This window comes from Saccostrea cucullata, unplaced genomic scaffold, assembly GCF_032062105.1.
Source record: "Saccostrea cucullata isolate Sc308-1 unplaced genomic scaffold, CSIRO_AGI_Scuc_v1 ctg239, whole genome shotgun sequence".
NCBI lineage: Eukaryota > Metazoa > Mollusca > Bivalvia > Ostreida > Ostreidae > Saccostrea > Saccostrea cuccullata.
In genome coordinates, this window is record NW_026939884.1 from 339,040 (window position 1) to 474,342 (window position 135,303).

At 33.4% G+C, this 135,303-nt stretch overlaps 5 protein-coding genes across 8 annotated transcripts; 2 read left to right on the forward strand and 3 right to left on the reverse strand.

The window, feature by feature from the left end:
• Positions 1-7,534: 7,534 nt before the first annotated feature.
• LOC134254213 (receptor-type tyrosine-protein phosphatase epsilon-like) lies at positions 7,535-77,843 on the forward strand. 4 transcript variants are annotated; one of them, XM_062736762.1, is made up of 21 exons: positions 7,535-7,783; positions 29,483-29,580; positions 34,857-34,959; positions 36,822-36,886; positions 47,516-47,628; positions 57,755-57,845; positions 58,079-58,158; positions 59,664-59,700; positions 60,618-60,715; positions 60,863-60,994; positions 61,331-61,479; positions 66,024-66,159; positions 66,251-66,400; positions 66,881-66,980; positions 67,752-67,831; positions 71,043-71,174; positions 71,374-71,496; positions 72,248-72,301; positions 73,555-73,742; positions 73,980-74,115; positions 74,992-77,843. In XM_062736762.1, the coding sequence occupies exons 2-21, from the start codon at positions 29,523-29,525 to the stop codon at positions 75,631-75,633; spliced, it is 2,667 nt and encodes an 888-aa protein (XP_062592746.1). In that variant the 5' UTR covers positions 7,535-7,783; positions 29,483-29,522; the 3' UTR covers positions 75,634-77,843. The 4 variants fall into 4 exon arrangements, with proteins under 4 accessions (XP_062592746.1, XP_062592748.1, XP_062592747.1 ...); XM_062736763.1 differs by lacking the exon at positions 7,535-7,783 and adding an exon at positions 16,889-16,948; XM_062736764.1 differs by lacking the exon at positions 72,248-72,301.
• Positions 77,844-78,273: 430 nt separating this feature from the next.
• LOC134254206 (HMG box-containing protein 4-like) lies at positions 78,274-89,074 on the reverse strand. The gene is made up of 10 exons (XM_062736755.1): positions 88,920-89,074; positions 83,539-84,083; positions 82,427-83,257; positions 81,927-82,164; positions 81,789-81,841; positions 81,481-81,568; positions 81,227-81,291; positions 79,699-79,959; positions 79,446-79,538; positions 78,274-78,494 (listed from the first exon to the last, which is right to left on the reverse strand). The coding sequence occupies exons 1-10, from the start codon at positions 89,032-89,034 to the stop codon at positions 78,327-78,329; spliced, it is 2,457 nt and encodes an 818-aa protein (XP_062592739.1). The 5' UTR covers positions 89,035-89,074; the 3' UTR covers positions 78,274-78,326.
• Positions 89,075-90,130: 1,056 nt separating this feature from the next.
• On the forward strand, positions 90,131-102,576 carry LOC134254209 (phospholipase A-2-activating protein-like). The gene is made up of 12 exons (XM_062736757.1): positions 90,131-90,289; positions 92,466-92,659; positions 92,927-93,028; positions 93,186-93,305; positions 94,004-94,310; positions 94,973-95,133; positions 95,282-95,439; positions 95,712-95,931; positions 96,224-96,367; positions 96,552-96,662; positions 96,804-96,950; positions 101,817-102,576. Exons 1-12 carry the CDS (start codon positions 90,153-90,155, stop codon positions 102,374-102,376), a joined length of 2,361 nt encoding a protein of 786 aa, XP_062592741.1. The 5' UTR covers positions 90,131-90,152; the 3' UTR covers positions 102,377-102,576.
• A 4,920-nt stretch (positions 102,577-107,496) lies between these two features.
• Positions 107,497-109,596, reverse strand: LOC134254195 (uncharacterized). The gene is made up of 5 exons (XM_062736741.1): positions 109,542-109,596; positions 108,940-109,377; positions 108,173-108,719; positions 108,005-108,091; positions 107,497-107,900 (listed from the first exon to the last, which is right to left on the reverse strand). The coding sequence occupies exons 1-5, from the start codon at positions 109,594-109,596 to the stop codon at positions 107,498-107,500; spliced, it is 1,530 nt and encodes a 509-aa protein (XP_062592725.1). The 3' UTR covers position 107,497.
• Positions 109,597-111,731: 2,135 nt separating this feature from the next.
• Positions 111,732-118,107, reverse strand: LOC134254196 (uncharacterized). Its single transcript, XM_062736742.1, has 8 exons — positions 117,723-118,107; positions 116,918-117,538; positions 114,223-114,305; positions 113,922-114,063; positions 113,522-113,755; positions 113,357-113,419; positions 113,018-113,102; positions 111,732-112,108 (listed from the first exon to the last, which is right to left on the reverse strand). The coding sequence occupies exons 1-8, from the start codon at positions 118,105-118,107 to the stop codon at positions 111,757-111,759; spliced, it is 1,965 nt and encodes a 654-aa protein (XP_062592726.1). The 3' UTR covers positions 111,732-111,756.
• Positions 118,108-135,303: the final 17,196 nt, after the last annotated feature.

Here is a 135,303-nt window from a genome sequence, read left to right on the forward strand (position 1 = left end):
ACCTTAAATTCTTATGTTTAAAGTCCGGCATTTCTTTGTCATCAATGGAATCAAGAACGCGCTCTTCTTTTCCCATGTTTCATTTATTCCAAGGTTTCGATATTTCAGTCATTTTGTGATTAAGTTACAAGTTTGAAGTATATAAATTAAGGTTCCATTTTCTTTACAAGCTGACCTTGCAAACATAAAATTTTAACTCGATATCTCTGACACATGTACACATTACTCGGGTAAATCCAGGGACCTATATACTGAATCGTTTATTGTTTTATACTCGGGCTCGTTATTCAACATTTCGCGGGGAAAATTGACACGAGCGGAAAAAGTGTGAAGCTTATGATACGAAATGTATGCATGAAACAGACGTTTAACCAACAGTCTAAATTTGCATTTTATAAATAGATAGATAGATTGTTAGCTAAGCAGGCGTTTAATTGTAAATAATCAGGAGTCCAGTGACAATCGGATGAACTAATGCATGGATGAAGCCATGATCTTGGTAATCATAATAAGGTGTATCAGGCTATTACTCACATTTTTGTAATCACGAAAAGTTGTAATTGATAATTTAAGTTTCTGATTTTTCTAAAACACCCCCCTTTCAAAATAATAAAGAAAAGAAAACATTGTAATTGATAGGGTCATTTGAAGGCCCCAGTGGGTCTAAGGCAAGGTGCTTTATGGAGGTGTGGGGGCAAAGCCCCCGGAAGCTGACAAGTTCTTACAAATAAGAGATTTTTTCCTTGATTTTAGGATACAATGGACATATAAATTTTACGTACAAAAATTTCAAAGGGGGGAGGGGGCAGCGGACCTGGATCCGTCTTTGCATACAGATGTCTAGAGGTCCAGTACAATCACTAGATTCAGCTACGAAGGTAGAATTACCTATGTAGCTTTATTTACCTACCTCATGTAGCTTTATTTAGCTATTTCAATGCAACTTTCAAAATTTTTTCTTTTTATTAAAAAGAGGCAAAAAATCACAAAATAATAATAAAGGAAAAAGAAAACATACCAGTGTTAAGGTCATTGGCAAGGAATTTACATAGGTTTTTTCCATTTTTAAAAACAGTCATTGAGAGTGATCTCCTGTTCGGAATTCTCTAAGCAGTGGAAATAAATAAAGTGTTTAAAGAGGTAAACAAAAGCATGTGTTTTTTAAAGGACAGAATCAACTATAATGCAAGGAGAAAAGCAGTGATAGATTTGTTATACATTGTGTAAACTAAAAGGGCAGACAGTCAACAGGTCGTCATTTACCATAGCAAAGATGCCACATGTGCTGAAGTATTACTATAAATGTGAAGGTAACTATGAATAAAATTATTACACAAATATATTGATGATAATTTGTTTCCAATAATGTAAATTACATGTTAGAAACTCTTGATCTTTGTGAATAATAATTAGATGGCAAGGGAAGTAACTCAAAATTAATGAACAGTGCTGGAATTTCTCTGTCTTGTTTCTATATTTTGCATTTTCAGGTTCTAAAAGTGTAATATAAACTTAAGAAAAATATACCACGCCAGGTGAATTTTATTAGGAAAAGCTAAATATTACTAATATTTCAATGAAAATACAAATATAGACAAATCACATTCAGTAAAGGTTTACAGGTGAAAATAAATTTCAGAATATGTTACCATGGTGCTAAAAGTACAATATAAACTTAAGAAAAATATACCAAGCCAGGTGAATTTTAAGAGGAATATCAAAATGACAAAAATATTGCAATATCAAATAGAATTAAACATGTTTGGTACCATTAAACATAATCAAATATTCCTGAAAATTTCTACACTAAAGCCAGAAACATTGCATGATATTAAATCTTTTTGAAAGAAAAAAATTGTTTGTATCATCTGTCCTTAACCAGAACTGGACTTCTTTGTCATTTCATTCAAGGAGTAACTATTTTAACTGTCATACATAGCCCAAAACTTTCAGAACTTTCATTGCAATTGTGCAGAAAAAAGACATTTCTTCAGGAGTGATTTTTTCATGAATTGTTTTCAGATGAGTTCAAAGTTGAAAATGATTACTGCATCAAAATGAGATTTTCTGCACATCTTGAGAAAAATGCTTTTTTAGCTCACCTGAGCCGAAGGCTCAAGTGAGTTTTCTGATCAAAATGTCCGTTGTCTGTCGTAGTTTTCGTTGTCATTCTCGTCGTCGTTAACTTTTTACATTTTCAACTTCTTCTTCAAGAACCACTTGGCCAATTTTAACCAAACTTGCCACAAAGTATCTTTGGGTGAAGGGGATTCAATTTTGTTCAAATGAAGGGCCACACCCTCTTCCAAGGGGAGATAATTATGAATTAGTGAAAAATTATTGGAATTTTTAAAAAATCTTCTTCTCATTAACCACTTGGCCAGGAATAATGAAACTGATGTGGAATCATCCTCAGGTAGTGTAGATTTAAATTTTTTCAAATCATGACCCCTGGGGCAAGGCTGGGGCCAAAATGGCCGATCAAACTGTTACATAGGAATATATAGGAAAAATCTTTATAAATCTTCTTCTCAAGAACCATTAGGACAGGAAAGATGAAACTCATGTTGAATCATCCTCAGATAGTGTACATTCAAGTTTGTTCAAATCATGGCCCCCGGGGGTAGGGCGGGGCCACAATGGCCGATGAAAGTTTTACATAGGAAAATATAAGAAAAATCTTTAAAAATCTTCTCCTCAAGACCCATAGGGTCAGGAAAGATGAAAATCCTCAGGTAGTGTACATTCAAATTGTTCAAATCATGGCCCCCGGAGGTAGGGTGGGGCCACAATGGCCGATGAAAGTTTTACATAGGAAAATATAGGAAAAATCTTTAAAAATCTTCTTCTCAAGATCCATAGGCTCATGTTGAATCATCTTCAGGTAGTGTACATTCAAGTTTGCTCAAATCATGGCTCCCTGGGGTAGGGTGGGGCCACAATGGCTGATCAAAGTTTTACATAGGTATATATTGGGAAATCTTTATTAAAAGATTTTCTTCTCAAATACTGCAAAGCCATGATTAATGATATTTTTATGGAAGCATCCTCTAATGCTATAGATTCTAATTTGTTCAAATCATAACCCCCAGGGATAGGGTGGGGCCACAATGGGGGATCTAAGTTGTACATTAAAATAAATTTTTAAAAATCTTTTTCTAAAGAAAAGCAAATCCATGCTTAGTGATATTTATATGGCAGCATCCTCAGGTAGTGTAGAATTAAATTTGTTCAAATCATAACCTCCAAGGGTAGGGAAGGGTCTCAATGGTGGATCAAAATTTTACATAGAAAAATAAAGGGAAAAATCTCAATAACAGAAAAGCTATGTTAAGTCATATCAACAAGTAAGCATCCTCATGCATTGAAGATTTAAATTTGTTCAAATCATGAGTACCCTTTGAGGTAGGGAGGGAAATGATGGGGAGTCAAATTCAAATTATTTCAAAGTAATATATACAAACAAAATGTTTTAAAAAATCTATAAAAAATTTTTTCTGAAGAACTTTGTAAAGAAGTTATATGCAGAATTGATATGATTTCATGTGTGCGTTTTCCTAGCCGATGTGCTCAGGTGAGCGATGTGGCCCCTGGGCCTCTTGTTATAAAAATAAATTTATTTGGTAGCTAAATAAAGCTAGTACCTCAGGTAGGTAAAATAAAGCTAAGTAGGTAAATCAGTTAAGCTACATAGCTAAATCTAGTGATTGTACTGGACCTGCTGGTCTATATTTAAATTCACTTCAGTAGCTGTTAAAACACTTTCTCAAAATAAATGACATAAAAATTCATGATTGAAACAAATTAGAACCAATTTTGTTTAAAATTTACACTTCCAAAAAAATGTTTGGACAATGGCTGATCATGGATTTTGCAGCTCACTTGAGCTTTTAGCTCAGGTAAGCTAAAAAAGCATGCTACATGCAGGCATCATTTTTTATCTTGTTAGCAAAATTAATTGTGTCTGGCCTATATATGTGTTGATTAAAATTCCTTGAGAGAAAGATTTTTCACAAATAAAGCATATCAAACAGGTCAGGGATACATCTTATACTTTAATTTTAAAGTTGTACCCCCCGCAAACTTTGTCATCTGTCCGGGTCCGTCCGGTCCAGGGGGGGTCTGTTAAAATTGGCATTCATTTTAACAGGGACATTAGAATCTACAACTCCACACAAAGATTCTGACCTAAGGGTGTGTTTTGTACCAATTTTGTCACTGGAAGAAAAAAAATTTGCCCATTCTTTCTTATGGATAAAGAGGTTCTCATTTCACACAAAGATTGAAAATGTGAAAAAATCAAGGTCACAGAAGAAAAAACAATGGCTGTCCATATCATGGATTTTGCATTTCACACAAAGATTGCCCATAGCAAGGGTGTGTCATGACCTTCAAGGTAGGAAGTTCAAGGTCACTGGAAGAAAAAGCATGCTACATGCAGGCATCATTTTTTATCTTGTTAGCAAAATTAATATTGTGTGAAGCTTCACCTTCCAGAAATGTGTTGATCACACAAAGATTGCCCATAACCCAAGGGTGTGTCATGACCTTGACACTTGAAGTTCAAGGTCACTGGAAGAAAAATTTCATAATTCGGTGATGTCTTATGGATAAACTTTATCATTTCACACATAAGAGCATATCAAACAGGTCAGGGATACATCTTATACTTGAATTTTAAAGTCATGAAAAGTCTATCATTTATATATTGAATTCGATTTCAAATTCACATTTACATGCTAAAGTATTAAATAATTAAAAGCAAGTTAATGTTATTTAAAGTCTGCATTTTGTATGGATTATGTGATCATATTACATCAATTTACCAACAATAATACTTTGAAATGAAGGATTATTTTGTAGATGATTGACAGATGAGCTGCCTGTGTGTGTTTTATTCCTCGGAGTTGAAGAAATTCTCATCGTCAGAGCCCCATAGTAAGTGCTACAAACATTTGATTGATCACAAGTCAGCGTTATTCAGTTAGGGGAATCAAAATGAGATTATATTCTACAACAAATGAAAAAATTTCCCCAATAAAACATCGGCGCGAATATGTGTTAATGGTAACGAGGCCGTGTGACATGGCTGGGACGTCGCAAAACACAAACCAGTCCTGATGCGGAGGACATGAATTACTTTGAACACAGTCATCAGTCAAAAGTACTGACGGGGGTACTGATGTGTTGAAACAACATGCCAATAAAAATAGAACATTTTTTTTTTCAGGTCTGCATACATACATGGAATGGATGTCAAAAACATTATTTTGCTTAATACAGTGGAGCCTATAGTTTGATCTTTAATTCAAAGGCAATTTTTAAAGGTTCCCAATCACTTTGTCCGATGATATTTAAGCACATAACACTTAATCACCAGTGAAACGAGACAAAATTACTTTTAGAAATTTCGTTCATATGAAAAGTCGTCGGGATACTGAAGCATCCGGATATCTGGGGTCCGGATATCTGAAGGTCCACTGTACTTATTTTTTGGCATTGGGGAGTATCTGTATAGTTTGATCTTTAATTCAAAGGCAATTTTAAAAGTGTATTTCATACACTTTTAGATGAATTTAAGCACATAACACTTAATTTTAGAAAAGGCGTATTTTTAGCTCACCTGAGCCAAGGCTCAAGTGAGCTATTCTGATCAAAATTTGTCCATTGTCTGTCGTCGTTGTCGGCGGCGATGTAGTCATTGTAAACTTTTCACATTTTTATTTTCTTCCCAAGAACCACTGAGCCAATTTCAACCAAACTTGCCACAAAGTATCCTTGGGTTTAGGGGATTCAAGTTTGTTCAAATGAAGGGCCATGCTCTCTTCCAAGGGGAAATAATTATGAATTAGTGAAAAAGTAATGGCATGTTTTAAAAATCTGACAATTTCTCTAAATGTCTGGAACCACTGGGCCAGGAAAGATAAAATATAGGTTGATCAATTTGCAATCCTAGAAAATGCATAGCTGATATTTCAAATTTTTCAAATATATAGGGTTAGGGTGGGGTCATAATATGATTAACTTTAATGGGGGTAAATTTCAAAGTTTAACATAGGAATACATAGGGAAAATTTTTAAAAATCTTCTCCAGAACCACTGGGCCAGGAAAGATGAAACTCATGTGGAAGCATCCTCTGGTTGTGTAGAATCAAGTTTGCTCAAATCATGACCTCCGGGGGTAGAATGGGGCAACAATGGGGGGTCAAAGTGTAACATATGAATACTTAGGGAATATCTTTAAAAATCTTCTTCTCCAGAACCACTGGGCTAGGAAAGAAGAAACTTATGTGGAAGCATCCTCAGGTAGTGCAGATTCAAGTTTGTTCAAATCATGACCCCCAGGGGTATGTTTGGGGCCATGATGGGGGGGGTCAAAGTTTAACATAGGAATACATAGGGAAAATCTTTAAAAATCTTCTCCAGAACCACTTGGCCAGGAAAGATGAAACTTATGTGGAAGCATTATCAGGTAGTGTAGTGTAGATTCAAGTCTGTACAAATCATGACCCCTAGGGGAATGGTGGGGCCATGATTGGGGGGGGGTCAAAGTTTAACATAGTAACGTAGGAATACATAGGGAAAATCTATAATCTTCTTCTCAAGAACCACTTGGCCAGGAAAGATGAATCTTATGTGGAAGCATCCTCAGGTAGTGTAGAATCAAGTTTGTTCAAATCATGACCCCAGGGGTAGGGTGGGGCATGATGGGGGGTCAGGGTTCAAGGTTTAACAGAGGAATACATAGGGAAAATCTATAATCTTCTTCTCAAAAACAGCAAAGCCATGATTGTTCATAGTTATATGGAAGCATCCTCATGTGGTGTAGATTCAAGTTTGTTCAAATCATGATACCACTTGAACCCAGTTTAATATTTAAATTTTTCAATACTGAACTGATTTTTGCATTTAGTTTTACATAGCCAGAGCTCAGGTGAGCGATTTGGCCCCTAGGCCTCTTGTTTAATTTCACAATATGTTTCCTACTGGTATTTAGGAGAAATACTTGATTTTCAACTTGACAGTATAACTGTATATGTCAGTAGGACTCAATATAAATAAATGTTAGTCTATGCAAGATGGATAAAATCCAATATTAACTGGATTAGGTTGACTTCTAGTATAATAGACATTAAAACCCAATCCATGTATTTTTAATGATTAAGTAATTTGATTGTATTATCATTTATGAGCAGATGTCATCAGGTTTTTATTATACAATTGTAGTTACATAATGTGTCCTAATCAGGCATTACAGATACTGAGCTGAGGTATATAGTTAACAGATTTTAACTCCGAATTTTTTTTACTAGATACTCTGTGGGGTAATCTAGATTATGTAATGAAATATTGCAGTCCTGATACATCATTAATTTTACAATTTTTTCCCCTCTCTTCCATATAATGTGTAAAATTAGAATTTAATTTGAAATCTTGATAAATTTGAAAATGGTTTTATTTCTTAAGCAAGATAATGGTTTCTTTTTATTTGTGTTTTTGGTAGAGTTGATTTCCATTTTATGACAGGGGACGGTCAGGCTTGACTTGCCCGGAGGAATGATACAGATGAAAATTCCACCATTAAAGGGTGCATTTACTTTAAACATATCGAGAAGTCAGATCACCACAAGACCAGCGGGACCTGTACATTCTGGGGGGTACTCCACTGAAGGAGTGACACTGACCTCTACTTAGTGACCGTTATTGCTTTCCGGGGAAGGTGTCATTGGATTTGGATGTATTGGTTTCTTCTGCTGTATTGGAGCCACTCACTATAGTGCTCGTAAGTCAATATTAATCAAAGGACTCAGCTTAATGCTTAATTGTTAAAAAAATAACTGTGAGACACTAAGGGTTGTAGAGGTAGGAACAATGATCTGATTTAAGTGTGACTTATATGTCACATGTGGTATTGTACTTAATTAATAGCGAGGTATTGATTGCTTGGTGTCTGTTGATGGAATTGATAAAATCAAAGTACGGATTCTAATTCCGGGGAGTTTGGCTTTTGTGACGGATATATGGAATGATGGAGAATGTAAACATTGTGTTTTGGGCGACGGGAAATGTCCCCGGGTTAATTATACGCAGTGTCAACTCATTATAATATATACTGTGGGAAATCGTACTTTGAAATACAGGTAGGGGGTCAAACTTCAATTTTTTAAGTCAAAGTCATTACTGTTTAATTTTGTTTTTAATAATGAAAGAAAAAAAATTGATTTTAAACAAATATGAGATGAGTCGGTGACTGTTGATTCTTTTTGTTGTAAAATCTTGTTTGTTGTACTTTAAATCATCAGTATATCTTTTGTTCAGATATTTATTTCTGTTATAACATGATCACTACTGAAGAGCAGAAAGCCTAGACAAGGCTTATAGGAGATAATGCTAATGGAAAGTGAATGTAAAATAAGAACGGAATAAGATTGAGTCAGTTAGTATCGGCAGTGCTGATCTGTGCGCTGTAGGAGAGTAAGATTGTGTGAACTATGAAGACGCTACAGACACACAGCCCTAGCTTCAGTTGTTCAATATACTGTCACAATGTGTTGTTCTGAGAGATCAGCCAACCCTTTAGGCTACAAAGCTATTTGATATATATAAGGATGAGTTGGTCCATTTAGCAAAGGGCTTATTTTCTGATAACATCTGATGGATAAGTAGCAGTTAAGTCTTAATGAAGCATCCACTGTCCTCTATTAAGGGAAGTGTTTTTAATGGAAAAAGCAAGCAAGATGGACTAAATTTATTAATATGAGACAACTCAATGGTCTGAATTTTGAGGTAGATAAGTAAAACTTATACAGATCATACACGAAATTCCAGACAAATTTTGATTTACTAATCAACTTAAAGTAGATGAGATTTCAAAGGGGTGGGTGGGAAAATGGGCTCCTATTTTTGGGATCAAATTTTAATTAACCATATTAAAAAGTTCATTTAAATACCATTAACTAGTATACGATAGCCATTGGTAATATGATATTGTATCTGCATTAATAAAAAAATAAGAACTGATTAATATCTTTTATGAATAATTCATGAAAAAAAATGCACCCAAAATATAAAATTTCCAGAAAAAATATTTTTTTAAAAGATCAACAAACTCCATAAAAAAATTCATAATGATTCAGGAAGGAGACTGAAACTCATCAACTGAAATTTTTTGCATTTATCCTCTCCCATTAAAACAGCTGTTTGCCCATATCAAAATAGATGTAATATAAATAACTCCAACAAGGTCGTCGGAAACTAAGGTAGGCCAGATTTAAATTCAAAGTTGAGACTAAAGTCGGTATGTGAATGATGTTGTAACATCCAGAAGACACTGCATGCAAGAACAACTTTTTTCTAAGCCTTGACATTTGAGCATGCCTTATACTACAGAGGACTAAATATCACAGTATAAATGTAATTAATGTATCAAAAATAATCAATTCACTATTTTTTAATACAATTTTCCACTATGTCACGTACAATTAAGATAAAAGTGATGTGTGATTGCATCATTAACTCTAATGGAATTTCTTAATCACATTGATTTCCAGTCTAGTAAATCATAAAATGTAAGAAAAAATCCTAAATCTGAAAATTGAGGGCAATGGGTTCAATCTAGAAAGCAGGATCCCAAGGTCACATTTAAATAGGATTCTACCTGAGTGTGAATTTGTAAAGTTCATTGGAATGTATGCTTCTTCAGGTGAAACAGTGTCATTTATCTTTTCACAGGTTGACCATATAATACATGTATACAGTTTGTTTAATAAAAATACAGTGACTGTCTTAACATGCATTATAGGTCAAATTATTTTCCTTCTGCCCATATTTGATTCGATTCGATACTTAGTGTTTTGATAGTGACACAGTTTGGGTGACCTTTTTTCAGGTCAATTTAAAGGTCAACAGGTTATCTGCCATACTTCACATCCACATACTTTGCTTGATACCCAGTCTATGTCAACTTAATAATTATAGTCCTCAATGTTAGCAGGTGGAATACATGTATATGTTATACAAAAAGCCCTGATTTATATCGATTGGAACAGTTTCAAGACTTTAATGATACAAAAAACTTTTCCGTTTCACTTTTAAAAAATCAATATGGAAAGTTTGATGATCATCAAGCAGAATTAATGTTATACAATCAATTTCAGGGGAAGTATTAATATTTGATATCAGTTGATGGGGGAGTTTAGATAGCAGTTTACTGGGCCTGGGAAACTGTTTACCTGTACCCGGTAACTGCTCCTGTACACCTGGACAGGTTACACAGACTGTAACTACTCAAACAGTCTAGTACTGGAAAAGTAATACACAAAACCTTAAAGTGTTTAACATGCTGAATTCCAAATGCATAAAACACTAATGTGGTGCTTCATGTCATGATTTTAGAATATTTTATAGCATTTCATTTTATTTTTGCAAAATTTAAAAAAAATTGCAAAAATGTGTATGTGTTATAATATAATTGTAGTACATTGAACTAAAGATTATGTCAAGCAAATTTTTAGTCCAAAGTGCCTTATTTCATTAGTATTTTCCCATAGATATGTTGAATGCTAAGATATCTCGAAGTATTTTTTTGGTTCCATCAAGTCCGAGATAATAGATATACATGTAAATAGGGTAAATCACTTTTTATTCACAAGAAATTTATTTTTTAAAAAATGCAAAAATTTTTATCTGTTATAATATAATTGTTATACATTGAACTAAAGATTATTTCAAACAGAATTCATGAAAAAATTCTCACTTATAAATTTAATATCATTATACCATGGATATTTTGATGCAAATTTTTAGTCTCAAGTGCTTATTTCATTAGTATTTTCCCATAGATATCTTGAATGCTAAGATATCTCGAAGTATTTTCTCGGTTCCATCAAGTCCGAGATAATAGATATACATGTAAATAGGGTAAATCGCTGTTTAGCTCACCTGAGCCAAAGGCTCAAGTGAGCTTTTCTGATCACATTTTGTCTGTCCGTCTGTCCCTCTGTAAACTTTTCACATTTTCGACTTCTTCTCAAGAACCACTCGTCCGATTTTGACCAAACTTGGTACAAAGCATCATTGGGTGAAGGGGAATTTAAATTGTTAAAATGAAGGGCCAGGTCCTCTCACAAGGGGAAATAATCAAGAAAAGACAAAAATAGGATGGGGTCATTAAAAATCTTCTTCTTAAGAACCACTGGGCCAGAAAAGCTGAAACTTATGTGGAAGCATCATGGGGTAATGTAGATTCTAAATTGTTCAAATCATGACCCCAGGGGGTTGGGCAGGGCCACAATGGGGAATGACAGTTTTACATAAAAATATACAGGAAAAATCTTTGAAAATCTTCCTCTCAAGAACCACTGGGCCAGAAAAGCTAAAACTTATGTGGAAGCATGCTGGGGAAGTGTAGATTCTAAATTGGTCAAATCATAACCCCCATTGTTGGGCGGGGCCACAATGGGGAATGAAAGTTTTACATAGAAATATATAGGAAAAATCTTTGAAAATCTTCATTAGAACCACTTGGCCAGAAAAGCTGGAACTTATGTGGAAGCACCCTGAGGTAGTGTAGGTTTTAAATTATTCAAATCATGACCCTGGGGGTAAGGGTGGGGGCACAATAGGGATTCAAATTTTTTCATAGAAATATATAGGGAAAATCTTTAAAAATCTTCTTCTCAAGAACCACTGGGCCAGAAAAACTTAAACTTATGTGGAAGCTTCCTGGGATAGTGTAGATTTCAAATTGTCCAAATTATGATCAGTGGGGTAGGGTGGGGTCACTTTATGTATTACAAGGGGGGAATCTGGTAAAGAACAGCATGGTCAAAGCTTCTCAGGTGAGCGATGTGGCCCATGGGCCTCTTGTTATTCACAAGAAATTTATTTTCATGTAATTACAATAGTCTGTCTGCTCGTGAAAGTTAAATTCTCATATTTGTATCAGTAAGGATTATACAGCAAAAACCATAGCTCCCAACTATATCTAGCTTATGAATTCCGAAAGAGCTGTCTTGCAAAAATAAGGTGTTGCAAAAATAAAGTGATCTACAGTACACCCTTAATTTTAAAAATTGGAATTCAGAAGAACATTATGAGCTAACTTTGTCTTTGAGCAGTTGCTGGATTGTCTAATCACCTATAGGAAGGTTTGACTGTGACTTAGTGCATTCTAGTCCCTTCTGTCTGATTCTTTGTATTAAGGTAGGTCGCGGGTTTGCTTTTGTCATCAATTTTGGTACACAATTTCGACGATTCGAGCGGTTGTTTTGTGCACATTTGATAAATGACTTCAGTTACGTCACAAAGGCAACGTTACATTGTTTCCCGTTTAATTCTCTGCAAATGACTTCAAGTCTGTACGAATCAAGTAGATTAATACAAAGTGCATGCTATTGTACGTTAACCTCATACATGCACATGTTTTATAATTAAATTTCAGTCTGAATTCTGCTATGATTATATGTAATATCTTAGGACTAATTATATTCAAAACCAAATGAAAGGAATAATTTATATTCTAAGTATAACTAAACTGGTAAAAGTCAATCAGAATATATCAGCGTAAAAGTTAAGGTTTGCAGCAAAAAAGTTATCATAGATAAAAATTGTTTAGCGGAAAACTTGGGGGTGGTATGTGCGCACATTATTTGAAACTCAGGTGAACATGCGTATTGCATCATGACTGTTTTATGAAAAATTTTACATACTTTTCAGGATGGAATCAATCAGCATCACTAAAAACGGGTTAAATTTAATTACATGTATTTTTCTAGGTTTTTTAAAATTATCATCATCATTATCATAATTGTTTAGTTGTTATGTATTTAAATCTCATGTATTCTAATTGTTTTGCTGGCTAATAAATTGTGATATACATTTAAAATCAAATTTATACAAACACCTGGACTGTAAGACCTATAAGACACTGTAAACAATTTACAAGTATCCTTTTTAGCTCACCTGAGCCGAAGGCTCAAGTGAGCTTTTCTGATCAAAATTTGTCTGTTGTCTGTCGTCGTAGTTGTTGTAGTCATCGTCGTTGTCATAAACTTTTCACATTTTCATCTTCTTCTCAAGAACCATTGGACAAATTTCAACCAAACTTGCCATAAAGTATCCTTAGGTGAATGCAAGTGTTTGAAGGGCCATCTTTGTGTATTTGAATTATTGAAAAATTAATGGCATCATTTAAAAATCTTCTTTCAAGAACCACAAATGCATTTGGAGAGTCCTAGGTAGTGTAGATTCAAATATATCATGACCCCCGGGGGTAGCGGGGCCACAATGGCCGCAAAGTTTTACATAGGACTATATAGGGAAGATCTTTAAAAATCTTATTCTTAAGAACCATTGGTCCAGGAAAGATGAAACCACCAGATAGTGTACCGTTTGTTCAAATCAAAAAATGGCTGATCAAAGTTTTTTTGTGTATATGCCTGAAAAAACTTCCTATTGACCATGAAACATATCATGTGAAAAATCCTCAGGTAGTGTAGATATTTTATCACTCCCGTTGTTGTCACAATGGCTGATCAAAGTTTTACATAGGAGTATATAGGGAAAATCTTTATACCAAGAACCACTTCTGAAACTTTGTGATCAGTAGTGTAGATGAATTTCACAATACCAGTGGAGAAAATGGCTCAAGCAAAGTTTTACATAGGACTAGATACGGAAATCTTTAAAAATGTCTACCGAAGCCATGATTAGTGAATTTAAATGATGAATGAAATTAAATTTTCAAATTATAACCCCCAGGGATAGGGTGGGGTCACAATACTTTTAAAATATATCTTAAAAAATCTTCTTCAAAGGTAGCAAAGATATTAGTATACCAGTATTTATATGTGAACATTTATGTTACAAATGAAGTTTGTAAATCTTTAAATTTATTCAAATCATGACCCTTTGGGGTAGGGAGGGAAACAAAGGGAATCAAATTCAAATTTTTATGAAGTTACATATAGGAAGAAAATGTTTTTAACAAATCTTTTGTATCAAGAACAGCAAAGGAATATGCTGTATTAATATGAAGGCATTCTCAGGTATATTTTTTATTTTTTCAATTCTGATCTGATTTTTTATTCCCAGCCAATTTGCTCTGGTCAATGGGCCTCTTGTATATTTTTTTATAACAAAAAGCTCAAAGTGTAAAAGCTAAAAAGTGTTTTCCATTTTTTGTATTAAATTTTCAATATCTCGAAATTAACAAATTGAGAGTCAGGGTCATATCTTTTTCGACTAACAGAGAAAGAACCACAGGTAACCACCTTGTTTAAAATATATGATCAAATTTTTGTGTTATGCCTAAATCCAATTACCATGAATATCCTAAAAATACAGGTATCAATATTTTATCACCACGTTGTTGTCGCTGTACGGATTCTCATGCACGAAATGTATACCGTCCATTCTGACTTTGTGATCAGAGTATGAATTTCACAATACCAGTGAAAATAAGTTGCTGGTCATCTTAATATGTCTCCGCAATAATTTAAATGATGAATGAAATTAAATTTTGTATCTATGCCACTTTTTAAATCTTGCATATTCCAAAGGTTAAGATATTATACTCGTACTGTAAATGTGACTATGTTATAAATGATGTTGTAGATAAAAATAATGCCTTAAACGCAACATTCTAGCAGTATAAAAGAAAACTTTGAAATTATTTAGTAAAAAATCTGCGAGAACACGTATTGATTTTTTTATATCAGTAGTTTTAATTTTACTTCATGTTGACATTTTGAAATTTCTGACTAATTCGTCTATGTCTTTAAAAAGTTATCCAACCTTTTTAAAAGAAACTATTTTCACAAAATTGGCTTAAAACGTCATTTTTCCATGCATTTCAATGGTAAAGCTTAAAAAAAGTACCAACAACAATACCGCGTTTACAGCAATATAGCATTAAAACTGCGTAGGCAAATTTTATAAAAATTGCAGATAATATGCTGTGAATTCCAAGGAACATTATATCAAATTTTCAGGATGTGTTTTCTCATAAGAATTTTTAAGCAGTAAACCCGCGACTTACCTTAAATGTCCTCATCAGTTTTAATCTGTCAATCAATACATCACTCAACACTTCAAGGTTCAGCTTGCAGAACAAGTGATAAGTCCATCTACAGTAGCCAACCAATATTGTGTAATAATGGAGTAATCTTTTATTTTTGGGGATTTCAAAGTTGAAATTCAAATCTGTGGGTATAATATCTACTTGCATGCAGATAAAAAAAAAGCTTTCAATTTCACCACTTAAGAAAATGAGCGAAATTTATTAATTTTGAAATTATAATGTGTAAATAGTGTAAACAAGTGTAATACTATGTACTGGTATTAATATTTTTAAACAAAATTGATTGTATTTTGTTTTCTTTACTACATACTCTCAATTATTATGCCCCCGTTTGAAGAAGGGAGGGCATATTGCTTTGCTGCTGTCTGTCGGTCAGTCTGTCGGTCCATTTAGTTTCCGTTCATTTTCTTCACAACTGTTGCACATACTCAAATGAAATTTGGTATACAGGTATATCAGATAAATATCTAGGTCAACTTCTGTTTTGGGTAGGATTGCACCATTTTTGACAGAGTTATGCCCCTTGGACTTAGAAAAATTCCAATTATTTGCAGTTTCCATTCATTTTCTTTGTTGAGGTTGCACATACTGAAATGAAATTTAGTATACAGATTTATCAGATGAATATCTAGGTCAAATTTTGTTTTGGATATGATCGCGCCATTTTTGACAGAGTTATGCCCTTTTGGACGTAGAAAAATTCCAATTGGCGGAAGGGGGGCATAAGTGTTTTACAAACATCTCTTGTTTTGAGATATGTTTTCATTCCCAATGGACTTATAAGGGCCATAGATATAATATTGAACCTTTTTATAAGGAAAAAATATTGTGTCTCTATAAGCATTGACTGATTTTTTTAATATTGAATAAATGGAAACTAAATGCTAGAGAGCATAACAAATCTTTACACAAAACAGGTGTAGAGTTGATCAAAGATTTAGTTTAATTTACAAGAAGGAAAACATGAAACAGATGTGTCACTTAAAAGGCATATTACTTAAATAAGATTAAATAGGCATTTTGCCTGGCATCCTCTCCAATGTTCCCTTTGGAAAAATAAATATTGTTGTAAATTAAGTTCAAATAAAATAAATGGTTCACTGGATAATCCGAAATTCTTCAAGGTTATAGAAAAACTTACTTTAGACAGGTTTGAATTGTGACAGAGAGACATTTTATAGGAGATCTGAGCTCTCCCTGTGACACATTAGTATTTTATCTAGGTACTATTTATTGATTGCACATTGCATGTATGTTGATTCTTTGCATTGATGGATAAAACTATGTTGTTGGAATAATTAATATTCATGTGGAGAATCCTCTCAATGAAGTGCATATATAGTTTTAAAGTCTGAATATTAATTTCATGAATTATGAAGACAATTAATTATGATGGATTATTAAGATTCTAGCCCTACACAAGTGTCAGCAGGGAATTTGAATAAAGTGTGGGAGCTATATTTGTATAGAGGACAGATTTATGGAGAGAATGTATTTACCTGAGACCAGGTATGAAAGTCAATTGCTGGTGTAGATATGGAAGGTTTCCTGATATAAAAAAAAACCTGCCTCATTAGTCAGGATTCATGGAATACAATGAAACAACCATGTTATAGTCTCGGATTCTCGGCTCGTTTATAAGGCCTTGGATTTATACGAAAAATCTGTTGTGTCACCTGGATGGTTGTAAATTTCTGCGGAGCAATATATACCAAGATTAAAAAAATTGCAAAGCTTAAAGGCAGAAACGCAGTGTAGCAGGGTTAGTATTAGATCTTGTGTTTTGTGTTCTGAAAACGTTAAAAATGAGAATGGAACGTAGTGTCTCTAATGGATCTTATTTGGCAGATCTACCATTTCATTCAAGTGAGTTTGTGAAATGATTAACTTGAAAGTCTGGACCAGACTAGTAAGAATTATACTCAAGTGGTGCATCTTGTGATTAGTTTGGATTAAATAAGATGTGTGGGCTTGGTTGATTTAGAGGAATCAAGAGTCCAAAAGCAATTACCAGGGATTAAGCTTTTGATCGACCCACTTTTTCTCATCTAACCCGTATTTTATTCAATATTATAATGTAGATACATTGAAATGTTATTGGGCAGTATGCTAAGCCTATACTTGCTTGAGCTCTCAGACAAACCCTAACTTTCTTTGAAATTGTAAGCTAGTAGTAATGAGATAGTAAAAAAAAAGGTGATCATGCAATCTTGGTAGAATGCTGCTTTTTAATCTGTCATTTCCAGGTTTGATCAATTTTTGTATAGTTATGAAATCATTGATTTAAGATATAAGTTAGAAAGACATACATTTTACGCTGGTAAATGATGGCTTTGTAAATTTATTTTATATATAAATTAATGGAAATTAAAACAAAGTAGAAATTATTTTGCTATTTCAAGGAAAAACACTAATATTTATAGCCTTAACAGACCCCCAATATGTTGCAATATTGAAATGGAAAGAAGAATTAAGCAAGTAATGGTTTAAAAATAACCTCTGTAGCTCATCTAAGCTGTAAGTTTGAGTGAGCTTTTCTGATCTGCAACCATTGTCTGCCTACAAACTTTACACATTTTGACTCTTTTCTAGGACAACTGGGGCAATTTATCAACCAAACATGGCCCGCAACACCTTTAATGAATGTATTTGAAGTTTATTGAAGATTGTCAAAGCCATTTTAACAAGAATTAACTTTGGCAACTTTTGGTGAAATAATATGTTATCAAATTTTTTTTTTGGGGGGGGGGGGTGAAAAAAAATTAATTTTGGGCTGCTATTAATTCCAGTAGGATGCTTTCATATACATGTACATCTTATGAAAGAAAGGGACAGTAATGGAACGTAATATACTCATAGCTGACGTTAAAAAACATCAAATAGTCATTGACTTAGAGAAGTGAAATATATGTAAATAATTGTTGAGTTGTCACTCGTATTAATATTCAGCTATAATTCTGTAGATATTAACCATAAATGTCATAAATAGGGGACATATTGGCTCATGAAATACCTGCAAGCTAGATCAATGAAGCTTATGTATTCACAAAATTAGGGGCCTATATTAGATATGAAAAAACTCTGAATTATCCTGTGAGTTTTCCTCATATTAGACAATGAAGAGAATAATAAATACACAGTTCACAAGTGAAGATGTATAAATATTGCTTTCAAAGAAAACAATCCTTCAAATAATGTTGGGGCAATATATAAATAACTTTTTCATTTATGGAGGAATATTTACATCCACTGAATATTTTGTCCTTTATTTCTTAAGAAAACCCACTGCGCTAATCACTGCATGAACTACAGTCGGCATGCCGCCTGTACAGCTTTCTTGATCAGTGGCTGTTCCATCAATGAAACGTATAAAGACGTTTACATCATTAATAAAATAATTAATCTTTTTAATCCTACTTTAAATAATTATTTAAACAGATATAAATATAAACAATAAAATGTCTTTCTTTCTTTATTATTACTGGAATTAACGGTCGCAGCTATTGCAGAAAATTTTACATAACCCGCGTAAGCCCCATTTTTTTCTCAGTCACAAGACAATCTGGTTACTAACAAAGAGAAATATGATTTTACTTGGGAACATATGTGAATTATTTTCATATTAAAAGTGCATATAGAGCCATTGGAAAGAACCTTCATTCAGACATTGAAATGATAAGACACTATAAAACAGATAATCATGGCTTTGTATGGCATTTATGATTGATATTAGAAAAATATAGCTGTATACATGTCATTACTCTTACCAATGTGGCATTCAGACCTTACCAATGTGACAGTCAGACCTTACCAATGTGGCAGTCAGACTTTACCAATGTGACAGTCAGACCTTACCAATGTGGCAGTCAGACTTTACCAATGTGGTGGTCAGACCTTCGAATGTGACAGTCAGACCTTGCCAGTGTGGCAGTCATACCTTACCAATGTGACAGTATGTGACAGTCAGACCTTACCAATGTGGCAGTCAGACCTTACCAATGTGACAGTCAGACCTTACCAATGTGGCAGTCAGACCTTGCCAATGTGGCAAGCAGACTTTTCAAATGTGGCATTCAGATCTTAACAATGTAGCAGTCAGACCTAAAATACCAATATGGTGTTCAGAGCTTACCAGTGTGGTTGTCAGACTTTACCAATGAGGAAGTCAGGCTTTACCAATATGGTGGTCAGGCCTTACTTATGTGGACATCAAACTTAACCAATATGGTAGTAAGACCTTCTCAGTGTGGTGGTCAGACCTTCTCAATGTGGAAGTCAAACTTTACCAATGTGGTAGTCAGACCATATCAATGTGGTGGTCAGACCTTATCAATGTGATGGTCAGACTTTACTAATCTGACATTCAGACCTTATCAATGTGGAAGTCAGACCTTACCAATGTGTTGATCAGACCTTACCAAAGTGTTGATCAGACCTTACCGATGTGTTGGTCAGACTTTACTTATCTAATTCTAACTAACTAGTTAATGCAGGCATTGACCTTAACAGGTCAAAGACATTGACCTTACCTTAGCAGGCATTGACTAACTTAACTAAGTCAGACCTTACCAATAATGTGGAAGTCAGACTTTACCAATGTGGTGGTCAGATCTTATCAATGTGGAAGTCAGACTTTACTAATGTGGTGGTCAGACTTTACCAATGTGGTGGTCAGACTTTACCAATGTGGAAGTCAGACTTTACTAATGTGGTGGTCAGACTTTACCAATGTGGTGGTCAGACTTTACCAATGTGGTGATCAGACTTTACCAGTGTGGAAGTCAGACTTTACGGCTCAAGTTCAATATAAGACGAAAATAGTTCCAATTTTTTTTTCTCGTAAGAATATTATTTTTTGCATATTCATCAATATTCATAAATGTACAAAATAAAATAAATTAGCATATTTTGCATATGAATCAAATGTGAATATTAATGAATATTTGGGGCCATTATTGGTAAATTAGTTATATAAACCAATTGCATTCTATATTGTCAACCAATTATTATATAAAATGGATCATAAAGTACGAAACAAGATATGTATCTTACAAATGATTTTATTTAGGTATCAATAAATTTTAATGTGCACTTAGTAGTCATAAATGAACATTTGTTCATAAGCATGCTACTATGTCTGGTCAACAGGCAGACGGGTTGACATTATTATAAATGCTACTAAGGTTGACATTAGTGTAAATATATATTTCCAAATCATAAAATATCATTTGTTTAAAAAAATCCTTATATGTCTGCTTAACAGGTCGACAGGTCGACAGGTCGACAGGTTGACAGGTCGACAGGTTGACAGGTTGACAGGTAGACAGATTGACAGGTCGACAGGTCGACAGGTTGACATCAATAATACTGTGAAGTTTGAAAGTAAATTTGTTAATAAATGTGCTTTTATATCTGGTTGACAGGTTGACAACATTATTCAAATGTATTTTGAATTGACAAGAAGACGTGTTGACAATTTATATATTCAGCTCATTTATAGTAAAATGAGTCAGCATAATACACATTGTTGAGGTAATTTGGTTTCTGTGTCAAATGGAGATGTATATACATCTAACTGTTATCAGACATTCATATATAATGAGAATAAAATTTAGACTTTCAGGCATTCAATATACATGTATCTTATGATATAACCTGTCTACCTGTCAAGTGTGGTGACCTGTCAAACTTGTCAAATTTTTGTTCTTCATTTAAACTGTTGACCTGTCTACCTGTCGACCTGTCAAACCTGTCAAATTGTTGTTCTTAATTTAAACTGTTGACCTGTCTACCTGTCGACCTGTCAACCTGTCGACTTGTCAGCCTGTCGACCTGTCAACCGGTCGATCTTTCAAATTGTTGTTCTGAAAACAATTTCATTTGTTTAATATTCATTAAAAAGTAATTTGCATTTAATGTTTTGTTCATATATTTATATTAGAATATAATTGATATAATTATACATGAATATTTATGATCTTACAAAAATATTATAATAACAAAACCGATTTACAGCAGATTATGTGTAGGACTATTTTCGTCTTATTTTGTCTTGATCCGACTTTACTAATGTGGTGGTCAGACTTTACTAATGTGGTGGTCAGACTTTACCAATATGGTGGTCAGACCTTACCAATGTAGAAGTCAGACTTTACCAATGTGGTGGTCAGACTTTACTAATGTGGTGGTAGACCTTTTCAATGTGGTGGTCAGACTTTACTAATGTGGTGGTAAGACCTTTTCAGTGTGGTGGTCAGACTTTACTAATCTGACATTAAGACCTTACCAATGTGACAGTCAGAACTTACTAATGTAGTGGTCAGGATTAAAGACTTATAGTTAAATTAGCATGTTAAGAGTTTAAAGGTTCAAACCCTTGTCTGATCCACCGCATTTTCTCCTTTCTGGTTACATAATTTGGTGTTGTGAAAACCCCTGTAGCAGCAGTTATATTAAAACTTCTTTTTAACTAATTAGATCCTATTTTTTCAAGTCAGCTGTAAATCTAACTTTATGTATGAGGGAGAAGAGTTAGGTCAAGGAGTTTCATGGGTTGGGTCTCTACCTATGTTATCTACTAACAGTTTCATGCACTCATTGCCATTTAGGTAACTAGCTTACATTTTTATCCTGCAGTTTTTGCCTTTAACATATCATGTAGAGTGTAGGTATCTAGCCAATGTGTACAACATGTAAGAAATGTAAATGTATAAATAGACCTCAAGTCAGTCTTCATTGTCAGAAATGTTACCTGTTAAGGTCAATGCCTGCATTAATTTTATATATGAATTTTACTATTGTAATACTTGATGCATGAAAAATTATTTTCATGTTTGTTGACCTAACTGTTTACCAGTAGCATTTGCAAGAATAATATAGGTATTTTTAGAAAAGAATCAGTAGGTACAAAAATCATCTTTTTAAATTATTCTTTTTACCAGAACAAATTTCCCTAGAACAGTATATTGGTTTCTTTTGCTTGCATAAACAGTTTGAAAGTCCTTCAAATCCTTATTATTTTAAGCTCATCTCAAGCATCGCAGTTAAAAGTTTTTACAAGTCCATTCCAAGTAATTATAAGCCACCTTAAACTGAACTAAAATGGCTTGAGTGATGTATTAGGAATGTCCAGCCTTTTTCAGATGCTGAAAGATTAACCAGGTGAATTTTTCAAGCATATGTTCATTTCCAAGTAACTTTAACTCCTATGTGACCAAACTTATATTTAGATGCATATCAAACTACCAGATCAGTAAATGTTTCATTTGCTGGATTTGACCTTCAGTTTCTTGATGCCAGTCACAGAGTTAAATTTTTAGGGCAAGTCTATACCCAGGTAACAGTAAGCTTTATGACGATTTAAACTCACATCATTCTGTAATTATTAGCTCACCTGAGCCGAAGGCTCAAGTGAGCTTTTCTGATCACATTTTGTCCGGCGTCCGTCTGTCCGTCTGTCTGTCCGTCTGTCTGTCTGTCTGTCTGTCTGTCTGTCTGTCTGTAAACTTTTCACATTTTCGACTTCTTCTCAAGAACCGCTGGGCCAATTTCAACCAAACTTGCCACAAAGTATCCTTGGGTAAAGGGGATTAAAGTTTGTTCAAATGAAGGGCCACGCCCTTATTCAAGGGGAGATAATTGGGAATTAATGAAAATTTAGTGGTATATTTTAAAAATCTTCTTCTCAAGAACCACTGTGCCAGGAAAGATGAAACTTATGGGGAAACATCCTCAGGTAGTGTAGATTCAAGTTTGTTCAAATCATGACCCCCGGGGATAGGGCGGGGCCAAAATGGCCGACCAAAGTTTTACATAGAAATATATAGGAAAATTCTTTAAAAATCTTCTTCTCAAGAATGACAAAGCCATAATTCGTCATATTTATATGGGAGCATGCTCATGTAGTGTAGATTCAAGTTTGTTCAAATCATGACCCCCCGGGTAAGGGCGGGGCTAAAATGGCCGACCAAAGTTTTACATAGAAATATATAGGAAAATTCTTTAAAAATCTTCTTCTCAAGAATGACAAAGCCATAATTCATCATATTTATATGGAAACATGCTCAGGTAGTGTAGATTCAAGTTTGTTCAAATCATGACCCCGGGGGGTCGGGCGGGGCCAAAATGGCCGACCAATGTTTTACATAGAAATATATAGGAAAATTCTTTAAAAATCTTCTTCTCAAGAATGACAAAGCCATAATTCATCATATTTATATGGAAGCATGCTCAGGTAGTGTAGATTCAATTTTGTTCAAATCATGACCCCCGGGGCTAGGGCGGGGCCAAAATGGCCGACCAATGTTTTACATAGAAATATATAGGAAAATTCTTTAAAAATCTTCTTCTCAAGAATGACAAAGCCAGTATTCATCATATTTATATGGAAGCATGTTCAGGTAGTGTAGATTCAATTTTGTTCAAATCATAACCCCCGGGGGTAGAGCGGGGCCAAAATGGCCGACCAAAGTTTTACATAGAAATATATAGGAAAATTCTTTAAAAATCTTCTTCTCAAGAATGACAAAGCCATAATTCATCATATATATATGGAAGCATCCTCAGGTAGTGTAGATTCAAGTTTATTCAAATCATGACCCCTGGGGGTAGGGCGGGGCCAAAATGGCCGACCAATGTTTTACATAGAAATATATAGGAAAATTCTTTAAAAATCTTCTTCTCAAGAATGACAAAGCCATAATTCATCATATATATATGGAAGCATGCTCAGGTAGTGTAGATTCAAGTTTGTTCAAATCATGACCCCCGGGGGTAGGGCGGGGCCAAAATGGCCGACCAAGGTTTTACATAGAGATATATAGGAAAATTCTTTAAAAATCTTCTTCTCAAGAATGACAAAGCCATTTTTCATCATATTTATATGGAAGCATGTTCAGGTAGTGTAGATTCAATTTTGTTCAAATCATGACCCCCGGGGGTAGGGCGGGGCCAAAATGGCCGACCAAAGTTTTACATAGAAATATATAGGAAAATTCTTTAAAAATCTTCTTCTCAATCATTTTCTAAAAAATACCAAATCCATGATTGGTCATGGGACTACTTTTGGATTTAAACTTTACAATAAAAAGCCATTTTATATTAGTCCTACCCTTGGTGCTCAGGTGAGCGATGTGGCCCATGGGCCTCTTGTCATAAATATTAACTTGTTTCTGAACTAAAATAGTAAAAAAAAAATCTGCCATGAGGAAGTTAAACTTAATTAAAGTTTGGAGTTAAAGATAAGGTGTACATGATACTGGGGACTGATGTTTGGTGTCACATGTCTACCTGTATGGATGGATTTATTCCCATGGTGAAAACCTAGCCTTTTAATACAAGTTGTGATCTTTTGAGGTCTGTAACGGGTTACTTTTTTCTTAGAAGATGAGATTTGATTGTTCAGGAACTATATCTGAAGATTGTGCTGTAACTAAGTAAAGATAAGCTTAAGTAGGGAATGATTTCCTAAGAATGAAGTTTGAGAAAAAAAAACAGGTATATTATATATTTTTGTGTCCCCCATTTTCACAAAAGCAAGAGAAATATTGTTCATCTGTCAATGTGTCTGTTTAACTGTAAAACACCATCTTCATGGGGTTTGAAAAGGATTTTTCAGTGGTATTTTTTTTATCTACCGGTACATTTATGACCAAATTTCATTAGGATTTTAAATTTGAATTTTATTCAGTTGGCTTTTATGTTTTTAAAAGTTTGTACATTTATATTAAACTATAAACATCTTGTTGTCCTAAATTTTGTGGAATTTTCTTTAAATTTTATTGAAAATGCCAACTATATTAAAACTTGCTTTTAACAATGTGCCAGGGATGGGCAATTTTGCTCACTATGTCTGTTAAATCTCCACATATTTTAAAGCCAAGGGGAATGAAAAGCACTATGCTATATAGTAAGCCTCGGTTCGTTTTAAGCATGTTTTTATATTAAATATGTTTTACTGTAGAGAACAAGAATTTTGACATGAAAAAAATAATCAAACATTTGCATGTTGAATATAAAAAAAAAAAGCTTAATAATATTAGAAATGCAATAAAACACACGATGACCAGCTGCATAGTATGCTCTAAAATTAATATATTTTCTTTGAACATTAAACCAGAATGAATAGTTCTTGTCTGTCTAGCAAATGTTTATAGGAGTGATCCAATATCTTATATTCCAGATTACTCGATTTCTATTAAGGATTTTCATTTTTCATTAGCATTTGTAGAAAATACTAAAAGAGCACCTGTCAGAAATGGAGCTCATATGGAGAAATGTATAGACAAATAATGGATTGGTAAACTATAACTTTGTAATCATGATTATTTCCTTTCATGTCAGAGTTCCTTTGATGTTTGAACAAACTGCATGTTTTGTCCATAAGTTAATATCCTGAAGAAGGAAAATTTATTCACTGACTTTGCCCTGGTCTGCCTTAGCGTTCTCCTTTATACTACCTTTCTTCTGAAACTTGATCGTCAAAGCTGTCATTTGAAGCTGATTGTCCATCCTTTTTTTCAGACTAAGGAGCTACAAGTCTGCAGCTAATATTTAGCAAAATAAAAAAAAGACTATAGAACTATAAAATGATGTTGGCAATGGATATGATTTTAAGTTTTACTGGTTAGGTGTCTGATGTCCATCTGTCTTTGTAGATGTCTTGCTGACCATCTGTATATCACATATATATATATATGTTTTTTTTTCCAAAATGCTCCTCTTCATACAGTTTTGTTCTGATTTCAATATAACTTGGCACACAAGTACACTACAATAAGATACACATAATTCAGTGTATCTGTTTTTGATTTTGATTTTGAAGAATGATGTTGCCATGGTTACTAAAAATAGAAATTTACCTTGAAATTTCTTTAAAAGGCTACAAGTACTCTTCCTACAGTTTTGAACTGATATTTTATTTAACTAAATGACACACAAGTAAACTACACACCTAAGAAACATAATTCTGTGCTTGTTAGTTGTATGTTTATGTATACTTTTTCAAACACATGAAAAAAAAAATGCAGTCAGCTCAACATGTGTTACAATTATGCAAATTTACCTAAAATCAGGTAAAATAAAAAAAAATTATTTATTATTCTTGGGAATGATTAGGGCCAGGGACTCATTATAAGATCAAAGTTAATTTATGTCCTAAAGAAAACTAATATTAACGATTCCTGTTGTAAGCACTATAATCAGATGTTGTCATCATTAGTTGTGTTAGACGATTAGAACTCATTTCCTTTTATGCTCTAACAGAATCACCCCATAATGATACAATAACACCTATAGCAATCTGAATAGCTTCAAATGACTTCGGTGACACAACAGTCTTGATTTCCCATTAAAGATATTCAGTGCTGTCTCCGAGGGCCCGTTAGGATATTGACTTCTTTAGACGTTTCTTTTTCAGTTCTTTTGCTTATGAATTGAAGATTATACAAGTATATATATCCTTGCATTCTGTTGGCTTAAATCATAGTATGTGTTTTTCAAATGATAATTTTTAAAGCAGCCTTTTCCAATAGTTTTTGGAAGAATTTTGCACTAAATTTTAACAACAATTTAATGGAAAAAAAAGTGAATGTAATTGAACCATTAATGTACATGTAATTCTTTTGGGAGAAAAAAAATATTTGATGTATTATTTCTATAATTACTTTATTGAAAAAATTTTTATGAAGTGTTTCATTTTTATAAAACTTGGATTATATATTTTCTGAGATACTCATGCAATCCTAACCAATGTTGCTGATTAACAAACCAGACAAAATGTTTTCTGGAATTTACCAGATCAAATCAAGTATGCTTGTAATCCTAAGTTTTCTTGAAAAAAAAAGCAATTTTAATCTTTAAAGGCCTCTGATCATTCTGAGAAGACCAAAGTGGAACGTCTTTAATACAAGTTTTACTGTGAAATCAAAAATTTTTATGGGGGGGGGGTTAATTTTCATTGTTTTTAAGGTATGATTGATGAGACCCAGGAATTAATGTCCCCCACGAAATGTTAAATGCTACGTACATAGTAGCTGCAGATCTGTAGCGTTATTGTTTTATATATTATACAATTATGGACTTCAGTGTAGGTCGATATGTGGTTATAAGGACTCATGGCAATTGATATTGACCGAAGACACAGAAAGTGATAGCGACCGAGCCTGTGAGGTCGCTATCATTTTCTGTGTCTGACTGTCTGAGGTCAATATCAATATTGCCATGAGTCCTTATAACCACATATTGACCGTTCACTGAAGTCCATAATAGTTATATTATATAATCACTCAAATGGAATGTACTGACATAGTCCTAACTGAACAGACTTGGCTGTCATTACGTCACAATGGTTAAATTCACGATTCTTATATTATGACGTTACGTACTACGTAACTTTGGTGCAACCGAACGGCGTGTCGTGCAATATTATTTTCCACAGACGCGCTTTCGTGTCAATATCACAAAAGGAGGAATATCACGTGACGTACCTTCAGCCAATGAAAACTAAGAAAATAATCTTATATAATATTTGTCTTTGACCATAACGCTACAGATCCCGTAATGCAAAAAAGGTGCAATATACGGCGCAATATTTTTTGCGCACTTTTGGGGAGAATTTCTCCACTTTCCAGCATCGGTCAATTAACTACCTTTCACTCCCTAATTCTAGGCACATTATTTAACTAATCTGTATATATCATCCATCTCCAAACCCTATATATTCGTCTCTACAAGTGATAAACTCGCTTAATTAAAATTCACTTCAAACAAGTTTATTGTCTGTAGAGACAACTATAAATGGTTGGGAGGTGGATAAAATATACCTATTGGCTACAGAATATGTCTAGCATTAGGGAGTGAAAGGTACTTGATTGACCAATGCTAAAAAGAGGAGAAATTCTCCCCAAAAGTGCACAAAAAATATTGTGCTGTAAATTGCACCTTTTTTGCATTACGGGATCTGTAGCATTATGGTCAAAGACAAATATATAAAACCATAATGATACAGATCTGCTGCTACATACATAGCTACTCAACAAATCCTCATCAACGAAATCAAATCCCCGCAAACCAAGAGTTTTTCCTCAAACCATGAAAAGACCCAACAAAAATACGTGATTTTACAGTAATTGACAATCTGCATTGACACCTGCATTTAACATAACATTGTCACATTCGTGATATTATATTGGAGTTATATCAGACAGGAATACAGCTATACACAAAGGTGAATATATAGCTGCAGAACTGTAGCTCTGTGGTTCAGAAAAAACAAATATTAGCTAATCATGCTAACCAAGGTTGATGACATTAATTAACCAATTAGTCTAGTTTTGAATAATTAAGTTGACATTTTTCTCTCAAAGTGATTTGGAGTATATTTGACACACTGTGGTCTATATATGACACCATTTTGTGATTAACCAATCAAACCAGTATTCCTGTTGACTTGTTCACAGCTATAGAATTTCTCCTCCATAAGAACAAGTTGCATCATCATTAAGGGCATTATCCTGGCCAGTAACCAGAGCAGGACTATTTGACAGAGGATTAATGATTATAAGGGAGAATTATAGGGTACGATAGATTGAATTGCAGGTCTGTCATATTCTAACTAACACATTTTCTCTTTTTCCCTGAGATTTAATACTCTCTATGAGGCTCCAATCTACAGAATTTATGTTGTTTTTTTTCTCTACTTAGATGCAGACATTGATTTCTTTATTCATTTTAAGATAGATGTATATCAGCTAGTTTCTCACAGAACTTCTGATGTTGTTACTATCGGAAGAGTTGTCAATTTGACATGAAATTCAACTTCCAAGGTGAATGGGAACAAGTCTTCTGTCAAAGAATTGTGTATGTGATAGCCAGCATCCACTTTCTGAGTATAAAATCCTCTGGAATATTCTTTACTCTAGAATCAGGTTTGCCCTTGCTCCAGTGTGTTTGTATAAGTGTCTGGGTCAAAGGCCAAGGTCAGAACAAGTCCTTGTGTGAAATCTGTTATAGAATGTATTTTTCCTCCCTTGGTCTAGTTTGGTTTACCTTACCACAAAGTCCTCTACAAATCCCCATTTTCACGTGTCCTTTGCATATATTTAATCTTGACTTTATGAGATGTTCACTATCTCAATCTCATTCAGTGAAATAAAATTTCTGTGTATTTAACTATTGTTGAAGTCATTTTTGCCAATCATGGACCTCAGAAAATTAAGGTGTTTCATGTTCATGCATTGGTACGTCAAGTTCTACTCCTAGCTGCTAGATTTTATAGTGTAGAAATTCCATTAGTATCAATGATTGACCTATGAAATATTCAAATAACTGAATGTTTCTTTTTTTCATTTACAAAATTACTTCCTTCTTTATGATTGCTAACAGTTGTATGACTGTTTGTAGGTGCTGGAAGCAATGATTGGATGGTTGTTGGGGTGTTGTCATGGCACCTGGATTAACAACAGAGCCCGGCCCCAACACCACAGACATCAGTAACATTGGTAAGTTAGTCTAAAATCAGATGTTACACTTTTTGGAGCAAATGGTTCATTCTTAGAAAGACATTTGTTTTTATGTCTCCCTTTGAAGAAAGGAGGGCATATTGCTTTGCCTGCTGTCTGTCGGTTCACCATCAGTTTCCATTCATTTTCTTTGCAGAGGTTGCACATATATTGAAATTAAATTTAGTATACAGATTTATCATTAGAATATCTAGGTCAAGTTCTGTTTTGGGTATGATTAGGCCATTTTTATGCCCCCCTTCGAAGAAGGGAGGGCATATTGCTTTGCTGCTGTCTGTCGGTCGGTATGTCGGTCTGTCGGTCCATTTAGTTTCCATTCATTTTCTTCACAACCGTTGCACATACTGAAATGAAATTTAGTATACAGATTAATCAGACAAATATCTAGGCCAAGTTCTATTTTGGATATGATCGCGCCATTTTTGACAGAGTTATGCCCCTTTGGACTTAGAAAAATTCCAATTATTTGCAGTTTCCGTTCATTTTCTTCAGAGAGGTTGCACATACTGAAATGAAATTTAGTATACAGATTAAGCAGATGAATATCTAGGCCAAATTCTGTTTTGGGTACGATTGCACCATTTTTGACAGAGTAATGCCCCTTTAGACTTGGAAACATTCTAATTTGGGGGGAGAAGGGCATAAGTGTTTTACAAACATCTCTTGTTGAGAGTTATGTCCCTTGGACTTAGAAAAATTCCAATTATTTTGAGAAGGGTGGCATAAGTGTTTTACAAACATCTCTTGTTGAGAGTTATGTCCCTTGGACTTAGAAAAATTCCAATTATTTTGAGAAGGGTGGCATAAGTGTTTTACAAACATTGCTTGTTCTATTTATATTTGACATTGGGAGAAGTAAAATATTCCAGTTTACATGGGTCAACTTGAACTCTGTCTGGACACACATAAGTCATTAGACATTCATAAAAAGATTCAGCTAAATTTTAATAAGATTGATGATGTTGCTTAGTCTCCATTTAATGTGTTAATTTAGTTTTTTTGTATTTGTTGTTTTTATGCTGCTTAACATCCCTCTCCAGAATTTTTCACTCATAAATTATGGAGATGCCACCATTTTCTGATGGGGAACTGCAAATTTTTCCTATACTTGGCACTCAGGGACATTGAGCATTGAGGAATCTTTTTCATGCCACAATCTATATTTGGAAACAGGACCTTGGTTTATACGGTCTCATCCGAAGAACCAGTCTCAATGTCCCACAGTGATTTGAACCCACGAAGTATGGATCTACTTCTTACTTTGTGACTCTAGAGTAAATGCTCTAACCACTGCACCATGTGGGCATTTTGTATTTGTCGAAATGTGTAAAGTAATATTATTCAAATTCGTCAATTATTTTTTTCTGATTCGTTCTCCTTAAGGCAATGCAGACTTTACTCTTTGATTAAATCTTGCCTTTTAATCAAGTAAACATCTGTTACAGCATCATTTTTTCCCTCTCTCTTAAATCAAAACTGAGATTTAAAAGGTAAAATCCAAGAATGCATCATTACACCTACTAGTAAGAGGAGAAAATTGATTTTAGCTTCCGTATCGTCCTTCAAACTATAAAAATCCTGAGTGTCTCTAAATTGATTTTTATGCACATGGCATCTGTATGTACATCAGACTTATTAGGATTCTGTAGAGTTCCATCCATATAATATGTAGAAGTTGTATAACAGCCAATAAAAAATGATTACTTTCACAACTCACATGTATGGAATCCGATATGACTCTACATAAAATAAATATAGTTCGTACCTGGTATGTATATTGCGTGTTGGATAAAGCTAAAGATTTAATCAGCTAGTACATGTATTGCTTGATTGTAAACTTCTAGTAGGAAATACCAGCTTTGACACAGCTCCCTATAGCATCAATACTTACAAGTGATATGTTCCTGAAAAATTTTCTCTTTGGATTTTCTTGTATAATAAAATGAATTCTAAAAGCAAACATGTTTGATATTCAAACTTAACCTTAATATTTAATCAATGATCTATATCAGACACTCCCCCTCCCCCCTAAAAAAATTGTCTGCCTAGTTAGGCATCTTGTGTATACCATGCTGCAAAGCAACTTTCATCAGAGTTGTTACATAAATGCATATTTTTTTAAGCCTAGCTGCTAGCAGTTTAAAAAAAAATTTCTAATTTAAAAGATCTTCTTGATGAAATGAAATCTCTTTGATTTAGCAACCAGGAATGTTCTCAAACAAAAAAATCCTTATAATTTACATTTTTGACAATAATATTTGTTGTGTTACTTTTTATTGAAATTAATTGAAAAGAATGACTATCAATAAGGATGTTTAATCACCTTAAATTGTTATAAAGTTTATTCCCATCTGGACAGCTCGAGTAGGTAGGTCCAGGATTTTTTTTTTTAGTTTAAATAGTTATATAAAGGAATGAGAAAACTTGGAAATGAAAAAAAATTGAAAATTAAAAAAGAATTTTTACTTTTGCCATTTTTAGCCAATAGATTTATCACTGATTAGTAAGCAAAGGTATTCGTGACTGGTTTTATTTTGCACATTTTGAAGTAAAATGCTTTGGTTTTGATTGTGGTCAGAAGCATTATCTAGGGTAACTACCGGTAGTTCTTTTTATTAGATTGACAGCCATGCAAAATACAGTTAGCTTATCTGAAATAAAGTGTATGAATTATTGACATTTGTCAACTATATTTCTGAGCAACTGGTTTTATTGGATCCAAGAGAAAATGTGCATTCTCAATGTTCTGAGCATGAAGGAAATTTGAAGAGCATTGTATCCAAATATCTCAGAAATTTGTTTAATGATATTTCTTTCATAATTTAGGTATCATTTATAAATACATTAGCTCTTGAACTAAATTAAGCTTTCTTATCTAAGTAATGCATAATATATATATAATATGCAAGCTACCCATGGCACCAAATAATCTGTAAACATATTTATCCTACTGGATATAGTGCTTCAACATTAAATGTTGTTCAATAAAATGCATCCTTTTTTCAGGAATTTTGGTGCTACATTGTGCACATAAAAGAAGGATTTTTTTTAAAACTCTGATATTGTCACCAGACAAAAACTTTCCTGACAAGCTTTCTCTAGATCAATTTTCCTTGTAACAGGAATTTACAGACAATCTGTCACAAGTGATATAATTTGATTTCCTCTTGCATTCATTAAGCTTAACTTGTGTTACATTTGACAGATGTACCCAATTCCTGTCATTTGCTTTATAGTATTTTTCATCTAGTCTGGGATTTAATAACTGTTATCCAGTATTTCTTAACTTTTTGCTTTGTCAGATCAATACTGGCTCAATGTCTCTCAGAAATAATGACATTTTTCAATTACTCTTTAAAATAATTTGCAAGATTGTGGAGCAAATTCCATTCTTAAGATGTATTAGGTAAAAATGTCCATCCATTTCCCAATGTCTCTTGGTCTATTCATCTACTTCAACTACCAGGTTTGCTTCGGATGCTGGATCTGATCTACATTTTCCAGTTGAGAGACCAGGCCTGAGGGCCATAAAACTTAGACAAGCTCACTTTTGATCTCAGTCTCATTTTTCTGCTGTTAGTTCCTTTGGAAAAAGTGAGACTGAGATCAAAAGTGAGCTTGTCTAAGTTTTATGGCCCCCAGGCCTTGTATGTTTTTGGAGCAGAACTATGGGATAAGCCCTATGTTGACCAAACTTGTATAGATGATACATCTAAGGATGTACACTACAAGGTTTGCTTCAGATGCTGGGTTTAATCACATTTTCCAGATGAGTGACTGTATTGTATTGATGAATTAGCACTTTTTTGTCATCCTCAAACCCACTTAAAATATCAAGGCTGCTTTTTTAAGTAAACATACAGCAAGTCTTTGACATATTGAAAATGAGACTGTAGCTATAATGTATGGTTACTGTCTATGCCTCCATGTGGTCATATAGTGCAGTTTGGTATTTTCTTTATTGTGGGCCCACAAAGTTAATATTGACAGTACTAATGCCTCCATATTGACATTACTGATGTATGTTCATTTCCCTGATGTAAACAATTTAGTGGATGCTATCCATTGTATAGAAAAGTCTCCTGATCTCAATCCATCAATCCTATTCAGAAGATGTCTATCAATGGTCCATCATTGGTTTAAATCACAGGCATGGTAAATAAATGAGTATGTGATACCAAAATACCTTGCCATTATAATGTTAACCTGGTTCATTGTGTAATATCTGCATACTGCATGCGAGGTTGCTGAAATTTGCTTCAATTTCAAAGTAGTGACTTCGGGGCTTAAGGTTAGTGATCCTCTGTAGCTGTTCTAAATTTCATGCAAAAGATTTTTTCTTTAAATGACAGATTAACATCAATAGCAATCTGTATATTACATATGCTGAAATGAATTTGAAATCATTTAGCAGTCCAAAATAAAAATGTTATTCAACATTGCCATCAGCAAACTGTTGTCTGCAAATCTAAAAGAGTTCCTGAGTTCACATTAGTAATGAACATGATCCCTAATTATTGAAATTTTGATGTAGTCTGCATAACACTGATGTCCCTGTATGGCAGCTTATGGCAAGGGTTGAATTTTCTCAAATGCATGTCAAACTACAAAGGTCAATTCAAGGTCAGAAGGTCAAGATTGGTACCCAACGTAAGGTTTTGTCACAAAGAAATAAGAAAGCCATAGTACAGACTGTTCAAAAGTTATGGCTAAGTTTTAAAGTTTTTAAAAAGTGGGTCAAACTCTAAGGTCAAGGTAAAAATATTTAAAAGGTCTATGAAAGGGAATATGAAGCCCTAGTTCTCTCTGTTCAAAAGTTATGGCCAAATGGTTAAAATGTTAAAAAAATTTTGTAAGAGTGGGTCAAACTCCAAGGTCAAGAGGTCAAAATTTGGTGGTATCCAAAGTAAGGTCTTATCACAAGGAAAACACCTGTGAAATATGACATTCATAGCCCCACCGTGACCCACTCAAAAGTTATGAGAAGGGTTAAAGTTTTTGAGGACAAACAGGGAGGTAGACAGATGGATGGACAGGGCAAAAACTATGACCCCGAATCTTCAGTTATGGAGGCCTAAAATAATCAAGTAAAAATAAGTTACTTAATACATATCTTGTTATAATGTATAGTTATCACTCTTTATCTGAGCTTTCAACAATACTTAGGCAGTCTTTTCCATTAGGTAGACACAGTTAAAATTTATTTACTCCTAAGTGTTGCATATGTAAACAACTGTATTTCTTTTATTATATAGGTGTGTCTGTGGGGGAGGGCTCTGATGGAATCCTGCTATGGGCAATGATATGTGCCTTTGTCACCTTCTTCGGTTTAGGTCTGGCCACGTGTAAATACTTCAGGTAAGATGATGTGTACCTTTGTCACCTTCTTTGGTTTAGGTTTGGCCACATGTAAATACTTCAGGTAAGATGATGTGTGCCTTTGTCACCTTCTTTGGTCTAGGTCTGGCCACATGTAAATACTTCAAGTAAGATGATGTGTGCCTTTGTCACCTTCTTTGGTTTAGGTCTGGCTACCTGTAAATACTTCAGGTAAGGTGATATGTGCCTTTGTCACCTTCTTTGGTTTAGGTCTGGCCACATGTAAATACTTTAGGTAAGATAATGTGTGCCTTTGTCACCTTCTTTGATCAAGTTCTGGCCAGGTGTTAATGCTTCAGGTAAGGTAATATTTGCCTTTGTCACCTTCTTTGGTCTAGGTCTGGCCACGTGTAAATACTTCAGGTAAGATGATGTGTGCCTTTGTCACCTTCTTTGGTCTAGGTCTGGCCACATGTAAATACTTCAGGTAAGGTGATCACTCAGTCTGTCGGTCCAACATCAGTTTCCATTCATTTTGTTTGCAGAGGTTGCACATATTGAAATGAAATTTGGTATACAGATTTATTATAAGAATATCTAGGTTAGTTTCTGTTTTGGGTACAATCGGGTCATTTTGGACAGTTATGTCCCTTGGAATCAGAAAAATTCCAATTATTTGGAGGAGGGAGTATAAATGTTTTACAAACATCTCTTGTTTGGTCTAGGTCTGGCCAGGTGTAAATGCTTCAGGTAAAGTATGCAGGCCCCTTGCCATTAATAATAATATTAAGTTTCTAACCTGGGCAATGTAATCTTTGAATAACTATGTGCATAAATTTTTTGCTGTGTATTAGTAATTTAAGGTTTATTTTGATATGATAAAAAAAGAAGAAAATAAATCAATTTGAAGTAAGTCAGTGAAGATAGTTAAGGCCTAATTTGTCATTCAACCACTGTTTTATGGGTGGCCCCTGAGTAATTAAACCAGATATTGTACCATATAAGCCAAAGAATAGAAGACCAACATCAGTTGTACCCTCACATCTAAAAATCAATTTATCATTAAAGATTAATTAATTATAGAATGAATATATTGATTATTATTAAATGTTATGGTTTACTTGACAAGATCAATGTCATTTATGAACATGATTGCTTTCAATTTAATGTACGAAGGTTAAAATTGAGATGGGATTTGTATTTTAATAAAATACATTAAATTCTCAATACTTGTATACTAGCATACCTTGATGAAATCTTAAATCTAAGAGAGCTTCATTGCTGACCCCTCTTGCACCATTCAACTTGACAAGTTCCTTTTGAGAATTTTCCTTCTAGGAGCTTTAAGCATGAGGAATACATATAAACCATTCTTGGGTTGCATACCTCTGGATCCAGGCTAATGCTAGGTTAGATTAAACCCTGGCATTTACCAAAATGCTGCAGTGCAATAAATTGTGCATCTTGTGGATGCAAACTGCTAGTTCAGGCTTTAGTGAATCTACTTCAAAAATTGGTTTGATTAAAGTATATGAAACAGTTCTATTTATCAAGTGTCTTAAGCATCCATGCCAAAACTATATAGAACTAATGAAAATCATGAAGTGTCATAAGTTATACAATTATGTTGCTTTGTTTGCAATACAAAGTTGGCCATATATCTGAACATTCAGACAATAAGAGATCCTGCCTCTATTATAGATTGCCTGCATTCATTTAGTTTTGTAGTTTATGAATAACTGTAAACAGGAATCCTTTTATGATTTCTGAACAATGCAAAAAAAAAAAAATTGAATCACCATTCTCAATATACATTATTTTATGTAGATTGATTGATTGATTTTGTAGAGACCAGTATGACACACCTGATTAATTGATGGATTGATTGATTGATTTTGTAGAGACCAGTATGACACACCTGAAAACAAGAAGAAAAGAAGAGACAAGCTGGACCTGCAAAAGAGAGGTAACTGCCAGAAGGCATTAGTGATGTCTTAGACCATTCATTGTTATTATCATGCCCCCCCCCCCCTTCGAAGAAGGTAGGGTATATTGCTTTGTTACTGTCTGTCGGTCCACCATCAGTTTCCATTCATTTTTTCATTTTCTTCACAGAGGTTGCACATATGTCAATGAAATGAAATTTGGTATAAAGATTTATCATAAGATCTAGATCAAGTTCAGTTTGGGATACAATTGGGTCGATCAGGCCATTTTGGACAGATTTATGCCCCTTGAACTTAGAAAAATTGCAATTATTTGCAGTTTCCCTTCATTTTCTCTGCAGAGATTGTACGTATTGAAAATGAAATTTGGTGTACAGATTTATGGTAAAAAAATCTAGATCAAATTTACATTTGGGTAAGATGGAGCCACTTCGGATAGAATTAAGCCCCTTGAACTGAGAAAAATTCCAATTATTTGGGGGAGGGGGGTATAAATGTTTTACAAACATCTCTTGTTTTATGATATTTTATTTTATTTCAAGAGCCATTAAGATAAAAGTCAACAAAGGAAATTAAAAAAAAAAAAATCATAATGCTAAAATTATGATAAATATTGATTTTCAATGTCACAAGTCAAAGTAGCTAGCAGAATTAATTTTCAGGGTACATTATTGAGAAATGAGGAAAGTTTTCTCTTTACCTGTACTTTGTATGCACTGTCATTGTAAATGACTACAATATGCTGCTAGAATTTCTTTTTCACTTGTTCAAATATTTGTACATGTGGGAGTTTGGAAGTCAAGTTGCTGTAACATAATCATTAAAGCCAACCAATGATTATTGGAAAAATCTCACTTTCCTAGATTAATGAATGATAACTCATCTAGATTTTTGCACATTATGATATTTGATCACAGGCCGGTAAATTAATTTTTAAGAAGATTAAAATGAACACCAAAGCTATCAATAGTTGCTGAAATTGTGATAGTTTTGAGAACACTCGACACTTCTCTTTGTGGAAAGCAGTCTCATGTTATCTATTATAATACATCATGGTAGCATTGCAGACAGCTATAGGAAACATTACCACAAAGTAGGCATTTTTAGAAATAATATGAGTTCTTTACATTTATAAGGAATTGAAGTGAAATATTCATTTAGAGAAATTTTCCTTTCAAGGGGATATTAAGTAACCGTACAAGGGTTGTCCTAAAATTGATGTATTTTTGTCCTAAAATTGATGTATAGTCAAGTGTAATTTTGTTAAAATCTGGTGTCATAAATTAATGAACCTATATATTAAATAGGTATAATTAAACCAATAATAACAAATAAATTCCTGACAAATATTGATGAAATTAATTAAAATAAATAAATTAGTCCTCAATTGGATATGAGAAGGCAGTGCAGATCCAGAAATTGCAATTAAAATACAAGATTTCAGAAAAAATATTTACTGTGTAACTCAGAATTTAAGGGATAGAAGTAAATGAATTCTTAATATTGTATAATAAACTACCTTTCATTTACTTTTGTGGTATATCCTTTAATTTCAGTATGAATTTTGTAAGGATTTATATGCACCAATTTGAAAATTGACTTCTTGAAAAATGGTGGTTACATTGACAAAGGCACTGCGGTAATGGACTATGATAAAATGATCTGAATTCAGAATTGACTCCTACAGAAATGGATGACATAAATGTTGGTGCACATGGATTTTTTTGTCCTTAGTATATTAAAATCACAGAGGCAGTTCTTCTACATATGTGTAAAGAAAAAAGAAATTTATCAAAAGGATTGAAATGACACATACTTTACACTGCTGCTTAGACAAAAACTTTATAAATAGGTTCAAAAATATTTTATTATTGAAAACAGGTACAGTGTACATACATTGCTTGTATAACTTAATGTTAAATCATAAAATACATGTATATATAAAATCTTTATGATGAATAAAAACTTCTTGTTACATATATACATAAGTGTATACCTCCCCTCCCTTCCTATTCTTGCAGTAAGATAGGGTAGCATTCAAAGAGAGATAATTCAAACTAAAACTCATGTTGAAATGAAGTAATAAAATATTCATTTCTTGAGTGCAGTGAGGTAAAATTTCTCAACAACGAGGAATGAACATTATTGATTTAAAACAAATAATCTGATTTACTGTTAAAAACTTCTTAGCAGTAAGAAAAAAGTTCAAAATTTGATACACACAGCTAGTGTATTATTTGAAAACCTTCATTGCAAATTAATTATTTTATCATATAAGACTTTAAAAGAAAATTAAAAAGAAAAATTAGATAAAATTCAAAAGGGTGTATGTACTATGTATGGTATACCAATACCAGATTCTTTATAAGTAGCTGCAGAACTGTAGCTCTCTGCTTGAGAAAATAAATTCGGATAGATAAAGCAGAGAGCTACACATCCAAGCATAGTAAAAATCTTCGATTTACGCCGACAATTTTTTGTCGCTACTCTAGGTATTTATTTCGTGTAGTTTAAACTTTCTCTGGCTTTTAGAATTGTATTCTATAATTAATTATATATTTAACTCTTATTTTTGATACTTTATTAAAGTATATTTACCTTTTAACGGTCCGAAACAGTCCTGTATATAGTTTTGTAATGTCGGTTTAAAAGAGTTCGTCGTCCGTAACCAGAAACAGCCATTTATTATTGTTGAAAGGTAAAAAAATTATCAGGAATTGAAGTTAAATATATGATTAATTATTAAATACCATTTTTAAAGCTGGGGAAAGTATAGAATACAAGAAAAAATACCCGAAGTGAGCGACAAAAAACCGTCGGCGTAAATCAAAGGTTTTTACAACGCTTGGATCTGTAGCTCTCTGCTTTATCTGCCCGAATTTTCTCAAGCAGAGAGCTACAGTTCTGCAGCTACGTTATAAGCATCCCTAATATGAGCAAAACTTTTTGTTAATACATGAGAAAGTAAATTCCTGGGGTACATAGTATTATATTGTGATCCTAGCTTCAATAAGATGCCCAGTATTATATTGTGATCCTATGTGTACTGTAGGTCATGCTTATTTTACAGTATCTGAAGATGCACAATGAAAAAAAAAAAAGCTTACAGCTGTTGAACATCTAACAGGCAATTTGTGTATGGTAAAAAAAAATTTTGAAATTTTTAATTTAAACCTTATTATGATTTGATTTGAAGTATAGGTCTGTAATGCATATGAAAGCAAACTTCACAAACTAACAGCATTGCTACTATGCATATGTGTTTTAGTGTGTCTGTTACAGCTTGTGGGCAAGATTTAAAGAAAAACTGGGGACTAGCTATCAATCCTTAGCTTTCACTTACTTATGTGGCATTGTAAAAGGTTGAACCCTGTTTATTTTCAAATTAATTGGTGGAATATTTCTTAAAATATCACATCTTTACTACCTTCAAACCCTGAAATTTTATGTACAGATTGACAATACTCACTTCCACATGAACAACCTGGTAAATTCGATCACTTTGATAGACTCGCTTCAGTAAGTTCTACTTTGAACATGTATTTGCGTATATTGTCATATTATTTGAGCGTATCTTGAGACAGTCTGCATGAATTAAAAATGTCATCTCTGATGCTAAATAATTGAACTAATTTGATGAACGTCCCGGTTTCATTACCAAATTACCACAGGTGTCTGTTTACAATATGGAATTTAATCTTGAGACGTGCATAATTCCTAAAAGCAAGAAAGATCTCACTATATTTTCCAAGCCTATCCACCAACCATAAAGGAATTGCCTCATTTAGAAAGGCTTGGATTGCTTTATATGATCACCTATAATGATTTTGTTGAGTGTCATTTTATTTTTTTTATGTTACTGTTTTTATTATTCATTAATAGGTGCAGTAATTAATGAATTCATTACGACCCCATTAACACAGATTTGAATGAGATGATGGACAGGGTACTGAACCTCACACCTGATCGAGGTGTACAGTCTACATGTGACCCCAGTTCACCGGGCCATTATAACCCAATCAGTCCAGTCGTGCCTGTTAGATATCAAATTAAATGTGATAATTGTGCAATTTTGTATTGATCTGCATCATGTGAACTTTTTCACTTTGGCCCCTGGCTGCGATTTTCTTCTCATTTACTCGCATTGTTTTTATCAGGATGGAGTCTGTTTTTGATCAGGCCTTGCATTAGAGTCTTGCCCAGAATACTTTCTCTGTTCACTGACAAGAGGCAGGGCAATATTTTCTGCTTCCCTACTGAACATTATTATACTATATTTTGGTCTATCTACACCTGTCTGAATTATTGTCAGTCCTCAGTAATTATTTTCTGCCCATAACTTTAAACCCAGACATAACTTATAAAATTATGAAGTGTTCAAGACAGAAACTTAAAATATTCAACAAGTTAAACTTAGGTATCGGTTCAAGGTGAGAATATGAAAGTTAAAATCAAAGTAATCTCACTACATTTAGAAAGTTGTGAAAAGTGGTCACTTGAAGCAAAAATTGCAGATACTCTCTCTGGTGTAATTGGACTGTATTTGTAGATGCTCTCTCTGGTGTGATTGGACTGTATTTGTTTTAACTCTCTCTGGTGTGATTGGACTGTATTTGTAGACTCTCTCTGGTGTGATTGGACTGTATTTGTAGATACTCTCTCTGGTGTGATTGGAATGTATTTGTAGTACTCTCTCTGGTGTGATTGGACTGTATTTGTAGATACTCTCTCTGGTGTGATTGGACTGTATTTGTAGATACTATGGTGTGATTGGACTGTATTTGTAGAGACTCTCTCTGGTGTGATTGGACTGTATTTGTAGATACTCTCTCTGATGTGATTGAACTGTATTTGTAGATACTCTCTCTCTGGTGTGATTGGACTGTATTTGTAGATACTCTCTCTGGTGTGATTGAACTGTATTTGTAGATACTCCCTCTCTGGTGTGATTGGACTGTATTTGTAGATACTCTCTCTGGTGTGATTGGACTGTATTTGTAGGCACTCTCTCTGATGTGACTGGAGTGTATTTGTAGATACTCTCTCTGGTGTGATTGGACTGTATTTGTAGATACTCTTGTAGATACTCTCTCTGGTGTGATTGGACTGTATTTGTAGACTCTCTGGTGTGATTGGACTGTATTTGTAGATACTCTCTCTGGTGTGATTGGAATGTATTTGTAGATACTCTCTCTGGTGTGATTGGACTGTATTTGTAGATACTCTCTCTGGTGTGATTGGACTGTATTTGTAGATACTCTCTCTGGTGTGATTGGACTGTATTTGTAGATACTCTCTCTGGTGTGATTGGACTGTATTTGTAGAGACTCTCTCTGGTGTGATTGGACTGTATTTGTAGAGACTCTCTCTGGTGTGATTGGAGTGTATTTGTAGATACTCTTTTGTGATTGGACTGTATTTGTAGATACTCTCTCTGATGTGATTGGACTGTATTTGTAGATACTCTCTCTGGTGTGATTGTACTGTATTTGTAGATACTCCCTCTCTGGTGTGATTGGACTGTATTTGTAGAGACTCTCTCTGGTGTGATTGGACTGTATTTGTAGATACTCTCTCTGGTGTGATTGAACTGTATTTGTAGATACTCTCTCTGATGTGATTGGACTGTATTTGTAGATGCTCTCTCTATTTTAGCTGGACTGTAATTGTAGATACTCTCTCTTCTGTAGCTGGATTTGTTAGATACTCGGATCCAGAAATTTTTTCCAGGGGGGAGGTCCACCATAGTCCAAAAAAAATTTCAACATAGAAATTTCTTGACAAGCAAAAAAGGGGAGGGGAGTTAGTCATTTACTTTTATAACTTCATAGCAGGACTTTTCATACCAATTTCTTATAGATCTGTGTTTTTGAGGAGGGGTCTGCATTTTCTATGGGTGTCCAAGGTCACTTTTACCATACTTGGTTTAGTATATACATTTAATAGCTCTGCAAATTCCAGATTCCAGGGGACGGGGGGGGGGGGGGGGGGGCTGGGTCCTGCCCCCCCCCCCCCCCTTAAGATCTGGGCATGTCATATTTGTATGGAAACATTCTCAAGTATTGTGATTATACAAACTTGTGGGATAAGGATGGGCAACTATGAAAAATTATTAAAATTCTTCTTCTCAAGAACAAAATACCCATTTATATGAAAGCACTCATTACATGATATTGATTCTAGTTTTTATACCATGAAGACCCCTTAGCATTATGGCCCATGGGCCTCTTGTTTGATAATGTAACAATTAAAAGCAATTTTTTTAGAATATACATTAGTGACAAATTTGTTTTTTACCTGGCAATGGAAAACAAAAAGGCATGAACACTAAATACTTTAACCCTAAACTGGTGCAGTTGTGTTTTTCTCCCTTACCCCCACCCCTCCACTTTTTAAATTCTCTGTGCAAGACTCGTTGCATTTTATGCCATGATAAAAAGATTTAGTACAACTTCCATTGTTTTAAAATCCTACTTTCGGGCCATTTTTCAGGGTGGCTGAGCTTGACAACAGATCAGTATTAACCATAATCAATCACTGAGTGATTGCTCTATTCCCTACGTAAAATGGAGAGATTAATTCAGATTATTTATTGTTTTGAGTGCACCATGTATCATCACATAGGGAAAAAATTGGCACAAAATCCTTTTCCTGTGAGACAGTTAGTGATAGAGTGAGTGATTTAATGCGTTGTTGACTACAAAAGCGGGGACTCCGTGAGAAATAACTCCGAAGAGCGGTGTGGGATAGAGGTTTAATATCGCGGAGGTTGTCACAGATTCTCACCTTGCGTCCTCTCTCTCGTCTGGAGTAAAACAATTATTCTCTCTGCTCATGCGAGAAATATATTTTGTATTGATGATGAGATGAATTATTAATCAACTTATTCAGAGAACAATCAATATCTAACTTCATTATGATAAACCACTTATAGCTTTTAACACCAGCAAGACCAATATCTCCCCACAAGACCAATATCGCCCTGCAATATCTGTCATTCCTCATGATGAGAAAAGTCGTTTTCTTGCTCCTTGTCCAGTTTTGGAAATATGATTTGTTTTGCATTTGCTTTGCATAAAATTTGTGAAAGTGTTGATATATTTGCATTAACTGAATGGACGCAGCATCAGAACTTGACGACATTTTGGAACATGCAAAAACAAAATATTATTATTGTGCTATTTTCAAATATGGCTACTTTCTTGATGTAATTTTTAATTAAGCGTTCTTTGTTTACACGGCGTCGTTGGACTTTGGCGTCATTGTCATTATTGTTGAGAGCCTGCTTATTCATTAGTTGTTGTTTTTGAATACACTCTTTAAAGTGTTTCAAAAAACACAGTCAATTCCACCTAGGTTGTTTGCTCCTAGTTGTTTTTTTTTTTCTTATTGGACATTGCACTCTTTATATGTAGGTCATTTAGCTCCAGGCTTGTTTCAATCGTTTGTTTAATTAACATTACCGGTACTAATTGAGAATTTTTTTTACTCCTTTTGAGATGCCACCAATTGCCACTGGAGGGGTGTAAATTTAGACCTGTCCTCAGGAATTGTTTTTTATATCCTAAAAATTAGTAACAGAGTAAAATTTTCTGGAAGAAAAAATATAGAATATCACTGTACTATATTGTTGGGGGAGTTCAGTTTGTTGGTAATCTAACACAGATTATTACAGTAACTGTAAATCACAGGGGCCGGTAACATACTGTTTTTGATTTTACGTAATCACTATATATATATACACAGATTATTACAGTAACTGTAAATGAATGTGAAATCCTCCATTGTAGGATTAACAACATAGCAACACCCCCCAACTACACTGTGACACTAACCTACTACAAACTACTACAATTTATATATATTATATATATTGATATGTACTAGTATGGTTAAAAAATTGGATGCTGCTAAGTGGCAAATTTACATCGGGAAGCAGCAAAGTGCTCAATCAACCTATTGCCAATGCACGGAAAGTTCAGTATAGGTAAACACAATTATACAATATAAACAAACGGTCAACATGTTATGTACTTTCTATTCATTTTTCCAAGATTATCTAGTAAAATTGTACTATTGTAAGAAAGAAAAATAAAAGTTCAAGGTCACATGCACAAAAAGTATAAAATTCAAGGTCATGTCTACAAAATTGCAAATATGCACTCAAAAAAAATATTGGTGTTTTAATTTTGCAAGCTCACTTACATATTGGCATCAGAGATTCTGTGTTCTGGTTAAGAAAATCTGAACAGTCACAAAGATTTACGGAGCTACAGATCCAAGCATTGTGCTTCACACTCATAAAAATGTCAAAAATCCTGTCAAATTTATGAAATTAATTCCATATCCAACTACAAAACATACTGAATACCTTCTTTATCTTCATTTCCATATTTCCGTGAATAAAAACCATATGTAATATCACATGTATTTAAAAGTTACAGTTTATGTGTTTTAACATTGTTACTTGTATTTAAATTGAACCTTTTTGCTCTGATACTAAGTCTTGTTTCAGAAAGAATGCATGCTATTTCCTAATATAAAATATAAGCCTTAACATCTCTTGTAAAATAATTGATTTTGAATACTTTTATTGATTTTTTTTTTCTCCAACAAAAAAAGATGTCTAATGCTAAAGACCTCAGGCAAACAAGACAAAAAAAAAGAACAGTTACACAAATTGAAACTTCATGATCAGGTGGAAGCATTTCTACACAATAATTTCTAGCTAATTAAAAAAAAATCTTTTTTTCATCCATATTTCAAAACAGTTTTCTCATGTATTTTTTAAAGAATTGAATTGAATCTTTAAAAATAAATATGGATATAAATAAATATTATAACCTAAGTTTGGGGAAAAGAAGTAAACTGTAACAGTTATAGTCTGTAGTCTGTATACCCGGTAAGCAATTTGGGTTTTAAATACAATCTACTGTATCATAATTAAAAGAGTATGGCTTCACCTTAAGCAAGAATGTAGTGAATACTTTTAATCTTACTTATCTTTAGATAGAATATGATACCTTGATCATAGCTAAAATGATTTAATTACATAGCCACAAAAGCAAAATCAATTTTTCATTTCACTCATATAAAGGAAGAGAGTGCACATGCGGTAGAATTGTGTATCTGTTATTGAACCATCACCAGTGTTTGAACAACTAAGAAGTTCAATGTTTGAACAACTGAGAATTTGAATTTTTAGACTATATCCTATCATTGTGAGTACCGTCTCTCTGGTGATCTCTGTCTATATCCGTCTCATCCGATCAGCGTTTTAAAAACCGAGTTATTGATTTTGGAGTTCAATGTTTTTTAGGTTTTTATATTGTCACAGGTGACAGATTTGAATTCTCAGCAGCAGTATATAAATACTAGCTGGAGATTGTCTTTGGAACTGGAAAAATAAAATGGTTTGGTATCCTCAGAGCAACTCAGCACGTGCTTTATAATTAACTTTTTTTCTAGCGATCCAGTTAGCTGCTAGATAATTCTTTTGTTATTTTCCGAGTATTGATTGTGATTACATTTTTTTTTCCATTGAAACAATATCAGTGTTGGAAGAAAATAATATGAAATTCATCAGGCAACTCTCGGCTGAGGAGGCAGACTTTGTAATTACATTAATTTATCTTTACTCTCGTTATTGAAGGACCATTATGTAAATGAGGTTCCAACTTGAACAGATGGTATTGTTCTGTCGTATAGAGATGTGATGTCTGGAGTATTAAGGTGGAAAGTCCCACTTCTAACAGGAGGATCGTGTGAACGCGAGTATAAATAGGTGGGAGGCCACGATTGCCGGCAGATTTCAGCAGATCGGCTCATTTGACTCCGTTGGGAGTTAGAAGTCACTGGGGGTGTCAGAGACGCATTCAGATTTTCCTCTTCCAGTACAGTACAGATAATCTGATTTGTGCAAAACTTTCATATGTTTCTATTCCTTGACTTTTCTTTTGAAGTGTGAATTAATTGACTTACTATATATGTATATATGCATCCCATGCAGGTATATAAATATACATATAAGTAAAGGTTGGAAAAATCCATACGAAACATGACTAACTTAGCATTTAAGTTAATTGTATGCTAGCGTCGGTACGTGCCGGAATATTAACAGTGTATTATACAATAACCGTGTGATCGTCGTCAATGTAATACACCCATAAGAAAAACGGGAGAGTTTGCTTGCCTGCTACCCGGAGTGAAACATTGAAAAGATATGCCTGAGCTCCTTTGTCAACAATCGATGGATTGATTAGATGGGATATACACACACATATATATCTATAGAGTCCTTCTGTTAGGGCAGATCTCCATTGTTCTGTACTATTGTCTGGTGAATGGTTAACTCCAGAGTTTGTCTGGGGGGACTGAGGTTAGACAAACTTGCACACATTGGGTGGGGAAAAATTAAAACGGAACATTTCCTTCTTTTAGTAAAAGTTACTGGCCAAGTGATGTGTAGTAGTGCAAGGAATAACTGTATTTTTGTGCAATGCTCTCATTTTCCATTTGAGTTCAGTTGCCTTTGCCTAGTAAATGGGGAATTAGACATTTAAGGACAATGGGCAAGAGACTGTTGATGGCTCTTAGCAATCAACTTAGTAGTATCAAATCTGTATTTGGTTTTGATGACTCTTCTGCAGAGAAGGAGGAAAAGGCGGTAGCAGGAGTGAAGAGGGAACCTATCGCATCAGAACAGTTCCTCCAAAAACTCAAACAGAAAAAGTCAGACAAACAGCTCAACATAGAAGTCAGGGTAAGATTTTTATTTTCAATTCTTTTTTTAAATTCTATTTTAGAAAGTAGAGAAAGTTTAATATTTGATTTTCACTAGAATATTTTTTTTCATTATCTCCTCTAAGAAAACCGTTTATGTTTACCAAAGAAAAAGAAAACAGTCAGAAATGATTGAATATGAGACACCCCTGGTAGTTTGATGCAGTCAGTCAACAAATGCTGCTGTTGACAGTGTAATGAAGTGTGTATATGCATCAGAAAATTGCAGAGATTCAATGAATTATTTCATGATGGTTTCCATTGATTCAGAAAATCGGCTGCTGAGTCTAAGATTGTCAAAGGAAAACATACTCTGATACTGCATTATTTATTATTGATAGGTCGCTCAAACCTGTCTCAAAAACTAAAATAGGGTGAGAAAATGGCCTCAGGCCAATTATTAAAATATATTAATTTACGGATAATAATTTAACAGAATTTTTCAAACTTTCTTGAAGATAATTTACATTATTTAAATCTGTGTACATCAATTCATTGAACAGTAAGAGGTTAAAATTTTCAGATTTGACTCATTTTCTTTTCACAAAAAATAGAAACTGGTAAGAATTGTAATTTATATGCATACAGCATGTGAATTTATATGCATACAGCATGTGCTACAACTGATTAAATTGAGCCATAAATATTTATATGTTAATACAAAAAATGATAAATAAGCCAGTACAACACAGGCATTTTTTTCTCTACATTTTTCCCCTTGAAAAAAAAAATGAAAGAAAATTAAGCTGGATATTTAATGAAGTATATATACTTCTTAAAATTGAGAAATGTTTTATGTTGCATGGGTTAATAGCTTTATTGTAAAATGAATACCAGTAGTAATAGTCATCAGACTGCTAGAATGTTAATCACTGGATTTTTGAGTATTTTTCTTGCTGACAAAAAAATGCCAAAACAGGAATAATTGCAATTTTATGATGAAATCTTGATATGGTATCCTTAGCAATGTCATACATTAGGTACTAAAGATTCAAGTATTCTTTTTCATATTCATTTCAAATGGCCCTGTATGCAATATGTGGGCAAGTAAAAGAAGCTGTCTTATTGCTAATTAAGTAATTTATTTATATTTACATTTCTGTGGTATTATAGAAATTTAATGGTAAATATAGTCAGGTCCGACGCATGGTTACTATGGCAACTGATTAAAGCTTGATAGCTTCGTACCAGGTGTATCATGTGCATTGGCCTATAAACAGAATTCTCTACCCAGACAAGAGATGCGAGATTTCTGGATACTAAGATACATTAAAAATAAGTCTGATTCTTTTTCTTGATGTTCCAGTGTAATATCTTCCAAGATGAAAATCATAGATTTCATGGTCAATTCATTTTTCAAAAAAAAAATTTGAGAACTATCTCAATGTTTATTTTTTTATAAACCCCCCCCCCCTTTTTTTTTAATGATTTTGATTTTAATTTATACATTTCAATTTGAAATCAATTTCCAAACTTTTAGGATACATTTATTAAAGTTTTCTATTTAAGTTTGCTTCAAATATGTTGACCATTATCAATTGCATTTAAGCATGGGAATACTATAGTATTAAACACATGCAGTGTAACATCAGAGCGAATCTTAAAAGCAAGCCCCAGGTTTTCTTTGCATTAACTTATAGTCTTCAAATTAAAACCATTTAGGAAACTCTGGGTGTATATTTGGTAGGAAGGTGGGGGGGGGGGGGGGTAGCTCTGGGTCTGCTGGAGAACCAGCATTTTTGTTCAATCATTTGTGAATCACCCCATTTTGTTTTACTGCCTTTATCCCCTTTGTCGGCATGTGGCATATTCCAAATACAGAAAGCAATTGAAACAATTTATTGTTGATGTTCAGAAGCGAGTGCAATTACTGAATTTCAAAGTAGTGTCAGATAAATTTCAATTTCACAAAAAAAAAATAGTTTTTAATGTTTTTAGGTCACCTGAGTAAACTCAGGTGACCTATTGCTATCTGTTTTCGTCCGTCATCGTGCGTCGTCCGTCGTCCATCGTGTGTTAACATTTGAACATTTTCAGCTTCTTCTCTGCAACCACTGAACCAATTTCAACCAAATTTGGCACAAAGCATCTATGGGTGAAGGGGAACAAAAATTGTGAATTTCATGATCCCTGCTCCCCTGGGGCCTGAGGGGTGGGGCCAAAACCACTAAAATTAATGCAATCTTTAAAAATCTTCTTCTTTACTCCTGGACATCAAGCAGTCAAACTGTTTGCATGATTGTAATCAGCAATGAGTCCTCTACCAAAATTGTGAAATTCATGGCCCTGGGGTCAGGGGTTCTAGTGCTAGGGCGGGGCTAAATATGTAGGTGGTGAAAATGCATTATTTCTTTGAAAATCTTCTTCTCTGCTCCTGGGTATTAAATAAACCAACTAAGTACATAGTTATGATGAGCAAGAGTGCCTCTACCAAAATTGTGAATTTTATGGCCCCAGGGTCAGGGGTTCTGGTGTTAGGGCGGGGCTCTATTGATTATGTAGTGAAAATACATGAATTCTTTGAAAATCTTCTTCTCTGCTCCTGGGTATTAAATAAACTAACTAAGTACATAGTTATGATGAGCAAGAGTGCCTCTACCAAAATTGTGAATTTTATGGCCCCAGGGTCAGGGGTTCTTGTTTTAGGGTGGGGCTCTAATGATTATATATAGTGAAATGCATGAATTCTTTGAACATCTTATCCTTTGCTCCTGGTTAATATACTAATGATCTAATTACATATTTAAGGCCAGGATTTATTTTATTTTCAGTTTTAAAAACCCTCCGCTCAAGGTTTTGAATTTTCAGAAAAAAATAAAAAAAATTTCTTTCCGATGTCAAATTTGAGTCGGGATCGATATTTCAAATTTACGAACTCGCACTTCCGGTTTTGAGATGAAACGGTGGGTAAATAAAGCTAGAACTGAGAAGACACCTTGGTTTAGTGTAAAATTCATCGATACGAGTGCCATTCAAAACGTTTCACCCGTTCAAAGGACAAATAAAATGCTGACGACTTTTTTGCACAATGACATGCTGGTGAGATAATTATGTATTCGTTTCAAAAGTATCTGACTGTAAATTATTTTCCTCCCCCAGTTTTAAACTGCCCGTGGTAGCTATTGCATATTGCCAGCGACATTGTTTAGGTCTCTGTTATAGCTTACAGTCAAAGCATCATTCAATAGAAAATGTTGCTTATGCATCAGATGTAATGAATAAAACTAGGAGAAGTTAAGTCCATTTGAGGAAGAAATAAACAATAACCTGAAGAAATTAAAAAAAAAAATCAACTATTAAAAGGCAAGAATATACAAATATATACAGGCATGTAGTATCATCTGTATCAGCCAGAAAAATTATTTTATACTTAATTGAAAAAAAAGTTCACCCTACTCCTCAATACTCCCTGTCTGTTTTATGATAGGAATTATAATTTTAGGCTTCAAGTAAATTTTAGAACAATGTCTACACATTCACCTAACACATATTTTAAAAAATGAAGATATATTGAAAGACTTTTAAAGAATTGATTTTTAGAAATATATTTTGACCAACATCACAAAATTTATATAACTGGCCCAGACTGGCAGATGATGAAATAAGCAATTAAATGTTCTACTTTCCTATTGTAAGCATTATGTGTCCAGTGGTAAGGAGCCTATTAGAATAGCATAAAAAAAGATTGAACAATTGTTAATAATTGATTTATCAAAAAAAAATTTTATTTCCTTCTCCTTCGGGACTTTTTTATTCTCATGTTCATAACTAAACCTAAACATAAAAAAAATGCTGGCCTTATAATGAAGAAAGGGGCCTCTTTCAAAATAGATAATTTCAGGGCTGCTGGGTCAGGGGTACCAGGGAGGTACTTTGACTAAAAATGAATTAATGCTTTGAAATGTGCCCTTTGATAAGCAATGGTGCCTCCTTCAAAATTTGTGAATTTCATGGCTTTTGGATTAAAACACGAGCCAAATACAATCGCTGGAAAGTTGTTACATGATACTCAGGTGACCTATAAGGCCCGTGGGCCTCTTGTTTTGTATGGATTACACATTTTGATCGTAAATCGTAATAGATATTATTGATATTTTTCATACATATATTTTCATTCATGTTTACAGATAAGGCCAGGTAAAATTAATCTTTAGATTCTCATCCTAATTTGCAAAAAAATTGGGGCGGGTGGGCGGATTTTATTTTTTATTTTTTATAATTGATAATTTATATATAGGCCTAAGTATCAACAAAACAATGGACACCCCGTACACATTTTTTTCATTACCTTAATGCAAATATGAATAGATTTAATTCTTTTCATATTCTTTTAAATATTTAAAGAATTTTTTTTCTTTAAAAGTTAAATATTTATTGTTAATTAACAAATTATCAAGTACACATTATACGGCACACCCTGAACAAAATGAGGTGGGGATACCAATAAATTGTGTATGCGTGACTTCTTATTTTGCAAAATCTATATAAATGTTCTAATAATTATTCTACTGAAAAATCTAGGCCTTCTCTTTAAGTCTGTCTATGATGTTGTAGATTTTTTTTTATTTCAAAGCTAAGTCACACAGCTGGAGATCGTTATATATACCTTGACTTTCCTCGTCTATTTTTACTTAGTTACAATCTCTCTACATACGAGGGTTGTCCCGTAAAATCGTGGACAAAGTGTTTTTCTAGAAAAGTAATGGGCGCACTAAGCTGAAATTTTCAGTAAATGTTTATTCATCATATTTAAGTGCATCATTATGTTTTTGATAATATATAGACAAAAATAAAGATTTTATTATGCTTGAATGTGCACAGGGTACGGTCCTACGGCGCACAGTAAAAATAACAAGGTTATATTAGAGAATACACAAGAATTAATTCGTAATAAAAGTTTTCAATACATAAAAATGAGATGAAAAGTATCATAATTCGATTCCTTAATCAATTTTGTCGTCTTTATAAAAATTTCAAGGCATTTGGTTAAATTTTGACAGTTTCCCGAGCATTCGAAATTGGAAAGTGGTAAACACAATACACAAAAAATCGCGATTTTTGATAACGTTACGGCGCACCGGAGAGCAGTTCAGTTAGATTTGGATGTTGTAATGACACCTTAAGAGACTTTAAATGAATACAGAAGTCGAAGAAAGAAAATATGACAAAAATCACCAGATCTTTAGAATATAAATGAAATTGAAGTTATCTAAGCAAATTCTTTTTGATTGAGTCCTCAGGTAGTACAAAATATATACGGACAAACTGCTATTGTAATAGCAAAAGACGCTGTCATTGTCAACCGTTGATATGAGATTCTCTGTTATTTGAATGCTGGTGAGAATACAGTCCAAAACTTGCTATATGATTTTTCAAAAGATTGCATGTATGTGCCAGATGGGTTCCTTATCTGGTTATAGACACTCACGTATGTGAATCAATGGAATTTTTAAATTTAAATGGGACTTATCCAACTTTATTTTAGCAAAGATGAAACATGACGCTGTTTTAGACACTTTGACATTATTATCCGTGCGCCGTACGGCGATACAATACATGACATAACATCTAATAATATGTTTATTTATGCATATATCTATTTGAAATTTGGTCTGTATATTCATAATATATGTACTAAAGAGTAGTGAAAATTTCAGAACGCATAGATGATTATTTTTCAAACTAGACAACTTGTCCACGATTTTACGGGACAACCCTCGTACTTGCTCCTGCCAGTGATGGTATCTATGTGTTTATGCTATTTTTTCTTCTCTGCCTTCTCTATACTGACAAATTATCTTTTCCTTACACATTTAAACTGCTTTTATTGCCGATTTTTTTCCATTCTTCACATGGCGTTTTTGCTATAAATAGCGACACGCGACTTTTAATACAGACGGGAGATAACTCTTAAACTTTGACCCAAATTCTTACTGAATAAAAATACATGAAAATACCCAAAAATCAAAATAAAAAACATCGGGGCGGGACATTTTGAGAGGGGCGGGGATGAGAATCTAAAGATTAATTTAATATGGCCTAAATGCAATTTTTCTTGTCAGTGAATACGAAAACAATAAATTTAAAATAAATGAGAAAAGTGAAAGAAAAGATGTAAAATCTTGAATAATTAAATGAATTCTTGTGTCTTATGAAATAGATCTAGAAGAAGACAAGTTTTCTAAGTTAATTATTATTTTTATTTTATTTTATTGCACAATGTTTTGTCTGAAAAAATTGTGCAGTGTGAAATTTAATATCTGTTTGAATTGATTTTAAAAAGATTAATGAAAGTAAGTGTTCTTCTGAAAATGAGATTTTTTTTTTCAATTTTGGTGTGCTTGGGGTTCTTTGCTGACATGTTTAGGGAAGCTCAATTGTGTTACCGTGAAACAATCAAAGGAAACAGAGCAGCATTGGAGGTTTGTTTGGGCTCCCTTTTTGTTCTATTTGTGATTGATTGGTACGGTAACCTCTGGAATAATTTATACTAGCACCTCTACTGCAAGAAAACAATAAAATAATCATCTGTTCTGTAGATTGCATGTCACTTCATTTTTAAACTGATTTTCAGCACACAATGTAATTTGATGAAACCCTGGTAAAGTAATTAGGGAGGAAATATTCAAAGCATCTAAAAGCTCACGTTATTGGAATGTTAGAAAATGGACATTAATAACACCACACGATGCCGGGCATAGGAAGTCTTGTAACATTTATGATATTCCTTATAATAAAATAATTGTTTTATGAGCATTAGTATTCCATTTTATTTCAAATTTGCCACTCGGGAGTTTGTTTCTTCGTTGATTGTGAAGTAATGATTGTAAATGGTAGAAAATGGATGATTGAAATGGTTTTTGTCACAGTACTTTGTAGCCTTCATTGAGAGGAACCCATACGGAAAAAAAGGGCAAACAAACTACTATAACAAATTACTAACAAACCACTATGGTTTGAAAGTAGTTTAATAGTATAGCAAATCACATGCAAATGAGCTAACAAACTATACTCTAACAAACTACTATCAAACCACTCTTAACAAACTACTATCAAACCACTCTAACAAACTACTATCAAACCACTCTAACAAACTACTATCAAACCATTCTAACAAACTACTATCAAACCACACAAACAAACTACTATCAAACCACTCTAACAAATTAACTACTATCAAATCACTGGTAACAAATCCATCAGCAAAACACTAGATTTGAAAATTTCCATTAAAAATCTACAGGTCTTTGAAAACACCTAAACAGTCACATTTTGAGGCATTCAACATGTTCAACAAGTCTTGTTTCAGAGTATTTTAAATTCCAGGATTCACAAGTTCAGCCAATGCAAGTGCAACATTCCAACATGTTCCCTTTTGTTTAGGAGATGCCATTCCAAGTCAATGTCCATGTACTTATCACATATATTCTCCTTCATATTCTTCTTCATAGTATTTTTCACCAAAAAAATGTTCTTCAAGCTGACATATAAATATCGATCCACTGCTTCATCTGGCATGGAAAATGCCGCAATATTTCCTTTTTTCTGGCCTTATTGCAACTTTGAAAGACATCTTTTTTTGTCTTATTTTCAAGTAATATACTTCCCATAATCTAATGCATAACTGATCTAGGAAATAATGTCAATCTGAAAATGAATAATAACCAAAAGCTAGTAAAAAGCATACACATCCACATTCACAGAAGGTTACTGTAGTCCAGCCTTTAGGTAAAAAGGAACTTCATGACATGCATTAAATACCTCTTCTGTTTCCAGATCCATCTTTTAATAATGCTAATTGCTGCTTTTTCCAGTCAGGAATCTTATAGAACGAATATTACTAACAATTTGAATGTCCCTTCACCAGTTCCTTTGTTTCTGACCTGCTTGGTGGTTTGAAAATTGGCGCATTAATAGCCAACACCGGATGTAAAGATTAAGCTGTTCTTGGAAACTTCAACAATTCTAGATAATTCAACCCTAAACATGTCTGTAAATTAATTTCCCATGTGGTTAGATGCAAATGCTATACTAATAAAACACTGTTGCAAGATACCAAGTCTAACAAACTATAAAGAAATCACAATCAGCAGAAATGAAAGATAACAAACCACTTTACTTATTTTTAGAAACAGTGGTTTGTTTGTGTTTCATTAAATGCTATACTATCAAACTACTTAAACAAACCACTAAAATATAGTTTGTTGGTAGTTTGTTGATGGTTTGATAGTAGTTTGTTAAAAAACTTTTCCGTATGGGAATTGTTACTTCATTATTAACCAGACTTTATTGCTCTCCAGTGAGGCAACTTCACATGCATCATCTCTTGTTTGTGTAACTTTTTGTGAATTTCGTGATTTTCTCTAGCTATTTTTGGCCCCTAAAAATTATAAAGTGAAATTTATTATTTTTTCTTTGAAAAAATGTAAAAATATTTTCATATATACTGTAGAAGCACTTTTTTCCGCGTGGTATTAATTTACGCTATGTACGCGGTCACAAATTTTCCGCGGAAATTTGTCCAAGCGTACTTAATATAAATGTAAGGCATATAGTGATAATCTAGAATATCCGCGTAATTTTCTACCTGTGGATTAAACAGAAATTGAGATTCCGCGGAATTATGACCCCGTGGAAAAAAGTACGTCTACAGTATTCATTTTCATAATTTTCATATTTTCTAAAAATATTGAACATACCCAATTTTCCAAAGAGCCTATGTGCTATTCTCTGAGGAAGTTTGACATAATGTTGACCCATTGACCTAATCTTCCCTGCAAGGAAATAACCGATGCTGTGAAATATGTGTTTGGGTCACTATAGCTTTTATAATCCAAGCAATGTCTCAAGCTAGGACAGAGAATTAATTTCGTTAAAGATTAATTTTAAAAACTTTAAGAAGTTCTCTAGTTTTCACTCTACAGATTTCTCTGTGACCTGATACGAAGTTGTCCAGGAGTCACTGAGCACCCAGCAGCTTTAAGTCAAGACAGTCATAAAATAATTTTAGTTGGTTTAGATTTATCTTTATTATTGATCTATCATTTAAATAATCCTACCTAATTCCTTAAATTCTGTTCACTCTGTGGCAAATTATGAACACTCGATGCAAGACAAACCACTTTGGCGTTCAGCCATTGGACCCAATGGGGATCACGATCGATACCGTTTAATTCAATATTAGTAATTATAAGATTGAGTGTTTGTTCTGGTTGTGTTAAAGGTCTGGGAGCTCTATATGAGTGTCTGATCTGTAAGGGCAACATACATCACACTTCTCTGCGTGCTCTCAGATCTAGAAATTCATGACTGGGCTGTCACCTCCATTGCTTCCATTAGCACCTCCAACTTTAGCTCACCATCATCCATCTTCCCTCATGGAATCCAGCAAACACATTTTAGGATCCAAGCCTCTATGTCAAGGCGATAATTCTTCATTCTGCATTTTCTTCAGATTGCTGTAATTAGATCATTTCTCTCAGAGAAAGTTATTCTTCCATCAGAGTTCTAAATGTCACTTTAAGATTTGAAAAATACAGTTGATGCTTTCAAAGTTTTGAAAAAAAATTTCACTTCACAGATGTTATTTCATTTGGAAATAAAAATTTATGTTTTAAGTAAATCGGCCAAGATTTTGAACTGTTATATTGCTTCTCACCAGCTCATCTGTAGAGGAGTTGTTCTCCTCAGTAAAGCATTTCTGAAATTTCCCAACTTTGCTCAGAAAAAAATATCCAGTATAAAATTACCTACATTTATAAATTGTCGTGATTTTAAATTTTGGTTGATGATTTTGAAAGATTGACTTGCAACATTGAATTTGAATTAAGACAAAAAGTAAAATCACATATTTTATTAGGTCACCTGAGTAAACTCAGGTGACCTGTTGCTATCTGTTTTCGTCCGTCGTCGTCCGTCATAATATAATATATATAACATAACTTCCTGGTTCTCTTAATGCTCTGAAAACAAAGAAAAATAATCTTACATGAAAAATAGTGATTTCGCAGGAATAACTGAATGATCAGGGCAAAGGATTACATGTATAATTAAATCACAAACATATAATATCTTTATAATAAGCGCATGTCCTTTGTGTATTTCAGGCCATCGTGAGGAACCAGGATGAATTCCCTAATACAGTTGCCATGACACCAGAAAACATTCTGTTAAACGTCAACCAAGACGTCATTACATGTAAGTGAGAAGACAAAATAGCCCAATATATAGGTTAAAAAGTATTTTTGTTACATTTTGCTAATATTAGACTGAAAATAATTTTGCAAAAAAGAAATAATAATTAAATTCTCTCAATCATATGCCACCTACGCTCAAAAAACAGAAGAAAATGTCTCTCTTTTTAGAATTCAATTAATAGCATGAAATTTCTACAGCTAATTTTGATCTGGAGTCAATGACTTTTTTCTTAGATGATTATTCCCGAGTGATTCTCCATGATATTCCTGAGGAAGAAGGCTGTTCTGACTATGTAAACGCAAGCTACATTGATGTATGTACACCTCACATCTTAATATTATAGGGTATTTCTATGGACATATATCATCTACCCCAGACATTTTTGTAGATTATTACTAGTTTGCCACATCAATGTACACAATCATAGTTTATTGCTAGAAGTAGTGTAACATGTACATTAATTGATATATATAGCCCGTATAACCTCATAATTTTACAGAGCACTGTATAGCAGGTTATTTTAGCGGGGTGCTAATTTTGGCGTTTTGATGGCAGCCCGCTAAAATTTTAATCACTAATTATAATAGTCAGTTCTCTTCTTAGTGTTCATCTGCAAAGAAATGAAACCCTGTGTCCGCTAAAATAAATTACGCCAAAATTATTGGCATACCTTGCAGCAGGCAAAACGCCAAATTCTACACCCGCCAAGAAAACCCGCTTTAGGTATTACTATACATAGTAAATTCATGTTTGACTAGAAGTTTGTATGGTCCTTTTAGCTCATCTCAATGAAGTTGGGTGGAGCTTATGTGATACAGTTGGTTTTGGCATCCCAGGTTCAAGTTTCCTTTTTACTTCTTTGCCCTACATTAGTCAGAGATGAAGGAGGTGCACAGGGCAAGGACTAGACTTCTCCACTTCTCTCTATCTTGAGCATTTCTCTCCAGTTCTCCCCAACTTAGTCTGTGGTTCCTCATTTGGTCTTTGGCCAACCAGATTTCCTCTTCCCTTCTGGTGTTCATCCAACAGCTACTTTTGTGATGTTGTTGGCTGGTTTTCTTAACACTTGCCATATTCATTGCCATCTCCATAAGGCCTATCTGAACCAAATTTGTATGGTTGATGCATCAAGGGATGAACTGACTCCCAAACTTGCATCAGATGCTGGATTTGAATCACTTTTTCTGGATAAGTGATTAGTTTGAAATTTTTGAGTAAGTTTATTCACAAGTAAGTACAAGCTCTTTCAGATCAGAATTGCAAAAAATGTTTCACCTTGGGATGCCCATTACTAATTTATTATAGTTTAATGTAGGACCTTGTCTAACTTCAAGAAAACATTTATCCAAAACCAAAGTTTCAAGTTTATGTTCTCACTGTCCTATATGGATGAAATGTGTAGAATTGCAATCCTATAATGAGTTTGAATAAGCTTTTTTAATTGCTGATTCACATGACTCAGGTTCCCACTTGGTATAGAGGGATCCAGTCCCCAGGCCCTCAACATCTAACATCACCCCCTCTAATGCAAAATCCTGGATTGGCCTGCAGCTAAAATTTTAAAATATCTTTATTTATCAATATACAGAATTGTGAAAAACTAAAATCATATTTTTTTTAAGTAAATAAATATGAGACCAAAGAAAAAATCTGCTCTCGTTTCATCAAAATAATGTAGATTTTGAATTATATATAACCACTCCCCTCAGATATCCTCATGATCAGATTGTAAACACTAGCTGGTCCATCATGTGAGATTACTATGCATGCTGATTGTAATAACTGTATTTTACGTCTTTTTTGTCTTTTGTTTCCCAGGGTTACTGTCAGGATAAAGAGTACATAGCCACGCAAGGTAAGGACCATGCCTCTAGATCTGTCACTCGACCAATCCTATCGGGATCCCAGGAAGCCATTCCTCACTGTTTGGCAGTCTACATCCAGCTGCTTTCTATTGAGGCAGTTGTTGTTTGAGATAGAGTTGTCTGGTAGCCTGTAGGAATTTTAGACTGGAGATTAGATAATTGTTCTGTCATGTTCATTATCAGCTGAGATTAGGGGCCCCAGGGCACCTGCTGCAGACAATGCTAATAGTTTCCGTAAAAAGGTTTTCCTTTTCCGAACCAGACTAGGAAACAGATTTCGTTTTCCTTTGATTAAGTACAGAAGTACCTGTAAAATTTAAAAAGATTCTGAGTGACTTTCAAGAAGATTATATTCTGATGTAGAAAAAGTGTACCTGCGTGTGTAGTTTGTAAAGGAATTTTAGATTTATTTTAGTAAAATTCCATGTAGATTGCAGTAATGAATTAGGAGGGATCATCACATATGTTTCCTCTTGATTTTAATTGATTATTTTGTTATACTCATTGGAAAACTTAAAGGGAATAATCCAGAAATATCCAATATTTTAACAAAAGGAGAAAATTCTCCAATTTTCTATACAAACCTCTCTCTGAACAGATTAAAACAAAACTTTCCAAATGCTGATTCAAAGCTAGATATGTAAGTCTTTTAGTAAATCCCCATTTCCTTTTCATCAATCCCTGATCCTGAGCCATACATTTTCTTTAAATATGGATTTTCAATGTAAGTTTGATTCATTCCTCCTTTTCCATTTGACATATGTGTTTGTTTGATTGTTTGAATTAAAATATTATGAGAATTAGATTATAAGGAAGCAGTCATTTATATATAAAATGTTGGAGAAATGAAACAATTCCCATGCAAAGCATTCTAAGCAATAATTTTCTCTTTCATTTTACATTTCAGGACCTAAACAGAAGACAGTACCCTCTTTCTGGAACATGGTGTGGCAGGAAGGGGTTCACTGTATTGTCATGGCAACAGGTCTCTTTGAAAATGCCAATGTAAGCTGTCAATTGTAATACTAGAGCATTCATTTTTACCACTGAAGATAAAATAATTTATTTCTTATAAGAAAAATAAAGGGTTTATTTTCCAAAGTGACAGTGCATATTACTGTTTCTGATTTTTTTTCTTCGTTATTCAAACAGCAACAATGTGACAAGTATTGGGGTGATGTCTTCAGCATGCACAAATACGTCAAACATGGAAACATCCACATCTGGCTGGAGTCTACGATGGAGATCTCACAGCTTACAATCCGCACCATACGCATCCAAAGGGTAGGCAGAATACTGTAGATTCCTTATTTTCACAAGTACTTAAATTATTATCATAAAAGTGCTCTTCAATGGCAAATTGCTAGTCTCTCGAATAAAATTTTGCAAATGTACGGTTGATCAAGAGATTTAATTTACATAGATTTCACCACCAAAAAATGAAAGCAAGTACCGAGTAATTTTATTTTGCGAATGATGTTTCTCTCGAAATTATGTGATAATTTAATAATTTCACATGTATATTAAGAAATCTGCAGTATTGGTTTTTGCTATACTACATTTCTGTTCACAACTTCACTGGATTATTATTTACCTTAGTATATCTTCATTCTACACTAGGAAGGTGCCTCCACTCAGAGAATTGTCAAGCATTTTGAGATGATTGGATTTAATGATGAGGGGACGGATGCCGGATTTGTGTTGGATTGTAGACGTAGAGTCCATGACTTCATGTTGACAGCTACTGGACCAGTTTTGGTTCACTGCAGGTAAGATTATGTTCAGTAAGATTGGCCAGATTTTATTTACAGCTGGTAAGCTTTAAGTAAGGCTGGACTAGTTTCGGTTAGTAGGCTGGCCCAATTTCATTTCACTGCAGGTAAGATTTCAGTAGGATGGCTTGGTTTTTGGTTGACCCAGTTTTGGTTGACTGTTAGTAAGATTTCAGTAGGTTTGCTCGGTTTTGGTTGACCCAGTTTTGATGGACTGTCAGTAAGATTTCAGTAGGTTGGCCCGGTTTTGGTTGACCCAGTTTTGGTTGACTGTCAGTAAGATTTTAGTAGGTTGGGCCAGTTTCCCTTTACTATCGCTAAGATTCAGTTGGATGACCCAGTTCTGGGTCACTGCCGCTAGATTTCAGTAGATTGACTTAGTTTTGGTTTACTGACAGTAAGATTTCAGTAAGTTGACCCAATTTTGGTTTCTATCAGTAAGATTTCAGTAGGTTGACCCTTTTTTGGTTTCTATTTTTAAGATTTTGGTAGGTTGTTTTGTTTTCAGTTTTAGTGAAGATCTCGGCAGATTCTGACTTCCTATTTCTCTTGATGAATTCTAGAAAAGTTATTGGTCAGATCTAACTTTGAATTTTGTTTATTGTTTATTTTAAATCTTGTGTGTCTTTAAGATAATTATTTTTTTTTGGAACTTATTTATTTTATTTTGAATGAACTTTATTTTCTTTAATACATATGGAAAAATTTAGGAAAATAATTTTATCAAGTTTTGAAAAATTTGTTAATTGATCTGTTCATCTGAGAGAAAACTGAAAAGGATGGTTTTTTCCGCCAAATCTTGTAGACTAATCTTACAGTGCCTCGATCTGCCTGATTCTTAAAAAAACAAAAAGTACTCACTCTGAATGTACTTATATGTATTAGATTGATTATTTGGCAAATTTTCTACAAGAAAACCTGACTCTTATTTAATGTCATTTCTCGTGTTTCTTTACATGATTGGCTGATAATTAGCTCTCATGGTGAATTTGAAGTATAGAACTAAACTGGAAAATCATGTACGATTAATGCTAAAACAAAATTGGAAGGAGATTAATTTTTTGTAAGGCTATGATTTACATTTAATTGAGTTTAGCTTGTTAGCCAAATAAGGCAGATATTTAACTTAATTAACAAGAAATCCAAAGTGGGTTTAATCTTCCTTAATCATATACATGTACTTCCAATCTAATATATGGTATATCAAAGTAATTAATTTAACCTGTACGTGAACTATACCTCAGAGTTCAGATTTGAGCTGACCTTTTATAAGTTCATTGTAATTATTCCTTGTTCCCAGCTATATAACTTTAATTTTCGTGTGCATCTCAGGAAAATGGCAAATAAGGATGTAGAAAATTTATTGAAACATATTACTGAAAACTAAAAGTGAATTTAAATCAGGGTTTAACAAATAGTGGCTTAATTACAAGCACACTTTTTCAGTTCCTTGACGTGCTCTAAAACCATGATTTGTTGCTTATTCCATTTTATAATTAAGTTAAGAAGATTCCCTATTTCCTTGCGGATGAGATGAAAATTATTACTGCAAAAATTTATTTCATGGTAACTAGAAGGAATAATACTGAGATAAGCCTGTCTTTGCTGTCATTAATGGTCTTTTTATGTAACTTGGAGTCTCTTGATAAAGATTTGTGCGTTTGAACATGCCTACCCAATCGACGTTGTCGGAAATTTTCATTCTCCGTTAAGATGTGATCTGAATGCTCGATAGTACAGTGGATGAGGAGTAGCTTTAATATGAAGGCTTATGTTCTTACGGCTGCAGACATTAATCACCAATAACTGTGATTTACACATGCTTGTCACCAAACCCTATACTTTTTCTTTGCCAGGTTGGTTGGACAATCCCTTGATCTAGTGGCATGTGACAAGTAATATGTGACTAGTAATATTTCCTCATCCTAAACAAATGAAACCCAGCCTAATGTGATAAGACATTATTTATTTATTCAGCAAAGTTTTCTCCATGTCTAACATGTTTTAATTTGCTAATGTTGCTTTTCTATATTTCACGTCTATATAATGATTCATTTGTAGATTGTGCACCCAGGTCACCGGGGAACTGAATTATTGATAAGTTTTGTTTTAGCGTCAATGTTATCGAGAGATAAAAGAGGGTAGATATAAAATGAATTGTCCCAGAAGGCACTTATTTGTCATGAATTGAGTTGAAAATCATTTGTAACAGTTTCATAGTAGAAAATTTCTAGGAAAATGTTGACAATATGACCACAGAACTTTTAAATTATATAATATGACACATGCAACTAAGACATACAATTGTATTGTCATAAGTAAGTTCTTGCACAGATGCTTGGTAAAGGTTCTCAGAGATGTTTGCATATACATGTATACAGTTAACTATGGTTTCTCAAACATCACTATCTTAAATAAGGTGGATATGCAGAAGTGATCGATTTAATTGGAAGTCCTGTCTACTTACTTTTTAAATAATTGGCCCTCAGTATCTATAATCCTTGAATATCTCAAAGTTTTTTTCTTGGTGTCTTTGAGATAACAAGGTTGGACTGTATAGATATAGAAGTACAGAAATTAAAATTTATAAATATTTGAAATCTCAGGTTTTTTAGCTCTACTGGTCAGAGACCAGAAGAGCTTATGCGATAGTAATGCGTCCGGCATCCGTCCGTCTGTCCGTCTGTCTGTCCGTCTGTCCGTCTGTCTGTAAACAATTTTTCAAAATGCTACTCCTTTTACAGTTTTGATCTGATTTCAATATAACTTGGCACACAAGTAGACTACACTAAGATACATAATTCTGTGTATCGGTTTTTGATTTTGATAAACGGTGTTGCCGTGGTAACTAAAAATAGAAATTTCTGTGAAATTTCTTTAAAATGCTACTCCTCCTACAGTTTTGGTCTGATTTCAATATAACTTGGCACACAAGTAGACTACACTAAGATACATAATTTTATGTATCGGTTTTTGATTTCGATGAACGTTGTTGCCGTGGTTACTAAAAATAGAAATTTCTGTGAAATTCTTTCAAAATGCTACTCCTCCTACAGTTTTGGTCTGATTTCAATATAACTTGGCACACAAGTAGACTACACTAAGATACATAATTCTGTGTATTGGTTTTTGATTTTGATAAATGGTGTTGCCGTGGTAACTAAAAATAGAAATTTCTGTAAAATTCCTTTAAAATGCTACTCCTCCTGCAGTTTTGGTCTGATTTCAATTTAACTTGGCACACAAGTAAACAACACTAAGATACATTATTCTGTATATCAGTTTTTGATTTCGCTGAACGCTGTTGCCGTGGTTACTAAAAATAGAAATTTCTGTGAAATTCCTTTAAAATGCTACTCCTCCTACAGTTTTGGTCTGATTTCAATATAACTTAGCACACAAGTAGACTACCCTAAGATACATAATTCTGTATATCGGTTTTTGATTTCGATAAACGGTGTTGCCGTGGTTACTAAAAATAGAAATTTCTGTGAAATTCTTTCAAAATGCTACTCCTCCTACAGTTTTGGTCTGATTTCAATATAACTTGGCACACAAGTAGACTACACTAAGATACATAATTCTGTGTATCGGTTTTTCATTTCGATGAACGTTGTTGCCCTGGTTACTAAAAATAGAAATTTCTGTGAAATTCCTTTAAATTGCTACTCCACATACACTTTTAGTCTGATTTCAATATAACTTGGCACACAAGTAGACTACACTAAGATACATAATTTTCTATATCTGTTTTTGATTTCGATGAACGTTGTTGCTGGTTACTAAAAATAGACATTTCTGTGAAATTCTTTGAAAATGCTACTCCTCCTACAGTTTTGGTCTGATTTCAATATAACTTGGCACACAAGTAGACTACACTAAGATACATAATTCTGTTTATCAGCTTTTGATTTCAATAAACGGTTTTGCCGTGGTAACTAAAAATAGAAATTTCTGTGAAATTCCTTTAAAATGCTACTCCTCCTACAGTTTTGGTCTGATTTCAATATAACTTCGCAAACTTGTAGACTACACTAAGAACATAAAGAGACTTTATCAAGGATCATTATTCTATCTATTGCTGTTGTTAAGTTTCAATTCCCAACTGCTGAAGTACTTTTCTCTTCCTTTGCTATAAGTACAAACCAGTAGAGCTTCAGTCTCGACAGAGACTTCTGGTTTTAATACTTAGTAAGGTTACCGCTGCTGTACATTTAATTGTGTTGATATGCTAAGTGCTGTGGCTTATTGTCCAGATTCTGTTCCTATCTATTAAGTACAGTTGAACTTCGATCAGTATATCTCAATCAAACTCCAATATCTTGAATATCAGTTGAACTTCGGTATCTTAAACTCAAATATCATGGATATGTCCAAGTGATGTAGAAGTCCCAACCATATATTCTTTAAGTATATTTTACCCTCAATATCTCGATTCCTCTTCAATCTCAGAATTTAAGTGTTTTCTCAGACCCATCAAGTTTGAGATAACGAAGTGTGACTATTATCTAGAAATTTACCTGTGTGACTTTTTATAACAGGTGTGGTGGGGGTAAGACTGCTGTTTTCATTGCTGTGGATTACTGCCTGAAGGAACTGGAGGCAGAGGGACATGTAGATGTATACAGTGCTGTGCTTCATCTCCGCAAGTTCAGGAAAAATATGGTTCGAACGCTGGTAAGGAAGCAACATACCATCAAGTGAATAAAAATTCAGAGAAATAATAAGATGTCCTATTTTTATCACTGATGTAATTTTTTTTGTAAAGTTTCAGTATCGCCTGATATACGAGTGTATAGCCATGTATCTCCAGTGTGGTATAACAGTAGTGCCTGCAGTGCAGTTCCCTGCAGTAGCCTCAAGATTATCTGTAAAAGACCCAAGAACCAGGATGCTGGGCTTCGAGAAGGAGTTTCAGGTACATCAATCTGCAATTTTTTCCTTCCTGAAATATTATCTTAACTGTCATAATTGATATTGTCTAGATGTGTAATTTTTAACATCTGGGAATATATATATGGAACATCTATTGATGATAAGTCAACCAAAATCAATTAGAATTACAAATATCCTAATCAACATTGTATATAGTGTGGGCTGATATTCTTCCCAAAATAAAAACGGTGATGTAAATTATGTAATGCTTCATTCAAACAAGATCAGATGTCACTATTCATTGCAAAGTTACAGCATCATATTCAGACAAGAGTGTTTAAGCCATTGATTTTTATATGTGAAAAGAAAACAGAACATATCTCTGGGGATGGTAGAAAAATAATGAGTTTCTCTTTTCATGATGGTGATTAATATAGCAAAATAAAGGCCAAGAGATGAAACGATAGAGTGATGTATCTTGTCTTGATTAAGACTTGTACAGATTGCTTGCATGTTTTTCCAGACCCTGAAGTCTCAAGTGACCAAATTAAGTATCGGAGACTGCGCTGGTGGCCACAGATCTGAGAATCGCTCCAAAAGTCGCGATATCATGCTCCTGCCGCGTGAGTATCAAATCTGCAATGGTGTGAAGCCACAGCCCCTGGGGATCTGGTCAAAGTAGAGTGGTTAGCAGAGAAAAAAGATTTGGGGATTGGGGGAGGGGGAATGGAGAAGGTAGATGTCAAAAGTATGAGTTTTAGATTATAGCGAGTTGTATGTTGCCCTAAAGCATGCAGTAAAATCAGGGTATATAGCTATGATGCTTTGTCCCAGTCCTCCTTTTCTGTATCAGTGATTACATTGATGTTCTCTCCCATTTGACTCATATTTGTAGTGATCATTGCAAAGTAGAAATGTTCAGCTTTTAATAAGTCGAATCTATTCCAGAAAATCGAGCCAATTTTTTTGAAAAAATTTGCTGATAAATCTAAAAGTTTCTAACTTGGAATGTTTGCTTCAATTAGTGTATTGATTATGTTCTTCAGTTCTCTCTCTAATCCATACTGAGTACTTGAAATAGAAAACTTACATTTATTGTTTAATATTTGATGAGCTTTTAGGAGCCTTAGGTACAATTTGAATCATTGATCGTAAAATGCAGTCGGCTGCAGCTTTTAAAATTTCTCTTTGCAATCAAAACAGATTATAGGCTTACAATGGCTGCCACCTAAAAGTATAGTCCCAGAATATTGTGAACCTTGATAATTGATTTGTTGTCAGAGAGATTATATTTACTCTCCATTAAATGAGATTGAATGGCCTGTATCCATTGCTATTAAAGTCATAAATTTTAGAATATTAGAGTTAAATTATGAATGTTTGTTTTTAATTAGCTGAACGAGCTCGCCCCTACTTGTTAACTGCGGAGTCCGGTGAACACGCCACAGACTTTATAAATGCTGTGTATGTCGATGTAAGTAGCAAAACACTGATATCCTGAATTCTGGTCCCAGGATAATGAGACTTAAACTTGAGTTAAATTTTTAATCGTCAGTGTAAAATGTTTAATGGTTGAATAAATCTCTTAATTTGCAGATAACAACTGCACTTTTGTGAAGCATTATACTGACAAATATTTTAATTTTTCTCTGCTTGACTCAATATTAAAATTTTAGTATGATATGAATATTTTGACTTAATTAAGCTTAAGATGTTTTATGATCCCTGGGCCAGAAACTAATGAAGCACATTTTGAAAATTCATTTTGTCTACCCCAGCACGCTTCTTACTGCTGGTACTTGATGCAAGGATTAATCTGCTTGATGAATGTCTGAGGTTAATCATGTTAATAAAAATAGTTTAGAGCACAACAAAAGGACTATTGGCTGCTTCAAAACACAGACAAGGTCTTTGATTAATTACTTTAACTGACTAAAGCTTTCGTATCCAGGTATCTGGATTCTAGGTGGAAAAAAATAGGTCTGGGTTTGAGTTCTGACTGATGCTTCTAGGTCAATTACCTGATCATCATCATTAACCAATGTCAAGGACTGTTGTCCTTTTATAAGATATATTTGGATGAATTAAAGCTTAGGGGCTTGATTGAAGATGGGAAAATATTTTTCTATTTAAAAGAGAAATTCGAGTTATTATTCCACATTATATACTAAAAAAAATAATTCAATATTTGCTGTGAAAATGTTTCACTTGCAGATTTTAATTTCATAAGAATGTTCATCATAACATAAAATTTCATCATAAGAATGTTCAAGGAATCACTGTCTAGTTAGTGTAGTACTGTGGAATCATTTTTAGCTCACCTCAACGAAGTTGGGGGAGCTTATGTAATACCCTCGGTGTCGGCGTCGGTGTCGGCGTCCCAGGTTAAGTTTTTTGGAGCAGTTTTCTTTTTAAGTACTTCTATGTCCTATATTGATTAGACATGCATGGAAGATGCTTCTAGTGTGTTTCATTGTACCAGTCAAAGTTTCAGATGCTGCAATTTCAGCAGAGGAATGACCAGGTTTATGTTTTTGGAGCAGGTTAACATTTTTGGTGCACTTTTTGGTGTAGGTCTCATTTCCAAGTAACTGTAAGACCTATGTTGACCAAACTTGCATGGATGATACATCTAAAGATGCACACTACCAGGCTTGCTTCGGATGCTGAATCTGACCTACATTTTCCGGTTGAGTGAACAGGTTTTCATTTCCAAGTAACTATGAGCCCTATGTTGACCAAACTTGCATGGATGGTGCATCTAAGGATGCACATTTCCAGGGTTGCTTCGGATGCTGAAACCTAATTTTGTTGAGTGAACAGGTTAAAGTTTTTGGTGAAGGTCTCATTTCCAAGTAACTATGAGCACTATAATGACCAAACTTGCATGGATGATACATCTAAGGATGCATACTACCAGGCTTGCTTCGGATGCTGAATCTGACCTACATTTTCCGGTTGAGTGAACAGGTTAAAGTTTTTGGTGCAGGTCTCATTTCCAAGTAACTATGAGCACTATAATGACCAAACTTGTGTGGATGATACATCTAAGGATGCATACTACCAGGGTTGCTTCGGATGCTGAATCTGAACTACATTTTCCGGTTGAGTGAACAGGTTAAAGTTTTTGGTGCAGATTTCATTTCCAAGTAACTATAAGCCCTATGTTGACCAAACTTGCATGGATGATACATCTAAGGATGCATACTACCAGGCTTGCTTCGGATGCTGAATCTGACCTACATTTTCCGATTGAATGAACAGGTTAAAGTTTTTGGTGCAGGTCTCAATTTTAATATACTATGAGCCCTATGATGACTTAACTTGCATGGATGATACATCTAAGGATGCATACTACCAGGCTTGCTTCAGATGCTGAATCTGACCTACATTTTCCGGTTGAGTGAACAGGTTAAAGTTTTTGGTGCATGATTCATTTCGAAGTAACTATGAGTTCTTTAATGACCAAACTTCCATGGATGATACATCTTAGGATGCACACTAATGGACTTGCTTCGGATGCTGAATTAGACATACATTTTTCAGATAATGGACCAGGTAAAAGTTGTGGGTGCAGGTCTATTACCAAGAAACTATAAGGCTTATATATAACATTGTATAAACCAAACTTGCACAAATGATGCATCAAGGGATGAAAACTCTCAAATTTGCTTCAGATGCTGGATTTTATTTACATTTTCATGAAGAAGAACTAGTTTGAATATTTTATATAGGTCTATTTCAAAGTATCAGATCAAAATTGCATGAATATTTTCATTTTTGGAATGTACACTTTTTGTTGGTTAATTGTGTGACTTTGCCTTACTTAAAGACAACATTCGTTGAGGTGAGCTCTGTAATCTCTGATTACCTATGTTTATTCGTGGGGGTCAATGTTCGTGGGAGGCCAAAAATCTCCTGGTTCGTGGGGACGTAATTTCGTTGATAACAATTTCTTTTTCCTTTTCGTAACTTAAATACATAATAAAACAAATGTTTGTACATACATTCATGGGGATGTTAATTCGTGGATAAGGATAACCCAGGAAAGCCACGAACATTGGTCCCCCACAAACAAAAATGATTCCACAGTATGCCAGGGCATCAATGATAGTGGGAAACATGGGATAATTTGCATAAATTATCCCATGTTTCCCACTATCGTTGATGTACCTGGCATACTACACTAACTAGACAGTGATTCCTTATATTTCCATTTCATTGTGAAATAAAATTGTAAATTTAGACTTTAAAAATGTGGATAAATAGATTTAAATTGCATGAGGACTTCCATGTCAATTTCAATAGTCCTTGCCCACTGACGTCAAACACAAAGGCAGCCCCATGAGATTTACATGCATATTTAGCCTCTTTAGCATCAGACACGGAGACAAATGTGCACGAGATTTGCATGCGTATTAGGCCTCCTTAGCTCACGACCTATCGACCTGCCTAATTTACATTCCGACAGAATTACAAAGAAATAAACTCCCTAACTTTCAAAGAGTTATCACAGAGAAAAAAATTAGAAATGGAAATATTAAGCATTATATGTACATATGTACATATATGTAGCATATACCAAGGTTTTATATAAGATTTGATGCCTGCAGTCCGTATCCTTTGATTCCTAGTATTTTTGTCTATCCAGTAAATATTTGACAGAATCTTGTATATCTTTTCAGGGTTATTATCAGCAAAATAACTTCATGGTCACCCAGTGGCCCCTGCAGCACACCATTCCTGACGTGTGGAGATTGGTATTTGATTACAAAATCACCTCTGTCGTCTTACTCAATGACTCCAAATTCTCTAGGGTGAGTATCTATTTATCATAACTTGTTCTTTTTTTTCTGGCCAAAGTCCAAAACTAGCTTATGCCATGATCCAGTGTCTGTGTGTATAATTCTTTGCTTTTTACTTCTATTTTAATTCAAAAAGTTTTTTTAAATGATTTCAATAATTTTGATTGGTAAACAAGAACTCTAAATTGAGACCATTTTTTTTTCTATACAGAACTATCCTTGCTTTTGGCCAATGGAGCTGGATGAGGAGCAGAAATTTGGACCAATCGGAGTGAAGTATTTAGGAAGCCACAAGGTGTCTCATGTGACCATCAGGGCATTCGCCATCCGAAAAGTATGTCTGTCTGTCTGTTTGTCTATTTGTAAAGAAATGTCATCCACTAATGGCCTGTTGCTAACAGAAGTAACTCTTCACGTGTCTCCAGCTTTGAGCTAACATTGCTTCTATTCCTAAATGTTTCATTTGGAGGCCTGTTGTGCTTTATGAGTTTTGTTAACATGTTGCACTATAGGTTTTAAATGAAATTATATTAAACTAGATATGGTATTACCATATTACCCGGTGTTTAAAAGGGAATTTATAAGTTTTTCAGATCCCCCCCTTTAAACAACAATTAAAATAATTATATGTTCTACTTTTGGGATATGTAATGAAGTGTAACAAACTTCCTAATGATATTAGATCTAATGGAAAAGCATACGCATAACAGCTAAACTTTATCAAGAGCAAGCTTAATGTGTAATACTGTAAATCACTTTTTAGCATACGCATAACAGTGTGCTCGCGAAAATTTACTATAATTATTCTTTAAGATTATATAGAGCAATAACCACAATTCGCGAAAATTTTGTTTCGCTAATGAAGAGTTAATGAATATCTCGCGAAAATAAGGTGTAGCGAAAATTTAGTGATCTACAGCATTTACACAATATGCTACATCCATAGCTCATTAACAAACTCTTTTATCTGGCACTGTGTCGGTCCCACGCGTCACTGTTAGATGGTATGTCATAACATATTTAACATTTTGTTTTGAACTAATCCTTATGGAGGGCTGTATGTATATATATGTTCCTAATTCCAGCTCCCTAGACTACAGTATGACTCAGTTCTTAAGCATCTAGGGTCAGATGCACTGGTAACCCTTCAGTTTTACTCACTTTTTTTAACACTTTTTTTTCCTCTGCAGTTTTCACCTTTTTTTTTTTGCTATATTTGCATGAAGTGAGGAATCAGCATTTTACGTGTGGCAATCATTTTCCCCCTCACTTTTTTCATTATTTTTAAATAAAAGTTCATCAATTTTACATTGACCTGCTTTAATATCATAATTTTCGTAGCACTAATTTTTTTTTGTACACTTATATGATTGAGATTTGAGAAGGCTTGATTTGGTAGGATTTGTGAAACATTTTCATCAAAGTTTGTTTTATATTATAAATATGATCCACTGATATTGATACATTATGATCCACTTGTGTGACTGTGTAGATGTAGCCTCCCCCCCCTTTTTTTATCAATATCCAGTGTTTAAAACTCAGCATAACTTTAATAAACTAATGAGCTCTGCAACCTTGCTTGTTAGGGTTTTAGTAAAGGTAGATTTATCAATGTAAATAGATGGTTAGTGAAAATTTTAAAACATCCAACCAAACATTGATACAAGCAATCACACTTTAAGTGAAATGTTTGGGGGCACGATAATCTTATAATTAATAATATATTTTTTAATTGTATTTGCTTCAAATGCTTTAATTTTTTTTTGTCAATATGTACAATTATGTTGGTTTTTAAAATATACATATTTAATTCTTTTTTAAATTCCTTATTCAGTACCAATAAGGCACAATCAAACAAGAGAAGGCCAAAACTAAATCCCTGGTTTGCTGCTTTCCATGTTTGTTTGGGGTTCTCCTCTGGTTGCTAGCGCCTACATGCACCGAGCATCCAATTTGTCATTAGAGGATCCCAAGCCTACAAAAAGCAAATTTGGGATCATCTTTTTGGGATTGCTCTGGTGTCTGATTGTGTTCTGTTGGTACTGTAAATATCTTACTCAAGACCCTTATGTATTGAGCTTAATATATTTAAAATTTCTTCCTTTCTTCTTCAAATTTTTATACAATTTCTTTGTTCTTTTTCCTGTGTGGTATTAAGGGCATTTTTATAAAGCATGATTGGTTATAGTCACTGTAACAGCATAAAATATATTTCTTTCCAATTTTATATAAATTATATATCTTTTTTTCCTTTTCCCCATTTATCTTGAAGGTATATATAAAAGTAAATTTTTGAAACATGCTAAGAATTGCAAATTCTATTTATTTTTAGTTGTGATACAAAGACATTCTGCCTAATTTTTATCAGAGTAAATGTAACTGATATTTTCAGAACATAACGTGTATACCTCTCGGCGATTCAGGCCAGGACACAACGATTGTAAAAATCTTCCAACTGAACAGCTGGGCCAGTAAGGAGAAAACTCCCTTCTCCTCCAAGTCCCTGATCTACCTTATGGGATTCGTGGAGGAATGGCAGCAGAAGACAAACCCACTCAATCCAGTCCTAGTTATGTCCAAGTAAGTTATAAAATGTCCTATACACATGTAAATAGTTGTCTGATTTCAATCAAAATTAGAATCCTAAGTTATGTCCAAGTATGTTTTATAATGTCCACCTTACTCCTATGTTTTTTGGTCCAATTTCAATAAAACTTGGTATGCAGACTACATCAAGGTAGCTCAGGTTTTTATTTAGATAAATATAGTGTTACCATGGATACTATGGATACTAAAAATACTTCTGTCATATTACAGGGATGGCCTTACTAGAGTTGGAGTATATTGTGCATGTAATTATTGTTGTGATCAACTCAAAGCCGAGGGAGAAGTAGACATTTTCAATGCTGTCCGAATTGTTAAAAAAAACAGACCTGCACTTGTGCCAAATGTTGTAAGTACAATGTAGTTACAAGATGACCTTTGAATGTATCTGTCATTCAATTTAGCTCACCTCAATGAAAATAGCTGGGGGAGGGTATATATTACCCTCAGCATTATCCTCTAAGGTTATGGTTTTTGGGAGCAGATTTCTTGTCAAATAGTACTTTTATGCCATTTATTAATCAGAGATGCTTGAAGAATCCTTCCAGTGTGATTCATTGTACCAGTCAAGGTTTCAGATGCTGCAATTTCAGCAAAGGAATGACCAGGTTAATGTGTTTATGACTAGGTGTCATTCCAAGTTAGATGCTTGATCTGACCTATATTTACCAGAAGAGTGACCAGAGTGAAGTTTTGAAATGGCTCATTGACCAAAAAATTAGTAAGGCCGACCTGGACCAAACTTGCATGGATGATGCAAGCAACAATGGAAGCGCACTACCAAAGTTGCTCGAGAAGCTGAATTTAACCTACATTTTCCAGATGAGTGACCAGGTTATTGTTTTTGAAGGCAGACATTCCAATGTAACTTCAAGTGCTACCTAGACCAACTGAGAAGTTTTACCAAACTTGCATGGATGATGCTTGTTTTAGATGCTGAATTTGAATTACATTGTCTTTATGATTGACAAATATAGAATTTTAAAACAAAAAATAAGTTTATTCCTAAGTAACTGCAAGACCTAGCTATTAGATTGAAATTGCATCCGTTGAGATGAGCTTTGTAATCTTAGAACCATTTTTGAATAAAATAAGGCTTAATTTATGCAATCCACAATCTTGCATTTACTGATATTAATAATTCAAACTTCCTTATAACTTTTGATGAAGATGCGAGCTTTTCTGATTTTCATTTTATTATTGTTGAGCAATTTTTGTCTTGCAGATGGAGTATATATATTGTTACTCTTTTATTGCTTTTGTGATTGAGATTATGCAAGAAGACAAACCTAAGATAGTGATAACTGGCCCCGCTACAAAAGCCGGCCAGGTGAATCGTGGGTATGATTTCACCAACCACATTTTATCGGAGGAAACCTCCAGTTTAGCTGCCACGTCAGACTGGAGTTACGTGACTGCTTACGATGTCTCTGTGTGTAGAGATGGCTCAAACCTGGCAGCGAGGGGACGGGTGACCACTAGTGTCTCTCCCGTGTCCCAGCTCCAAATTCCCGTAGTCGACAAAACCCCGAGTAGTTCTCAGCCCAGTATAAGTAGTCCTAGAAGTCTGGAAAATACCCCCTCATCTTCAGAACAGACTGTTGTCTCAGACAGGACTAGACGAATGTCAGAAAGACAGCCGGAGGAAAACAATAATTTGTTAGAACGCTCAAATTCTAATAGTTCCAGTGTGTATTATTCAAGTGCATCTATAGAGAGTAGTGGTACGAGTCGGGCGGAGGGCTGCGATGGAAGAAAAGGTAATCAGAGAAAGGATATTGGCAACTCGCGAACACGTAGACCGACGCTGAAACGACAGAATGCAGAGGACAGTGTCGAACTCAAATCCATGCAAAAAAGAAGCTGATAAAAAATCTCGGAAATTTTGACAATCTTTGCCCGTTTTAATTTTGAATTTTAATTTTATTTTTTTGTACCTTGACAACAGTGCCTGTATTGTTGTTCAGATTAGATTTTAGATTGTCTATATCCTGAAATAGATTAATTTGTTACTGAATTTTAACTGTATTCTTATGGTTTGGGGAGCAATAATCAGGAGTGAAGGATTTAGTTTTAGACTCGGATGTTTTAATGCTCTTGTTTATCTTGTGAGTATGTTGACTTAGAATTTGGTATAGATTTAATATTTTATGTTTGATACATGTCTTGTATTTTATCACAAATGCTATGTACTTTTAAAATCAGAATTATTTAATTGTGGCAATGAAACAGTAGGGTCAGTGTTACTCAGGTGAGCATTGTGGCCCATGGACCTCTTGTTTTAAAGAAAAGTTATTTAGTACATGTATTTTAGTTTGAGTTTAGTTTAAGAAGTATTTTATTCATGATATAAAAAGAAGAATACAATCAAAATGGATTGAACAGCAGGCAAAAGTGGCCTATATATTAGTTCTCTCCATAAAGAAAACTTATTTTCAACTATAGAAAAAAATACATGTAATGGTTATTCCCCAGTATGTCAGAAAAAAATTAACAGTATAGCGGAGTTTGATCCAAGTGGCAGTGTCAGAGAATCTAAACATTTTTTGGCTTTATATATGTATATATATGTGAATGCATTGCAAATCACTTATACTTAGTAGAAAGTAATTTGTACATAAAAATCATTGCATTGTCTATTTAGCTGTTGTGTTTTATTTGAATTGGATTTTTATTTTCCATTTAAGTCTTCCAAAATTTCCAAATTCTCATAAAAGCCAAAGATTCCATATAAATTGTGTTTGTTGATTACTTACATGATTTCCATTTTGTTCTTGTATAATTGTTAAATCATTCCCATGCATGACCCGTTTCGTTATTTTTCTATGTATAGAGAATTTGTTTTTATTTGGTTGGTTTAAACTGTACATATATAAATATATGTAACATTTTAATCTATTATGTGATATTTTATAAAACATTCCATATAAACCAGAGAATGTATAACCCCAATGTTGTATATATGCTTTTCAAGTTTTACTTTTGAAAACTTCTTTGGTGGTGTACACCTGTATGTGAATTTCAAGAAATTTACATGGCAGGTACCAGATGTATGGAGGCATATCTGATGTTTAATTTACTTGTTATTTTATGGCAATCTTAGAGATGGAGAAGGAAACACAGCTCACAGTTAAGGTCCTTTCTCCTTTTTACTGTATATCCCTTTATTTTCGCAAGAACTCTATTTTTGCGTGAAGACCTGAGACCATCCCCTTATAAAAAAAAAATTTTTCTTTTGCATTTTATTATATCATTCAGGATTATTAAGAACAATGACCAGAAATCACCAGAAAAAAAACATTCTTGTTTATAAATACATGTACAATATATTAACCATCACAGGAAAGTAGCGGTAACTGTTGCAAAAATTTGGCGATTTTCAGTTTTCAAAAGAAATGTGTTCTCACAGTTAAGAAGTAAATTTTAAGTATTATTATGGTATTTACATGGAAAAAAGAAAATTTAAGAAAAAAATAAAGATTTTCTACTGGAATACTTCATTCATTGAAAGTTCAGACATATATGTATATGTATTTATATCAGTGTTTCATCTGGCTCTTTTGACCAAAAAAGCACCAAAATTCCCTGAATGTTATGTTTAACTCATTTCCTTATATGCTGTTTTTCATATCCATGCAGATCATGCTGGACATCTATTATTCATGTTTACTAGTTACTACATTTAAGAGTCCACTTTGTAAAATATTATATCATACTACCATTGAGTACCTCTTATTTTCACCCAACGACGAAGTAAAGCATTGTTGTTAAAAGTGTACAGTGTATGTGAATATAAATATGGAATATACTGTGAATAGTTTTGAAAAATGTAATCAAAATTATGTAGCCCTAGTGGACTATATTTCAACTTACTGGGACCAAACCTCACCATGTGATTGGCTATTTTGGGGGTGAGAGTATTTGTTTTATGGTACCAGAAGTTACGTATATTTGCAAGCAGTATCAGTATGCTGTATGTGAGAATTGTTTTATATTTTTCTACTTGTATTTGGATTTTTATATCATTCAAATATTCTCATATTATCCAGATTTTATGGAATACTACAATAAATTGATGAAATGATGTTTTTTCCTCCTTTTTAGCAGTGCAGACCCAAATAAAAACCCAAGTGTAATACTACTAGTATACTAATTATTTTTTAGATAAAACCGATAGGTCTACCAAATTCTGGGGTCCACAGTCACTACTAATAAATATACATTGTAAATTCATTTCTGACCAAATCTAGTAACAGAGATCACTCATGGAACATGGATATTTTTAAGAGCTGACACAGTGTTAGGACCTTGACCCAAGGTCATTTAGTCAAGTTCATGGTCACTGGTAGTATATAATCCAAGTAAGTACATCATTTTTCATTGTCCTAAACTCTTGGTTGATTATGCTTCATGCAATGGAAGCAATAAAATGAGGAACAAATAGACGATCAAAGCATAATTAACCTTGTAGTTCAGACAATATCAAAAATTTTAAACAACCAAGAAGTTGACAACATATAACATTTATTTATGTAAAACAAATTCAACAACTACAAAGTATTACAACCCTGGCATAATATATGCAATATTGTCCAGCACTCGTGTGTGTGTTTTAGGGGAGCAGCCATTAAGTTCCGGGACTTGCGAGGTCAGACACATGAGGGGCCCCACCGCACACAGAAGAGAATCCAACAGGACCGAGAGGCTTCCCTGTACAGCGATCAAACCCTGTAACAGAATAATATAATATAGAGCATTTTTAAATAAAATGAAATAATATATGTAAATCTTTTACTATAGTTCAAACTTCTGTATCTCGATCGCTGTTATCTTGAATACCATGGAAATGTTTCTAAAATTTTGAAGTCACAACCAATTATTCTTTATGTATTTTCCCCTCAATACTTGGAATCCTTGGATGTCTCAAGTTTTTTTCTCAATCTCTTCGAGTTCAAAATATTATGTTTGGTCTTTGTATGATTCAGTAACTTGGATTTGGACAATCTTCAAAGACTTGCCTGATCAATCATCCAGAAAATAAAGGGTAGTAGTGGCATATGAAACAAGTATGATAGTTTACATAAAATCATTAAATGCACCATGAATCCAAGTTTGGTTTAGGTAGTGTTTATAGTTACAAAGGAATGGACCTGCTCCAAAAATCTGACATTAACACTAGAGATACAGTATAATTTCATTTTGTCTCAATTCTATTGAGGTAAAATTACAAATGAATTATAGTACATGTAACCCTATATACCCGGTACTCCTTGTTATTCAGGCTTTGATGCAAACATACCTGTTAGTTTATCAAAATAATAGCAAAACTGGAAAAAAGTTTGCTAAGTATGCCTCACTGTATTGTGAATGGACCTACCCTGTGTTCCTGTAGTCTGATTCCTATGAATGCCTCACTGTATTGTGAATGGACCTACCCTGTGTTCCTGTAGTCTGATTCCTATGAATGCCTCACTGTATTGTGAGTGGACCTACCCTGTGTTCCTGTAGTCTGATTCCTATGATACTGTATTGTGAAAGAGAGAATGCCTCACTAACTGTGTTCAGATGTGCTGCTGTGTTCAATAGGCTCACTATACCAAGCACCTATGAATGCAAGATAAAATCATTCTTTGAAACATAATTTATATGAATGCCTCACTGTATTGTGAATGGACCTACCCTGTGTTCCTGTAGTCTGATTCCTATGATACTAAGAGAGTCCCCCACTAACTTCAGATGAGCTGCTGTGTCAATAGGCTCTATACCAAGCACCTGCAAGATAAAATCATTCTTTGAAACATAATTTATGTGCATTAAGTAAGTATATAATATTAAATTAATCCAAAACTTTGAATATCTATCAAAAAATCAGTGCAGAAAAAAGTCAGCACAGACCAATAAAATAAATCCATATAAAAATATTTACTGGTACCTTAGATGGACTAGTAAAAGGTTCTTCCATTTGCTTCACAGGACCAACTCCAGAAGTATTACTGGTCACCTGATGTTTTGTAGAGTGGTGTCTGATTGGTGGGTGATAAATAGGGGGTGGGGTATTCGAGCTGCTGGGCGGAGCTGGGGCTGTTGACACACTGGATTGAGATGTTGTAGTCCCGCCCCCTTTACCTGTCTTTATCAATAAACCTTTCCCCAGTAATTTACGAGCTTCTCTTTTTGCTTTTCTCTTCCAGGCCTAAAAGTCAGTGTATAATTATTAAATATGTCTTGGAGAAATACACTTTAGTGATTTATAATTTTTCTAGTGATTTATAATTTTTCTGGTAATTTTATAATGTTTCCAAATGTTCATGATAATGCAAAATACATATATATCAAACTTTTTCACAATTTTTAAACAAAAATTTTGAAAAGCTTTGCCAATTACCCGGTAACAAGAGATGTTTGTAAAACACTTATGCCCCCCTCCCCACAAATTGGAATTTTTCTAAATCCAAAAGGGCATAACTCTATCAAAAATGATGCGATTGTACCCAAAACAGAACTTGACCTAGATATTTATCCGATATATCTGTATACCAAATTTCATCTCAGTATGTGCAACCTCTACAAAGAAAATGAACGAAAACTGCAAATAATTGGAATTTTTTTAAGTCTAAGGAGCATAACTCTGTCAAAAATGGTGTGATCGTACCCAGAACAGAACTTCGTCTAGATATACCTCTGATAAACCTGTATGCTAAATTTCATTTCAGTATGTGCAACGATTGCGAAGAAAATGAATGGAAACTGCAAGTAATTGAAATTTTTCTAAGTCCAAGGGGCATAACTCTGTCAAAAATGGTGCGGATCATACACAAAACAGAACTTGACCTAGATATTCATGTGATATATCTGTATCCAAAATTTCATTTCAGTGTGTGCATTGGTTGTGAAGAAAATGACCGGAAACTGCAAATAATTGAAATTTTTCTAAGTCCAAGGGGCATAACTCTGTCAAAAATGGTGCGATCGTACCCAGAACAGAATTTGGCCTAGATATTTATCTGATAAATCTGTATACCTAATTTCATCTCAATGTGTGCAACGGTTGCAAAGAAAATGAACGGAAACTGCAAATAATTGAAATTTCTCTAGGTCCAAGGGGCATAACTCTGTCAAAAATGATGCTATCGTACCCAAAACAGAACTTGACCTAGATATCCATGTGATATATCAGTATACAAAATTTCATTTCAGTGTGTGCAACAGTTGCGAAGAAAATGAACGGAAACTAAGTGGACCGACAGACAGCAGCAAAGCAATATGCCCTCCCTCCTACGAAGGGGGGCATAACAAATCTGATACAATATAAATTTTTGCTTTCAAATACAATTCCAGACATTGATATATGCATTAGTTTAATTATATATTCTTAATTTGGAATTTTAGTATCACAACAAAGCATTCTTTCTGGAGATTGATTATACATGTATTCTGACACATCTGCCACAATAAATTACCATTTTGTCTTTAGCTGGAACACTTTGCCAAATTTCTCCTAGTCTCCTACTTAACTGTGCAAAATCTAAAAATATGAAATGCTAAAAATACACGAATGGAACATAGAGCAAAATTAATAGCCATATTCATGGCAGGTCATAAAATAAAAAAATTTTAGCCAGTTTTATTTTTAACTTATAAAAAGGCCAATTCTGAAATTGCTATTATTACCAATTCTTGATAAAAAGGCCAATTCTGAAATTGCTATTATTACCAATTCCTGGATTTTCATTCAACACTTTGTATCGCACACTGTTGCACCACATAGTGTAGGCAGTCAGGCGTTTCCTCTTCTTTACCTTCTATAAATATCAAAAGCAGATTTATTTTCACAGTATCAAAAATTTACATGATAGTGATAAATTTAACTTAAAATTGGAAATAATGATCAGGTAAAACTGTTCTAATATAAATTGAAGACAAAGTATAAAGGAATGATTGCAGATTTACCGACAGGTCATAAAACAAAGAAGAACTAAATTAACCTGGTCCCTGCCAACAGAGCCTTGAGAAGAAGTTTACCTGTCCATTGCTCTTCTTGTCTTTATTAGCTGCAGCAAAGGACTCGCCATCATCTAAAATAATTGTTTATGTCATGAGAAATTTTCATAGTGAGCTGCTAAATGTAACACAATTGTAAGCTGTAGCTACTGTCTTCACCTTTCTTGCCTTTCTTTTTGCTGGGGGTCTTTTTACTGGTGCTCTTCTTGGGAACCTCATCTGCAATGATCAGATTTCCATCCTGTGTTTCAAACTCCCAGTCCATATCATCTTCATTATCATCTATGTCATCATCGATCAAATCATCGTCATCATCATCATCTTCATCGTATTCCTCCTCATCTTCATCTTCATCATCCAGGATTGATACGGACTGCTTCCTTTTTGTTTTCTTGGCCTAATTAATTAATCTAAGTATTATTTTACCATAACATTATTAATATGTTTTTCATAATTTAGTTGGATAAATTTCTGATTTTGTGAAATTATCACAAAATTCACAAGAATTTCACTGTGAAATGTGTTAATGACTTAACAATAGTTAACGTTTTTTAACAGTGATGCATATATGCATTGCTCAAATAGTGTTATATAGAATAAAACATTTGCATATGTACATATGTGTGTACATGATTGTATATTTCACTCTTGATGCTTGCCTTCTTTTTATCTGACCCTGATGTGGGTGACTTATTGCTCTCTACAGGACTGGTGACAGTGGCAGGTGCTCCGTGAATGAACGCATCCCCAGCAGGACCCATGTGTGACATAGAAGAGCCTTCAGTAGAAATTTTCATTTTGATTGGCTTCTTCACATTTTTATCTGACACAGGAGAGTTGATTTGTGACAGAGTCTGTGTGGAGATTACGGGCTCACTAAACTGGGCTGGCTTATTTAACAACATTTTAATGACACTTTTACTCTGGGAGTCTCCTGCCATGCTTGGACCAGGTTCTTCTTTCATTTTCGGTTTAGGTGTTTTCTTTTTAGCTGGGGGTTTAGTCGGGGACACATTTCCCTCTTGCTGAGCTATTTTTGTTAGATGTGTTAACAAAGCCGAGCCTGGGGCAGACTGGGGAAGCAATATGTTAGGATCCACTGTATCAATGGGTTCGTCTTTCACACTGAAATTCTGGTCCCCCATCACTGTCTCCCCCGGACTGACAAAGGGACCTGACACCAGCATAGGCTCAGTCTTCACAGACCCAGGTTTAGGATCATCGACAACCCGCACCATCTGGGGATTTTTCCTCAGCTGGGCTAGAAGTGTTGATTGGGCATCACTTGATGTTGATGTGTTCAGGGCGTTCATTAAATTCAGCTGTATGTTGGCTGCCTGTAAAATCTGGGGCTGTATTCCGGGAGCGGCTGAGACAGCCACAGTCACCGACTCCGGGCTAATTATCTTTGTCGGCCTTTTGGTGGACTTGACCTTTTCAGCCTTCTCAAATTCCTCCATTTCTATCACTTTAGCTGATTTCTTTCTAACCTTCAAAAGAGGAAAATTTAATGCAAACAGGTTTCCATCAACATGTAAATCTTTCAAGTGAACAATTATAAAAAAAACAGTTACCATTTATTATATCAACTATTTTGGTCCTAGTGTATTATCAAGAGAATAAAAGAACTCCCAAATATTATACCAGTTTAATGCTTCCCACTACACGTTTTTTTATATACCTATGATCAGTGAATCAAGTTCACAACAAAGGAATATTTAAAATCCGGTGATTATTTCATTATATTCACTGCTGATTTTTTTTAACTCACCCTTGATGACTTTGGAGTTTCTAGTGGCTCCACTTTGGACTGGAGTAATGGTTCAGGTGACACAATCATTTGAGGTGCACCAGAAATTAGATGTGGAGATGCTGTAATAAGCTGTGGTGAACCACTGATCAATTGTGGAGTTGAACTGATTAACTGAGGGACTGAACTGATCAACTGGGGAGTTGAACTGATCAACTGTGGAGTTGAATTGATCAACTGGGGGGCTGAACTTATCAAATGTTGAGCTGAGCTGATCAACTGGGGAGCTGAGCTAATTAACTGGGGTGCAACACTGATCAACTGGGTTGCATTTATCAACTGAGGGCTGGCACTTATGATCTGAGGAGTAGCCACGATGAGTTGTGGATTGGAGTGGATTATCTGGGGGGTGGCGGCCAGAAGAGTTGGGGTCGGTTTTACATCAGGGATCTCCTCAGTTTTCACTTCCACTTCCTGGCCCTCTGATGGACTTTCCTCTCCATCCTCTTCATCCAAAAACCGGGCTGGTTTTTTTCTGGCTCTTCCAGATCTGGAATGGCTAGAAGCTGAAAAATCAATACAGGATTAACATATACATTCATATACATGTAGTTATAGACTATATAGACTTATTATAGAATGTATACTAGTACCTTTGGCAGAGGAAACATGGTATGTAATAAAATGTTAGTATTCTAGTGATTAAAACTACGCAATATTTTTTAACAAGTTTAATGTCAAATGTCTGTAAAAAAGGTACAACTAAACCAGCAAATATCTATCAAGACCAATACCTCAGACCTCAGAGTCCTCTGGCAGTCTGGCTAATAATTCAACAAGTAAGCTAGTTTCATACATAATCATTTTTACAATATATTCATATACATTTACCATTAGTGAGTTTGCCTTGATTACATGTTCTCGCCGAGTGGCTAAATTCAGATTCAGCACACTTCTTTGAGCGCAATAAATATATTAGTTTTTACAATGGGTACCATGTACTATAGCTTTCCAATCTGTCAATTTTTTTTGGAGAGCTATAGTTATGCAGCTAGGAAATAGTGCATGCAAAATCACTCGGCACAAACAGGTAATCTGGGCAAAACAACCAAGAATCTATGCATATAGAACCATTCCCAGGTTAGTTTGGACTTTCAGTAAGGCGTGGCATTCTCGATGTTACATAATTAGCTTCTGAAATTTACACAGCTTTCCTTTACTGTTGAAATATACATGAGTTAGAAATTTGGGCAAATGCCAATAAGTATATCGAATAATCAATAACGTTGTCTCATCCCGCAAAGAGGTGGAGCTTAAGTCGTCACATCGTTGTCAACAACAATTTAAAATTTCTGATGTTATTAATTTCTTCAGGTCCAGCACAATCGCTTGATTAACCTATGTAGCTTTAAAAAGCTATATAGCTTTATTAAGCTATTTAAAATAGCTCAATAAAGCTATTTATATGTAGTTTTTAACAAAAGCGTTTTTTAGTAAGAAATAAACAAAAAGTCGCAAGTATTTAACTATGCATATATGTACTTTTGGCTATCAAAAATACAATCCAAATCATAGAAAGTTCTAACATTGCTGTTGTTGAATACTTTTAAGCAAAAGATGAATTTCCATTGTTTGAGTAACTGCACTATTATACTGAGTGCGGTGAGGCATGGATAAGTATGATTGCTTCTGTTACCAATCAATTATCCTGTTGGCCATAACTGACCTCCTTTATAATTTCATTCAAGAAATAACTGTGTGGTCACTCATCAATAGCCCCCAAACTTTTAAAATTTTGAGTATGAAGTCTCTTAAGGAGACGCAATTTGGTGAGTGATTTTTACATGCATTGTATTTAGACAAGTTCAAATTTTAATATTCCCATTGCACCAAGGTGCGACTTTTTGCACATGCTGAAAAAATAAAACATTTGAGAAACAAGAGATGGGCGTAAAACACTTATGCCCCCCTCCCCCCAAACTGGAATTTTTCTAAGTCCAAAAGGGCATAACTGTGTCAAATATGGTGCGATTGTACCCAAAATAAAATTTGACCAAGATATTTATCTGATAAATCTGTATACCAAATTTCATCTCAGTACGTGCAACCTATGCGAAGAAAATGAACGGAAACTAAGTGGACCGACAGACCGAACGACAGACCGACTGACCGACAGACAGCAGCAAAGCAATATGCCCTCCCTTCTTCAAAGGGGGGCATAAAAAGTGTGATAAAATAGCTTAATCAAGCTATTCCGAATAGCTTAATAAAGCTATATAGCTAAATCAAGCTATATAGCTTAATCAAGACATTGTGCCGAACCTGTTCTTAACCATTGAGAATCTATTCGCTATTTCACAGACGCTAATACATAGTACCAAGAATACCCCACCTTACTCAGGGACCAACCTAGACCCAAAATTTAGGGAGACTTCACTTCTCCCTCAGAGAAATTTAGGGAGAAGTTTTGAAATTTGGGGAGACTTCTTGGCGCGCGCGACACTCACTGATCATTATAAACTTTTTAAAAATGAAACTATTTCATTGTTTATAACTTAAAATGCATTTCAATAATTTTTCAGCATTGACATCCTAGTAAAAATAATTAAAGAAAGAAAAAAAATATCTGAATTTTTTTTTCCAGTTACAAGGTATCTTTAGCAAAACAAAAACAAAAAAATAACAAGAACAAAACAAAAAAAAACAATGACTATGTAAAAGTTTTGTTTTCATTTCTTGCATAGTATGCACAAAATAACTTTAAAATTCTATCTTTTCATTTTAAATTTTCAGCCTCATTGCATAGTCATAATTTTGTTATTTTCTTTCAAAATTTGTTTTCATATTATTTTTTTTTTCTGAAAAAGTTTTAATGTACTACGTACTGCATGCTGATTGAACTCCGTATACATATAGACTGAGAGTGTAATTTCTTAGACAGTCAATAACTAAACAATTTAACAGTAAAAATACGTCTGTATTCACAACATGAATTAATTATTTGGCAATAAAAAGATCTAAAATCGTCTTCAACATCTTTGGCATGACATCGATAGCTGACCAGCTGTTTTGCTTCTGGTTGTGCATAACTTGTAACAATGGACTATTTCATATCCGGAAGCGTAAATTCTAGAGGAGTTCCGACAGAGTATTCGATGCGTTGGTCATTAGTAGTGTAATAGGAAAGGAGAAAATGTATGACTGGACCGGGAATCGAACCCGGTACCCCTGCATCTCCAGTCAGGTGCTCTACCAACTGAGCTATCCAGGCCGATATCCACGGCCCAAACCATTACATTCCTCCCTCCTTAAATTGTCTTCGCCCTTGAAGACACAACCCAAGTTCTTATTGCCCCTGGCAGGACTTTCACCTGCAATTCCAGAGGTGGTCAACGGCACCAAATCTGTAATAGGAAAGGAGAAAATGTATGGCTGGACCGGGAATCGAACCCGGCTGACCGCCACATTCCTCCCTCCTTAAAGGTCTTTGGCCCTCCAAAGACCCCAACCCAGGCTCATCCCTGGCAGGTCTTTCACCTGTCAATTCCAGGGCATGGCACGGCACCAAATGTAACGGGAGAGGAGAAAATGTATGGCTGGACCGGGAATCGAACCCGGTACCCCTGCATCTCCAGTCGGTGCTCTACCAACTGAGCTATCCAGGCCGATATCCACGGCCCAAACCATTACAGTAGCAAAACAGGTGCAAGTGTCCTGCTGTTTCGTTTATTTAAGCAGAAATTAAAACAAGATTTGTAAATTACTGACCATTCTATCATGTTTCTTAATAGATTTTTTTTTATGATTTTCAATAAAGGGGTTGGAAATCTTAGGGCGACTTCAACTTCGCTTTGGTGATAAATAACGGCGAAGTTTGGAGCCCCAAAGCGACTATTTCGCCTCAGTCGCCCCCTAGGTTGGTCCTTGCTTACTGAAAGTTCAAACTAACCTGGAAATGGTTCTATCACAGAGCTCGGGCACTAGAAGCAAATGAAAGTATAGAGTGTGAGCAAAAATGATTCTTTTACATTCCACATTTACAATAACTTAATGTGCTAACGATAGAAATGAAAGATACTACTAATTGCGAGTGCAGCGAGCGTCGCGAAGCGAAGCTCGTTACTGCGAGCTCTAACGACAACGCCTGGGCGAAGAGAAAATTCGGACTACTGCACATTCATTCCATCGAATTTTTTGATGCAGTAATTTTGATCCACAATGCAACGCTTAGTACATAACGCTAAAGCCACGTTCTCGCGAGAATAAGAACAAAAAAGTTAAACGAATAATAAACTTGCCTTGATTTAATGAAATTGTTGCAGTAAATAGTCATTAAAACGGTTCTTCATTTAAAATCAGCCCTGTTTAGGCTTGAATTTGATAATGCAACATGCATACGACGTCATATGACGTCAGAGTCTTAGACGCGCCGAATGTCACGTGCGGTTTGACGAGTCCGATCTAAATGAAAACTGGATAAGTATCTGCGCTCGCCCTAACGGTCGCACCGTCTACATATTATAGTGAGCGCAGCGAGCTCAATAGACTAACGTGTATGAACAGAGGAAATTCGGATTGAAATCTGTACATACGTCAGCCAAATTTCTCTGTGCAACATTCCCAGAATTCTTGCACTACCCAATGTCCTTTGCGCGAATAAATCAAAAATAGTAAAAAAATTAAAGGAACATTGTGAAATCTTAACGAAATGATTTTGCCTTACCTTATTCAAAAAATACCCCCATGCCACAACACCGGCCTTCACCTTGCCCTTCGGAAATGATACAAATGACGTCACCGGAAACTTACGAATTTTGACGAAGTTATGTCGGTTGCTTCCGTGAAACTCGGAAAACATAGCAACATGGTGGCTAAAACATAGCAACAACTTACTTGAAAAGAACGATTTAATGCAATCTCTTTTCCATAAAACTAGCGTTTGCGTCCTAAGTCAACAGAACTTTTTATCTGACGTCATACTTTCGTCACTTCAACGGTTCGGGTATTTCCGATTTTGTCAGTTTGGAATCTCGATCCCGATGCTTGGGAAATGATTTCTTTTTATTGTTTTGTTTTATTCTTTTTGCTTTCTTTTTCTTGAATGATAGACAGTACATGTGTAGGTTTATGATAGTAAATAAACTGCGCTCGCCCCAACGGTCACACCGTAAAACATATTAGATCAAAGAAATGATGCATGATGAAAAGTTAGTTGTTTGTGTGTGTGTGTGTGTGTGTTTGTGTGTTTCAAATGCATTCCCTCCTGACGAAGCATGATGTAACATTAAAAAAAATATCTTAACAACATTAACCCTTTCTGTTTATCTTGTATTACAACGTCTTCTAAAATAAAATGTGTTTAGAAATATAATTTTTTTTTTGTGAATAGAAGAAATTCTCACTTTCATCGCTGTTTTTAAACGTCTTTGCTGAAGATGGCGAATATTCAGCATCACTATCTCTCTTTCTTTTGCTTGCCATTTCTGCTTTTTTCGAGCTACTGAACCATGAAATCATCCACTTCCTGTTTGGGTCTTCAGAAGTGAATAAAAAGTTCTATATTTTGTGGTTCAAAATCAATGATTATTGAATGAAAGAGATTCAAAAAATCAAATATATTTTTCTTTTGTTCGTTTAATTGATTGTTTTTTTTTAATTGCTCTTCGCTGTAACTACATGCAGAGTCGGTCTTTTTTTGGCAGAGGGTAAAACTAGTACTGCAGACTCCCGACCCTCTCGAGGTGTTTCCACTAGAGTGTTGTAAATTTTCTCTCCCAGACTGATCATATGAGGCACTGTTGAAATATGTATGGATATAAGAACTAAAAACAAAATAACAAATAAGTTGCTGCAGTATATAGGTCCCTGGTTGCTGAACTAAACATAGAAATTTAAATTAATTAATGATTACCAAAAATGTATAACGATAGGTTGTCATATTTCTTGTGAAACATTTTAAAGAAGTATATTTCAGCCTGAAAATGTGTACAATTAATTAACAGTATTATAAAAAAATAAGTTAAAACCAGTGAAATGACAAACACAATTCCAGAAACATAAAAAACATAATAGAAAATGTTATATGTCTCTGATAATTCTGATGCTGAAAGTTCCAAAATAAATGTTTATCTTTCAATTTATTCAATTGATTGAATTCGGTTTTTGGGGGAAACTTTAGAAGCATAATGATAAAAATTATAATAACAAAAGTAAGAATGATGATTACATGAGACTTAGTTATTGCCCTTAGTAACACTTTTTTTAAAGTTTGAAAATACACCACTTTTTAATTCATTTATTTAAATTATATTTTTCAGTACAACTGTTTAAAACATCATTCAAAACGATACATTTCTACGGGGCAATAAACCGAATCAATAAGCGTTTTTTTTAAATAAAAATCTATGACATCACACATCACAGGAGGGTGGAAATACCTTAAATTTCTCTTAAGTCCGAGCCCGATTTCCAAGAATTTTTTTTCTTCTAAAAATCTGCTTTGCATATATTCACATACTTCAATAAATGCATTTAAAATAATTTAAATATTTTTAACAGTTGTTTAATAGACGTTAGATTTTGAAATAAATGAAATATACAAAAATAATTATCGGGTTCGACATTCATCAGAAAAAATGGCAGGATACAAAATACGGTGCTGCATAGTTGGGCATGAAAAAGACGTTCGGGCCATTTCGCCGACAATTTTCCCCAGTGATGGCATTCTTTCCGGATCCAGAGATGTCACAGCCAGGGTTTGGATACCCAATGAGTATGATCCCTTGTTTCCAATGAGAATACTCCAATAGGACTTGTCTTGTTGTGCTTTGTCATCACTGAGATGAACAATTGATTACTGTAAACAAGACCACTTTCCCAAAAGAATTGATCTGCATTTATCCCAAGCTTAAGCACCAGTTTACATAAATTATTTTTCTCTGTTTAAATGAAAGAAAACTTAAATAATTCCCATCCTGTGTCAAAATGTAGGACTTGACTTATATTCATCCTTGGACAGGTCCGGCACAATCTCTTAATTAAGCTATATAGCTTGATTTAGCCATATAGCTTTATTAAGCTATTCAGAATAGCTATTTTATCAGACTTTTCTCTTTTTTCAACATGTGTAAAAAGTCGCATCATGGTGCAGTGGAAATATTAAACTTTAAATTCTTCTGAATACAATGCATGTAAAAATCACTCGCCAAATTGCGTCTCCTTGAGAGACTTTGTACTCAAAGTTTCTTAAGATTTGGGGCTATTGATGAGTGACAACACAGTTATATCTTGAATGAAATTATAAAGGAGGCCAGTTATGGCCAACAGGATAATTGATTGGTAACAGTTCAGCACAATGAGAAGCAATCATACTTATCCATGCCTCACCGCACCCAAAGTAGTGGATAATTAATCAAACACTGGAAATTCATACTCTGCTTAAAAGTATTCCACAGCAGCAATGTTAGAACTTTTTATGATTTAGGTTGTATTTTTGATATTCCATAGTATACATATGAATAGTTAAATACTTGCGACTTTTTGTTTATTTCTAACGTTTTTATGAAAAACGGCATATAAATACTTTATCAAGCTATTTTGAATAGCTTAATAAAGGTATATAACTTTTTAAAGCTATATAGCTTAATCAAGAGATTGTGCTGGACTTGTTTGAATGCTTATTGAATCAATTATCATGTAGCAGTTATTTTCAGCTATATTAGGCCAAATAAAATTAATCTTTAGATTCTCATCCCCGCCCGCCCCTCTCAAGTGTCCCACCCTGGTGATTTTTATTTTGATTTTTGAGTGCTAAAAGAATTTTCATGTACTTTTTATTCAGCAAGAATTTGGATGAAAGTTTAAGAGTTATCTCCTGTCTGTATTAAAAGTCGTGTGTCGCTATTTATACCAAAAGAGCCATGTGAAGAATGGAAAAAAATGACAATAAAAGCAGTTTAAATATGTAAGGAAAAGATAACTATTCAGTATAGAGAAGGCAGAGAAGAAAAAATAGCATAAACACATCTAGATATCATCACTAGCATGAGCAAGTTTTAGAGAGATTTTAACTACTGGTATGTAAAAATAGACGAGGAAATTAAATGACAAGTTTTACCAATCTCCAGCTGTATGTGATTTTGTATTAAAAAAATAATGATAAAACATTGTCAGCAGACTTTAGAAAATATTAGTGCTGAGGAAATGTTAAATCTTATAACTATTCAGGCCTAGGCTTTTCAGTAGGAAATTTTATAGATTTTGCAAATTAACACTGATGACCTACATGTATTTTAATGTCGAACATTACAAGTCTCAAGAACGATCGAATCTGTGAGGAAAGTGGAAATCTGTGATATTTTACACAAAACAGAAGGATTTGTTGGTAGAACTTAAAGATAATTGAGGTGTTGAGAAGTCATGCATGCACAATTTATTAGTGTTTGCACCTCATTTTGTTTTGCGTGTGCCGTATATGTGTACTTGATGATTTTGAATTAAACTATAAATATTTAATATTTTAATTTTTTAAAACAAGAACCATCTGTAGATATTGAAAAGAATATGAAAACAATATTATCTATTCATATTAGCATTTACGTAATAAAAAAAATGTGTACGAAGAGTCCAATTGTTTTGTTGATACTTTCAATTATGAAAAATAAAAAATAAAATCCGCCCACCTGCTCCAATTTTTTAGCAAATTAGGATGAGAATCTAAAGATTAATTTTATTTGGCCTTAGAGTGTGTACTGATATACATGAATTTCTGCAGTGTCAGATTAGTGTCATTCAATGTGATTGTTAAGTAAAAAATTTATCAGTTTATAAAAATTTGAGATTTTATTCCTTTAACAATGCTCGTGCTTATAATTTAGCAAATTAAATGCAAAGAACTAAATTTTTGCCAATTTATATCTGTTTCTTAACTGATATTTCTTTCCTGCTAGAATGGACCCAGATTTTCACGAGGGTCATTTGCTGAGAGGACACAGTAATTTTGTGTCTGCGGTGTGTGTCATGCCCCCAGACTCGGACTATGAACAGGGTCTACTGGTGACGGGAAGTAACGACCATACCATTCTCGGTTACACACCAAACTCTACAGAACCAGTCTTCAAACTCACAGGCCATGAAGGCACAGGTATCACTGCTTACATACATGTAGATGTATAAAGTAAAACATGGAAATTATAAAATATCAAAGGATTTACATTGTTAACATTAACCTTTACTTGTTGTATTTACCATGAATTAATTTTTTATAAACATTTTTAGCATATACATATACAGTATGTATATACATGAATATGTATGCTAGAGACCTTTAATTCTTTATAAATGAAATATGCCTCCATGTGCAAATTTTCACAAAGACATGCTATTTCCATTAAACCATGTTCTATTTCAGTTTGTACTCTGGCTGCAGGAAAGTTTGGAACTCTTATCAGTGGATCCTGGGATAAAACTGCCAGAGTCTGGTTAAATAAGAAGTGTGTCATGACTCTGAAAGGTATGTCTGTCACTAATTTGAAAATGAAACATTGCAAGATAGTATTTATAACCCCTCCCCCCCAATCCAAAAGAGAGGGGATGCACTGCTTTATCCTTGTGTGTTTGTCTGTATGAACTGTTCTAACCATTAGTTTATGACTCTGTGATTTATTAAGGACACCAGGCAGCAGTATGGGCTGTGGGTATTGTACCAGAGCAGGGCTACATGTTAACTGGATCAGCTGATAAAACCATTAAGCTGTGGAAGGCTGGAAAGTGTGAAAACACTTTTACAGGTACACGAAATTTAATGCTTAGAATGTTGCATAGAACAGGTCCAGTCCAAAGACTATTTCTACTTATGTAGCTATTAATATATACGTAGGTATTTAAACCTACTTAAAGTAGCTATTTTTACCTACTTTTTATATTATCTGCATTTCGTGGCCACCGAATGGCGCAGTATGGTGAATACCATATATTTTGATACAGTCACACTAATGATGAATATGACGAAATGTTGGCCAAAAAATGATTACTTCTAAAATCATCAATTGTAAATTAGTTTCTATGCAAAATTGTAAATTTACGGAGTAAGCATTTTTTGGTCGAAGTTTTGTCATATCCATCATCAGTTTGACTGTATCAAGAAATTTGGTACTCACCATATTGCGCCGTTCGGCCACAAAATGCAAGTAAAGCATAAAGTAGGTAAAAATAGCTACTTTGGGTAGGTTTAAATACCTACGTAGATATTAATATTAATATTAATTTATATGTTTTCATGTTGATTTACCATCTTGTATTAATCCTATTATGCATGTGTTTTTGGAAGAAATCACTTTTCCAAACTAAATATTCAAAATTACCTTCATTAAAATATTTTAAAACACATCTGTCTATATATTCTTTATTGTTCTCTTTTGTTCATCTTACATATTTAAGGACAAAGGTTGTTTGCTATCCTTTGAGTAATATACTAGTGTCTTGCCAGGGCATGAAGATTGTGTCAGAGGGATAGCTGTACTAAATATGAACGAGTTTTTATCTTGTGCCAACGATGCTACGATTCGCCGATGGTCAATGTCAGGAGACTGTCTACAGATTTGTTACGGCCATGAGAACTTTGTCTACAGTATCGCCGTGTTACCTAACGGGCAGGACTTTATCAGTGGCAGTGAGGACCGCACGCTGAGGGTCTGGAGGGACGGGAAGTGTGTACAGACCATCGCCCACCCAGCCCAGTCTGTGTGGGCGGTCTGTGTCCTCCCGGGCAATGGGGACATTGTCTCAGGAGCAAGGTAATTACCAGTGGTAAACTACTGTATACAGGGTTATTTTTGCCCTTTCACACTTGCAGACAATTTTGCCCTGTTTTAAATTCGCCCAGTCATAGTTTTATTAAAGTAATTGTGCTGTATTCTTTGAATTCGCCCAGATGAGGCGGAAGGGGCAGCAATAAAACGGGGGCGAAAATTTCCCTGTATACAGTACATGTGTTAATATTGTGCATGTGTTTCTACTTTTTGCTGTGCCAGGTAAGGTTTTGAGGTTTCAAGGCATTTGTACATTTCCTCCTTTTCAAACTTTATTATACTGTATAAGTAGAATTTTTAGCGAAGATTTAATTTTGGCATTATTAGCGAGGGTGCTGAGATTGAATACCGCTAAAAATTAATTGTGTTTTATTTCTAATAGCTGCTTTAATATGCATTTTAAAATTGCTAAATTAACCTCTCCCTAAATATAAATTACCAGTTTTTAAGGACAAATCGCTGAATTTGCGTCTTGCTAAAATTTCCACTTATACTGTATGTTAAGTATAAGTAGGAATGAGAATTGCAAGTTATGTACCCATATTGATAGGAAAAATATGAAATACTATAAATCTGAAAGTTTATACTAATACAGTAATAGAAATAATTGGAACTTATTGATGATAAAATGCTTTGTTTTATAACAGTGATGGTGTAATTAGGGTGTTTACTACACAGCCAGAAAGAATGGCACCTGAGGATGAACAAAAGTCATTTGTGGAGCAGGTGGCAGCCACGGCAGTGCCCAAGCAGCTGGGGGACGTAAAACTAGAGGACTTACCAGGACCTGAAGTTTTACTCAATCCAGGTAAACTCAACTCTGATCCAAACACTTGTAAACAAATGCTGAATTTCACTACTCAGTACAGGCCTTGAGAGTGCTAGTTTTGAATGTTCATGGCTGCTTGTGAAGTTATTTTGAAATGTTTATGATGATTTGTGCATTATTTTTGAAGGTACCAAAGAGGGACAACAAAAGATCATCAGAAGAGGTCCCAGTGCTGAGCTTCATCAGTGGGACATGGCTAAACAAGAGTGGACAAAGGTTGGAGATGTGGTGGGCTCTAGTGGGGGGACTCAGCAGAGTTCAGGGAAGACTCTCTATGAAGGAAAGGTAAGGGGTACCAGGGGGAGGGAAGCTCTTGGGAAAATCTGTTACATTTACTGCAGACTTCATATTGAACGAAAAGAGTTTTACTGAACATCAGCTTGGAATATTCCATGACGGAAATTATTATCAACAATACAATCGGATTATCACTGAATGTAGAGCTACTGTATGTTTCATTTAACCTTCATTCTGATTGTTTTTAAGTTTTGGAATCTCAGCAATATGTCTGTCTCTTGTATTGAAGTAATGCAAAGGTTTTTAATTTTGTCCTTCAGGAGTATGACTATGTGTTCAGTGTGGATATTGAGGATGGGAAGCCCCCTCTTAAGCTCCCCTTTAATGTCACAGAGGACCCGTGGTTTGCTGCCCAGAGATTTTTGGAGAAGAATAGTCTGAGTCAGTTATTCCTCGATCAAGTTGCCAACTTCATCATAGAAAACACAAAAGGGGTCACGTTGGGACAAGAGACCTCAGGATATGTAGACCCATTTACAGGTCAGTAGTTATGGTCTGTTACTTAGCCTTGAAAAAAGCAGCATTTGATGTAACATTCAACTTAGGATAGGTTATACTATTTTATGTCATAAAAGGTTAAGTGGTTAAAACTTACGCATTCTTTATGTGATAGTAAATATTTTTGGAGGAGATTTTGCTTGTGTATGTATAAACGTAACACATGCATAATGGACTGCTAAATTAGTGTGCTTTTAATCTGATAAATTCTCCTCTACAAACATCAGGTTTATCTGTGTTAATAATTTTATCTTTTATCTTTTTGTGTGTCTAGGAGGAAGCAGACATGTTCCTGGCTCCCAGTCCAGTGTCAACTCCGCCCCAGCCTCGGGGACTGACCCCTTCACGGGAGGGGGTCGATACATCCCAGGGGGGCAGACACCACAACCTCAGATCTCAGGCGCTGATCCATTCACTGGTAATTAAGTCTTGTCCTGAGTAAATTTTTGCTTATTCTTTCATCATTCAAACTAAATTATGCATTTGTTGCTGCATATAATAATGACAAAGTTTAATTGTCATTTCCAATGATCTGTTTTTGACATTATTTAGTACAATTTACAGAAGACATGTATTTCATTTGAACACCCATTTTTCCTTAGGAGCAGGAAGTTATAGACCACAGAATGTTCAGGTTAACTTGGCCAGTAATAATTACTTCCCCCAGAAGACCTACGTTACCTTTGAAACGGCCAACCATGTTCAGATAATTAGTATGTACTCTCCTGTAACATCTGTTTCTTAATCTCTTCTTAATATGCTTTAATCAAAATGAACAATGATAAAATTACTTTCTTATAAGTTGTATTAAAGGCTAATTTTATAGAAATTAGAACCATATTTAATTATTTTAGACAAGCTTAAGGAGTTCAATGACAAGGTTGGAGCAGAGAACCAGCTAAGTTCTGATGACCTTAATTCCCTGCAGACATTAATGGAGGCCAAAAATGTGACAGAAGCACATGTGGGTGTCATTAACAAAGTCTTGCAGTGGCCTAAAGGTATTCTTTTCTAAAGATAATCTTAATGTTCACTAGAATACAGAATACCATTGATAAGTAAACCCTTCCTCTAAAATTGAAGTAAGATGTATTCAGACATACAAAGATTTATTCAAAAATTAAATGTGTGTGTTTGAAGTGGGTATGATCTGTAAAGAATTTGTGTGTGTATGTTCAAAGTGGGCATGTTTAAGGTGATCGTTATTGTTTCCACTTCCCTCAAAATTAATTTACCTCCCACACTTATATTTATCTAATCATAGATAGGACCAATCACAATAAAATGAAATGTAACTTACTGAAATGGTTATTATATGGATCATTGTATTTCTGTATACTATATGTACCAGGTACCTGTATATTCACAGACCCCTGATTTAAGACCAAATACATTTTTTTTAAATGGAAAAGTAAATAGCATTGCTGAAAAATACATCTGAGTACTAGTACATGTTTATATTGTCTATATCATTTATTAATTTAGTATGGGACTGGTTATGGTAATGGTAGTATTTTCATTTACTGTTGAAGGAGTACACATCAATAGCAGATATATAACAGTGTGGGGATTTTTTGGAGGGGGTGCACAATTTCTTAAGGTCAAGAACTAGTAAATAACTTGAGACTAATTTTTTGGTGCTAGATCCATTATGACGTCATAATCAATTTCAACTTTCTTTTTCCCGTACTTTACGGCTTTAGCAGAATTATGTAGAAAATGAGGTATTTTCATGTCATTTAATTTGAAATCAAATGAAAAGTAAACCGGATACCTATATTAAATTTGATATTGATTTAAAGAAGAGGCCATGAACATACTAATTACCATTTTTTGAAATAGGCAATCATAATACATTTCCTTTGCCGAACCGAAAAAACTCCCATATTCATGACTGGTTTTCTTAATTTTTCATTGAAAATGACAGTTTAAAATACAGTTTTTCATTTTGTTTACCTACAAATTATGCCCAGGGTTCTCCACATTTGAAAATTTAACCATGGAGGAAGCTGCGTGAAGAAAATGTGACCGAAAACACGAATGCGCGTTAGACTTCCTAATCTTCATTAATCAATGACTGGTTTTACAATTTGTAAACTTTACCACTGCAACACAAAACAATGGAATAACTAACTGTTTAAAGTTAAAAAAAAAAAAATAAGAATTAAAATTGAAAAGGATTTATCCTGTATTTTACCTCACAAATGTACCAGAATTTGCCCAAAACTGTAGTAATCTTCTGAAGGAATTAAATAAATTGTTGTTACATTAACCAGGGCAATATTATTCAGAAATTAATAATTGTAAGAATTGTTGTAGCCTATTGTATGAAATGTTTTTTTAAATATAAAAATGATGAATGGGTAGTATTTTTTTTTAAGTAAACACACAAAGGAACAATTGGATGCGTTTTTCACCAAGTTTTGTTGACTTCTCCACGTGTCCCAGTGCTAAAAATAGCGCCACGCAACGTCTCATAACAACGGGAAGTAACAGTTACTCTAAAAATAAGACGGCGATTGACACTTAGGTCCTATGCACATTTTATCGAAAACGATAATAAAGTTAAAGCTTTATTAAATTGATTAAATACAGAGGAAGATGAATTTTTTTACAGAGTATTTTTGGGCTAATATCATCAAGATTGCCGACGTTAAAAAAACTATTTAGTTTCGACTGCCCTTTGCGTTCTACTACGAGACATCGTTTATGTCTTTGAATTCTTGTAAATCTTTTAATTATTATGTAGTGAACTGAACACAGTTAAAATTCAACAAAATAACGTGTAATACAAAAATACAGAGCCCCGTAAAAAGTAGTTTATATAGTAGATAACTACTCATACTGTTAAAACAGCTGGTCCGACCTTCAATTCAAATTTTCACGCTTCACGGCACATTCGCAGCTGATCGACCGTGGGTAATTAGCACTATTACCTGTCCCCGTGCGCTTGGGGGGCTTCACACCACGTTGTATAAACACAATTAACTACTCATCTAGTATATTGCAGGTGTCATCTCTGAAAATGCAAGTTTTAAATTCTAAAATTTAACCATGGCGGACGCAGATTTTAACCATGGCGCAGCAGATTTAACCATGGCGCACACAAATTTAACCATGGTGCACCTCCATGGTAAAACCCCTTGTGGAGAACCCTGAATTGCCCTGAAAAACCTTATTTGACCAAGCTAAAGTTGTAAAGCATCGATAAAGGAATTTATTTCTCAAGTTTGATAAATCTGTAGGCTCCTTTCATTTACTAGATCTTGACCTTAAAATGCTTAATTGGTATATTCTACTTATTGATTTTGATAGACATCTTCAGCAGATGTCACAATAAATCCAGGATTTTCTTTTCCTATATATTTTCATTTCGTCATTTCTGAGTTTCTTCCCTTTGAATATCACCAAAGAGTTAACATCATACTTCCAGATTTGGTTGTAAACACTTTATTTATTCAAACAGAATGAATATTCATTTAACGTTTTATATTTTGAAGAGACATATCCATCCATAATTTAAAAATTTGATAAGTAATACTATCACTATTGTTATAAAGAAGGGTCCCTTTTCAATAATACACAGCAAAAAATCCTTCAATTGACAAAAACTACCACAGTTCATTACACATACAGACCTTAAAAACATGCTTGAACAGCCAAAAAATAGAAAAAAGGTACTTTTTTATTATATAAACACTATTTATGCCTTTGCAGGAATAAAGAAATTCCAAAAACTGTGAAAAGAACCCAAAAGGGCAAAAACTAGAGAATCATCAATCCATTTTCACTGCTAACCAAAAATGAAATTTGTTTTAATTAACCTTGAAAATTGTATATGTATAAAGTCATTTCATAACCTTAAGATGCACATGCATTATATGTAAAAATTTTTATTAAGTGAGTAATATTTCTTCCAAAAATTAAGTTAATGAAATGTATAACTCTGCTCCTGATCATACATACACTGTGAATTTATAATTGGAGAATGTGGCCATAGCTATAGGTGAATTACATAATTTATAAACCATAGCAAAATATTACATACAGGTAACTGAAAACTGGGTCTCATATTATGTTTAGAGGTTTCATTTAACAGCGCATGTTCATTTGGTCTCTAAAAAATATTTGTATTTTTGGAATCTTTTAATTTATCAGAAAAAAATTATAAATAGCAGCTTCTGATTTTGTTGAGTATTGCTGAAAATGACAGCTGCAAATATTTATATATTTTTAGGTCACCTGAGTAACTCAGGTGACCTATTGCTATCCGTTTTCGTCCGTCATCGTGCGTCGTGTGTCATGTGTTAACATTTGAACATTTTCAGCTTCTTCTCTGAAACCACTGAACCAATTTCAACCAAATTTGGTATACAGCATCTATTGAAATAAAATATTTTGAATTTTATGGTCCTTGATACAAATCTTAACGGGGCCAAAACCACATAAAATATTGCAATCTTTAAAAATCTTTTCTTTACTTGGACATCAAGCAGGCAAACTGTTGGCATGAATGTAATGAGCATTGAGTCCTCTACCAAAATTGTGAAATTCATGGCCCCAGGGTCAGGGGTTCTAGTGCTAGGGCAGGGTTTTATAGATTATATAGTGAAAATGCATTGATTCTTTGAAAATCTTCTTCTCTGGCCCTGGGTATTAAGTGAACTAACTAAGTACATAGTTATGATGAGCAAGAGTGCCTCTTCCAAAATTGTGAATTTTATGGCCCCAGGAACAGGGGTTCTGGTGTTAGGGCGGGGCTCTATTGATCATATAGTGAAAATGCTTTAATTCTTTGAAAATCCATTTTCACTGCTAACCAAAAAAAGTAATTTGTTTTATAACCTTGAAATTTATATATGTATAAAGCTGTTTCATAATCTTTAGATACATATTCATTATGTGTATTTTTTTTATGAAGTGAATAATATTTCTTGCAAAAATTAAGTAGGGTAATGATATGTAAAACTCTGCTCCTTATCATACATACATTTTGAATTTATTATTGGGAAATGTGATAAGCTGATTTACATAATTTATAAACCAAAGCAAAATATTACATGGCCGAAAGTGTTAGGGTCTCATTTTATATAATGAAAATAGGTTAATTATATTAAAATCTTTTCCATATTTATCTTGGGTTTTACAATATGCTGGTATATATATTTATGAAAAAAAAATAGTATGCAAAGAAAGCTTTCTTAATAAGAAATATACTTGTGAATTATGAAGTCTTAAAACCAACTATTCAAACATTGTGGCCAAGAATAAGGATAAGAATATGGTATGTTATCCAGTGTAATGAATTCATTCCATTTGAAGTTTTAAGTATGGATTTATTATATTTTTTCCACCCATTTGTTTTCTTCAATCAGAATTGTTTTGAACACTAGGAAATGTATCAAATGTAATTTTTTTATGCTCTGGGGTTGTCTGGTTTTGAATGAATGTGATAAATTTATTCAGAAAAAATTATTTTAAATTAAGAAATATACAAGTCATGTGAAATATTAAAGTCCTAGATCCATACATTCAAATGTTATGGCTAAGGTTAAGGATATGTTATATATCATATTATGATATAAATATTAACCATAATTTGTTCAAACTTTTTGATACTGATTAAGTTACTCTTTTGAGAGTTGGACTGTTTAGATTTTCTGTTTTGCACAAAAGAAATGAACTCTGCTTTAGCGTTTTTATATTGACACAATTTACAAGACTGATTTATAGATAGTATTCTTATCCAGGGATATTTTACATAATGGCTAGACTTCACAACTTACTTTATGCACATGATGCAGCTGTTTATTGCCTTGATGCAAATTTTAATGTATATACAGAACGTTTTTTATATATTTTTCCAGAGTACATTTTCCCGGGGTTGGATGTACTCAGGGTGAGCGTCAGAGACCAGAAGGTGTGCGAGCACGTCTGTTCTCAGGGGGGCTTTTTGGACAGCCTGCTGCGATTCCTTGACCCCAGCTCCCCCGTCCCCACCCAGATGTTGACCCTCAGGATTCTAGTGAACTGTTTTCTTCATGAGAGTGGACGGAAGTTCCTGTTGTTAAACAGAGACCCGATAATAACCCAGGCTCTCAACTGTAGACTGAGCCCCAACAAAAATGTTCAGATCGGTGTCAGTACGTTATTACTGAATTACTCTGTGAGTCTACAGGATCAGGACGATGAAGAAGGAAAGTCGCAGTGTTTACTGGCCGTGGCTAGCGTAATGGAGAATCCGATGGACCCAGAGGCAGAGTTCAGACTCCTTGTCTGTTTAGGGACATTGATTTCTAATGACAAAGACACTAAAGAACTAGCCAAATCTCTAGAAATACAGAATCTAATTATTCCAATGCAGACCCGCCTTGACCCAAAGAAAGTTAGTGAGTGTGCAGGCTTTGTGATAAATCGTCTCCAGTAATTATTATGCATAAAAAATCATATGTTTTGGCAAGTGAATAACTTTAAAAATTTAAATGTTAATAAAATTATGTTAAAAATATTCATTGATGGTTGACTGCATTTTGTCATTATTTGGTACAGAAAATGAACTACATGTATGTCAAATTCCTTTTTCAAGGATTTTATTTTGATTCAAACATTAAACCACACAATACTCATGTTTTTCTTTGAAAACATCATAAATCATTGTAAGTACATTACAGAGTCACTGAATGGGAAAACTAGTTATATAATTTCTGTTTAATTATGATAGAAATTTTACTTCATGAATAAGCATGTTTTAAAATGCTTTTTCCTTTATTAGAATGTTTTTATTATTGTTAGCTGATAAAAATAGACATGGTGATTATTTTCTAAATTTATTCTACAGTAATTTGACTTGAAATTTTACAAGTCAGTCATGGTGGGAGGCTACTTTTCTGAGAATAGCTTTTGCTGTAGTTTTACGTAAATGTTGATTTGGATACTATCTGCGCCCCTTCACATTTTGTCGCTGTTTAGACAGACATTTCAGCAAATTTCAGCAATTAAATTCAGAAAGAAAAAATACACGGAAAAATTAGTCAAATCCCTCTCCCATTGCCCCCTCTTTCCATGCCAAAAGGATGTGATATTAGATTAGTTTAGGAGTTCGGACCGTTATTTTTTTTCCTTTTTAACCTTTTTTTCCGTAGCCAGGAGGTCCCCCTTTGAAAACCGTTGCTATGGGCTTGGTATTACAATGTAGAAATCGTTAAAAACACATACGTGTTAGATATTGTGCAGAGACTAGATCCACCCCCGGAATATTCACATTCAATTGACCAATCCCTGATTTATTCCGTGTGGGCCTAGCGACGACTTTTGAAGATTATTTCTATTAACCCTTTGGGTTGTAGATACCAAATATCAAATTCTTTAAAACTGGAAAATAGGGAGGGTTGTATTTGATGGTTATAGAAAAAAGACAATATATTGTAGAGGGGACTGTTATCGTTTCTCATGTTACACACGCATGCATTGTTGGATTCTTTGCAAAATATATATTGATTTGCATTTAATTGAACAAAAAATTAGGAATATTCTATGGGAGCAGGGGTTCATCCGGAAAAGTATGTAACCTTTGCCTGCCATTTTACCTATTGCAGATCTATTTGAGAGGCGAAGCTTGGACAAATTTCGTTGCGTTAGAAAATCTAGCTACAGAGAAGTTGACTTAGTTGATATAAATATACCTCGATTTAATTTGAAACTACGGTATTTTTTCCTCCTGGCCAGAAAGAAAGTGAAAAGGTTTTAGGAATAGTTGCAGCAGTAGCTATTCAAATAAATTTTGTGCAGTTTTGCATTGACTTGTTACAAGGCTCTGGACAAAATCAACCTGAATGTTTAATTGTCTCGTAAAATCAAAAGACATCTAGTGTTGTGGTGGAGAACGATTTAAAATTTTTTATTTCCCATCAAGGAAAATCTTTTCTTTATCTTTTAAAGTTTTATTTAATGTCCAGTAAGGCAATTACAATATTCCTTTTATGGAGTCAAATACACGTATTCAATTAGCAAGATTTTGATTCAAAGTTCACCGAATGAGATTATTATGGTATTGATGAAGATTACTCTTAAAACTCTTTCTTTTAAAAATAATGCGTCCCGTAATGATCTAAGATAAAATCGGTATGCACATTAAATATTTGAAGTACAGTATTAATTTTTTTAATAGCTCTGTGTGTGTCTCTTAAGAGTGAAATATAAAAGACTAAGATATAGAGATATGAAAAGGAAGACAGATAGACTACAGTCTACAAGTTAGAGCTATACCGCCTCCACTAAGGGAAAAAAAACTCGGGTGGCAAAGATTTAATTAAAACCACTTTGAACGACTTTTTCCAACCACAACTAGGCATTTTTTAAGAGTTGGTTGGGGGGGGGGTTAAATGTGTAAATACAGTGTGTGTTTTGTTATGTCCATGTAAGGTTGCGCCACAATAAGCGGGATTATGAACAATTTTCACTGGAAATTATTATTTTCCTGTTTATAAATATCGCCTTGGCACCTATTTTGAGAAGCTGCCAGGAACTTTGTTATGTGTAATATCAAGGCGTATATAAATCTAAATAAATTGTAGGAGTACTTTAATTGCTGAATAAATACAAACTTTTGTTAACTAAGACTGAAATAATTTGATCTTGAAAGCTTTTATGATTGCGTAGGTTTTACTGACTGAATTATCAGTCGACCGGAATGGAGAAAGCATTAAGTTATAATTACTGTCAGTTGGATAAACAAAATGAGGGTACATCGGGTTACAGCGGGGGTGGAAGCACAAAACAGAACGCACCCGAAACACCCTGTTTACCATGTTTACGATATCCGCATGCATTGTGCGTGTGCATGCTTCAATGCAAGGTTCTTTCGGACTTGGTGAAAATTCTTCCACCTCAATCAAGAAAAAAAAATTCCTGCATACACGTCGTGAACAAACAACTCCTTCTGTAATTTGCATTTCAGTTATCTCTCCAAATTTATTATTTTTAAAAACGAGGAAAAATTTCCATCTTTTTTTATTTTAGTTTTAGAATGTTTAATTTAGTCTAAGAATAACATCTGATACATTTTACAATTATTTGTTTATCAAAACACGGTACATCGACATGCGTGAATGACGACCTTGCGTCAAATGCACCTACGTACAAAGATTCGTCACTTAATAATTGCAGGTTACTCTGCATGTATTATCGGTATTAAAGAGCAAGTTGTTTTGAAAGTCAACTAAAATTAATTGATCAGGTGCTATACACGACAGAGACATTCCGAAACATGAGTAAGAAAATTCCACATGTAGAACATTTTATGTATAAGTACTTTTAGCATTAATTAATGCTGAAAGATGTGAAAAATAGATAACTCCTTGACATTTCCTCAATGACTTTCTGCAAAAACAAACATTAAAATGAGACAAAAACATTAATATGAAAAATTAGGTCTTGCTGAAGGCTTCAGGTCTTTGCGTACTCTCTCTCTCTCTCTCTCTCTCTCTCTCTCTCTCTCTCACGTGGTTTAAAATTCAAAAATCTGCAGTTGTAAATCTTTTTAAATATTCCAAACAACCAAAATGAATTCCAGTTGCCATATCTATACTGGATTCTGAAACTTCATAAAAATTCTTAAAACAGAGATAGAGTACAATAAATGTTCTATCAGGCTTTTTCTTTACTATGCACTAATATATTAACAGCAGTGGATGGGAAACCTCTGGAATACTATGTTACAATATATGCGAGAAGTGTTATTAAATCAGGTGTGGATGTTTAAAAATTCCAAAGAAATTTTCGAAAATTATATAAAATTTCAAAATTTTACCAAAATCAATAACATAAATTTTACAACTTTTCTAATCCATATACAATAATTCCCCATAAATTAATTAGTCCACACTTGTTGCATCATTGACAGCTGCTTTTTCAATAAATTTAGAATTGGTAATTTTACTTACCTTGTCATTGGTCATTTGCCAAATTGCTTTTTTAATGAAACTTTCTAATTATGCACACAGGTACTCTGAAGTTGATATTAAAGATGCATGAGTTTCCGATTGAACATATCTATGTGTATTTTGAAGACCAGGTTTTCCTACAATTTGTTAGAATTCCCATAGGTACCAATTGCGCCCGTCATTAGCAGACCTGTTTTGTATTTATATAAAGCAGAAGGTATTAAAAATTTTATACACGAGAAGAAGAATGCATATGCATGCACTTGTTGTGGCATTCAACTCTATACATTTAGATGTAACGACGACACATCAGTTACTAGTTACTGGTGCATCCTTATGTAGATACGATACTGAAATACAAAGTAAAAGGTACCACCGAGTCTGACACACCTGTTTCATATTTGAATACTTATCATCTTACTAGAAAAAGACGTTCATGGTAACCCAGCAACCAAGCTTTATGATAAATGTGATGACTGTAACATTTCAATCGTCAAATTCCCAAAAAGTCAAAAAATAAAATAATCAATTCTCCACTTTAAAACGAAAGCGAAACAGGATCGAAGTAAAGTCTCTGTCCAGAATAGTTTTGTTGTTATAAGAAAAAAACTAGACTGTGCATGCAATACCCAGAATAATATATTTAGTATGTATTATGTAGACAAAAATGTTATAAATCCCTTGTTTGAAACAACAAATGATAATGGCAACTTTGTTGATCAAATGCTAAAAGTTTAATCTTCAGGGAAACGAAAGTAAGCACATTCATATAATCTCACTTGTAATGGACCGAATTTTCTCAGCTTAAAATAATCAACTATAATTACAAATATGAAATCTAGAAAACACTGAATTACTTGTCATGTTTAGTAGAGCTTTAATTAATGTTGAACATCAGGAATATGTCGAAATCTAAAAATACTTTAAAGTACTTCCGTGAATAAAAAGCTTACTTCCGGCAAGGGATAAGTCATTTTAAATATAGAATTTAAATAAAAATAATGAAGAGAGATATCTCTTTGCAATAAAGAGATATCTCTTTTTGCACGAGAGATATCTCTTTTATACACTTTTGGGAGATATCTCTTTCACTTTAAGAGCTATCTCTTAAGATAAACCAAGAGAGATATCTCTTTAACTTGGAAAGATATCTCCAAAAGTAAAAGAGCTATCTCTCTTTTCATGAAAGAGATATCTCTCAAGGAGAAAGAGATATCTGTTCAATTGGAAGAGATGTCTCTCTTATCAAAAGAGATATCTCTAAGTATAAGAGATATCTCTCTTAGTTTAAGAGATATCTCTTTCTCAAAGAGATATCTCTTAAAAATAAGAGATATCTCTTGAAGTTGGGAGATATCTCTATTTTTTTTTCACTTTTGTATAAGGAATCGGTGTGCAAATCATGCAGACTTTTTATAAAGATATGTTTACAATCATTACAAAAACTACATTTTCAGATTTAAAAGTAGAATAGGCCAACAAAATTACTGTACTTCATGATCAATTTCACAGAGCAAATGCACTAAATACAACGCGTAAACTGATATTTGTATTTCAATACAAATCTACTTTGTTCTCAGCAATTTGTTTTTGGAAATTGCGTTCTATCACATTTTATTGATTTTAGAATACATTTTCATATTATTGAATGAATTCTTATTATCAGTGGAAACACAAGAATTTTGCTTCGAGCTTGTTTCCGGTTTTTCCAATGTATTAATAATCTCCTGTGTTGACATAGCGACAACATTGTCATAAACGTCCTCTTCGTCATAACTATAACGCGAAGAATCCGTGTTTTGGCGGGAAAGGGAAATATGTCTTTTAATGGAAGGTCGGTAGGGTAAACTTGGTTTTATTTGTAAATCAGCCTTCATTTTCTCAGCCTCGATTTCGTTGAATGTTCGCTTGATGACCCAGTTTTTCCGCCATGACCAGGGCTGTCCATAATCCACACTGTATACATCTGTGTCTGAATCACGATGCAGACCTCTTACTTTGCATATGACACTAGAATGAAAAAGAATCAAATATTGTTTGTAAAACATGATTAAAAATTTACCAAACCTTATTCCATACAACTTCTATGAAATTCACTGTAAGCCAATACTTACACGGACATAACAATCAGTAGAATGAGACCAGCTCCGGAGACCAGACCGACCAACAGATAAATGTGCGTGCTCTGTTCTAAAAGTAAACTATCAATACATCAGTCTAAAATATTTCATTTATTTTAGAACTAAATATCAATATTTTTTTTAAAGTAATAATCATTTTTTTTCTCATCTTCAAAGGAATGATTATTTTCACCAGAGGTGGTTCCATAAGTTGGAGACGTGAACGTAGGATTATCTGTTATTGTACTGAATCCAAACCAAACAGTTGTTTCTGTGGTGCGTATAGTTAATGCCCATGGTGATGTTATCGTCTTGAACCGAGTCGAGGAATGAACGGCGGGGTTGTGGGTAAAGTGAGCTGAAACTTTAGTGGTAAAGATCTCGTGGTCAGTTGAGAATTTAGCGTGTGTTGATTGGTCAGTTGAGAAGGTAGAACGCGTTGATCGATCAGTTGAGAACTTAGAATGTGTGGATTGTTGATAGAATGCTGGTGACGTTTCGGAAGTGTCTGTCAAATGTGGCTGAGATTGATTATCAGGAAGTGTTAGAGGTACATGATGCATTGTTTGTGTGTCTGCTTGAGTCTTTGCTGAAGTGGACAAAGGAATTGTGGAAGATACAATTAAAGAACTCGCCCCTTTCCCAGAGCTTATTTCGGGTTTTTGTGAGACAGCAAAGCTGATTTCTGGATTGTCAGGAACAATAGTTTCTAAAATTTAAAATATTATAGTCGAATAAATTTATTATACATGTATCACGAAATCGATGTATTTATTTTTTTAATATAGAATATCTTCAATTGCAAAAATACCTTATTTTGTAATTTTATATCGCTTTATTCCAAAAAGAGGAATTTATTAATTATAATAACTTAAAACAAATTACAGAGGAATTATATTCAGTATAGTTGAAGAAATATATATACAAACCTTTTGTTAGTTTTGCTGATTTTACCCCAATCGTCATAATGAGTCGATGCGTCGTAAAAATATTCTGTCCATAATTATAGTCCCCATGTGGTATAAAAAAGCAGAGTGTGTTTCCCTTAAATTGGTAAGTCCTCCCTATGGCAGACATTGGCAACTCGAATCTTTGTTGTCTATCATCACATACAAACACCTGCAGTTTGTCCTCGACTGTTGTTTTTACTATCCCGTTAACGTTATAGACATAAGAGTCGTGGCTGCTAAGGACAAGATTGTCCAGCCTAATGGTAAAATTCACTGTACCAGGCACTGCAAGCAAGTTCAGTTGCCACGCACAGTTTTTGCTCTGAAAATCTGACCAAGTTGTGTCCCAGGAAATATTTTTGTAGAAGGCTCCTGTGGTGATATTCTGGCTTTTTGGACACCCGTTAGATCCATACACTACGGTATTAAAAATAAACATAAAGTTATTCAATAAGGCATGCGTTAAAAAACACGTCATACCTATATAAAAGGGACATACAAACCGTAATATTTAAAAAAAAAACATGAAAACATCCTTTTTTCTTGAGTTCTGCTAATCTATTAAGGCATCCTGAAGTTACCTTTTGCAATTAATATACACAGTAAACTCAAACATAGCGTCGCTGAACCTTCCATTGTCTACTGCAATCATTGTTTATATCATGACATCACATGTTTACTCTGATATCATTTATATATCCACCTGCATATATAAGATAGGACATTTTTCGTGATCATCATACAGATAGTATATTATTTCACGAGAAGAACTTTACCATCTAAGCTGAAAAACTTGTACTTTATACTCTATATAATTTCTTGTTTTATACATCTTTCATATAATTATATGTCATATGCTACTTAGTATGTTTTATTTCATTATTCAGAATTACAAATTAGTGATGTAGTTCACAATCAAGCAAATTAGATATACATATCAGCGACGTTTTATCAATTTTGAAAACATTATTTATTTTCATTCGTAAGTTGATTCGATCTTTGAAGAAACGATACCACAGAGTCTGAAACATTGGTTTCACACTACGATATTTTACTAGAAATAACGTTAAACGTAAGCAAACAACAAAACCTTATGATAAACTTGATGACTTTTCTATCGATAACTTTCCATTTATATAAAAAAAAATACACTTTTCATCATCCAACCGCATTTTAACTGGCGTTTTCTTCCTATAAATTATTAGAACAGTATGCCTCATTTGTCCGATCATATCAAGACGCACACTGCAGAGGGGAGTCGTTGACAGGCAATACTTATTCCTCCATTCGGATCTGATTTCACCTCAGACGTTTTTTTCGCTCTTTTTTTGTCTGCTCCAAGTTTTTGATGCTCCAGAGGACTTTGAGCTTGATTTCTGATTGTTGTCTTCATAGTTCTTTTTTAAATAAACTTGTAAAAATACTTAATCATTCCCGAACACGCATTTATGACATCTTAACTGATATTAAGGTGTGATAGGTGTCATATTGGGACCTTTCAAAATACTTTTTGTTTTCTTGATAACAAATTTAAACTTTTAAACAAAAAAATTGAATTAGTCATGACACATTGAATTTGGTTCGACTGATTGGTTAAATTTGTTAAAACAAATTCAAGAACTAGTCTTAACAGATGATGTGTGAAGATAACGCTTTAAAAAACATTGAAAAATTGCAAATTGCAAACAGAGCAACAGAACAATTATTGGACTTCTAAAAACGTCAGAGGTGGGATCACGTGCAATTGAGTAGTAAAAATCCTTGCCGACCGATCTTACGCTTGTACATCTTTTCATGACTGGAAGTAACAAAAAACACGTTGACAATTCGTTTACAATACAATTTGTATGAAAACTTCAGTCAGCATTCGACTTAATGATAAATTGTGTTTGCTAAAGAGGTCATTATATCGACCATCTTAAATGAGACTTTTTTCATCCACTTGCTTTTCAATGAAACGTATCCATTGGAGATAACAAACAGTATTCAAGATAAAAAGTCTATAAAACAATACAAAATAGGAGCAGAGCAAACACCGACCTCCAAAACATCAGAGGTGGAATCAGGTGCCATGGAGTAGTGAGCATCCCCTGTCGACCGGTCACACCCGCCGTGTGCTCCTTGTCATGATCGGGAAATAACGGAAAAATCCGTCTTCAGTTCATTGCCTTGTTTTAGAAATCGTTATTATATTTCTTAAATTAATTTTCATAACGAATTAAACGAACTGTTCTTAAGATTAAATTCGTTATAAGAATTAAAAATGATTTAAATTAACGATTAAAATTACTGAATTTAATTCGTTTAAACAAATTTGTTAATTTCTTTGTTACGTTAAATTAATTTGAAAATATTTTCCGATTGGTCCTCAATGTAATGGGCTTCTTTAAGAAATAATTTGTCGCTTTTATTAAAAGAAAAAAATATGAACTTAAATTCAACTTAATTCTATGCTTTTGTTACATGTTTTGAGTATGCTTTTCCCCTATGTTTTTATTTAGAAATAGTACCAATAAATACAATGTGGATAAAATGAACAAAGAAAGGACTTCAGTATATATTTGACTGACAAAAACTTTACCAAAAACAGCTTTTGTAGACCAAAATTCGCCAAAGTAACCTGCCAAAACCAGACATTCAATATTCAATAGCGGTTCAATGGATTCTGTTTTCAAAATATATATAAAAAAAATTTCTTCTCTTTTATTTTTAAAAATTCATTTCATACAAAAAGCGTTAAATAGATATATAATGCATCATTATTATGAAAAACAATTTCATAAATTTGGAAGTGATTTATAATTGTTTTCTAGGTTTCGACATATCCCCTCTGTCGTTATGGGCAGTGTACCTATGAGGGAAATCCTCGTATGAGTTCCTGTTGCCAGTAAATGTAGAAAATTCTCCATAATGTTGGCGGGAATTTACCGCCGACATCCCCATTTCAGGGTACGAATCCTGATTATGATCACGTGGTGATGATACAGGACTTTCGTCAGTATTTGATTCCGAGACCTTCCGAATGTGGATGTATGTTTCCCTTAAGAATCCACTCGGATCTTCAAGGACCCCATCACTTGGGTTAACAATGTCAAACGAAGCGATGGAGGGATCTGTTTTTGTTACATGTCTTGTTTTGTACAATAATCTGAAAAAATATAACATATTTTTTAAAACAAATATATTGCTAATATTTTTACTTCTTTTGAAAAGAAAAGTTGTAATTTCTTTTATTTTAAATTTATTTTGAAGAAATATTATTGCTGAGTAAAAATGTTTTATGTCATCGATATTTCAAAAAGCTATCTATCGATTTTAAAATCAATCCTCGAGAAAGTGAAATACAACGACTCTCCCATAAAACCTCGTTTTGTTCATATACTGTATAATGTATGTCCTATTAATATGGAACCTTAGTGGTGATCAAAGTTGTACATGTAAATGTTTTATTACAAAATGACAAAGACAGAAATATATGGTATGTTTTTCAGACCAAGATCAATTTGTATTTTGATAAATCATTAAATCTCGTGTTTTATAAGGGAGTTGATCTTTTTATATAAAATTGTTATCAAAGACAAAATATGATTCACTACGGAATAAATATAGAAACTTCAAAATATACGATGAAAGAAATGGTACCAAAAAGATAAAGTAAGAAAATTACCAATAGATTCATAGATAAATAAAGAAAATTTATGATGACGGAAACTAATAGGTCATCTCTTTGTAGATTTACAAAAGTCATTTATTAAAAAGGTTAAAAGAAATGCTTAAGATTTTCTGCTTTAACCCTTTTCGTTGGCATATTTATGTAGAAGATCAATTTATATGGTTGATGAAGTATTACTTTTTCGTGATTTATATATATTTTTTCAGATATGTTTGTGTACGGGTGAGGGTGTGTGAGAGGGTGTGTGAGGGTGTGTGAGAGAGAGAGAGAGAGAGAGAGAGAGAGAGAGAGAGAGAGAGAGAGAGAGAGCTAAGGTAGCGACGATGTATGTATCAAGAGATGAGTTTCCCCGCTGGTGACCAGATGACGTTTATCGTGACGCACCTGCCGATCAGGAACAACATGGCGGACACGACCAACACAGATATAGATACAGTGACTGCCAGAGGTATGTCCATATCTGTCTTACCTGTAGAGTAAATGATAGGTGCTAAATGAATATTAATAAAGGGTGATAATTTTATTACCGAGGGATATCGCTCGTTTTGATATTTGTGGCATAAATACGTTGTCATTTTTTGTGTTTTAACTTTAAGCCAATGAAAATCATGCTAATACTAGTACATGTATTATTGAGCAAACTCAGCATCAAATTCTCATGTTTTAAGAATATCAGAAAATACATACATGTAATTAATTCTTTTAGAAATTGAATTTACTCACTTATTTTTCTGTTGCTTCGCGAGGGATGAATTGTTTTGCTTAATTCACAACATGACGGGGTTGCTAAAAGAAAATAGAATTTGATGAATCAAATGATAATAACTATATTGCTTAAAAGTCCAAAATTATCCTTATTAATCTGAAGGTTCAAACATAACATAATACAAGTATTCGGTGTGGTAAAATCGGTGTGGTTTTCTGATAAATCTGTTTGATTTGACGTATAGGTCGACGACAGAGTCTTCCGATGAGTTGTCTTAATGGATGCTAGAGAAATCCCAATGTCCATCGTAGTTATATTGGATGTAGAGACAGAATAACTCACGGAGTCCACTGTGGTCATAAAATCTGTTGCATTGTCTTTATGATTCTGTGACGTACTTGATGTAAAAGAAACCTCTAGTCAAAGAGAAGTAAAGTACAGAAATTAAGAATTATTACATTCTTATCATAATGTAATTCCATAAGCTGAAAATTAAAGTTCTGTCGTGAAAGCAATCAGAATACCAATTTTATTAAATCAAAAGATGTAATTTAGCATCACTGAAAAAATGGTTATACATACCTTTAAAACAAGTCGGTACATCATCGCCACAAATATTACCTATATTATCTTTGACAATTAATTGTGCATAAGTAGAATGACGTCTACAGGATTTTTTAACACTAAATGAAATGTTACTACTGCCATTCATCCTACATTGTCTCTGTTGAAAATGGTTCATGCATTTTATTGTTCCGTTTTGCAAATACGATAAGTTTTCTTCTGGAACAATGGTTAAATCACATTCTCCGGAACATATGGAGCCAACACAAACGTTTGAGGTGTTTATCACGTAAATAAAAGAAGTTTCATTTTTTCCTACAGTGAACAAAGATCCCCTTCCCTTGATATCATCTGCACTGAAGAAGAGTTTCTGAGAACGAGAGAAGCTTGGGGAAATCATGTCTGCAAACAGAGAAAAAACTAACACATATTATGCATACATCAGTTTAAATTTTTATAAATAACTAATAGTAATTAATAATTTTCAACTCATATTTAGAAAAAAAGGATGAAGACCAAATAAAAAAAGAAGACACTTACAAAAAATCATTAGAAATGTAAGAATTATCCAGCACACCATTATTTAATTCTCGATGTTTGTTTCTGTTTCGTGGACGCTTTAATATCAGGCAGGTGGCAGTGTCGTGACAGATACCATACCTATACAGCAAGATATAGATATTCAAAGCTAGGGATAACTGTATACTCTATATCCTTTTCAGAAACTATAGCTCTAATGGTATAATGATTTTCCTTAATGAAAAAGCTCGAAAAATTAAAGGGAAAACAAAATCATTGAATTATTGAAATGAAATATATGGAGATAACGAATAGTTAAAAAGTCTATCAAACAATACAAAATAGGAGCAGAGCAAACACGGACCTCCAAAACATCAGAGGTGGGATCAGGTACCATGGAGAAGTGAGCATTCCCTGCTGACCGGTCACCCGCCGTGTGTTCCTTGTCATAATCGAGAAATAATGGAAAAATCCGTCGTCAAGTCAGTGTATAAATAATGTACTAATAATTAGAATGAAAAACGTCAGCTAGCATTTGACTTAATGATAAATTGTATTCGCTGAAAAGGTCATTGTATCGACCTTGGAACTTAAGAATTGATGACTGTAAACGAGACAGCTGATATATTCTTGATTTATCAACCTGTTTGTCAATAATTTACCTCGTTTTAGAAAATGTACATACTTAGAGCATGCTCTTGCGTATCGAATCAACTGAGATATATAAACGCCGTATACAGGTGATGAAGGTATATTGCTGGCATAAGTAAGGAAAGTTGACGACAGGAAAGTTAAAGTCATCGTGTTTATCACAGAGCTTGGTTGTTAGATTACCATTAACGTCTTTTTCAAGTAAAATATCCAAATATGAAATAGATGTGTCAGACTCTGTGGTATCTTTTATCTCAAGCTCACTAGAACATATCGCGTTGCATTTCATTACCAGAAATCTGCATAGCATTTCTGACATTTTTTTTTATTTAATTTCCGACATATTTTTTTTCATTTCCGGAATTTATCTGTGCGGCAATTTAATGTTTTCCAGGTAAATGAAAATGGATTTTTTAAAGTATTTATTGCAAAATATTGATAAAAATATAAAAATTCATCTAAACATATTATGCACATGTATGTATACATGTAGCACTAAGTCTAGGTAAAAGAGTTTAATGAGCACACAACTTTTTCACCATATTTTATGCGCACTATTAAATGTCAGGAAAAATTATTATTCACAGTCGCTTCATTGAAAGATTTATAGAACGCAAAAATTGGATTTCAATGATTTATTTATGATTCATTTCTTTAAATATTTCATAGGTAAAGACTTCAAATCTGCAAATAAAGGTACTATCTGAAAAATTTGGGAAATGAAATTTTAAAAAATGTCGGAAAAGAAAACTAAAAAATGTCGGAAATGAAAATTTGATAATTACGTAAAGTTCCGGAAATGAAATACAGCCATATATCGTATCGACATAAGAATGGAAATTACCATTGTTAATTGACGTAATATAATTGACGTCGTCGGTATAAATTGTGTCCAAATATCGAGTTGAAGACCACAGCAAGTGTTTTCTTCTTTTCACGCATAAGTTTTTACACAAAATCTGCTTCATATGAAAATAATAATAGAAGAAAAAACATTTGCATCATATTACTTATGAGCGATTTTCTTGCATATAAATTGTATATATTGTACATCTGATGGTACCCGATCCCTCCTCTGGTGTTTTTGTTCAGCTCCTGTTTTACATTGCTTATTGGCGTTTGAGCTTGAATAATGTTCGTTATTTCCATATATTTCATGGATATTTACAATTAAGCTTTTGGCAATGAAAAACATTATCACGGGATTTATCAGACATTTTTATTAGTTCAGCACGTATAACATGATGATTATACTTCTAAGAAAAAAAAAATTACAAATGCTTCAAATTATTTTCTGAGATCATAAATATTTTTCTAATGTTGTTATACATTCACTATTGTACTTTTCACTTAGATGCTGTATGAAACAGAGATAAAAATGCGGTGTATTTGTGGATGCACATGTACTCTATGTTCTTTTTTTTTTTAAATATTATTTCCATGCCTTCCTATATATACAAAAATATGTAAGTGTACACTTTTTCATGTAATATCAAAATTTTACATTTTCCTATTCATTTGTACTTCAGAATGGTCGTGTAGAAAAATGGATTTCTACTCCATTTTATAGAGGGAGAAGTACTGTTGCAATCCTCCTGCAACTTATTGTTCTTTTTTCTGGGGCATAATGGGATCAGTTTACCACCTGTGCCTTAATCTTGCAATAGGATCAATAAAATACTATAAAATGGAAGTTCATCTTTTTACCTCACAATTCCATAGCTCCATAGGAGATAAAAAAAGAAACTTTACGAAGAGATGTCCTTGTTGTATTTATGTTAGGACATAAAATTACTGTTTCATTATAATATTTCATGTCTTTTTCGTGGTAGAGCAATCTTAAAATAAATATAAGAATAAAATTTTAAGCGATAGATATGACATAATCGTCGACGACAGAGTGTTCCAATGAGTTGTCATAATGGATGCTAGAGAACTCCCACTGCCCATAGTAGTCATATTGTTTTTAGAGACAGTATAACTCAAGGGGTCCACTGTGGTCATATTGGATGTAGAGACAGAATAACGCCCGGGGTCCACTGTGGTCATATTTGATGAAGAGACAGAATAAGTCCCTATGTCAACTGTGGTCATATTTGATGTAGAGACAGAATAACGCCCGGGGTCCACTGTGGTCATATTGGATGTAGAGACAGAATAACGCCCGGGGTCCACTGTGGTCATATTTGATGTAGAGACAGAATAACGCCCGGGGTCCACTGTGGTCATATTGGATGTAGAGAAAGAATAACTCCCGGGGTCCACTGTGGTCATATTTGATGAAGAAACAGAATAAGTCCTTATGTCTACTGTGGTGATATTGGATGTAGAGACAGGATCATTCCTAGGGTACACCGTAGTCTTATTGGATGAAGAGACAGGGTTACTATTGGGGTCTACTGTGGTCATATTATCTGTTTCATTGTCTTTAGGATTCTGTGACGTACTTGATGTAAAAGAAAACTCTAGTCAAAGAAAAGTAAAGTACAGAAATTTATAATCTTATTATATTCTTCTCATGCATTAATGTAATTCCATATCAGCTAAAATATTGAAGTTCCATCGTAAAATCAATCAGAATACTCACAATACTGATTTTATTGAATAAAATATGTAGTTAAGCATCATTCTAAAGAATATTCTACATACCTTTATAACAAGTCGGTGTATCATCACCACAAATATTATCTTTATTGTCTTTTACAAATAATTGGGTGTAAATAGAATGATGTCTACATGATTTTTTGACACTGAAAGAAATTCTAGTATTAATGCCATTCATCCTACACTGTTTCAGTTGTAAACGGTTCTTGCATTTTATTGTTCCATTTTGCAAATGAGATAAATCTTCCTCTGGAATGATTGTCAAATCACATTCTCCGGAACATATAGAGCCAACACAAACGTTTGTCGTATTTATCACGTAAATAAAAGAAGTTTCGTTTTCTCCTACAGTGGACAAAAATCTCCATCCCTTGATATCATCTGCACTGAAAACGAGTTTCTGGGAACGAGAGAAGCTTGAGGAAATCATGTCTGCAAACAGAGAAAAACCAGTATACATTATACATGCATTAATTTCTAATTTAATAAATAACTAATAATAATAGAAATAATACTAATAGCAATTAATAATTTTCTACTAGTATGTGGGAAAAAATAAGACCAAATAAAAAAGAAGGAAAAACTTACAGAATTTACTAGTAATTAAAAATGTGAGAATTATCCAGTACACCATTATTTAATTCTCGATGTTTCTTTCTGTTTCGTGGACACTTTGATATCAGGCAGGTGGCAGTGTCGTGACTGATACCATACCGATACAGCATGCAAGATACAAATGGTCAAAGCTCGGAAAAACTAAAAACTCTATATCCTTGTTCAGAAATTATAGATCTAACGGTAGTGATTTTTCCTCATTTAAAAAGCTCGAAAAATAAAAAGGTATAACAAAAGGATACCTTAAAATTGAAAATTATTATAGCACAAAAGGCATTTGAATCATATCACTAGTAAAATTACATAAATACTTGCATGTATAAAATACATAGATATTTTCAATTACCCTTTGCAAGGAAAACATTATCACAGTATTTTTCCCTTTTACAAATTCATACATGTATAATATGATTTAATAATCTAATAATTTATCGAGATGCCGCCGCAGACATAATAAGCTTGGAGTTGTAACAAAAGAACAGCTGATTCAAAATCTGTTAAATCACCTAAGCTTAAATTATTCGAAAACCAGCGATTTACTGGACACTCCACATATTAACTATTAATTGTGGAGTATGTAAATAATTATTCTCCTTGATTACAAAAGCTGAAACAAAAGTGTAAAATGGTGATTGACGATGACATGTATTTGTCTTTGTGTGTCGAATTCCCAATTAATTTTCTTTATTTCAAAATCGTAAAAATATCGTATGTGTGTATTGTAAATATAACAAGTATAGGCGATAAGTATAGAATAAGATAAATAATAGATATTTACAATCACATATCCAGCATGAGAAAGCATTTTTTAAAAAGTTACATAAATGCCTGCGATGTCTCCAATGTATAACCCATCATTAAAACATCTTATCAACATAGATATTTTCAATTTACCGACCAAACATTGGCCCGAGTCGACCGATGTACGAACGATGTTCACCAATGTATGAGCGATGGAAAACATTTTATCCTGGAACATCGTTTTATGATTAGCGATGCGTTTAAAATGCATTGGTTACAAAACGTATACCCATCGCTGGATAATGTGACTGATACTTTAAAAAGATGTGTGCTTTAACACCACGGATTACCATACCGGCCGGGAAATGTGACCTAGGCATAACCGGGTACTCGATCGGAAGATGAAGCGAGTTAAAAAAATATATTTTACTTCTAAAAGAAATTGATATTTAGAAATTTTTTTCCTTATATAAAATATATATACAAAACCGAAAAAAATACTTGGTGATATACGCCTTCCTTATATAAGATATATATAAGAATACACTTTTTATGTGATATTAACAGAATTTTACATTTTCCACTTCATTTGTAAGTCAGGATGGTTCTGTAAGAAAACAGGTCTCTACTCCATTTTATAGAGGATGGAGTGTTTTTGCAATCCTGCTGCAACTTCTTCTTAGACAAACTGGGATAACTTTACCATAGATGCCACATTTATCCATCTTGCAAAAGGATCAATACGTAAATTCTACAGAATGGAACTTTATCTTTTTACCTCACAATTACATATCTACATAAGAGATAAAAAAAAAAAAACTGGCATTCATATGTATTGCATTGTAAATTGTTATGTCTTTTACTTTTTAAGGCGATAGATAAGAGAACTGATTCAGAACCCAATTAAACAGAGGACTGATACATGTATATAATTCTTTTGTGGAATGAAAAAGGAAACCTATTTTTAAATACGTCAATTTTTGGTAAATTTCGTTATGACAGACATCACAGAGCTCTCAATTGTGACACAGTCATAGAACTGCCCTTTTCAATTGTAAATCGCCTGTGATCATCTTTTGTTCAGAAAGTCTCCTTTCAAGTACATAGCTCTTATGTGATTTTATTTCCTTCAAAAATTCTTATATTTAGACGAATATTTTTCCAACTGATGATTGTTTGCAACAGAGAAGATGCTATTGCCAATTTTATTGTTCTTTGTACTAAGGAAATGTCCCGATTATCTCCCCTTAACTATATATGTGTAATATACTTTTAATGAATGACAATACTCACTCAATAATCTACCAGAAAAAAGACGTTAATTGTAATATAATAACAAAACCTTGTGATAAAAATATAACCGTGATGACTTACACTTTTCTATTGTAAACTTCATTCATTTATATTGCAATATACTCTGATCACCTGTATACTAAGTATGAGATTTTCTCTCCCATTTAATTCGATATACAAAAACATGCACTATATAAATAATTTCTAAATTGAGACAAGCGATTAACAATCAAGCTGTTGAAAGAAGAATGAAGTACTAGTATATGGAGATAAAGAACAAACAGTATTCAAGATCATAAGACCATTCAGACAATACAGATCAGAAGCGGAGCAAACGATGAACTTCGAAAACATCAGAGACGGGATCATGGAGGAGTGAGCATCCCCTGCCGATCATTCACACCCACCATGTGCTACCCTGTCATGATCAGAATATCATGGAAAAAATCCGTCGACAATTCAGTGTATAAATAATGGCCTAACAATCACTACGAAAAAAGCCAGTCAGCATTTGACTAAGTGATAGACTGTATTTGTTGAGGGTTCTTACTTTTTGGCACCTGATCCTACCTTTGAATATTTTAGAAGTCCGAGTTTGCTCTGCTCCCTATTTGTTTTTTTTTCAATGGACATTTTACCTTGATTACTGTTGGTGTCTCTATCTTTCATTCACGCAAATGTCTTATTTTTGTTGCAACAGTTTTGTAGTTGTAAACATAACGTAAAACTATTTACAATTCTAAACTTTCGAAACTAATAGAATCTTAATTTTTTTTTAATGTTTTTTCCCCTTTGTCTTTTACTAAAATGTAAAATTTATGAAATAAAGGTTTTTTTGTCTGTCACATAATTATCAAAAACATTTTAGATTCTTTATACACTCTGATGTTTGTTATATACGGAAGCCCATTTAGGACCTATCAAAAAATATTTTTGAATTCGTTATAACGATTTTTAGAATTCGTCATAACGAATTTAATTTGTTATAACAGATTTATTGAATTCGTTATAACGAATTTAATTTGTTATAACAGATTCATTGAATTCGTTATAACGAATTTAATTCGTTAAAACAGATTCATTAAATTTGTTAAAACGAATTTGATTTGTTATAACAGATTCACTAATTTGTTATAACGAATTTAATATGTTATTACAGATATATTGAATTCGTTATAATGAATTAAATCTGTTATTACAGATTTGTTGAATTCGTTATAACCAATTCAAGAATTTGTTTTAACGAATTTTTTTGGTTATAACGAATTCAACAAATTTGCTGTAATAACAGATTTAATTCGTTATAACAAATTCAATATATCTGTAATAACAAATTTTATTCGTTATAACAAATTTAATGAATCTGTTTTCACAAATTAAATTCGTTATAACGAATTCAATGAATCTGTTATAACAAATTAAATTCGTTATAACGAATTCAATAAATCTGTGATAACAAATTAAATTCGTTATAACGAATTCTAAAAATCGTTATAACGAATTCAAAATATTTTTTGATAGGTCCTAAATGGGCTTCCGTAGTTATAGCAGCCTGACGTATTTTACATATTTCAGGGGATTTTATACCAAAGAAATGTAAACAGGCAAAGTAGAAACAAAAGCAGTTATTGATCAGCATTTGCATTTTAGATTCACGTTTAAAAAAATAAAAAAATCACGAAGGCCATTTAAAAAAATTCACCCATAAATATTCCTGTTTCTAGAAAACCTGCACATCAGTATGAGTACGTGTAGTTTTGTTGGATGTTGATAAAACATAATGGATGTAAATAAATTCTATTTTGCATATAAGATGTTAAATTTCGTCTTAATTATTCGTTTGAAAAGTAATATTCTAATATGAAAAGATGTGATTCATTCTTTGTTTGTCCAATCGTTATATCAGTATATTTATTTACATTTATTATGTGATTCAATTTTTTTTTATATTTAATGTATAGATGCGCCATACCAAGTGACTTCATTATATAAACTAGGCGCTGCTTTTTCATGTATTGATACCATACCATGCCAATCTGTGTTTTCTCTTAATTATATTTGTAATAATATTGTGATAATACGTATGTATTAAGCAATAAAGAAGAATAATAATAATACTGTTAATGATATTTGCATGTTAAAAAAATTTAAAAGTTGGTTGTTGACAGATGATATTGCTTGTTTACACAATCTATGTAAGGCTGAATTATACTTATTAATTCCATTATTATTTAAAAAAAAAAAATAGACAAATTTTGCACGTAATTCAGATTTTGTTTCGCAGAGTAAGACTTAAGTTGTCAGCATGCAAGATGATAAACTTTTCTTTAGTTTTAATCAATTTGTTAGAGTACTTAATTAATTAAACATTTACATAAATATATTGCATATACACTTCATTTTTTTTACATAAACAATTATTTTTCAGGTAAACGCATAAATTTAGCTGCTTTTATATTTATTTTATTAATAAGTAGAATTTAACAAGTTCTAAGTTAGTATTTTTATCTCTCGCCTCAAAATGAGTATACAGTTTATTCATAAAATTTTAATGATGCTATATCATGAAACACAATGTCACGTCTAACCTACATTTTAAAGGAATCTCAGAATATTATAGTTTTAAAATACGAAAATAAAGAATAGTAATACATGAGTCAAAAGTCCATTAAACAAGACACGGAAGCAGAGCAGACAAGAACGTCTCAAAACATCAGAGGACCAGGGGCCATAAAGGGGGTTAAGTATATTCTACCTAAATGCCCACAATATAATATAACTTTTTAGGGTGTCTTCTAGCTATTCCCACTTTTTACAAATCTCAATTCCACCTATTCCCACTTGCAAATAACAATAGGTGTTTAGATTTACCTGTATTTTGTACATTTTAAGACAGAAAATAATGAATACATCTATGAGAAAATATGATTTATTTCGGATATTTGAAATAATAAAAAGATCTTACAAGAAAAATCAACTTAATACCTAAATTTAAGAACATAGTTAATTATTTGTTTACACAAAATTCCCACATAAAATCTTACCTTTTTCTACATGATTTTCAAAAAGTGGGAATAGGTAGAATGAACCCTTTTTAGCATGTTTTTTTACTTTGAATATTTTCACTGTTAACATAAACGTCGTCTGAAGAAAATTATCAAGCTTATAGGGGTACAAAAATATGTAACGATACAATCGACCCCAGATCTGACAACTTTATAGGCGTCGGAAGCAAATTGAAAAAGGGGGGGGGGGCTAAAACAATAAAGAAGGTATACCCCAATTTTCAATGCCTATATTATGTATATATTTGCAAAAAAGTACACTTAGCCCCCCCCCCCCCCGGTTCCGACGCCTATGAACTTAATTGTGTAAAGTAAACTGCCTTTAGCAAATGGTCACGTACTATTACGCAAAAACAAAGTTCTTGCGAATAAAAAGTGATTTACGGAATACAAATACTTCAACGTATTATTTATTTATTAATTTATTTGGAAATGCATCTTAAATATGCTATCATGCATCCCAACCGAATTGAAATGCAAAACTCATATATCTGAATATTCAAAGACTTTTATGATGCCTGGGTTCAGTATGCACTTAATTTAATGTCAATGAGTTTTTCAAACAATGGACAATGATAAGTGAAATGCAAAATTCTTTTTGAATCGAAATTTATTTAAATGAATTTGACACATAGGTACATAAAAAGAAAATGTTTATCGTTGAAGTAGATAGAATATCCACTGTGTTACATTTAAAAATAACAATTGACTTTTATTGCAGGTACCTTAAAATAAGATCTAAATACCGGTATTTTATTTTTCACAATTTTGATCTCATTTCGATTTTCAACATTGATTTTTAAAAATTGTCTGTTAATTTTAGTTATTAGTTTTATGTGTAAATATCTGATTTTTGAATCCTATGCTGTATGCTGATATAGGAGCTGATCGACCTATGACAGATATTTTGAAACATTCCATTTTATAGTGTTTAAAAACACTAGCTGGTTAAACTACTTCCGAAATGCTCTGATTTTTTAAAACAATCGGTGTGAAAAAAAATATGTTTTTGTACTCTTAAAAGAGAAACTTAAATGTATCATGGATTCATAAGCCTTATTTATGCATCGTGAATAGATGTATAAGCTGATAATAAGATATGTGTGGGCATCAATGTTTGATATCTTTAGAAACCATCGATCATTATGATGGCGGTGGGTGGACTCGACTCACTTATTTCGGCGAGAAAAATAATAATGCTTACTATATATGGCTGTGGTAATTTCTTTTCACACCTGAAATAATTTTATGAACGTATTATACCACATAAAACTGTTAAAATAAATTTAAAAATTATCATACTGCAATGAAACAGCACATATTATTTCTTTTGAAAAAATATATGAAGTTTCAAAATGGACTTTATTTTTTCTATACTTTAATCGTCTTAGTCATATGACAAGAATCTTTATGTCTGAAACACAATTTTTTCCAAAAAATAAAATAAACTAAAATAAATAAGACGAAGACGAAGAAAAGAAAGACATCTAAAAACAAAGCAGTTGTGATCATTCAAACCAACCCCTGATTATATGCATTTATAACTGCTGTTCAAACAATTCAATGAATAACATATAATTATTTTAAACTAACCAACTCCTGATAGAATATTTGTTATCTTACATAATGTTCCCAGTGAAATTCCAATTTTGTAAAAATAGTATAATTTGAACCAAAAAAAAGAGCAAAATACAAAAATTCTGTAAAGGAATAAAACCTGCAGAGCAAATTTTCGACTTGATCGCTGAATAATGAATGAAAATACAAATTTTCTAAGTTTGTAATAAAAATAGTTATAGCAGAGACCATTGAATTTTGGGCGTAAGTTAAAGTAATATAAAGGAGATCAAAGGTCAAATATAATGACGTCATCATCTCTGTCTTTCATTTATTATTATTTTTTTCATCATTTATTTTTTTTTAAGATTCAAAACTCAGAAATTTATGGTTTATGATTCAATTTTCCTCATTTTGAAAATTTTAATTTTTGTTTTATTATTATTTTTTTAGTATTGAATTTTTTCTTGATTTAAAAAAAATTGAATTTTTTTTTTTCTAGGCAATCTAAAAGTGAAGCACATTCAAATGGGCTTTTCCTGGATTACGTGTTTTCTATTTGTGCACCACATTGCCCTAAAAAAATACTACTACTATAGAGCATGCTTTACGTATGAACTATTTTTAAAACGAGGTAAGTTATTTAAAAACAAGTTGATGAAACCAGAATATCAGCGGTATCGTTTAAAGTCATTATTTCTTAAGTTGAATGGTTAATACAATGACCTCGGCAAATACATCTATCTTTAAGCATAATGCTGACTGACTTTTTTTTTCATACCGATTGTTAGGTTACATTATTTCCCGATCATGACAAGGAGCTCACGACGGTTATGACCAGTCGGCTGGGATTGCTCACTCCTCCATGGCACCTGATGTCACTTCTAATATTTTAGAGGTCCGTGTTTGTTATGCTCTAAAGTTTGTTTTATTAAATAGACTTCTGGATTGAAAACTATTCGTTATCTCCATACATTTCAAACAATTTTTTTTATTAAAACTCTTTGTTTACACACGAAGATGCTCATTGATATACATGTTATCTTAAACTGACCAATGTTGGTTAGAAGAATGGATAGCACATACTTATCAAACATATTACATATCCCTAGTGCATAAGATGTCTTACAAACTGAAATATTCAAAACCATTATTTGTTAAATTAATCTTTAAGCCATTGTTCATTATGAATTCTATTCCTGGAATTAGTCTATTGTTGAATATTCAGCAGAAAAATTGTCACTAATTATTTTTTGAATTTTTTTTTTTGGGGGGGGGGGCTTCAAAGTTTTTTCCATAAAATATAATAAATAGCATTGACATACTGCTTAAAAATGGTTTAGATACATAAACATATATTTCATTATATACTATTCAGTATTAATCAGTATTATGTTTGGAAACATTTCATTTTATGTAAAATACCATTGATAGACGCACTTTATTTTAGACTAAACGGCTGATAACCCTAAAACATAAAATAATATCCTGTGCTGTTTCCGTTTTATTAGATGTATTAATTTTCATTTTTCCTTTTCTATATAACAAATAACTTTTACCTTACCATTTTCAAAAGATTGAATTATTTAACAAATTCGATATCATTTGCAGTAAGACGCCAATATGTAAATTTTATGCGTCTTATTTTGCAAAATACATTTTGAGAGAAAAATCCAAATAGTTATTTCATAAAGATAAAAACAAGTAAAAATATATTTTGTTGTATAAAACTGTTTGTTAAACCCTATAAAAAGTAAGAATATAGGATTTATTTTAAAGAAAAAATAAATATGGAATTATTTTTTTTATTTTGCAACTTAATCATTCCAAATGAATAAATTAATCTTTATAATTCTCAAGTGCACGATCATGTTTGTGAGTTTAATTGTAAAAGACTACAGAAATACACAAGAAATATTTATTGCAAGAAGCTGAATGAAGTAGAATAAAAAAGATAAAGATATAAACATTGATCGATCTAAAAATAATCTACATGCAATACATAACTGTGAATAGGGCATGTAAAACGTACTTGCCGAAACCCCTATTTGTTGATCAGATAGAGAGAATATTTTGTAGTCAAATTTTTAAATAAATTGCGATTGGTTAGCATTTCTTGTCAACCAAACATACTCGTACTTGCCAAAATCCCTATGTATTGATCAGATATTTTGTAGTCAAAATTTTAAATAAATTGCTATTGGTATAAAAAGCGTCAACAAAGCTACGAACCAAGGATAGGTTTGATTGCTTAATGCTGTGAAATCACTAATTTTCGAGGAGGTTTTCGTTGTTTTCGAGACCCATGAATTTATGATCACTATGAAATGTAAAATGTGATGTGCATTACTACTAAATCCTGATTCAACCATGAAATCAAACCCCCACGAACTAATATTTTTTCCTCAAACCTCGACCCCACGATAATATGTGATTTTTCAGCAGGTTATGAAAACGACCATAGCATTAAAGAATGGCTAACAACGAGGTTGTAAAAATTCCATTAGCATCAATTTATTTGCCAGTAGTCTATCTCTGAGGTAAAAATTGTATGTACTCAGAGCAGGCTCTTGCGTTTTGAATTAGTTGAAACACGTAAATCCTTATGTTGATGATAATGGAATATTAATAAATAAAAATAAGACAAGATGTTGATGGAAAAGCTGAAGGCACCTTTAAAATCAGCATATAGTAAATTCTGTAGTCGTTATAATGACCTTGCAATTTTTAGCAAATACCGGTATAACCTTAAGTTTAGTCGTTTTTGCTGGTATTTTTATAGTTGGAAGAAATTCTTCAAAATCAGCTGTCAGTTTTGAATATTTTTAATATTCCAAACAACCAAACTGAATTTTAATTACCATATATGGATTCCGAAAATAAAAAAAAATCCTTACAAACAAAGATACATAGCGGGGTCCAGTAAATGTTCTTCCAAGCCTCTTTCTTTACTCCTCATTAAGATATTTTACAGTTGTGAAGGAAAGACTTAAAGAGACGGTTCTTTAATATACAGGCTGTATTCGAGAAGTGGTGTAAATCAGACGTTGATCTTAAAAAATTCCAAGGAAGTTTTGGAACATTTACATTTTTAACAAAATCAACCTCATAAAAACAATTTGATTGTACACAGGAGTACTCGAAAGTTGACCCTAAAAAGATGTTCGAGTTTCTGATTGACAATATCTATGTGGTTTTGAGACCAGGTTTTGAAATTCCATGGGTATCAGTAGTTGAATCTACACTCTTCAAAAGTTATGTCACTTATGTCACTTGGCCACAATTTTGGGGGGAAAACCACTAAATCCTCACAGTAGCTTTTATAATTTTCTGGTTTGTAACCTTTTATCAATTCTGACTGGAAAAAGTGTGTGCGTCTTTTATAACGATTGCCCCAAGATGGAGCTACCCATATAAATTTTATCGAAAGAAAAAAATCAAACACAGTGGATTTATCAGAGAACACCCAAATCTTTAGTAGTATAAAGAAGAGAAATGCAAAGTGTGGATTGGACTATTGCGCCTTGTTATTAGCAGACCTGTTTTGATTTTATATGAAGCATAATTTTTCATTATTTTTTTACGTGAAAAGAAGAAAACACTTGCTGCGTCCTTCAACTTTACCTTTAGATATATCAATGAATTGTCAAAAAACAGTAGTTATTACCATTCTTATGTCGACACAGTATATCGCGGTGAGCTTGATGAAAGATACCACATTATAAGTCTGACACATCTTTTTCATATTTGGATATTTTACTAGAAAAAGTTGTTAATGGTTATTTAACAACAAGCTTTATGATAGACGTGATGAGTTTAAATTTTCAATCATAAACTTCCCTGACTTATGCAGCAATATATATTTGTCACTTGCATACGGAGTTTATTCTTCTAAGATGATTCGATACGGAAGAGCATTTTCTACATGTGAACAACTTTTTAAACGAGGTTAGTTATTGACAAACAAGATGATGAAGCAAGAATATCAGCAGTCTCGTTTAAAGTCATTATTTCGTATGTTCTATGGTCGATTAAATGACCTTGTCAGCAAATACAATTTATCATTGAGTCAAATGCTAACTGACTATTTTTTCATACTGATTATTAGGTCATTATTTACACACTTGGTTGTGCACGGATTTTTCTGTTTCCCGAACATGACAAGGAGAACATGGCGGGTGTGAATAGTCGGGAGGGAATGCTTACTCCTACATAGCACCTGATCCCACCGTGATGTTTTATAAGATATTTTATGTTTTCCATCATTCTTTCAGATAATTCATAATTTTTTTGTATAAAAATAATTTATTAAAAGCATGTTTTAATTTAAACCTGCACATTAAAGAGGCGTATCCTGTATTCTTGCATCTAAAATGTGTGTCTTTTCAGCCTTGACTCTCTGTTTTGGCTCCTACCCTTTTGCGCTCTCAGCTTGCATGCTCTCAAATAACTTTTCACTTTTGCTTCATGTTTGCAATTCCACGTATATTTTAATATCCTTGCTCAAAGTTTAAAGTAACAATTAATGAAGGCAAATCTGGAGCTGCTGACATAGGGATGTCCATTTTTGGTGTTGACCTTTGTTTGATACCCCCCAAAACACGCCTTTGTTCCAAAGTCTAAGAGTTCTAATTTTTTGGGAGGATTTGTAAACATAAAAATCCTCATGCAAACAGTCTCTGTAAATATCATCTTCAAATTCTGTGAAGTGTCATCCATCTTGCAAAAGTTTCGTAGTTCTTTATAATAAGGCCTGCTAGTAACTTGTACTTTAATGATCTTGTAGGAGTTGTCGTATTCAATATACATTTAAAATCTCTACAACAAATAAGCAATTGTGTACACTGCTACTTGCACCGAGGAGTTCGTCTAAGTCTATCCACAGGAAAAGAAAAGATGACATACAAATTGAGAGATGGGTCGTGTTATTGACAATGCAGTCCTTTAGTTGAGAATTCCAAAGAATATTGAAATAGGCCATCTTGGCCTATTTAAAGTCGAGTAGAACTTTTTTTCATTGAACTATAGACCATTTTAGTCTAAATTTTTTCAAAATATATATTCGTTAAAAGTACATGTCTATGATGCATTCATTTAAAGTTTAATATTGTTAGAACAGAATTTTTTTTACAATTGAACAAACAGATGTTTTTAAAAATCATGAATTGATTTAAAAATAAACGATTGCAAATAATAAGCTGTCAAACATTGCACTATAATTGATAAAAATTAATTTTTGTCAGCGATGATTATTAGATATAGTAAAAGTAACACGTGAGTCATTTCAATATGCATAAGAATGTTAACTACGTCCGACATTTTAAATATGGTAGAACGGCGATGGTTTCTTTACGTAACTATAACGCAGGTTTTGTGTGTGGGTGTTCTCAAAAGTTGTATGAAAACTCTCAATGCCTTTAATTTACTTTCAAAGTTTTAAAGCTAACACTTCAAACCATGTTTTGGGAGGATATAAACGAAATCATACAAAGGTGAGGCATCCTTTATTTTCATAGCTTTTTATATTAAGATGCATTTGATTTTCTTGATATGCATCTTTCTGCATTTCAAAAGTGTCACACTGAATTAATTGTGTCAAATGCGACATAATCGAAATACAGTGTTAAAATCTTTAGATTTTATCCGAGTTATGCCTTTCCTTTAAATACAAAATGTTAAAGCAAAACAGTGTGTGCAAACCAAATAAAAAGTTTGAAACAAAACGACTTTTAACTTGAAAAAAAAAATGCACACTTCATTAAATATTTATTTACTCTTCGTATTTATTGAAATTCTTGCAAAATAAAATAAATGCATTAAAAGAGAAAAAGAAAACTTGGCTTCGTTTGCTGCATGAAAGTATTTCTACTTGGGTAGCATTCGTAAAAGTGTTTTTTAAAAAATCAGTTTCAAGGGGTATGTAAATCATAAAATGTTCACAAAATTTTGCTGCATAAAACCATGCAGCGAAAGATTTTTTGGATAAATGTAAATATTTAATTATCATTATTTTAAAGAAACAGAAAAACTTGCTAAATATTGAACTAAGAGGTTAAGCAGCTAATACTTTAGCATCGGTATCTACTATTGAAAGTAGTCTATAATAATGACATAATGGTTGCAATTCAACGAGGTTGGATGCTGATATTCAGGGTCTTTTTTTAGTATATCTTTAGTATCTATATACATTGTTTATTTGAAAATCAAAGCAAAAAAACGGGGCTCATTGTGATTTGTTTGGCGCTACGGTACTTTAATTTGACCTTTTTGCACTGATACTGTGTCTTAATCATAAATTGCTTGTTTTTCCTCCAAAAGTTTTTATCCAAAATCACAGAGAAAATATACTATAATTATTCAATCTTAAAAAGTCACATTAAAATTAACATATAAAATTTTCAAATTACTTGGCATAATTAAAAATTTAACAAACAAGACATTTTTTTAAAACTATTGCTTAATTTTAAGGTTGATTAAACTTGTCTTATATTTTTGAAAAAAGAAAATTAAAAGTTAGGGTTTATGGTGTAAATTTTTAAATATTAATATATTGAAGGTTTTATTTTAAGTTAAAATCATTTTTTTTTGTGGAATTTAATAGCATTTTTATTGAATATAGTCTAATTTACATTGTAGAATTTTAATTCAATCTAAGAACTTAAATGTGATTTAGAATTTTAGACATTCAGATAAAAATGTCCTCAAAAGCCCAGGAACGGACCTCCTCAAGCATCTTTTCTTTCATTTATACGTCAGTAGTAAATAGAAATTTTTATTACTGTATACAGGGTTATTTTCGCCACGTCTTATTTTCGCCCTTTCACTCTTGCAAACAATTTTGCCCCGTTTTAAATTCGCCCAGTCCTAGTTTTGTTTAAGAAATTATGCTGTATTCTTTGAATTCGCCCCGTTTTAAAATCGCCCGAATGAGGGTAGGGCGAAAGGGGAGAATATTTCCTTGTATACAGTATAATGTTATCCAGAATGAACCACTTTCTAAACAATTTAAAACATTAAATTATCTCATACATTTTTTTTGTAAAAAAAAAAAAAAGAAAAGAAAATCTACAATTATCAAACATACCAATTTAATATATAAACTGTTCTTTTTGGATTCATATAGAATGTAATTTGTTAAATTTCAGTCCTAATAACAACAATTCAGTAAAATTAATAGAGGAGAATGAGATGAGAATAAATAAGACGTCTAAATCAGACGTCTAAACCTTTTCTTTCAAATTAGGGTTTCGTAACAATATTTCTTATTACTTTTACTTATAAATATATATATCACATATTCGTTATGCCCATACGCTTAACACACGTGACATCTTATATCCAATAGGAAAAGGTAAATGTAAAAGTGAAATCTTGTTATCTCAAACTCAGCGGTTTTAATAAAAACTAGATACATGTATCCAACAGTTTGAGATAGTGAGGTTAAAACACAGAAAGAAAAATTTGTAGGTACTTCTAACTCACTTTAACATATTCAAGGTATTTGAAATATCGATGTTCGAGATATCAAATTCGAAATGTATATATCGTACATCAAGGCATAGGTACTTAATGTTCATGTTTATAATTGCAGCGTTTGTAAATAATTGAACTCTTTGTCCTTTTTCCTCTGGTTTTTATTAAGTAATGTGTATAATATCCATAAATGATCTATCTCTCTCTAATGTTCAGTGAAGTACTTTCTATTTTACACCAAAAAGATGATTTATATGAAACAAATATATGGAAAAGGAATCCAAGGAAAGTTTGGTTTGAAAAACGAGCTGCATGATTGTACAATATTTAAAATTGTTTACTCGTCACATCCAAGTTTTCTGTGAGTTCATATTAGTTTTCTTCAAAAAAAAAAAAAAAAAAAAAATAACCAAACTTACTTTGATCTTAAGTAAAACCGGAAAGTCCATTTAATATAAAAAAAATATACATTTTTGATTTACAGAGCATCCATGTAAGTAAGCATTGAATTCTTATTTTTGGATGTTAGCGAATTATTCAATTTGTCGGCACGGCCGGAAATTCCATTTAACATTAAAAACATTTACATTTTTGATTTACATAGCATCCATGTAAGTAAGCATTGAATTCTTATTTTTGGATGTTTGCGCGGTATTCAATTTGTCGGCACCGCCAGGTGTGTTTTGGACCGACGACATCCATAAATATGAATTCAGTTCTTATATTTACATTCTCTAATTTTCCCTCTCCATAATTGTTTAATTTTCGTAAATTTTATATGTAAATTTAGCGTCCTTAAAAATTGGTGTGCTTAGTAGACGTAAGAGACGTTTGTGACGTTGCAACGTTAAACAACGCAAACGCACATTGCGAGGGAAAAAAATGACAATTGAATTTTAAACGCACATTTGTTGTATTTTTACGTTAATTTAACAGGGTAGCAATTTTTTATTTAATTGAGTCAAAATAATGTACATTTTGATTTTCCTAGAGTACTGAACATGCATATAATGTGCATTCTACCGCGCAGTGACGCGTATGTTATGGAGATTTGAACATCTTGGATTTCTCATGGATTTCATAAAGAAAATTCAATGAATAAAAATATTTTATAACAATCTGAAAGCCTTAGTAAAATACATGTATATACTATGATTTACTATATTGAAAACATTGATTAAATATAGTGAAAACTTTTATACTATACTAAACTACATGTATAGTCAACAATAGTAAGCTTCAGTAAACTACAATGTATAGTATGTTTCTGTTAGGACAGTCTCACTTTTTCTGTATTCATTTCTTAAGTATGAATGAGACTGAAATCAAGAGTGATGTACATGAGTTTACTAAATTGATTCTAAATTAAATGAAGTAATAATAAATTGATTAAATATATTCAAATACAGTATAAGTGCTAATTTTAGCGAGGCGAAAATTAAGGTTTTTGGAGGCCGGGTCTTCGAACAATCTATTGGAATTCCCATTGGAACCACTTGCGCCTCGTTATTAGCAGACCTAATTTTGTGTTCATATGGACCAGAATTTGTGCAAAATCTTATGTGTGAAAAGAAGAAAACACTTGCTGTGGCCTTCAACTCTACATTTATATATCGAAGACGTATTGTCAATTAATAATAGTAACGTCCATCCTTATGTCGATACGATATATCCTGGTGAGCTTGAGATAAAAGATACCACAGAGTCTGACACATCTGTTTCATATTTGGATTTTTCCTTGAAAAAGACGTTAAAGGTAATGTAACAACCAAACTCTATGATAAACGTGATGACTTTATTTTTTCAATAGTCAACTTCCATTACTTATGCAGCAAAATATCTTCATCACTTACATACGGAGTTTATATATCTCAATTGATTTGATACGCAAGAGCATTCTCTATGTATGAACAATTTCCAAAACGAGGTAAATCACTGACAAACAAGTTGATGAATCAAGAATATCAGCAGTCTCATTTAAAGTCATCATTTCGTAAGTTCTATGGTCGACACAATGACCTTGTCAGCAAATACAATTTATCATAAAGTCAAATGTTGACTGACAATTTTCATACTAAATGTTAGTCCATTATAATTTATAAATTAAATTGACGACGGATTTTCCCGTTATTTCCCGATCATGACAACGAGCACACGGCGACTGTGACCGGTCGGCAGGGGATGCTCACTCCTCCATGGCACTTGATCCCACTTCTGATGGTTTGGAGGTCCGTGTTTGCTCTGCTCCTATTTTGTATTGTTTCATGGACTTTGGATCTTGAATACTGTTCGTTATCGCCATATGTTTCTCCTTAAAGTTTGGTATTTTATTTTTAGCGAGAAGTAAATTCGGCTATTTTATAATGCTCACTAACGAAGCTATAACAAATAAAACGCACTTTTTAATTTTTAACGATATTCAATTTTAGCGATTTCAGTACCCTTGCTAATAATGCAAAAATTAAATTCTCGCTAAAAATTTCCACTTAAATGGTAAATTCATTTTATTATGTTTAATCGGTTTTTAATCATAAACAATAAATTTCAACAATAAAGAAAATATCACTTCGTTAGATAATTTAATTTTTAAAAAATGCATGTTTGAACATTAATTTCATTGTTTACTAAATTTGCTTCTCACAAGAGTTTGATGTAGTCCAAAACTAGTTTTCTGAGAGCAGCAAGTACACCACCATTTTCTTGGCATGTTTCAAGACAGGTCGAAAGGCTGCGAGACGACACCCAAATAAATTAATTGGCACATGAAAACTTACAAAAACAACAATAATTCAATTTTATGTGAGAAAAATACTAAAAAAAATATTTACATAGACAATTAAAACATTCATCTACTATAATTAAGCAAAAAGAAACTATAAAAA

What these genes read in the sequence shown, in the direction of transcription:
- LOC134254195 (XM_062736741.1), bottom strand. Translation starts at nt 109,596, where the DNA reads ATGGAAGGTTCAGCGACGCTATGTTTGAGTTTACTGTGTATATTAATT. An exon ending in ATCAGCAAAACTAACAAAAG is followed by an intron (nt 108,720 to 108,939) that starts GTTTGTATATAT and finishes TTTAAATTTTAG; the next exon opens with AAACTATTGTTCCTGACAAT. An exon ending in CTACTGATTGTTATGTCCGT is followed by an intron (nt 107,901 to 108,004) that starts GTAAGTATTGGC and finishes TTTTCATTCTAG; the next exon opens with TGTCATATGCAAAGTAAGAG.
- LOC134254206 (XM_062736755.1), bottom strand. Translation starts at nt 89,034, where the DNA reads ATGATTTCATGGTTCAGTAGCTCGAAAAAAGCAGAAATGGCAAGCAAA. An exon ending in CAGGGTCAGATAAAAAGAAG is followed by an intron (nt 82,165 to 82,426) that starts GCAAGCATCAAG and finishes TTAATTAATTAG; the next exon opens with GCCAAGAAAACAAAAAGGAA. An exon ending in CAAAAAGAAAGGCAAGAAAG is followed by an intron (nt 81,842 to 81,926) that starts GTGAAGACAGTA and finishes CAATTATTTTAG; the next exon opens with ATGATGGCGAGTCCTTTGCT.
- LOC134254209 (XM_062736757.1), top strand. Translation starts at nt 90,153, where the DNA reads ATGGCAGGATACAAAATACGGTGCTGCATAGTTGGGCATGAAAAAGAC. An exon ending in AGGGTTTGGATACCCAATGA is followed by an intron (nt 90,290 to 92,465) that starts GTATGATCCCTT and finishes CTTTCCTGCTAG; the next exon opens with AATGGACCCAGATTTTCACG. An exon ending in TGAAGTTTTACTCAATCCAG is followed by an intron (nt 95,134 to 95,281) that starts GTAAACTCAACT and finishes TTATTTTTGAAG; the next exon opens with GTACCAAAGAGGGACAACAA.
- LOC134254196 (XM_062736742.1), bottom strand. Translation starts at nt 118,107, where the DNA reads ATGATTTCCTCAAGCTTCTCTCGTTCCCAGAAACTCGTTTTCAGTGCA. An exon ending in AATTTTATTCTTATATTTAT is followed by an intron (nt 114,306 to 116,917) that starts TTTAAGATTGCT and finishes CTCTGTTTGCAG; the next exon opens with ACATGATTTCCCCAAGCTTC. An exon ending in TGTACCGACTTGTTTTAAAG is followed by an intron (nt 113,756 to 113,921) that starts GTATGTATAACC and finishes CTCTTTGACTAG; the next exon opens with AGGTTTCTTTTACATCAAGT.
- LOC134254213 (XM_062736762.1), top strand. Translation starts at nt 29,523, where the DNA reads ATGGCACCTGGATTAACAACAGAGCCCGGCCCCAACACCACAGACATC. An exon ending in CACAGACATCAGTAACATTG is followed by an intron (nt 29,581 to 34,856) that starts GTAAGTTAGTCT and finishes TTTATTATATAG; the next exon opens with GTGTGTCTGTGGGGGAGGGC. An exon ending in CTGCACTTGTGCCAAATGTT is followed by an intron (nt 74,116 to 74,991) that starts GTAAGTACAATG and finishes TTTGTCTTGCAG; the next exon opens with ATGGAGTATATATATTGTTA.